General features: G+C 44.0%; 6 protein-coding genes across 6 annotated transcripts in view; 1 reads left to right on the top strand and 5 right to left on the bottom strand.

Moving 5' to 3' along the window:
• The window catches only part of LOC306737124 (paxillin-like), a gene marked incomplete at its 5' end in the record, with an annotated part of 16,079 nt that extends 4,835 nt beyond the window's left edge, over window positions 1-11,244 (bottom strand). The window contains 7 exons of the mRNA XM_079218825.1: window positions 1-115; window positions 7,889-8,036; window positions 8,130-8,325; window positions 9,108-9,247; window positions 9,538-9,623; window positions 9,735-9,904; window positions 11,127-11,244. The exon at window positions 1-115 is cut by the window's left edge and continues 44 nt beyond it. Coding sequence (XP_079074951.1) covers window positions 1-115; window positions 7,889-8,036; window positions 8,130-8,325; window positions 9,108-9,247; window positions 9,538-9,623; window positions 9,735-9,904; window positions 11,127-11,244 — 973 coding nt within the window. The remainder of the gene's footprint in view (window positions 116-7,888; window positions 8,037-8,129; window positions 8,326-9,107; window positions 9,248-9,537; window positions 9,624-9,734; window positions 9,905-11,126) is intronic.
• Window positions 11,245-39,663: 28,419 nt separating this feature from the next.
• Window positions 39,664-42,981, bottom strand: myl2a (myosin, light chain 2a, regulatory, cardiac, slow). The gene is made up of 7 exons (XM_079217728.1): window positions 42,966-42,981; window positions 42,411-42,503; window positions 41,668-41,743; window positions 41,439-41,543; window positions 41,242-41,320; window positions 40,973-41,021; window positions 39,664-40,108 (listed from the first exon to the last, which is right to left on the bottom strand). Exons 1-7 carry the CDS (start codon window positions 42,966-42,968, stop codon window positions 40,004-40,006), a joined length of 510 nt encoding a protein of 169 aa, XP_079073854.1. The 5' UTR covers window positions 42,969-42,981; the 3' UTR covers window positions 39,664-40,003.
• Window positions 42,982-47,134: 4,153 nt separating this feature from the next.
• On the bottom strand, window positions 47,135-88,784 carry cita (citron rho-interacting serine/threonine kinase a; the record flags this gene model as incomplete). The annotated part of the gene is made up of 49 exons (XM_079217715.1): window positions 47,135-47,238; window positions 48,885-49,272; window positions 51,029-51,211; window positions 51,762-51,840; window positions 51,944-52,024; window positions 52,142-52,270; window positions 52,364-52,472; window positions 52,578-52,670; window positions 52,817-52,956; window positions 54,682-54,817; window positions 54,908-54,988; window positions 56,655-56,699; window positions 57,016-57,185; window positions 57,384-57,488; window positions 57,626-57,717; window positions 57,827-58,007; window positions 58,864-59,001; window positions 59,444-59,467; window positions 60,113-60,274; window positions 61,391-61,583; window positions 61,693-61,800; window positions 62,009-62,149; window positions 62,258-62,362; window positions 62,511-62,646; window positions 62,738-62,931; window positions 63,823-64,020; window positions 64,502-64,555; window positions 65,243-65,440; window positions 66,880-67,054; window positions 67,998-68,107; window positions 68,575-68,691; window positions 69,277-69,372; window positions 69,905-70,030; window positions 71,695-71,835; window positions 72,134-72,187; window positions 72,269-72,322; window positions 72,938-73,108; window positions 75,703-75,822; window positions 76,459-76,602; window positions 77,145-77,250; window positions 81,792-81,981; window positions 83,324-83,477; window positions 84,042-84,248; window positions 84,335-84,428; window positions 84,708-84,850; window positions 86,976-87,077; window positions 87,608-87,783; window positions 88,419-88,554; window positions 88,683-88,784. The coding sequence occupies 49 exons, from the start codon at window positions 88,782-88,784 to the stop codon at window positions 47,215-47,217; spliced, it is 6,405 nt and encodes a 2,134-aa protein (XP_079073841.1). The 3' UTR covers window positions 47,135-47,214.
• A 2,105-nt stretch (window positions 88,785-90,889) lies between these two features.
• Window positions 90,890-92,048, bottom strand: crybb3 (crystallin, beta B3; the record flags this gene model as incomplete). Its single annotated transcript, XM_079217815.1, has 5 exons — window positions 90,890-91,184; window positions 91,282-91,424; window positions 91,502-91,634; window positions 91,752-91,867; window positions 91,974-92,048. The coding sequence occupies 5 exons, from the start codon at window positions 92,046-92,048 to the stop codon at window positions 90,890-90,892; spliced, it is 762 nt and encodes a 253-aa protein (XP_079073941.1).
• A 1,556-nt stretch (window positions 92,049-93,604) lies between these two features.
• tnks1bp1 (tankyrase 1 binding protein 1) lies at window positions 93,605-114,172 on the bottom strand. Its single transcript, XM_079217953.1, has 10 exons — window positions 114,041-114,172; window positions 109,351-110,337; window positions 105,337-107,995; window positions 97,566-97,672; window positions 96,951-97,035; window positions 96,710-96,854; window positions 96,458-96,594; window positions 95,653-95,855; window positions 95,460-95,560; window positions 93,605-93,925 (listed from the first exon to the last, which is right to left on the bottom strand). The coding sequence occupies exons 2-9, from the start codon at window positions 110,325-110,327 to the stop codon at window positions 95,485-95,487; spliced, it is 4,389 nt and encodes a 1,462-aa protein (XP_079074079.1). The 5' UTR covers window positions 110,328-110,337; window positions 114,041-114,172; the 3' UTR covers window positions 93,605-93,925; window positions 95,460-95,484.
• A 3,908-nt stretch (window positions 114,173-118,080) lies between these two features.
• On the top strand, window positions 118,081-121,515 carry LOC306736051 (protein unc-119 homolog B-like; the record flags this gene model as incomplete). Its single annotated transcript, XM_079217641.1, has 5 exons — window positions 118,081-118,291; window positions 119,359-119,472; window positions 119,703-119,802; window positions 119,994-120,166; window positions 121,320-121,515. 5 exons carry the CDS (start codon window positions 118,081-118,083, stop codon window positions 121,430-121,432), a joined length of 711 nt encoding a protein of 236 aa, XP_079073767.1. The 3' UTR covers window positions 121,433-121,515.
• Between the last annotated feature and the right edge of the window lie 5,985 nt (window positions 121,516-127,500).

Here is a 127,500-nt window from a genome sequence, read left to right as displayed (position 1 = left end):
CCACCGTCTGGACCCCCAGTCTGTTGAGGTCGGACTGCAGGCTGCCCAGCATGTTGTCCAGCTTGTTGGCTGGTTTCGGGGCACTGGTGGGGGAAGTCTTTCCCTGGGACTGGATCTGACGGACACCAAAACACCAAAGAGGCATCACCATACCGTTCTCATCATTTTGGATTATCATTTTTCGGGACTTACCTTCACGTTATTTTGCCAACCTTATCTCCTAAAAATTGTGGGTTTAGATTCAAATTTTAGCATCTTTCTATGTCGGTCATGTGTCTTGTTTCATATGGTCTTTTCTGGTGTTTGTTCTTGTAATGTGTTTTTTGTCTGCTGTGCATTGTGAACCTTGTCTGTTGTTGTCTGTATGAGTCGGTTGTTGTCTTTGGTGACAAATGAGTTTCCCCACTGAGGATAAATAAAAGTTTTCTATCTATCTATCTTCCGTAAAAGTCGGGTTACAAGCCGCTACAACCTTTGGTCAGTGTCCCCTTTAGCTACCCACTGTAGCCAGCTAGCGCTCCTGCTAGCGCTCCGCTAACTTCCGCTATTGCTCTTCTAGCTCCCCGACAACCACCGAAGGTAGCGGGACCAGCCCCGGCTCGACGGCGACTTGGGCAGAGGGGACGCGGGCAGAAGCAGCAGCAGCAGCGGGGAGCTAGCAGTAGCGCTAGCAGCAGCGGTAGCTAGCGCTGCTCCTAGCTTGCTACAGCAACACCGACAGCTAGCGCTGCTCCTAGCTTGGCTTGTAATCCGTCTTTTACGGTAACTAAAAAGCATTCTCAACTACGTTTGACTAGAAACGTATTTTCTCCCCGTTTACGTTTGTGTTTGACAAATTACAAAATACGTTGATTATTACAAATACGTTGATTATACACGTATTTTTGTTACCGGCCTCACGCCGCCACTCTTCGCTTGCCGCTACTGAGAGAATCCTTGTTAGTTTCTTTTCCTCCGCAGAGTTTAGAAATTCAAACATGCTTAAATTCAGGGGGAAAGCAAGAAAACAAAAACAATAACCCAAACACACGTTGATTATAAACGTATTTGTAACACGTCAAACACAAACGTAATCAGGGAGAAAATACGTTTCTAGTCAAACGTAATTGAGAATGCGTTTTAGTTCTGTTTTAGGAGACAGGGTTGCATTTTGCATACATCACATGTAATGTTTTTGTGTAACTGCCTTTGTAAATGTGTATTACAGTCGTCTCTCCCTGGACTGGGCGGTACAACCAGGGACAAATCTAGACGGGGGTTACCCGTCTCCTCTTTCTGGTTGACGGATATCAAGACAAGCCATGGACTTATTCATCAGGGAAGAATATGATCTCATCAGGAAAGAATATGATCTCATCAAACCTAATCCATGTTTGCAGGCTGTTGACAATGACTCTAACGCCAACATTGTGTGTGAATGTGTGTCTGGCTACAGCAACGTAAGCAAACACAGATCTTCTCAGATGGCTATTGGAGCTTCGTGACTCTTGAATTCCACTGAGAGAGAAAATAGCACCTCTGCTTGTCACTCACACACATAATGTGTGTAATCTTTTTGACACACACACACACACACACAGACAAGTTTAAGCGTCTTTGAGTATTCAGAAAAGCGCTATATAAAATTAAAGTATTATTATTATTATTATTAAGTCTTCACCTAAACTACCTAAGTAAAGACACGGTGGGCTCCTGAGGAAGGGATGGTACAGGACTTCAACATGCTGGTATCTAACCTAGTGCGACCTTGTGACGGAAGTCCAGTGGGAGACGCTATAATTGTGGAGGTAACTGTGCTGTCATGTGGCAGATTAGGTTGCCGTTGCACTGCAAGCCGGCCATTCCTGCGCATGGCAGGACGGGTTAACAGGAGCATAGCGGTTACTCTCCTCCTGCCTCTGAGCTCGTAAACTCTCCTCTCTGAACACTCGGCCCTTGGCACCGTCAGATGTCAGAATTAGAAAAGGGTCTCACTCTCTCCAGCCTGAATGTCAGCAACCACCACAACCCGACTGGATTTCATACAAAGCACGAGTGAGACTAGCTGCTGCAACTTGGCGTGAATAGACACCAGTGGTCAAAAACTGAGCCAATGGCCAGACAAAGTAGAGCCAATGGCCAGACAAAGTAGAGCCAATGGCCAGACAAAGTAGAGTCAACGTGCTTTAAAAACGGCACCACAAAGTCGATTAAATTCATTTAAATTGCTAAAATACCATAACTCTTGTGAGATGAGGCCTGTGGGTTAACCTGTTAGCGTTCTGCCGTCCCGCGGGCGTCCTTTACTGTACATTCTAATGTACACTGTACATCTATTTATAGTTCGGTACGAGTGCTTGGTGTTTCTGGAAACCTACGATTCTTGTAATTCTAGCTGTGCACTTCGTTTCAAGATCAGACCACCACAGCAGAAACAAACAAACGATAGCAAAAGTCAGGCAACTCACCGATGACGCCTCATATTGATCCATAAATCCATAACATGCCAACAACAACTGCGTTGTTACGTCGTAAAGGTCCAAAAAAAACAAATCCCATGATAGATTTAGTCCAAAACACGTGATTACATCCATAAATATCCACAAACTGGTGTTGCATCATTTCATATCAGCTGGAAGACATGAAACAATATATTTTTGTTTTTAGAAGCAAAGCAAGTTTGCATGAGAGCACAGATGAACGCGGGCACCAAAATGAACCAATAGGAGCTTCATGTCCTGACTGACAGGCTACATTACCCAACCAGAAGCTACGTTGACGTTCAGGCTCAGCCTCTCTTTCCTTACGTGGATCAAGCCTGTCACGTCGTACAGCTCAGATGACAGGCGTTTCGTACAGCCAATGAAATTGCCTAACAAACGAATACAATCAAGAGGGGGTGGAGCTGATCCCAACAGGCTTCAGTTTGATGAGAACAGACTTCTGCTGATAGAGCCTCAGTTTGGCATTGAATTAGCATGAAAATGCATTTATTCTTCATTTTCTCCGTGTCAGCAATACTGGCAGTAAATATGAATAGTACCTCTATAAGTTTGCAAGACTATAAGCCTTTTTAATATATATATCATGAATATTTTCTGCCTCAAAATGGAAAAACGCCTAGACATTTCATTAGAAAAACATTGTTCCATTGTGTTTTCCAGTCCATAAGTCCCATTTATAGTCATCTACAGGCATCTATTTACAAAGAAATGTTCAGGCGGAAATAAAAACTTTATACTTTAGTGTATTCAAACTCATATAACTCAGTGTCAGCAGCACTTAAAGTGATTCTGACTATTGGGGGAAAAAAGCTTCAGATTGCTACCTTTCAAAAGAGACCAGGACCATGCATTTACTCCAAATAGTTCAAGTACAGCTTGCAATTTACTTTGGGTATACCTGGATAGGCGTTTTTCGGCAAATTTGACAGGAACGCTAACATAATCGTTAAGTTTAATTATTTACGTAAACTCCCCAACTTGACGTGGCGATTTAAACTGATAATTGATAGTAGGGTCGACTAAATGAGACACAGTCTTGGCAAAAAAGTAAGTAATTTTTCAATTGTTTTGACTGATTATGCTTCCTAACATACCAATTCTTTCCTGGATTGTGTTTATTGGTGCATATTTCAATGCTTTAATCGTAATCTTTCTAAAAAAGGTGCACTATTAGTCTGTGGGTTGTTGTTAAGGCACCGAACAATACTTTTCTTTAAAACAAGGGGAGCTCTCGAGGAGTCCTTTTTGATAAACCTTGCTCATACTCATGCTGGATGTTCATAGTTAGTATCTTTTTGCAGATATACATTTTCCCCCCCAAGACTTTGCTGAACAAATGCATATAAATAAACACAAGTATTGGAATTAATTTGGTGTTCCTACGACGACTCAAACAGGGAAAAAGAGGTCTAGAGCCCACAGGAGGTCTATCGTGTTAAGGCAGTTAAATGAACACTGCTTGGATTTGAATCAAATAGTCAAAAAACACACTTGAGGGAGAAAACAAACTCAAAGTTTAGAAGAAGGTCAGAGAAGAGAAAGAAGAAGAATGGTGATCCATGCCTGCATTGGTGGGAAGATGGGATCATACTCAGTCTGACAGCCGACTGATACAAAGACCTTGGGCGGCGGAGGTGGCGTGACCGGCTTTGGAGGGGGGCTAGGGGATGGAGGGGGCCGGACAGGGGGAGGCGTGGGCTCTCTGGGGGGAGGAGTGGCTTCTCTGGGGGGAGGAGGGGGTTCCTTTGGGATCGGAGGAGGGGGAGGAGGAGGAGGTTCCTTTGGGATCGGAGGAGGGGGAGGAGGAGGAGGTTCCTTTGGGGTCGGAGGAGGGGGAGGTTCCTTTGGGGTCGGAGGAGGGGGGGGTTCTCTGGGAGGGGTCGGAAGGGGAGGAGGTAGTAGTGGGGGAGTTTGCTTCACTGGGTTCAGCTTTTTGGGTGCTGGGGGAGATTGCGGAGGTGGGAGGATTTTTCTCTGTGGGGCGGGAGATTCTGGAGGGATGATGATCTGGGGGAAAGAATGAGAAAGGAAACAGAAAAGAGAGGAGAGCACACAGATACAAAAACAGGAAGTCAGAATGAGGGAAAGGAAATGGTAAAAAAAAAATAGAATAATTGTCACGACAAACTTAATTTTTTAGACTGACTGTCAAAGACAAATACAATATTTTTGAAGGAATCATCATGTATATTTAATATTTGCCAGTCAATGTATGAGCCGAAGGCCAAACATAAACTAAACCAAAGGTCCCGGAGGAGCACTGATAGCTCTGACTCCTGCTGTACGTCGCTCATGTCTACCTTATCCACAGATGGCTGGACTCGTTCCTCCCGTGTTCGCTGTGGGTTGGACATGACGATGACTCCCTCCGTCATCCAATCATCCGGCGGCGGTTTACGCTTGCGCTCCACTCGCCCAATTCCAAGTTTCCCCTGCAGCTCCTCAATAAGTCGGTCTTGCGAGTTGCTCTTGTTCACAACGACCGGGCCCATTTTACGTCGCAACATTCCCTCCCTGAACATTGGATGCACATTGGAGGTTTCTTTGGTGCGGCGGATAACCGACTTGAGCTAGAGAGTAGATGATATAAGGAGGTTTTGGGAAGCTGGGGTTGTGCCGTTCACCAGAAAGTCCATGTTGGGTTGCAAACACAAGCAAGACAGACCCAGCACAGGATGTCTCATTCAAGTGGCAAAGATGCTCAAGCACTGGCTCCAGAACATACTTTTGTCAGGCACTCATATATCCAATAAAATTTGCCTGCAGAAGCAAAGCACAGCCCTCCATTCCATTCAAAGTCATAAACTTGGGTATCTGGTGCACGGCATGCTGGATAGCTGAGCTCAAGACAACACAAGTCTATCACAAAATGCTTGCAAATAAGTCTGCACGTGCCGAAGCAAGGCCAAAGATCAAAAGAAGCAAAGTTCTTGTATGTGTTCATATGAGAATATATTCACCCTACTGTCTTTGTATTGACACCATCAGTGATTTTTTTGCATCAGCCATTGGTTGCGTAGAAACGACAGGCCACGCCCTGTGACTCACAACAATGTGGACTGAAGCAAGTCGGAGCGTGCGGAAACATCCTTCGAGCAAAGCTTTCAACATCAGCCACAAATAGTCTCTACAAGGAGATTTCTACCTCAAGCCATTTTGTAATTGCTGTGCAATGACACCACATGCATCACACCACATAGATGGAGGAATTCCTCTTCATCATTTGTGTTTTTGCGTAGCTCCTCGAGTATCTGCAGGAGCTGCTCTCCCAAAACAAGCTTATTTCGGCAACTAGAGATACTCTGCTTGAACAACTGTCCAACACAGCCATTAATTCATCTTATCTTACGCCACATGGCCAAGTAATAGAAAGACACAGCCAAATAATAGCCTCTCTAGCTTTTTTTGTTGCCTGCAGCTTATTTTGGGAGAGTCAAGTTGAGAGTCCTACTTGGCCAGAAGCAGATAGTCGCTCGACAGCAGAGGGCTGCTGTGTGGGAAGGTCCAGCGTTGCATCGGGTGTCCCAGGGCAGGTGGAGGGGGTGAAACACTCGTCCATCCAGCTGGACTCGGTCATGGGTGTCATCGTTCCCTCTCGGCTGTAAATCCCGTCTTCCTCCTCCCAAGATCCGTCTTCATCTCCGGGCATAATGGAAGCAGGTCGCTGGTTGTCACTTGTTTGAGGGAAGTCGGGAGCTAAGAGTTTGTCTAAAGCTTCATCTAATAAAGGTTCCCGATACGGCCATGTTAAATCCATCATTTCACCTCCCTGCTTTTCTGTAGGAGGGAGATACAGGCTATTTGAAGGTACAGCTGGAACTGGTGAAGCGCTGGGACTGCTGGTACCTGGAACAGTGTAATTCCTTCTGATAACTGAGGCAGGACTTGAAAGCCTTGGAAGTATTACTGGGCAAGCAGTCCCTGGCAATGCTTCTGGACGAGAACTCTTGGATACACTTGCTGAACTGGAGGTATCGGGGACTGTCACAGGACTTGCAAGCTGTGGAACTGGACTTAAAAGTCTTGGAATTGACACTGGACTAGCACTCTTGGGAACTATTTCTGGACTAACCCTTTTTCGGACTGTCAGTGGACTCGCACCTTTTGGAACTGGACTAGAAAGCCTTGTAACCGTCACTGGACTAGCAGTCTTTTTAACGTCTTCTAGGATATGACTTACAGGAACTGGACTGTAGCTTTTAGGGCTGGGATTCTTGAAAGACTGACTTGAATTGGACCATTTAAGATCAGGTGGACTGGGACTCTTGGCCCTAAGATTGGGACTGGGGTTCATAGACACAGAAACAGCACTAGAGCTCTCAGAAACAACTACTTGGGTGTAGCTGCTGGCAGTGGGTCCTGGACTAGAACTTGAGACTTTACTAGCGGAGATACTGAGGCTCTCCTCATGAGTGATCTCAGACGTGGCACCGCCACCATCATCTATCTGCTGGATCTGGGAGTACTGAAGGCTCTTGGCCGATGCAATGACTGAAGATGTAGAAGCTGCAGTACCATCTTCATCGATATGGAGTTCCAATGGGAGAGGAGTAAAGGAGGGAGTAGTGCAACTAGAAGCTAGAAGTGTATCCACTGAACCAATATTAGGATTTATAGACGGGGAACCAGCGACCAATGAAGGTTCTACGGCCTCCAGATTCAGAGACAACTGAGAGCCAGACTGAATCAGGTGCATTAATGTAGTGATCACAATGTACAAACAAAGACAAGACATAAACAGTGGTAGAGGAAAGAGAAAGAGACCAGAAAAACACATTGAGAAGGAAGGGAATGAAGAAAAGTTTTCTCACACACACTAATGGTATTTAATGGGAAATCGTATTGGTTTGCATTTTGGTAAGTTGTCAACATACGTGGATTTTGTTGTGTCAACCCCATAACTTCCTCTATGAATGTTACAAACAAAATTGCACCATCAAAGAAATGTCGCACAACGAATTCTAATCATCTTTTTTTTGTGAAGTGTGACATCAACTTAAAGTACATTTTAAATGAAATGTTAGTTTGTTGGATTGAAGAAAAACTGGTTAAAAATAAAGGGTAGGTTCAAAAGAACCAGCCACTTCATTTATGCTATTGCAACACTGCAAAAGTTGACGGGTGTCAGTGAAATCTATGGAAACAGTAAAACCGCAGAATATCTGTTCAAGGAAAACGTTTCCATTGTGGACACGGCCAGCAGCAACAATCAGTTTAACACGACGACACCGGAGATTCTGAAAAGACGCTGAATAAAATGAGTCTGATCCTAGTTTCTACAATTAAATTCACAGTCATGCAAACCCCGAAACATCTGCAGTGCAGTCCTAAACAGTTACACAATGCCAAAAATAAACCAGTATGCAAACCCCCATGACCCAAAATCTACCCGCGGCCATGCTCACATTGCTTTGGACTTTGAAGTCCGACAGGGAGGCCATGAGCTCGTCCAGCTCCCGCGTGGCAGAGGAGGCGGACATCCGGGCTTGCTGCTGTGCCGGAGTTTCCTCTTGTCCGTCCGTGTGTTCGTCTGACACGACCAACGGCGGGGGACTAAAGACGGAAAGAGCACACGTCAACCTCAATCATGGGCTTAAAAGTGACATCAAAGCTATCTCCATGTTGCTTTACCAATGTGTGGCTTACATGGGTGAGGGCACAGCGTTTTCCAGCTCATCCAGCAGGCTCTCGACACTTGGCCGTACGTCCTCTATTCCCCGAGCTGCGGCGTTGCGTTTGGGCTTCTCCATCACAGGTGGAGCCGCCTTGCCTGGCGTGGAGACTCCATTCTCCTGGACGTGGTGGATGACGCTGCTGGCAGGCAGTGGGGGAGCTGCTTCTTCTATTACAGGAGAAAACGCTCAATACATTTCCTTCATGGGTTCACAGTGCATCATATCGTCACCTTCCTAAAATAAATGGCCCAAGTCAATTTGCCTAAATCATCTCCTCATGATACTGGTCACCTCTGGTAAAATCTCCTCCATCCTCAGTTGAACAGATCATGTGATTCTACCCCTGTAGTATAACATGTCAAGACTGTGACTTAGGACCTTTTATTTTGCCTAAGTCAAAAGACAATCTGACTTAGAAAATTTTAAAAGCTTTTCAAGATGGCATTTTGAAGCTAGCATTTAAGCTATCAATTTAGTTAGCATTTTTGCGATCATTTTTGTCAATGAAAATGAATGAATGAATATATAGTTCTGTATTTGTTGTCAGAGTAGCAGCAAATTACAGACTAAAAACAACAACAGGGATGAGAGATATATACAAAAATACAAATTAAATAAAAATAGCTGGGATGAAAGATATGTACAGCGCAGAGAGTATTATTATATATTATATAATCTCACTCGAACATAATATTAGTAATCATAACATCATTTGACTGGTATTACAGTGTCGACAGGCAGCTTGTGCACTATATTACATTTGGTCAAGTTTGTTGTGTTTTCTGAAAAAAGGACTTGTAGGAAGGTGACGACATTGTAAACACTAGTGGAGAGAAGGGGCCTGAGAAGGTTCCTGTTGACGCCACAAAAACAACTGCCGAATGTAGACGCTGACGTCCGAGAAACACAAGAGAGCATTTTATGAATTGTGACATAACCCTTTGCGTACCTTCTGTGGGGAAGGCCGGGGTGCTTTGCTGCACGGCGTTGAGCTCCAGCAGCAGGCGGTCCAGCTCAGACAGGTTGCTGCCCAACGATGAGTTCATGGCAACAGCTGATGACTCACTATTCTTCTGCTTATTAGGGAAACTGCACAGAGAAGAACCAATATTTATTATGAACACAGCCAAGGACTGAGAGGGATGCTATATTTTGACACTGGCATCTTTTGGAGGCCGAATGGAGATCTCTAGTTGAATGATGTGTGTGTGTGTGTGTGTGTGTGTCAAAAAGATTACACACATCATTATATTCCCGCTTTAATGTTCACCCTATAATTTGTAAAATACGGTGGAGGATTTCCACACAAATGCTGCCAAGTAAAGTCATGAATTAGAGTTGTTTGTTACAGATGTGCATGTTGATGCAACTGGTCCTACCTGTACACGTGGTCCTCTTCAACAAGGGGCTGAGTTGGACTGGTGCCGTCTCCAGACCACGGACTTCTCTGAGCCGGGCTGAAGGACTGAGGAGAGGAAGGGAAGTCGCTTTAGAGTATCCAGAAGTAAATGAAACAATGCTTTTAATTCAACGATTTAGCTTTCACTTTCCAAACAATAACGCATGCAACCTTTACCTCCGTTTCATCAAGTCCGTTTAGCTCAGAGGGCGGGACTTGGGCTGGAGAGCAGAGGTCTGGCTGGTCCTGACCCCCAACAGGGAAGGAGTAGGCGGTCTCGTCGGACAGGAAGAGCGGACGCTTGGAAATGTGGGATGTTGTGGACTCGAGGTCCGCCAACAAAGCATCTGCGGAAATACAAGACAAAAATTTTCTCCATCACAGGTCTGGAGGTAATTATACTCTCAGACAGGGTGAAAGGACAGGATAGCGCTGCGAAAACCCATCGCCGGTTCTGTTTGCATACACAGGAACAAATAAGGTCAAAGGCCCATGTGCACTGACATCACGGGAGGTGGAGTTGTAAAAGTTGAATCATGCAGACTGTCACTGCCACTCCTTTGGTTACTCATTGACCCCGTGTCTGCCTGGAGTTATGACATGTCTTAAATCTGCAGCCAGGTACTCATACTCATACGAGCCATCTACACAACAACACATGCATGAAGGGCTCATTTTCTATTTGTGATGAAACACGGGCCAAGAAAACAACCACGAAGGTCTCAGTGCTAACCAGCAGGTAGAAGGACACACAACATCACAGGGGATTTGATGAAGAGCTCAGACTGCATTACTGGACACTTGGGCTTATTTTAGCGCACTCACTCACCACAGCAGTGTTTAGTTTCTCTTGCAGAATTTCACAAGTCAGAAAAAAATAATAAAACAAACTTAATCTAACAATTAGTACAAAATCAATGGTGTAAACGTTGTTACATATTTGACATTACAGCAATATATTTGAGGCTGATGAGGACAGTTAGGTTGTCAATATCATAATCGAATGTCATTCTAGACAAAACCAAACAAACCATAGTTAGAAACAGCAAATGAATCCCGAAATTGCGATCACGTTCTATTGGTAATCGTAAAGAAGCTTCATTGAATGATTCAACTTGCACTTCATTGCTACGTTTTGTATATTTTATACATCATACTGCAGTATTGCTAGATTGATCCAAAGCTCTATCCTAAAATAAAGCAGCGGGGCAAGAAAGACAAAACCAAAGAAAGCTGAAGTAACGCGTAGAGGAGACATACCTCAGACTAAAGACAAGGAGTTACACCCAGGGAAGTGAAGAGGAGATAACAGAGGACGATGAAGAAGATGAAGAAGAAGAAGGCAACCCAAACAGACAGTCTGCCAGGCAGGAACTGCCTTTCTTAACTCTACCATCAGCATAAGAGATCAAGAGCTGAGGAGGAGGAGGAGGAGGAGGAGGAGGGGTCAGGGTGAAGAGGAGGAGGAGGGTCTAACATTAATGGCAGTGGGTTCGGGTCAACCGCTCCACGCCGCTATGCCAGCTCTAAATTCACTGCCTGAAAGCTCGAGTAAGAGACACTACTCACGCACACGACTGACGAAGCTGTCCAGCTGTGGCAAGACGAGCACGTTGCAGCAGGTGACGGAGAACGTTGTGAAATGAGGAACGCGGAGAGCAAGCGGAGCTCTTATCGACAGAGGCATGGCCGGCTCAGGGAGTGGCATCACCAAAGGTATCTGCGATCGGCCCCTCCTTCACAATATCAGCACACTTTACGCTTACGTTTCTCGTGACTCACTTTCATCAAAAGCAGCAACTACAGCTCATATTCATGTGTCTGTGAGGTTTAGGTTTAGTATCATCAGCAGAGAAGTCACTTGTCCTGCAGTGTTTACCAGACTGAGAGGAGACACAGCAGAAGCCACCACCAGATCCACATGGCCCAACTTAGCATTAGCATGGTTAACATGCCGGCTGACTAGGTTTCACAGCAGAGACTCCGTTCAGGAGCCCGAGCGCATTCCACAGAGTTTCATCCTGGACACAGTGCAGCTCACCGTTTACACTAAAGCAGCCGTGTGTGTGTGTGTGTGTGTGTGTGTGTGTGTGTGTGTGTGTGTGTGTGTGTGTGTGTGTGTGTGTGTGTGTGTAGTTGGAATAAATTCATTTAAAGCAACAGTCTTGTTTCTCATCATTGATGGATGTAGTCAGTATAACTGCCATATTTAAGTGCCTTAACAATGTCATTGTCCCATAATTCAAACCCTTGTGCATTTCTGAGTGTTTCACCAGCTCTTTGTGTCACTCATCATCATCTGTTTAGAGAAGGAAGGTAACTCGGATTCACTCCGATTCTCTTGTTGGTATCTTAAGCGTTGTTCTGTCGAACCATTATGTTGCGTTTGAGGTCCTGGAGACCCCAGGTGGTCGTAACAGCTCAAACGCATATCAAGATTTTTAACAGCTATTAATAAACCTGTTGAGCCCGGAGAAAAATGTATATGTTTATTCATAAACCGTGACCACCTGCTGTTCTGCCCCACATTTACATGTGTTGCATTAGAGAGGAATGTAATTGCATCTTCATTCATAGATTTGACCTCCTCTCTTGCCGTAGTAGTAAGGATGTACTGCAGCTACTGTTCACTTGTACTGTTTGGTAGCCTTTGAAGGTCTAATTAGGTCTCTAAGTATTTCTGTATGTAACATGTAAATATATTCTACAATATAATCTCTGTGTGTTTGTCGTTTTAGTATAACCTGTGTGTTGGAGCAATATATGCTAATCGCGATTATTAGCATTTCTCCATTGACATCACTGTTAAAATTAGCTTAGACGCTAACTAGTCAAGTGAGTCATGTCTTTTCTGGCCTGATGGCTTTATGCTAAATCATACCTTAACATTCATGTATATGGGCAGTTTGTAAGGTCATTTTCATTTAACTCGTTCATCAGTCCATTACTTGTTCAGCAGTAGATTACTCACCAACAGTCCATTACTTGTTCAGCAGTAGATTCCTCACCAACAGTACATTACTTTGACATACAGCAAAACTCTTGCAAACATGCAAGACCAGAGAATTGCTGCCCTTGAAGAACAAATGGCAAACAAGGAGCTCCAATGGGAGAAGGAGAAAGTCCTGAACGCTCTGAAGAAAGAGAGAGCGTTGAGAAAGAAAGCAGAGGCTGAGTTGAAAGCCACTCTTAAATGTGGTCTCAGCCCTGCAGAAATCGTGCAGCACGAGCAGATCCTGCAAACTCCCAGCACACAAATCAAGGACAACAAGATCCAACTGATGGAAACCGACAAAACAATGGCCGCCCAGCTTGCGTCAAGAGATGACCAAGTCAAAGATCTCGAGGGAGAAATCAAGGACAACAAGATCCAACTGATGGAAACCCACAAAACAATGGCCGCCCAGCTTGCGTCAAGAGATGACCAAGTCAAAGATCTCGAGGGAGAAATCAAGGACAACAAGATCCAACTGATGGAAACCCACAAAACAATGGCCGCCCAGCTTGCGTCAAGAGATGACCAAGTCAAAGATCTTCAAGAACAACTCAAGGACTACAAGATGAAAGTCCAGGCGACAGAGGAAGCGATGAACACTACGCTGGTCTTAAAGAACAATAAAGTAGCTGAACTTGAGGAAGCGTTAAAGCTGCTTACAGAGGAACATGTCAACCTACAGGTTGTCAACCTGAAGCTTGAGGAGCTCTCCCAACAAACCGATAAGCAGAAGGCACAGATAAAGAAGGCTGCATAGAACGCAGCCAAGGAGGAAGCAAAGAGGGTGGCCAATGCCGCGAAGGAGAGCGCCAAGAGAGCAGCTGAGTTACTGAAAACACAGAAGGAGGAGCGTGAAGCTCAGTTGAAGAGAGACAACAAGGAACAAAAAAGACTAGCAAAAGAAAGGAGGTTGAGGGAAAGGAGAGGTGAGCCGGGGGCAAGTGGATAGAAGAGAGAGAGCTAACAGTATATCTCTTCCCCCCTCCCATCCTCCTTCCTAACAAACACCCTTTTTTCTCTCCATTACCTTCGCCCTGTAAGATTGTGACACAATTTTAGGGATTGCGATGGAATGGTGAAACAAAAATGACGGACGTGATGCCCTGACTTTTTCCTCACCATTTCCTTCTCCCTGTGCAGTAGCTGTACAGGGCCGGTTTCCCCACTACCTCAGTGCTCTCGCTGAAGCTTACTGGTTGGACATCGATGATCAAAGTTACTCTCATACTAGTGAAGATAGTGCTCTCGCCCCTTACCCCCGAGCTAGAGCACTCTCTTCACTAGTCCAGTAGCTGTGATCATCGGTGTCCTACCAGGAAGCTTCAGCGAGACCACTGAGCTAGTGGGGAAACCGGTCCTGTACAGCTACTGCACAGGGAGAAGGAAACGTTGAGAAAAAAGTCAGGACATCGCGTCCTTCATTTTTGTTTCACCATTCCATCGCAATCACTACAATTGTGTCACAATCTTACAGGGAGAAGGTGAGAGAAAACTATTTTTGGATCCGTTCTCCACCTGTTTGTAGGGTTTTTACTCCGGTTTTCCCCCAAACAGAAACAACACAAGCTTCATAAATCACACCCAGTATGGTGACTGATCATATGCTCATTAAAGCAGTGATCCTCAAACTTCGTTTTCTGAAATAAATTGTAAGAAAAAAATGACTAGCCCTGTACTTTTATTTTGAAGGGGATTTTCTATTTTGAAGGGGAGTTCCGTCTATTCACAGTCCTTAACGCTGCGTTCACACCACACTTTCCTGCTGTGAGTTTACTCACCGGTCTACTACTAAAAAAATAAAAAATAAAAAAGCATTAATTTCCAACCCTTTATTCAAAAACTGAACTGACCGTGCACAAATCTTCAGAAAGTGCACAGACAGGTTGCTCCTTGAACATCCCTGAGTTGTTAAAGTAATAATAATAAATAAATAAAAAGAAATGGACTAACACAAAAAACATATATATATAACATAACATATATAGGCCAAATATATAGGCTTTTTCATTATTTATAAAGTGCACAAAAAGATGTATATTTTTGTTTAAAGGGACCTGAGCTGTCAGAACAATAAATAATTTATAAAGAGAAAGAAAAATGCAAATCAGAAAATTTAACAGGATTTGTTTGAACTTCAGAACTTGCTCTGTACAATCACTGACGCATAGCTTATGGACTGCACTTTACCTAAAAAAAAAATAATTAATTAGATAACGAACCACAAATCCAAGCAACAATTACTCTGCATGTCATAAAGCCACATAAGACTTCTTGAACGCAGGTCGGCGTTCTGCACCTCAGAGGCTATATTTACACATCGCTTCTTCTGAATCCCCCGCGGTATTTTAAAACGAAGAAACGTGGTTTCAATAAGTCGTTATCTGACCCAACCCGCTCAAACACGGGGAATGAATGACTAGCTAGTGAGCTAACGACAACGGTTAGCCTAGCTGTTAAGTTATTGTAGCAAGCAATTAGACCACACAGTGACATACGAAAGGATACAACGGGCTGCACCAGAACCCTCCGGACCTTCTGTCCACTGTTGTTGTTTTTTCTCCATGACTTACTGAGTGGCGTAATAATCGCGCGACACGACGAATCGATAATGGAATTCATTGCCAACGTTTTTAATAATCAAATTTTACCGATTTTATCGAGTCGTTGTTGCAGTCCTACTGGGTTCAAAATATTATCCGTGAATTTTCACGTCACGTCACGTTAAATGCGCATTTTCGCATTCATACGCGTCTACCCGCAACGCTTCTGCTGTGAACGCAGCATAACTCCATACTTTGAGCGAAGCATCTCCAGTTCTCCCAGTATGAATTCCTCCAGACTCAGGTCCGTGTCAGTGTTACACCTCAGGTTGAAGTGATGCTGCTTCATGTCTTTCAGTATTTATCTACTGATAAGGGAATCAGAAGAAGAGTTAATGTTGTATACTTGAATCTTTTTTAATTTATTTAGAGTTTGTGGTTAACTGAACTTTGCAATAGCATATTTATGTTAGTGACGTGACCTGTAGCCAGCTAGCGCTGCTGCTAACAGGAAGCTAGCGGGAGAAGGCTAACGGTAGCTAACGATGAGATAACTCATGCAGTGTTGGATGTTGTCTTGCGTGTCTACGACTGAACGGTGCATAACCAACTTCTGTCCCCATCACCGTTAACTTCTTTCAGTGAACATAGTACGACTAGTAGTGTTGGATCTTCATTATGTGTTTGTAAGACTGTAACTAACTTAGTTTGTTGACGTTAGATTAGCTTAGCAACGTTAACCCGTAACTCGTGCCAGACTGAACGGTGCAAATCAAATATTGTCACTATATACTGACTAGTAGTGAATGTATTTTACAGAGAGGAGTCACAGCAGCCAGGGTCCAGTGGACAACATGCAGACTCCCAGTCCGTCTCTCCCTGCAAACCGATCACCACCACCGGCCACAAAGCCAGCCACAGAGCACATCTATAGCGTATAATAATAAATTAGTTTTTAGACCTTTATTTACCTGTATCTTCCATTTTATTCATATATTCCACTGCTTTTGTGAACCTAAGACCTTTGGTAAAACAATTTCTAGGACCAAAACATGAGTAAAGTTATGTTTTCACAATCGATATGAAAAATTTCAAAAAAATCAAGTGTCACTTTTTCAGCTTTAGGGCCATATTATCACTTTACACTTGTGTCTCATGTCAATGGTGCCTCATTATATAGAGAGCTGAGATTGTTCTGCAATTTTAGATGTAAAACACATGGGTATCTATCATATGCAAGTGACTTTAAAAAGGTGAATTTAAGAAATGATGTAAAATCGAGAAAATGACCCCCGACTCCAGAGGGTTGAAGCTGCTCCTCAGGACACTGAATGTGTTCATAGTGCAGCGTTGGTCATAGATTCATTGAGTGAGTATTCTCAGCTAAAGTTACATCAATTGGGTCTTTTGGAAACTGAATTGTTATGCATGTTGTATTACCTCGTGTCCTTAAGATGGACTTTTGGGTTTTTAATCGATTATAAAAAGGGAATATTTCTAACTAGTTTGTTCATGCATTCTGTGATATTACAGGATCTCAGGTTCAAACTGCACCATCTTTTCATTAAATCAATGTGAGAAGTTGAACATTTTCCTCGTCATTCAGGGGTGATGGTGGGTCAGCAGCCAGACCAGGTGAAAACCAGCGCATTAAATGATGTTTCACACCAACAGACAGGCTGAGCTCTACTTCTGCTCCAGTGGAAGAGGAAGTCAGCAACAGTGTGACCTCCTCCTAAGTTTGAGGTTTTCTTCTGTTGAAAACGCAGAGGTTAAGGCAGCTTCTTCTTTACAACTTACCCACAATGCATTTGATCATAAAATAACAACACAGAGAAAGGGTGATATGTATGTATTACGTCTCCCCCTCATCTTCATATAGGTGTAAAAATGTGCATATTAAGATGCTCACAGACCTTTCTGAAATACTGCGTAAATAAATAGTGAGGGCCTCAAATCTGCTGCAGATGTCAGAATAAAGTTTTACTGCAGCTGGTGGAGACCTCGGTCAACAGATGTTCGTCCAGATTGTTTACACAAGAGATGATAATCAACTTAGCTCTCGAGCTGAACTGGCTTCAACCCTGGTTATGTAGAAGCTGCTGCTGCAAAATAGAGTTACGCTAAAACACCAACCCCCAGGCTACAGGAAACACATATGCTGTTGCCTTGTAGGAGAACTGTATCCTAACGTTAACATCTACGGGAGTTCATTTAAAATCTGCAGCTCATTGCCCTCAACAAAGTGGTTGGGAAACTACAATGTAGAGTACACAGGCACAGCGTAAAAGATTAGAAGCGTTTGTTCACTGAGCGCCGCATGCTCGGCATGCTCTGACCCATCCACTAACTGCACAAACACACAGAGGTGTGTCCGCCTCCTCTGCCAAGGGAACATGCCGTGACACACCGGCTCCTGTGGAGAGCGCAGAGCAGTGACTACGGCACAGTGAGCAACTCACAAGGAGAGACACACAAATAACCGTATCCTCTGTAAGGAGAGGCGACAACCTTTGGAGATCCCTTCATTTAAGCATACGTTTGGTAAAACTTCTGTTTGAACTACATCAAATCTAAAGGAGACCAAAGGTGACATCCGTAACCACAAACACACCAGCGTTGGCTTAGCTTCCATGTCCACGACACGAGGTGTGACATGACAGCGCACAGCTGTGCTCAAACAATGAGGAATGGCGGTGGGAGCGCCGGGAGACACAGCGAGTGAAACTGGGAAGAGTGTGTGGAGCAGCAGCAGCAGGCGAATCCTCAGAGGCTGAAATGTGGGTTGACGCAGATTAAGGAGACTCCCTTCCTCCCAGATGAATGGTGTGCATTTTAATTACACAAACGCTGCTCCGCATGGGTCTCGTTACAGGAAAGAGAGATAGAAAGATAGAAAAGGGGGGACTGGGAAGATTGAAGCGGCAGAAGAAAGGATGAAAAAGGGGGAGAAATGAGGGAATGGAAAGAAAACCATTTGGAGAGTCAAAGTGTGTTCACAGCAAAAAGGGAGGACAGATGTTGGATCAGCACTTTCATAGTCAAAATGAAATGTAAATAGAAGTGAGCAAAGCGATACTGGAGCTTTTACTTTGGGATCAATATCCGTCCTGAAGAGGAGGCAGCCTCCATTATCCCCGACAGGACATCCTGGCTGCTCGAGGCCGTCAGTGCTGACCGCGGCAAAGAGTCAAAGCTGTCCACCACTCAACACAGCTCTTGTTGATTTAGCCGGTAGTGGCGGCTCGCTTCGGGGAATGGGACTACCAAACAAAACGCAGCCGTCAGCGACCTGCAGGGGGCGGTGTCGAGTCGCGAGCGGAGACCGGAGCTCACGCCTGGCTGTTTCTTCTGAGGGCTGCTACACAGAGCGGGCTTTATCTGGGAGGTTGGTAAATGCCAAGGCATTTCCAGAGATATGCACCGACGCCAAAGTGAAACTAACAGGATGAATAATCAGCCGCGAGATTCTGTGTGTGCAGCAGGTCTACCTGTGTTCTCTGACCTCCTTTCTGCATCTCCTTGCCCTCATTCCTTTACATGTCTTGCCTCTGTATCTGATGTGTTGCAAGGTGCACAGCGGCTGATATGAATTCCTTACATGCCACAGCTCGTCTTCCAAATATGAGAGAAAGAGCAAGAGGGGGAGATGGATGCACGCCCAACGAGATGCGATAAGACAGATGGGGCCAGATGAGAGAAAACTAATTGTCAGCCGTTAGACGAAGATATGTTGTACATAACAATGTTTTTAAAATGATGCATGCATGTAAAACCATCTCCGTTACAGAGGAACAACCTTCAGTTACTCGTCGACGTGAAGCGACAGCCTTTCATGTTCCGCTGCGAGAGAGACGGCCCCTCGTTGTGACATTTAGACAGACCGTCGCAGAGATGATGAATCCCACTCCTGGCTTCAGTCGGAAGGAATAAAAATAAAAATAAATAAAAAAATCAGGACAAAATGGGCGCACGTGCACTTACACTTTCCTCCCCTCTGGGTTCTGCTAGACAACAGAAGGCCAGTGCTTGTGTTCATTTGGTGCCCTCAGCAGGCACAGAAGTGCACCATTAAATCACACTAGAAACAAACACACACACACACACACACACACACACACACACAGTAGAACAACAACGTGCACACCGGTGTCTCTCAGCCAGGCTCTCCAGCACATACCAGAGACACACCGAGGCATCTCGGCCCACTATAAATACTTTCCCGCCCGACCCTGACCTGTGGGAGCCGAGACATAGACGATGATGGCAAAGCAACAGAAGGACATTGCAGACCACCCAACCAGCTCATGCCGTGCATTGCATTTGCTTTACAGTCTCGGCCACTTTACGTGGAATAAAGAAGAGGCTGGTTGGAGTTTCCTGACGTGCAGATCAATGAAGTGCTACTGCTGCAAATGCTATTAAATGGAAATGGCGGTGCAGCACGCGCTTGCAATTAAGTCATAGACTACAACTGCTTACACAGCAGCTTGTACTCCACTCTAAATTATTCAATATAATCACAGCAAAGTCTGTTCGGACACAAGCAATCCCACATTTAAACTACAATCAATTACAATTAATCTACCAACCAGTCATGTAAGCAGTTTACATCCACGTCTCATCATTTTATCCTGTCAGACATTTTTGGGAAATTGTGATAATCAACTGAAGAATCCTTGAAATATGGCCAAAATGTGTTTTGTGAGGCGACAGCAACCTTGACCTTTGATAATCAAAAACGAGTCAGTTCCTCCTCGAGTCCAAGTGGATGTTGGTGCCAAATTTGAAGAATTTGGTAACGCAAGCCGACTGAACACCACTGAACACCCTGTAAACAAACACCGCTCGTGGTGAAAATGCTCATATTATTATGATTTATAGTACAGGTGCGACCACACGCTGCCTCAGCAGGGACATTTTCAAATGAAGAAAAACGACACTCTGCATCGACATAGACGAGCTTCTGAAAAAGGCAAAAAAAAATACCAGCAGGCAGATGTTTGTAGCAAAATAACTGAATCCAATGTGTTAGCTGCCCTGAGCACACACACACACACACACAGACACACACACAGTTAGCGACTAGTGGAGCAATTAGCAGCTCAAGTGCCAGATGTTTCCCTCTGGATTAAACATTGCACTTCAGAAACACATCCGACAATGAACGACACTGTGACGTCATAAGGCAGCTGCACGTGTGAATAATACGCTGCTGCTCGCGTTTCTCTGACAGCTTGTTCAGCGGCCAGAACGTCATTGGAAGGAATAGATTTGACATTTTGTTAATTTTCTCCCTGACGGTGAGATGAAGCTCCTCTTGGCTCGAGCTGAGAGCGGATTAGTTGATCATGAAGACTGAATGCAGGGGAGGAGCTATCCGTTTGTGTACAAGGCAAAGTTTATTTGTAGAGCACATTTCAACAACAAGGCGATTCAAAGTGCTTCACATAAAACTATTAAAAGCATCAAAACATGATGCAGAACTATTTTAAAACAACAAAACTTTCCCTGTGGCCTTATTTCCGTCGCTTCTTCAGAGGAAGACTCTGAACCAGTGGACCATCAAACCTGAATGACCCAAATCAAGGAACACTCTCAACTTCTCAAATTAATTTAATGAAAAGATGGTGCAGTTTGAACCTGAGATAGTACAGGATATGTATGCTAACACAAAAACAAGTTTAATGATAAACCAAAACGAGCAGCTGGAGTCGATGCTAGAGAGGGAACTGTTCCCTTTTACTCCCAATTAGCTGCATTTTAATTAAAAACCCAAAAGTGCATCTTCAGGACACGAAGGTATTACAACATACATAACCATTCAGAATCTTCAGCCATTTTTATAACAGACTCAACAGCTTTCATGCACAAACTAAAAAGTCCAACAACTAAGAAGTAGTTTCAAAAAGACTGAAATGACCGAACTTTAACTGAGAATACTCACTCAAGTGCAAAACCAGTCGAAACCAGAGCTGGCAAAATAACGACACTCCGCTGCATAAAAAAGTTCCTTCAAAATAAAACCACAGGATGTTTGTTGCTTTTTTTTGCTTTTCCCCAGGCTAAGGCCTGCGACCCACTGAAAACGGGGCCGCGACCCACCAGCGTCCCTTTGTCCTATTTAAACTCTTTATTCATACAGATCAAACAAAGGAGATACGATGTAGTAATTAGTGAGCGTTTCTTTTATTTACCTTGAGACAGAGACAGCTCTAACCACCTCTTCCTGCCTCCAATGAGGGTTATCAATCTGCTTTTTATTTATCTACCGGTAACTCTAGGCAAGAACATTAATAATCAAATTTCCCAAAATGTCTCAACATCAACGCTCGTTACTGAACAACCACTTTGATGTTCACATACTTGTTAAACAGAGTTATCATCAAAGAGATGCCACTACATGACGTCAAGTCCTCTGACGAGGGCGAGGCGAGAGTCACAAGCCTTGACACCTTTTCTCTGTTCATTTCCTCAGCACATATGTGTAGTAAAGGGTGCAAAGTCTCCAAGGTGTGGGACAGGAAGTAGAAGCTAATGTCACAACGACATCATCTCCAGTTATTGTTACAGACACTCCAGGGTAAAGATCCATTAAGCTCCTGCGAGTTAAGAGCAACATCTGTATCATCGCTAAGTGCTTTTCATCTCAGAAAGGTGAAGTTCATCTGAGCCTGTTAACACTTAACTTATCATCATCTATTGTTAATAACTATATCTTCTAAAGTAGTTTTGCCTCACTGTTACAGTTGGAGCAGAAATGCAGAAAAAACATAATAATGCAAGATATTGGGTCGTTTAATTTGCATTTTAATGTCTTAATAGCTTCACTACAGAGTGAGGAGGACCTGCATAATGTGAGAAATATTATTTCATTTTTTTTAAATTGTTACTTTGTGCAGCTCAACAGCAGAACATTCGCTACAAAGTATCTATGATGACTCTGAATAGAGTTTTGTATAATCATCACCGCACTGTAGCTTTATGGTTATTAACATCACTTCCACTCAACACTTCTGCTAATCTGCCTGATGCTTTTTTTTACAATGTCTTCATAATTATTTTTAGCAACTGCTTCTATGAAATGATTATACCCGTGTACTCGTATTGTTGTATTTGTTGCTATGTGGACCCATGAGTCTGAAATAAAAGGAATACATATATATATATACACATACATACATACATATATATATATATATATATATATATATACATATACATATATATATATATATATATATATATATGTATATGTATATATATATATATATATATATATATGTATATAGTTATTTGTTGTGCTTTTTCTTTCGTATCATTGCTGCAAACAGATTGTTCACAGAGATACACATCTAATGAACTGAATCCTTAAACTTGAGTAAAATCATGAATTTAAGGATTTGTTTAAGTGTATAAATAATCTCTACCTATGACTATGACAACTGCAGGAAAAAAGACAAGAGTACATGTCACTAAAACAATAGCGCAGCAGATGAAAGCCCATCTCTTCTTCCTGCCTCCCACCTTCCTCCCCACAGAGACAGAGCGGCTCACAAAGAGACTCAGAGGTGGTTTGTGGGCGCAGAAGCGTTCCTGTGGTTTACGCGTTGCCCCTGTGGTTATTTTGAGCATCTGTGTGCAACAGCGGTGGAAGCACACAAAGAAATGTTCAGCAGTACTGAGGGTGCATTTATTACAGACAGTATGAACCATTCATGTTCAGATGGATTGCAGACTAAAGATTTAATGCATGTGTGTTCTGGTGTTTTGCTTCCGACTGAAAATAACATCGAACCGCATGCACACGCTAAAACGACAAAAGCAAAAGAAACGTAGAACACAATATTCCGTAACGTCTGCACAGATGGAAAGTGAGATTAAAGCTATAAAGAAACACCTTCTGCAGCAATAGTGAGACGGGAACTATGCATTGCTCGCTTGCAGGTGGAATTAAGGCCACGCTGCAGGACGACATGCTTTACACCACTACCAACATTACAATGACCAAGGAGGTCAATCTATTGACCCCTTTCCAGAGATTTCAGCTGAGAATACTCCATCTGTTGAATAAGACTATGGATGTGTTTGGAAAAACAGTTTAAGATGGTAGAAAATCAATGGCGAGATACATAGTTGTATGCACAGTTTTGACTTTCCCCTAATCAGTTCTGTCTTCTTTGGGTTGAAGTAGGTCACAGCACCAGAAACAAGCTGCTCTTTGTCTGGCAGGACGAGGACAGAGGGAAGAGGGAAGAGGGAAGAGGACAGAGGGAAGAGGACAGAGGGAAGAGGACAGAGGGAAGAGGACGGAAGAGGACAGAGGGAAGAGGACAGAGGGAAGAGGACAGAGGGAAGAGGACAGAGGAGAGAGGGAAGAGGACAGAGGGAAGAGGACAGAGGGAAGAGGACAGAGGGAAGAGGACGGAAGAGGACAGAGGGAAGAGGACAGAGGGAAGAGGACAGAGGGAAGAGGACAGAGGAGAGAGGGAAGAGGACAGAGGGAAGAGGACAGAGGGAAGAGGACAGAGGAGAGAGGGAAGAGGAGAGAGGAGAGAGGGAAGAGGACAGAGGAGAGAGGGAAGAGGACAGAGGAGAGAGGGAAGAGGACAGAGGAGAGAGGGAAGAGGACAGAGGGAAGAGGACAGAGGGAAGAGGACAGAGGGAAGAGGGAAGAGGACAGAGGGAAGAGGACAGAGGGAAGAGGACAGAGGGAAGAGGGAAGAGGGAAGAGGACAGAGGGAAGAGGACAGAGGACAGAGGAAAGAGGACAGAGGGAAGAGGACAGAGGGAAGAGGACAGAGGGAAGAGGACAGAGGGAAGAGGACAGAGGGAAGAGGACAGAGGAGAGAGGAGAGAGGAGAGAGGAGAGAGGGAAGAGGACAGAGGACAGAGGGAAGAGGACAGAGGAGAGAGGGAAGAGGACAGAGGAGAGAGGGACGAGGACAGAGGACAGAGGGAAGAGGACAGAGGGAAGAGGACAGAGGGAAGAGGACAGAGGGAAGAGGGAAGGACAAAGGGACGAGGAGAGAGGGACGAGGACAGACGGAAAAGGACAGAGGGAAGAGGATGGAGAGGACGGGTTGTGAGGTCTGCAAATGAGGCCATGTCTTCCCACTGGAAAACAGTCAGCCAGAACCAGAGTGTGAGTGTGAGTGTGTGTTTGTGTGTGTATTATTGTTGCGCTAACACCCCAGGAACCTTGTGGAGTAGTAATCCTGACCCAAGCATCACTGGTGCTGTCATTAACTCGATATTGTGCTTCCTGAATGATAATCTTGAACAAGCCAGATGCTGATAGTAAATCCAGCTCAAGCGATATGAAGCACACACATAATCATGCTCACTGCCTCCTCCGACATTCCAGATTCATCAAAGGCCTTCATTGTGGTGGCTTCATATCCCGAATGGGGCAGTATCAGCGGCGTGTTTGTGACTATTTAAACCCGAGCCGAGGCCAGAGGAAACCTGCAGGGCTCAAGTCCATTTCCTAATAAAACAGCGATGTGTTATCTACGCCTGCAGCCATGCCAACTGCACAACCTCTTAGAAGAATGACATTTAGGATCCAATTAGGGGAAAGCCTGGAAAACCATGCAGGTGCATTTTAAAAGGCCATGTCATACGACACACAGGCGTTCATTGAACTGGAGCAAACGGACCACAACTTCCAAACTTCTTTTGTGCCGTCGATCTCATTTGGATTAGAATGAAAATACTGCCGTGTCCTTCTCATGTATGCAAAACTAATACACCAGCTGTTTGCCTGTTACGGCTGGCTTCAGAGGGTCAGCAGTATCGCATCAAGCCAGTTGTTAGTCACTGTCAGACTGAGTGCCAGGATGAGAATCTCACAAAGTCAGCAGGGAACTCAATTTATCAGAGCACAGCAGGATGGAGGGCAAACAGCTTTAAGGAGAAATATATATATAGACCTAATACATGCTGCAAAATCTGTTATAACTGCACCTTCTTTTCTCCTCGTTTTACTTCATTTCCTCACTGACAACATGCTACATCAAGCTAATGAGCTGTTCCAGCTGCCTGCAATAAAAATGGAAAACAGCCAGAAAGAAATAGAGGATTTAATAAGACCAAATGCAAACCGGTTCCTTCTGCTCACATTAGGGAAGTCGCCTAAAAAAGGACAGGCTGTGAGGCATGTCCGCAAGTTAGCATGACTAACATGATGTCTGTGACCTACAAAAGGCTATTCTGTTGGCCGGCAGCAAAGAAACCTCATGACTGAGAGGTCACTTCCTGTCAGGAAACATGCGTCCAGCTGGACGAGAAGCCGCCCAATAAAAGAGGCCTCATTGACAAAAAGTAGGAATATGACGAGCACATGCAGGAACTGCACTGTGTGACACGCTCATCGATTATTAAAACTGCACAGATCCCAACCCAGACACATTGAGATGAGTCTAAATCTGTTTTTTTGTACATGAACCCTGTTCCACAGACCTCCAGCAGCAGTCTGCATGTGGACCCTGCAGGCTGCTGTTGTGTATGTGTGTGTGTGTGTGTGTGTGTGTGTGTGCGCCCACGAGAGACGACAGTGTAGAGCTGCTTAGTCAGCTTCCCCATCAGAGCTGTATGTCCACACCAGTGTTTGGTAATGTGGGTGTGTGCACACACACACACACACACCATATGTTTTCAAAGCCCTGCAGCATTTTAATTTTTAAAGTCAAACAGATGGACAAACCCTGGAGGAGATGCAAGACCTTCTCCCGAGCCTTCAGACGCTACATTGAGTCTGTGTGTGATTTATCTGCAGCACTCATCATGGCTTTAGGGGAGGCGCTCCTCTTGTTGCGTTAAGCACAGGCTTACTGGAGGTGGACAACTAGCCAGGTTTTTTTAGCTCAAGCGAAGAGGAAGTTAACTGAAAAGTTGTTATTTTTTTCATCATGGGAACTGACTTTGCATTATTTATAGTGATTCAGTATTGCGTTTCCATAAGCAGTGTTCATAACTGAAGCGGCAGAGGGAGAGATGTCATAACCTTTAGTCTTCAGTATGGGTGAAGCTCCAAAAAAAAAGCTGGATCCTACACTTCCAATGATGCAATGCAACGGCGGCTTCTGTTCCAAGCCCCCGGCCTGGTTGAGTCTTTTTAAAGACCAGCCTCTGTTTGTAATCTCTGAAGATCACTGATTAACATATATTACATCTTCTTTGTTTCATCCACACAGAAACCAAAGTGTAAAAACAACATGGTGTAGTTTTGTGTGCCAGACTGGAAGCAGACATTTCCCTGGAACTTAACACTTTGGCTTTTGGCGAAGAGAAAAAGCAGAGAAAAAGCTTCTGACTGGATTTATATTTAGTGCCAGAAACCCCCAATCTGCCTTGTTCATTTTAGCAAACCTGCATGAGTGATATCCTTCTTAGGTCGACTACTACTTTGATTTAATTGACAGATCTGTAGAACTGAGTTACACATAGAAGCACCACTTTAAGACCAAAACGACCAATTAGTCGAGTAAACAGCGAAGAGAAACAAGACAGCGAATAAGCGTCTCTCTTAAAATATCAAAACTATCTATTGTAAAGTCGAAGGTTGACTATTGTTGAGCACAACAGTGCAGTACAGCTGGTGGGCGGAAGGGAAACAAGGTTATTATACAAACTGTGTCCCTGATCAGAGTGAAAACACATCAGTGTCACGGGAGCCGTCTGACATTTTTCTTTTAGTGTTTTAACAATGAATCAACCTACATTTAGACAGGGCTGAGTATCTAGGCTAAATCAGATCTCATTTGGAGTAAGTAAAGCGCTGCGCCCACGCCCCAATCCGTGAGTGACATTTCCAACGCTGCAGCTGCCGTGCTGACAGGGCTCTGGGGAATCTCTCCACTTCAAATGATGCCTCTAAAGCGAAAGGCAAACACAAATCAGCGGGGGAGAAACAGAGCGGTTACTGTATTTGAGGATACTAAAAAATAAAAAGGAAATACTGAAAAGGTAGTGAGGATCAAAGTCAGTAAAAGGAAGTAAACTTTGGAGGCTGTTTGACATTCATGTCTTGTTGCTGCAGGCCCAGAGCAGTGAAGCAAGGAGCAGCGCCGACGACGGAGGAGGGGGAGGTCAATGAAAGTATAAAAGAACACGAAGATTGCACAGATAAAAGACGCAAACAATATAATCCCAGTCAAGAAATCCTTTGAAACCAATTTCCTTCCTGACTCCTGCTTGATCGCTTGCAATTATCAGCAACTTCAGCCGACTGGCTGAAGTTGCTGATAATTGCAGGCGATCAAGCATCAAAATCTGCCTGAATCCAAATCTTCCCGAAAGCTAATCTGCTCTCCTGCAAACTCAGCCGGCTTTGAGCCGTCAATAGATTGCAGCCTGCAGCTTCCTATGTGGTTCGCCACAGGAATGGTGGGGAGTGGGGGAGAGAATGAGAGAGAGAGGGAGAGAGAGGGTGCGGCAGTGCAGTGTTTAAGGAGGATACATTTTGGCTGAGGCCCAATCCCGGCATGTGGGCCCGATCCACCCTGTGAGCAGCGCTGGGCTGGTTCTGGAGGAAGCGTGGGGATGAAGCACATCCAGAGGGTGCAACGGGAAAGATGAGTCACTTGTATGTCACTGGTGGTGTTGGGGCCAGCGCCGGAAATACACGAGGGCAAAGGGCAAAACTGTCCCGAAGAAATGCAATGTTGCCGCTGATATCACTAGGAGAGGAGCGGAAAAAACGCCCCCATAATTTCCTCTAATGATGATGATAATTTAATGAACTTGTAGCCTATACGACCTGGTCCAGTTGCCATAGAATGTTTTTGAGCAACACGTCATCGCCTACAGTGAGTGATAACTAGTTCGCTTTTAGTGGCTAGCTAGCATGCTAGCCACTGAGCCACGCTAGCATGCCCGTCTTTCAATCAGAGGATCCATGTCGCTAGTCCATGTCGATGTGTCCTAGAGCGAGACACTTAACCCTGAATTGCTCCTCGTTGCTGTGTCTACAGTGTATTGAGCAAAAATGTAAGTCGCTTTGGATAAAAGCGTCAGCTAAATGAAATGTAATGTAACACTAGTTAGACAGCGTCAGCTAGCTCTGATAGTGCGTCAGCTCTAAAGGCTCGCTTGCAAGCTAGCTAACATTAGTTAAACAGCGTCAGCTAGCTCTGATAGTGTGTTAGCTACAAAGGCTCGCTTGCAAGCTAGCTAACATTAGTTAAACAGCGTCAGCTAGCTCTGATAGTGTGTTAGCTACAAAGGCTCGCTTGCAAGCTAGCTAACATTAGTTAAACAGCGTCAGCTAGCTCTGATAGTGTGTTAGCTACAAAGGCTCGCTTGCAAGCTAGCTAACATTAGTTAAACAGCGTCAGCTAGCTCTGATAGTGTGTTAGCTACAAAGGCTCGCTTGCAAGCTAACTAACACTAGTTAGCCAGCATCAGCTAGCTCTGATAGTGCTTTAGCTACAAAGGCTCGCTTGCAAGCTAGCTAATGTTAGACAGAGGTCCTTTATGTGGAGTTCCTGCATAAAGGTGTCCCTCGCATGGCATTTCTAGGGTATTTATCTATGATCTCTTATCGAATGTTATTTCACAAGTTTCAAAAAGTGCCCCCAATTTGTATTTAAATGCCTCTGGATTTCAGTCGGTGGGGGGGGGGGCCTAAAAAATATTTACATTTCCTACAGTGGTTGGGGCAATGGTGCTTAGAAATGAAGAATGAAAGTGTGGGAAAGAGAGACGGATGAGCCAGTTGGTGGAAGGAGTCTTGGTCTAGCCAGCACTTGAGAGGAAAGACTCCTCTGAGGTTAATCTTCCTCTTCCTCTCTGAGGTGGAAGACTCCCCGCAATATCCTGTATTCAGCTCTTTGGCATTTGCTTTAGATCTCCCGACTGCATTCAAACCATTTTAAAATGTTCAAGTCTTTCAATTTTCCTAAGCAGATGGGCAACACATGTCCCTCTCTGACTCTCATCCCAACACCATCCATAAGTGATATTAGCAGCCTACGCTTCTCTCTGTTTGTGTGCCACGGTTTCACAGGTCTCTGCTAAAACGATGACAGGATTTACAGCCCTGTGACATGATAATTACACTGGGTTGTGTAACGCTCTTTTTTTAAGCTGCTGCTTGAAGGAAAGCCCTTCACCCATGTAAGCTGAGAAGCTATCCATAAATGTTGACTGGATATAGAGTGACCAATATTCTTGGTACCACCAGCGTGTCAACCAGAGAGCCGGGTTTGGGCCTAAATTAGACTGATCCAGATTCACCTGCAGCTCACAGGACACTTTTTGCGAGACATTTATCATCTTTGACTTCATGCATGTATTCTGGTGGGTTTTTTAGCCTCCGATGAACCCGACTCCTTCAGAGCATTTCAGTGTGCCGCTAAACTTAACCGTGCGGTTGCCAGGGTAAAAAAACTCAAACTGCACAGTCAATGCTCGTGTATGAATACTTAAAAAGCAGGAATCGCTTCAGTGGGCTCCTTCTGTTTTTAATTAGGCTGCCCACGTTTCCATCACTGAAGGGGGTCTGCGTATAAATTATTCGGCATCGTTGAAAGTAACTTGTGAAAGATCCACATGGCCTGCAGCGTCATTATTCAGCTACACACTGCCGAGCTAAGACAGTGTGAAGAGTGTTCACAGAGCGGCTCAGGGCGAGGATTGTAAACTACTAAAAAAGGAACTGTCGGGGGAATCTGGAGCCAGGGCTTTGTGTGCACCGAGAACATTGAGCCACACACACACACACACACACACGCCCGCCCACACCCTGTCACCACAGCCGGACCTCGGGCATTTCATTTTCTGCTGTTATCGAGTGTGCAATAATTTACCGAGGTAAGCTCATCTGTGAAGGCAGAAGGACAGCAGAGCTCTCCTCGGATCCTCTGCCTGTGTTTACCTGAGCTCAGGTAGCTCTGGTCAGCTGACCACAGGGCTCCATTCACGCTGGAAGGAGTCACAACGGGTCTTTAAATGGACTCCTCGTCATGCTGACCATCCAATGGCTGGAATCAGTGACAACTGAATATATATGTTCAATATATCGATATATAAAATATTAGGGGTGGGGAAAAATCAATACAGCATAGCATCGCGATATTTTGCATGGCGATATTGTATCGATACACGGAAGCCAAGTATCAATCTTTTATTGTATCAATTTTAAACTTTAAGGTCAGGGTTAGGGTCCCATTTTGCTGCAATAAAAAATATTGAAGTGAGATGGCTGAAAACATATGATGACCAAATATGTTGACAAAGGTTTGTGGTTGGGAAAAAAAAAAGCTAATAAATCGCAATCCTCAAATTGTCACAATACTCAATATATCGCAGTATCGTGATAATATCGTATCAGGACTTAAGTATTGTGATAATATCGTATCGGGACCTCTGGTGATTCCCACCCCTAGAAAATACATTATTTGTTGTTGATAGAAGTAAATAGTGAGCGCGACCCAGCTGTTCCCGGCCCACCTGCAGGAGAGGCAGGTATGCAGTCTGGCCATCAGGAGGTCAAATAGGTGTCTCCTAACATGTCAGATGACCTGTGGTCTCCTTCTTTCTTTGATATTTCTGCTGCTTATTTCCGAGCATGAAAAAGTTGAGAGGAGCCGACACGCCTCGTCAACAGCCGTGCAGAGCCCCGCGTCCTCTCCTCTCACGCACGGGTGCGTTACCCTCACGCACACTGGCGAACACGCACATTAATTGGGAGAATTATCGCATGGAAGCCGATTCCTCGTGTCCGCATGCACGCGGGGCCTTTCTGAGCATGTGAGCTCGCGCAGAGCCGAGTTGCACCAGCAGAACTTCACCTACCTGGAGGAGGACGCATCGCTCCAACCAGCTGAACACCATTACGGTCAAAGACCACGTTAAAAACAACCATGGCTCCGCTGCATATACAGATATAACGCAAGCATCGTGTGTTTTGCGCTAACACCACGCACACACACGCACACACGCGCGCGCGCTGTGTAAATGTTGCGTTCACGAGCGAGCGAACTTACCTAAATCATCCATGTTGGCCGGAAATCGTTCCGACGCGCAGAACCGGACCGGTGCTCGGTCACTGCGGGGCTGAAGCGGCGGATTGAGCTCCCAGACGCGGACTCCTCGAGCCTCTCTGGACGCAGCGAAGTTTTCAAGTTCCCCTGCTGCTCGACGAGCCTCTCACACACACACACACACACACACACACACACACACACACACACACTCTCTCACACACATACCCTGCTGCCCCCCTGGAGTCACCGACAGCCCACATCCAGCCCCCACGCGCAGGGACCAGCGACATCTAGCGGCAGAGGCGGGTACTGCCGTCTCACCATAAAATACACTACGTTTTAGTGTAACTTCACAATCCTACAATATTATACACAACTGAGTTGCACTGCTGGACTTTATGCACATATCTATTCGCACAATATGTGTGCATTAATTAATGACTTTAAAATATAATTTCTCAAATTAATTTGTATTATCTTTTATTTAAATTAAATTAGATAATTATATATAATTATATATATATAACCACATGTATGGAACTGAAAAAAAGACTAAGAGGTAAAAATAAAAGACATATATGTAATTTATATATGTATGTTTATATGTATATTATAATATATATATATATATTATAATATATATATATATATATTATACATATATTTTGTAAATATTAATTTTTTACATACATATATAGATTTTTTTAAATATTTTTACCACATTACCACAACAATGTATGCACAATGTATGTACATATGTATGTATATATGCATACATATGTACATACATATATACATATTTTTGCCAGTTCCAGCCCCTCCTTATGCTCATGGTAGCCCAATAATGGTCATGTGACCTGCGATGCCCCCATGTTCCAACAAAATAACAAAACACAGCCAAAGCGACCTCTTGGGAGCACCTAAGTCAGAGTATCTTTACTCTATTGTTCTTTCCAATTTGTTTATTGTAATATTTTTTTAATCAGTTTTGAGGAAACAATATCTAACAGTGTGCTTGGATTAGTGTGATGGCAACAGAATACATTCAACATTCATAACTTCTTGGGCAAAGATAATTCATTGATGAAAAATAATAATGCATGATAAATAATAATGCATACACATTTAAGTATTTTTCATTTGACTATATTTATCATGCTGCATTTATCATTTTTCTTTTCTTTCCCTTTCAGGAGATGCGTCTCCTCCTCCTGCAGAAATGGGTGAGCCTCTCCTGCCACAACGACCTCAGCGGCCTCTCCTCTCTGGCTCGCTCCCCGGCCTCCATGTACTCCACTGTCTCCCTGCTGGAGTAGCGGCTCCTCCATCCCGGGACGAAGAGCCGGACAAACCTTTTCCACAGCGAAGGTCTGCAGGGTTCCCTCCAAAAGTTCTGCTCCTCCCTGATCCCAGAGCTCCCGCGGCTCTGCAGCCCGTCCTGCAGCACCTTTCCACTTTTAAGCTGCACATCCAGCGCCTGCAGCTGAGCCGAGCTGTGAACTGCCTCCGCCTGAGCTTCCTTGTTTTCCGTTTTAGGGATTTCATTCTGCTTGTCAGCTAATGCTATCGCTGAAGATGTTTCAGAGCCACTGCTGGTGACCTGTGTCTTCTGGCTGAACAGGACATTGGGTTGTTTCTGAAGAGGTTCTATCTTTTCAAACATGGTGTCATTTTGAATGCAAGTAGTCTTGATTTTCCGGATGAGTAACTTGTTGGCCTGCATGGACTCAACATCTCCGGTGGTGGTGCTTTGCTCCTGCATCTCACGTTCTGCTGCTTCAGGGACGCCGGTGGTGCCCGGTGTGTCCTGGCCCAGCAGGTCCTTCCTCCTGGAGAGGACCTGCATGCTTTCACAAAAGGATTCAAAATCTGTGCTGTCCTCCATTTTCTAATTGATGGTTTTGTAAACACAACACTGCCTGTTGTGGGAGTGAATGTGCGCTTGCACTCTTCAAAAGATCCTCCAGGTGTGTCTGTGCACAACAAGCTGTGTACCTGCTCAGACTACGTCACGGCCAAGATTAGCATCTGTTGTTTTTTAAGATAAGCTTTTCTATATTGTAGTTCTAGAACAGACCAGTTCTGTTTCATAACAACCAGTTATATGACATCTTATCATGTTTTATCGTAGGTGAATTACCTGGAGCTGCACCTGTTTAAACATGTGATTGCAACTGCACATTCAAGAGTAAAACAATGTGGTATTCAAATAGTTTATGCATCTATAAGATGTGACTTTACTTTTGCAAATGCAAACAAATCATAAAGGTGGAAACTAAAAGATTCAATCAAGGGATGAAGGTGTTCCTCTGTTGGTATCGTTGTAAATAGTAATCAGATCTCTCTGCCTATTGGCCAATTATACTCAAATCTGTTGAGATATCCCACAAAGGATCCGACACACAAGATGAATTATAATAGAATGGAAAAGCGCTTTTCTTTTCTTTCCCTGCAGTAATCGCTGTGATGAATACCACCTTATTGGTTTCAGATCATTTAAAAAATCATTTAAAATGTCGACTCCTTCGGAGTAATAAAGACTCTCACTAATCTCCTTTTGGTTTACACATGGCAGAAGACATAATAACATAAACAGGCTGATAATATTAATACAATTACTGCTCCTTAAAGAACACAATCATTTTAATCATAACATGTTTTTGGTCATTAGGTTATCAAGTGTAATTACACAATAATTCCCTTACAGCTACAAAGATGACGAACTTCCAGAAAATTACGAGTTAATTTACAAACAAACGGCACAAACCGACTTCTGAGGCCGTTCACAGACGTTATGCAATATTTAAGATGTCTCCACACAAAGTCACTCAACCGCTGAACTCAGATGTTTTATGTTTCTGTTTGTGAGCTGATAGTCAAACATACTTATATATATATATATAGGTATGTTTTATATATATATTTTATTTATATGTAAAAAGCTCTGCGAGTGTGAAGATAGTCTGTTCAAAGGACGTCAGAACATTAACCTTAAAAGCCTGTAAATTCAAAAAGAAAGGGACAAAGTATTCTTGTTTAAACACCTTTAAAGACAACACTAAATAAAAACACACTGAAAACAATATTCTCCTGACAGTCCATGAATCCCACTCTGAAGAACCGGCCCTGAACTCGTTTCCGGCCTCTCTGAACACACACTCTGCACATCGACAGTTCTCACATGGGATCCATTATTTCACAGTGGTGCATATGGATTTAATGCCACTTAAGAACTGCATTAAATCTCAATACTGACCTCTGTGAGAAAGCGTTAATTGTAACCTCAGCACACTAAAATGCTTCCCCTGCTCATTGGTGTCATCATCCTATAATATTCTGACAGGGATTTACAGCGACTGGTGCTCAGCAGTGAGATTATAGTCACTTTATTGTGTTTTTGTGTGTATTAAGTCATCTCAACAAGATGTCCATCTTGCAGTGTGATCACTGCAGCCCTTGTCCAGTCCATCTTAATTTCCCTCAGTGGCAGCTAGGGGGCGCTCCGACTCAGTGGATTTCTTCCCACTCGTCATCACTACAGCTGTTCTGTAAAAGTTCACTTTTAGTTTCAGAGCGTCAAACTATCCAAATGTCCACTTTTGCACATTTTATTACGTGGCTATATTTTTCTTAACAGCTATGTGATATAATATTATTGGTAATATATTACTATTATAGTCCTGAGACTTCAACATTAAACACAAACAAATTATTTGAGAATGTTTATGTTTGAAACCTACAGACAAATCAACCCAGAAACATATTTCTTCTCGAAGTGAGATTTATTTAGATTTCACTCCACATCTGTCCGGTAAGGTCTTCATCCTCTGAAATGTTAATACCCAAACTTCATGTGATTATTCACCAAAGTACGTTGTGTTAGTCACTAACTTTACCCCAAATCTTGTGATGTTTTTTAGATAAAATGGCAACAAACCTTTTAGAGGAGCGATACAACAACCTGCAGGAGGAAAATGATCGATGTAAAAAGCTCATCATGCAGCAGAAGGATCATCTGGCCTCTCTGCACAAGGAGGTAAATACACAGAAATATACTGCATTCTGTTTTAATGTGGGTTTCACTTTCATACAATTGTTATAACTTAGTGATGTATGTGTGTCAATATATTAAAAGTAAAGTTCAAAGCAATGCCTTCATTGCCATTGTTTAATTTCCAATCCAATAAAAAACATCTCATCTGCAACAGGAATAATAATACACATATCCGTGTTTCATTTACAAATGCAATGTGCTACAGCCAACAACAAAAGGAAAGGTGTCATGTCTGTATTAATACATTGTATGTATGCATTGTGTGTATTGAGTCTGGTTTCCTGTGTGGCTCCAGGCAACTGTGTTAAAGAGCAAGATTCAAGAGCTCAAAGTCCCGGGTGGCATCCTGAAACAAGAAGGGAAACACAGAGGAGACATGAGGCACGTCCGCATCTTAGAAAACCAGCTCAACCAGGTAGGATCCTCAAAAAACATGGATTTGTACACACATTCATGCTGCAGCGTGAGCGTCATTCAAGTTCTCCCCCAATTAATCAGTACCTTTTGTTTTGTACGTTTGGGAAACACACTTATCTGCTTTCTTGTCGAGAGTTATTATTGGCCTTTAAATATTAAGTTAGAACTTCCCACCAAGAAATAGTCCAGCAACTCCACGTACCGCCACAATAAAATATGTTAGTTAGCCTTTGAGGCGCTAGTGTTTCCAGTCTTTGTGCTAAGCTAATCGACTGCAGGCTGTAGCCTTATATAACTGTTCTTTTACTACAAGCCCTACTTTTAAACGGACACCCCTCATCACAGTCTTTTATGCGAATGTCATAATCTCAAGTCGATGAAGTCCTAGATTGCATCCTCTATTTTATACTCTATTTCCAACCATTTTTTCATTGTAGAAAATGTGCCGCGGCTCAAAAAAGGTTGAAAAACACTGCTCTATTTCCCCTCTTCTGAAGAACACTGTTAGGTTTAATGAGTTAATGTGCAGCAACATGGAGGATCGCAAAGAAATTGCCCACCTGCTGCTGCAGAAAGGCTTATTGGGCAACTTGGAAGAGAAAGCCAACAGACAGCTGGCGACACAGAAGAGCATCACAGAGGAACTGGGGGAGAAGTTCGCAATCTTTTGCAAACAGAGGTACGTCACGTATGTGAGTGCATGTGGGAAACTTCACGGGCGGGAAAAAGAGATACAAGTTGTGTGTTTGTGTCGTGCTGCAGGTCCGAGGCCAAGACCCGGATGCTGGAGATGAAGAAGAGCTTTAAGATGGAGACGGCCCAGTTCCTCAGGAGGAGGATGCAGCTGAAGACGGACATTACCTGTGATGCCAAACTGCAGACCTTCCTGGGGACGAAACTCCAGAATATTGATCTTTTTGAAGAAGATGAAGACTCAAAGAATAGAAGTATATTATTCATCTGGATCACGGCCTATCATCTTTCCCCTAAAGCAGATGCAATGTCGCCTCTTTCAGACGTAATCTAGTCGCTGTCTTTTGTTTCCTCGTGACAGAGAAACAGCAGCAGTTCCAGATTGCCGTTCAGAAGCTGGACATGTACGTGCAGGGACACAGAACCCTGCTGGGGGTCACCGGAGAGACAGACCTGCGTCAGATCGGCCTCCTGTTTAGCCAGAATGAGCAGAAGAATTTTTCATATCTCAGATACATCAACGAGCTGCATATCAGGAGGAACATGTTGAAGAACAAAACGGAGACGTTGAAGGCATGTGCATAGTGTTCACATACTCATAGACATAGTGTACTTTGTATTTACACGTACGTGTTGTGTTCTCAGAGGGATATCCTGTCCCAGGAAGAACAGAACAGAGGACGTGATGAACAGAACAACAGCCATCTCCAGGATCTAGAGGTGAGTCTCACCGCCTGACCTGATCACATGATACATCATCAATGCATAGGGCCTTGGTTTATCTTCTGCTGCAGTGTTGAGCTAGTTCAGTGTAGCTGAATAGAATTATAATAACATATATTTATTGAATAATGCTGAGAAGCTCATGAGAAGAAAACCTGGATCCAACCGTTTACAGAGCGACATGTTTTTCAGTTGCAAAAATGAATTAAACCAATGTTACATGGTTTTATGATCAATTATGGTCATAAAAGGTCATAAAGGTTACATATCCAGAACTATGACGTTTCTTGTCATTCTTAAAGAATTCATTTGACCTTTTAATTAATGATTACATGTCATGCAACTATTGTATATATATATATATTACACAAGGATTAGATGCCCTTGGTTCCTGAAAGCCTTTCCTCTCGTGTCTTTCTGCTCTAGTTGGAGTTGGAGTCGTACAGCAGTGCGTCAGCGTCTCTGCAGAAGCAGCGCACCGTGGTTCAGGCTTCTCTGGACCAGCTGGTCACCGCCATCACTGGCCTCTTCCATGACTTAATGCATGAAGTGGTCGTCGTCAATTTTGACAACATTGTACACTTTACCAGTAGGTGAACTCTTGACCTCCTAAACCTGGCCCTGGATGTACACGTTTCACATCTCAACACCCCTGTTGTTGTCTGTTTGTCCTCCAGGTGTCCTTGAGGAGAATATCGTCAACCTGCTGATGCAGACCAACGACGTGGGCCACGAGCAGATGGAGTCGGCTCCTTAGAACTTTGACGAGCCATCAGGTATGAAACCTAATTTATCACACTGAAACTGTGTAATACTCTCCTTTAGCTTAAACTACTGTATACGACCCTTTTCACCTGTCCAACCACAACTTGTATTTGTTGCAGAGGTGGGGCGGTCGTGGAAACGGCACGAGGCAAGTCTCCCGTCACGCTCTGTGAAGTCGGCCTGATCAGAAAGATCGTCACATCCTCACTTCAGATGGCAATAAACCCATCACAGCATCACAGCCTGGTTCCTTACTGCATACAGAACGATCATTTCTTCATTCAGAATCAGATGCAGAGGTTTTATATTAATACTACATTGAATTTTGAATCAAATATGTCTTACTGAGACGGTTGACAGCATCAATATCAAAGCTGCATTCAGAGTTTTATTTTGGTTACACATCATAGCATGTTGGCTAGTTCTGGATAATGTGTGAGCGAACACAGCAGACACAGAGCAGCATCGGCATGGAGCCATGTTTCTGTCCAGTATGAGCTCTCCTTTCAGTGCTGCTGTGGTCTCCAGTATCTCCTGAAGGAGATATCTGTCTCTTTAGCTGCTAAATGCGTCATTAAGTTCACCAGCTAGACGCTATTTATGTCCGTCTGCCGTGTGTAAATGAACATGTAGGGTACAGTGGGGTCATCTGTTGCTGCTGGAGGTCAACGAGAGCCAACTCCGTTAGCCGGGAAACAGGAAAAAAATTAGCTAAAATGCTAAATAAGCTGGAATTGGAGCGCTGTGGGCAGGATAGGAAATGTACATCTTTTTTTAGCCACCGACTTTTTGAAACTTGTGAAATAACATTTGATAAGTGATCATAGGTAATTACCCTAGAAATGCCATGCGAGGGACACCTTTATGCAGGAACTCCACATAAAGGACCTCTGTCTAACGTTAGCTAGCTTGCAAGCGAGCCTTTGTAGCTAACGCACTGCTGACGCTAGCTAACTAACGTTACATTACATTTCATTTAGCTAATGCTTTTTTCCAGAGCGACTTACATTTTTGCTCTATACACTATAGACACAGCAACGGGGAGCAATTTGGGGTTAAGTGTCTCGCTCAAGGACACATCGACATGGACTAGCGGAGCCGGGGCTCGGACCACCGATCCTCTGATTGAAATGATCTCTTTCACATTACACATCATTATGTCATCCATAGTTAATATAATACACATTGAATAGTGCAGCTATGAGACAGGCTGTGCTAGCAGGTACAGCTCAGATCAAAGGGACAAGGTGCTATTTCTCCCCAGTGTCCACATTCCCCTCCTTCAATGGCCACAGTCTGTTCCAAAAACAAACAAATGATTTGAGCTCAAAAGTCTGAGCTGATCCGAGCACTTATCCTTCCCCTCCTCCCGGCCGAGGTTGCCCCGGATCCTCCAGCTGCCAACAACCAGGGATTTTCACCCCGCCAAAGACTAGCGAGAGGGGTATATGAGGGCGGGACGGATCGCTTAATGGCGTCCCATTGTGTGCCTGTCGCACAAACTCCACAGTATAGCATTACCACAGCACTGAAATAACATCAGGGCTCGCTAAAGCCCTCTGTTTCGGTAGCCAAACATTTGTATGTGTGCGCACAATACACACACATCTTAGTGTGTGCATGCAGAACACACACACACACACACAAACAATGCCACACACGTTTTGGAATAATCTCTTGGGGATTTTAGTGGACCACCAACTCCTATTCTGAAGAGCACATTCACTAGCTAACGTGGAATTGAAAGACTAGATGGTATGGCCATGTGTTCAAGCCTCTAATGACGTATGAGCGATCCGATAAAGGAATGACTCACAGGAATGTTATCTCTATGCATAGTCTCTGTTCTGGTCGTACTGTTCTTTCCTCTCATTGTCTTGATAGAATGTTGAAAAAAACAGAAAGAGAAAGCAGACTGGACTCTGTCTTTGCACATTCTTTATTAGACGAACATGTACAGGCCTAACAGATGGATATTTTCTTTGAAAATACATAGGTGTACAAAATGATGAGGAAAATAATGTAGTCTCGGGTGAATGTGTGAACATACAGGGGATGAAGCAGAAAGGGTGCTCACTGGGTCAATGCTCGTCCGTTTTGGGGTCTTGGAAGAAGACATTTTGTCTTGACCCCACAGTACAGAGACAACGCCGCCAACACAAAGAAGCATCAATAAACTCAGTCCATATCTCCTCCTGGCAGTGGGCCGGTGTCATGTCATGCACTGGCAACACAGCGACTTCAATACTTGATGTTGACAGAAATGTTTACTCCTGGTCCTTTTCTTCTCCATGGGTAATGGTGTGAACCAGGTTCTTGTAGTCCAGGTTCCCTGCCACATCTGGAGGGAAGGCAGTGAACATCTGGACCATCTAAACAAAAACAAACAGATGTTACCATCAGTTTCATCAGAGCTTAAGCAATCCCCACACACACGAAGATAGATAGATAGATAGATAGATAGATAGATAGATAGATAGATAGATAGATAGATAGATACTTTATTTATCCCCAAGGGGAAATTTGTTTGTTGCAGTAGCAAGCAACTTACCGTAAAAGTCGGGTTACAAGCCGCTACTACCTTCGGTCAGTGTCCCCGTTTGCTCCCAGCTATAGCCAGCTAGCGCTCATGCTAGCGCTCCGCTAGTTCTACGCTAACTTCTGCTAGCTCTCCGCTAACTTCCACTAGCAGCAGCAGCGCTAGCAGCAGCAGCGCTAGCAGCAGCAGCGCTAGCAGCAGCAGCGCTAGCAGCAGCAGCGCTAGCAGCAGCAGCGCTAGCAGCAGCAGCGCTAGCAGCAGCAGCGCTAGCAGCAGCAGCGCAAGCTAGGCTGCTCCTAGCTTGCTACAGCGGGGACACTGACCGCAGGTAGGGGCGGCTTGTAACCCGACTTTTACGGTACATATGAGACACAAAAAATACAATAAAAAAAAAAATCTCAGAAAAAATACAATCAAAATAAAAAATATCACAAAATATCACAAATGCAAAATACTCAATATATGCAACAAAACAAATCAGTAAAGCGTAATCATTTTTGGAAATAAAGAAATACAGAAAGTGCAAAAATACAAAGTATGTGTATAAAAGATAATGTGCAGTGACTAACTAGACAACAAAAGCGGTGCAAGGGCTGTTGTTGATGTTATTGATGTTGTTGTTGCTGGCCAGAGGAGACTTATTGTAAAGTCTAATACACATAATAATGATAATTTGGGTAAAAAGACAACAACGTACCTCTTCAGGGGAGAATCGGTCCGCTTGCGTCGTTAGCATCTGTGTCACACTGAACAGAAAAGAAGAGGAAAGCAGCGTATGAGGCGAGGAGGCCTGTTTCCACATGAGGAGGAAAGGTCATGAGTTCGTTGCTCTGGGATGAATGATTGCGCTCAGACTCAGACGCTGTCATAAATTGTGAGGGAAAAGCTTACGCAACGCTCCTGGCAATACATTTGCATTTTGCAAATGGCCTTTGTGTGGGAAGTGGAGTGTGTTCAGTCACTTACTAATCCTTCCTCAGCACGCCTTTCCCCTCGGGGTCGAAGACTTTAAACGCGTTGAGGATGGTCTCCTCTGGATCGGCACCTAGATGCGTAAAATAAGTCAGCGTACCGTTCTCGAAACGCACTCAAATCAATACTCGTATTACTTATAGGTTTATCTTTTGAGGTTACATCTTCATCATTAGTCTGCGCGTCCTCACCTTTCAGCTTCTCCCCGAACATGGTGAGGAAGACGGTGAAGTTGACGGGGCCGGGAGCCTCTTTGAGCATCTCGTCAAACTCTTCCTGTTTCACATTGAGACGTCCTGCGGCACGAAACATTCAACATGGGCACAAGAAACCATCAGATGGAGATTCAGTGAAACGTGGACCTCGAGTATCGTGGTTCATGACGACTCCTTGTGAGGCTGAACACGGGCGCTGACGTACCGAGAGCAGCAAACGTGTCCCTCAGATCGTTCTGGTCGATGAAGCCGTCTCTGTTCTGGTCCATGATGGTGAAGGCCTGAGAAGACACAGTCCACATAAATGAGTCTCACCTTGAAAAAGAGACTTGCAAACACACTTCTCAGAAAGAAAAAATAGAATATGTCACACGTGGTTTTAGATTCTCTTTCTTCCCTTGAATATTGTGTGTGCCATCTTCATAGATGAGCACAGCTAAGTATTTATAACTGGGTTTAGCCCGGCATCCAGGGCATGGCCAGCAGTTTATGTGACGCCTAATCACTGATGACACAGTCTGGATGTCTGGGCACCACGGACCGTCATACCACCATACCACCATACCATCATACCATCATACCACCATACCATCATACCATCATACCACCATACCATCATACCGTCATACCACCATACCACCATACCGTCATACCACCATACCATCATACCATCATACCACCATACCATCATACCACAGGCCTCAGCTGCAGAGCCAGGCCGGTAAGAACAGACAGGTGGGCAATGCATACGACGACGATGAACAATGGAAAGGGAAACGACAGAGGACGTCGTAGAGGGAAGAAGAAATACAAACCTTGTGGCGTATTTTTGTTGAAGAAAGCAATACTTCAATCATAATACTCGACGTGGTCCTCTAACGTGCATATTCATACGTTGTAAATCAGTGGGGGAGGGGAAATAAAATGTATTGATTGAGCAGCTTTCACCTCTTTAAACTCCTGGATCTGCGCCTGCTCGAACATGGAGAACACGTTGGAGTTGGCGCCCTCTGCTGTCCTCTTCTTGCCTTTCTTGGGGGCCTTTTGGCACAAAGAAAGCAGAAGAGATGAGACGAGGAAGTTAAGGCGACGCTACACGTGAGACGACGTCCATTAAACGGGTCGCGTTCTTGCATGCAGACACTTTTGTTGAGACGAGGTGGAAAACAGCTTATGGGCAATAACACACATGCATAAATATGATATCTTATCTCATTTCAGTTCCTTTTGCAATTATTTGTCCTTGAAGAATATGCAGTGTTTTATTTAGGATGCATTAAATGTACATGTAGCAACGCATTCAATGTCTGTCTTTTTAAATTTGCAACATGACGTTTTCAAATGAAATATCTAGTTTTAAGTTCTTTAAATATACAGATGAGAGTATTAAAGGATTGCACTCATCTGCCCAATATAATCTCATTTCAGCGTCCTTGAACCCCTCCAAACAATATTGTTGCATATGGTCCTTGCCATCCAACAGCATCCCACACAGCGACTTACCATGCTGAGCAGCGGAGTCAGACCAGCAGGACGCAGAGAACAATGAGGAGCCTTTTGTAGACCGACCCTCACGTCCACTGAGGATATTTATAAACATGTCCTCTTTAGGAAGTGACAGGTAAAGGATGCTTCATGCAGTACATAATGCACACACACACACACACACACACACACACACACACACTGGACAAAGAGATTAGAATAACTGGTCTTGAATATCAAGAGCAGAAGGTTAAAGCACTTAATTACTTTAAACTGCCCTCCGTCCACAGACCAGTCTGAAACTACAGACATTAACTTGAAGAAAGGGACGTTATCGACACCGCTTTGTGGAAATGATAAAACATATTGTACGATTGTTTTATCATGGGATGAAGTCACAAAAGACAATAGTTATTAATTTGGCACAAATGGGGTTTTCTACCAGCTGATGACTTTTGAACTAATCCATTTAAAAACATTTTGAAAAAAATTATAAATCTGATTAGACCATCTGACAACTGGGTAGATCTAAACAGATGGATTGTTATTAAACATTACATTTGGTGACCCAGCTGTCTTCAAATGATATACAATGCAGTCTTCCCCCACTTAATGCATAACTTAACTTAAATAAAGATATGTAACTGGTGGTGCAGGTGGAATACACTATACATCTAATTAACAATTTATGAAATGAACACAACTCCATAGTGTCATTATATAAACTGTCTCAGCTGCAGCAGGGCGTTTGTCTGCAATAAGAGATGAGATGTGTTCAGGAACCTTTGGACTACTGAATAAATATTGCAGGAAGATATGATTAACTTTTTTCTGAATAGACGTAGGTTGTATGTAGATAAAAAAAATAAGTTTACCAGTCCAACAGAGGACAAAATAAAGGTCTATTGACACAAAAGTTTGCAAACATATAATTCTTTATCTAAGGGCTTCAACCAAGGAAATCGTAACTTTTGATTTGATATTCTGTGTGCAAATAATTTATTGTCTGCATTTGATAGAAGACATGATGACAGAATGACTGTCACACCGCCAAACAGCATGCTGGGTACTCTGTTCGCTCTCTACAATATTAAGACTTAATATTAAGATTCAGAGTCAGGGTCAGAAAATATTGCTGGTTTGCATCCTGAAATGTGACCGGATGCAGCAGCACATCCTGGTGTCTTCTGGCATCCTAAGCAGAGTAGTTTGGTGTTGGGAGAGAACGGTCATGCAGGTGCATGGCTGAGGACACATTCAGCACATCTTTAATGGGGAAGTAGTTTGGAAGAAAGCTGCAACAGGAACACCGGAGGCCGAGCAGTAGACCCGTTCTGAGCTCTGCACCAGTTCCTTAGAAAGGTAGATGACTTGCACCATTCAGTCCATGACTGAATGGTGCAACTCACGGAGTCTTTACATTCGTAAAAGGGAAATGCATGCCGTCTTTGATCAACTTTGCACCCTAAAGAGCTCGTGAAACTCTGCTCAGCTTGTCAACAGCAGGAGGTGTGACAGACCCACGCATGGCTCACAGGTCAAGAAAAGTGACAAGTCTGTGAAACTGAGCTGCGTGGGCCGAGGAGGCGAGGAGGCAAGGTGAGGAGGAGGTGAGGAAGTGTGATCGACAGGGTTCAGACACATTCCGACCAGTGGATTTCATGACTTTTCCATAACTTTAAGCCAAATGTCCAATACAAACATTTAGTGAAGTCTGGGTGTAAACAGTAAAAAGTGAGTAAATGTAGTATTTAAACTACAATGAGAATACAAAGCATACAGTAAACCTTAAATGACTCAAATGAATGAGACAATAGTTTGATTAAAAGAATAAACATTTATATAGATGCCTGTATGTATGCCTGCTTATATTTTGAGTCTTTCTTTTAAAAGCATATTCATTATTTCAAACTCAGAGTAAATGAACGTCATGAACACATGAATATAACACATTTACATGACTTTTACAATTTTTTGGGGGATTTCAAGGACTTTCCCAGGCCTGTAAATAACCATTGGAAGGTTCTCCATGAGCGTCAGAACCCTGTAAGCATCGATAAGGAGCGGCTCTGTCCGCTGGCTGTCAAACACAACATGAACCGCATGGCATCCCTCACAGCGCGGTGCGTTCAGGCGGGGTCAGAGTTAGAAGAGTTATTGCTGCAGATGCTATTGTTGAAAACACTTCCTCCCTTCAGCTCGTCTCAGTTTCTGATGGCAGCTCATTGTTGCGTTGGCCGGGATCAGACGGCCAGGAATAGACCCTCCAACACAACGGACCACACAAGTGAGCGGGAAGCAAAGCCCACGAGCTTCAACGATCTTCCTCTTCCTCACATTACAGAGCGAGGACGAGCGTCTGCAGTCTATAATAACAATACTATAAAAGGATATTAGCTCACATATGCACACAAGTACAACAAAGGCAAAGTAGAAGTGAAAGACAATGGTTATAATATTTAATATTCTGTGACAAAATCTCTACAGGGAACGCTAATAAAACATTTGTTAACAGACATCAATATCATATCCAGCGTTACAGCATTATGATTCAGGGTCATGTGAACAGATATACAAATAATAAAAATAAAACAACCTATGAAAATAAACTGAAACAGGACGGAAACCTTTTGTTTAGAGTCCAGTGGAAAACTTGTGCAATCTGCAGCGTCGCTGCTTTCTGTGGAACATTTGAGAATCAGCTCCGTCTTCTCGGCTTTAATACATTCAGGAAGTGTTTTACACCCAAAGAGTCGAGGAAACTTCTTCCTATTGATCGTACTGTTAACAGACACACTGGGCAAGTTAAAGGCATCTCTGTATTTATTCTAAAACAATTATAATATTCCATTTCCACAGATCAAATTATGATTTATAGAAATACAAATATTTTAGTCAAGCGTAAGCAGCTTGATATTAAAAGCCAAAACACATTTGGATTTGAGTGTCTTTTAAGGAGGTTTAACTTGCCAAGAGTGCCTTATTAATAAAAGAGGAAAATTAAGAAATTATACTTGTATGAATTTACTGTGCAAATAGTTAATATTCAGGAAAGGAAATGTTTTTCACGTGCTTTGCTGTTAAAATCGTGGAATACAAATATAACCCAGATGTGGCAGAAGCAGAAGACAACACTCCGTTTCATCTCAGATATACATATCCATGCCGTTCACGAATCAGGGGGGAAAACAAGTATTTTCATCTTCACCGTGAACAATTTTGGGTTATATACAATTTAAGGGACATTGTAGAAAAAAAGAAATGCCCAAGTACGATGTCGGCAGCTTCAAACATGATTTTCTTTCCCCCTCCGGTCACATAGTTCTGAGGTTTTGCTTTGACGGGTGGAAGTGCATACACGGGTCGGATCCAGATACAATCACTCACTTCATAAAGGACGCTCGCACGCGTTGAAGGAACATTCAAGAGGACACGTAATCACGGTTTGTTTTTAACAAAAATAGACACGGCTTTATCCAGCCTTGAAATTCCCTCTCAATATATATAAAATTATGTCTCGCCTATTTACAGTCAGATAGCGTTCTGAAGGATTAGAAAGTCCTGCTGGGGATTGTGGGTAGTGCATGTGTGTGTGTGTGTGTGTGTCTACAGGGAAGGGAGCATTCAGCTACTTTAATTTGGTTGACATGTGTTTGTCCCGTCAGAGTAAGTCTCCGAAGTCTTCGACCCGGAGAGCGCAGAGGATGATTGTAGGCGCGGACAATGATTGTGTTGACATGGAGCCAGAGAGGTTATCAGATCCATCCCCGATCTGTGGCTACTGTGGGCGGAGCCCGTGTGTTTTGACACTACTTTGAGTGAACTTCTGCCATGTTCTTTGAGAGATGACATTGCTACTGTGCTTATCTGTCGCGGTCGCTGCCGTCTGGAGGAAACTACCAAACCCACAGAGTCAGGTCAAGAACTGAGGACACGTCTACCCGTGTCATTTTTTTAAAAGAAGAAGAAGAAGAAATCCTATTCAAATTCCGAATCTCTTCTTGCATATTCAATTACGTCGCAAAGAAAACCTGCTCAAAAAGTTGTTAAATATGGCATTTTTATTGACTCCGGTCCGTTCATTGAGAAAAATAACCCGCCTCTATGAATGCGTCTCGTTCTGTTCTGACGGCTGCAGTGGCTTCCCTCTGTGGGTTTGTCAGCTCACAGGTCAGGAAAGCGGATGTGTGGCAGTGTTTCGTCGTGAATTGGTGACGCTCTCACTAGTTCTGTCCAACGTCTCTGACCTCCTGGTGTGTGGCTCATCTCAAACGGATGATTGGTCCCACACCTGCAGGACCAAGCAACAAAAACATAAAGTCAGATTAATGCGTGGAATAGTTTGAAATACTTAAATAAAAAATCTGAACAAAAACATAAAAAGAGCCATTGACTAACATCCTGATGTGCAGGTTCACCAGCTGAGTTTAGCTCGTTAGCATGCTAACAACGGCTAATAACACAAGCAAAAACCGCCAACGCTAATGAGAAGGTTTCTGATGATGGCACTAGATTAAAAAGTCACGTGATCACCAAAGTTATCACAGTTTATCCTCTGGGGATCTTGGATATCTGAAGCAAATTTCACAGCAATCCACTCAGTAGTTGTTGAGACATTTAACTGGAGAAAAGTCAACCTGCTGGTGGTCGTTTGGATTCCTCCTCTCGGCGCCACGAATATAATGCATGTACAAAATCCTGTGATAGACCCTCCAGGAACTTTTTAAAACATGTCTTTACAAATAGTTGTTGGGATATTTTAGTCTGGTCAAAGTGGTGAAACCGACTGACATTCATCCCTTGAGCAAAGCTGCGATTATGGATAAAAACAAGTTTTCCTCCCATCATCATAATTGAGTAGTAACTAATATATATATATATTTATTAGGTCTGGGCAAAGTTGAAAAAATGTAACTGATAAATCGCATAATTTTTCTGAGATTAATCGCATTATGCGCCAAATTCAATAATAAAGTAAAAACTAGTGTATTGCGCACTTTTATTTTAAAGTAATGTTATCAGAACAATATAACACTCTGGAGCAACAGCAAGTTAACAACAGTATATCAATCAAAAATATATGCCAGGGAAGAAAAAATGCTTCTAATTTTAATGCTTCTATATGACTGATCATTCTATTAAATATTGCATTCATTTTCAGATGTTATAGACTATTTTATTCTAAATGTGAAACAGCTTAATATCATGCTGAAGAACAACATATCATCAGTTTGTCTTTTATCAGGGAACAACATAAACAGTCTGTTCAGTAGTAAGGGTCCCTGTGAGGGACAAGCCCCTCCTTCTTTTGTCATGTTCAGTAGTAAGGGTCCCTGTGAGGGACAAGCCCCTCCTTCTTTTGTCATGTTCAGTAGTAAGGGTCCCTGTGAGGGACAAGCCACTCCTTCTTTTGTCATGTTCAGTAGTAAGGGTCCCTGTGAGGGACAAGCCACTCCTTCTTTTGTCATGTTCAGTAGTAAGGGTCCCTGTGAGGAACAAGCCCCTCCTTCTTTTGTCATGTTCAGTAGTAAGGGTCCCTGTGAGGGACAAGCCCCTCCTTCTTTTGTCATGTTCAGTAGTAAGGGTCCCTGTGAGGAACAAGCCACTCCTTCTTTTGTCATGTTCAGTAGTAAGGGTCCCTGTGAGGGACAAGCCCCTCCTTCTTTTGTCATGTTCAGTAGTAAGGGTCCCTGTGAGGAACAAGCCCCTCCTTCTTTTGTCATGTTCAGTAGTAAGGGTCCCTGTGAGGGACAAGCCCCTCCTTCTTTTGTCATGTTCAGAAGTAAGGGTCCCTGTGAGGAACAAGCCACTCCTTCTTTTGTCATGTTCAGAAGTAAGGGTCCCTGTGAGGGACCCTTACTTCCATGACTTTTCCAGTTTTTCCATGACCTGAACCCTGTATATCAATAAAAATAAAATAAAAAAAGATGGACGAACCTTGTTAACGGGGGGTATGGGCGTGCGACCTGAACCGGTATGAAGCCTTTGCCGCTCTTCGATTCGTCCGGGGCTTCTCTCCCTGCGGACGTCCATCATGCGGCCGGGAGAGCGGTCCATCCGAGGGTCCGCCATGGCCCGGCCCGGGGAGCGCTCGAGCCGAGGGTCCGCCATGGCCCGGCCCGGAGACGCCGCTATCCGGCTCTCCAGCATCCGGCCGGGAGACTTCTCCCTCTCCAGCGGGCGGCTGGGCGACTTGTCCCGCCGGAACTCGGTGCGAGCCTCTCTGTAGCGGTGAGGCGTGCCGGGGTCCGAGTGGACCAGGGGGTTGGCTGCCAGTCTTTTGGAGATGTGCTCGTTGTAGGAAGGAGGCCCGCGCTTGTTGGGGCTGTTGGGGAGGAACCGAAGCACAAAGACGGGCAGCGGGCATTGGTCAAAGGGACGGGTCTTTGGGTCTTTTGGGCTTTGGGTCTTTTGGGCTTTGCTGGGCACGGTCAGGTCAGTCCACAGGTGCAGAGGAGGGTGGACTCTCAATCTAGCTCATCTTACACGTTTTCTTGATGTTTTCCTTTGCTTTTTTAGTCATCTGATTTTTCTTTGTATACATTATGGATGGACTGCATTATATACATCCTAGCCCTTGAGGTATCCGACTGTACTATTTTTATTTGTACTATTTTTAACTGTTTGTTTCACATAATGTTTTGCACGTTTTTGTATGCATTATATTTTGTCCTTTCTGTGTGACATAGCCGTCAGCTAACGGGGATCCAGTAAATAAACTAAACTAAACGACACAATTCAGTTCACGAAATAAGAACAGAGTCCGAGGCAACGACTAAAGAGCAAACCGGCACTGTGAATAATAAAAGGCTCAGTTGAGAGTGAGATTCAAATGGAAATAGAGGAGTCTCAGTCAGAAGTCTTTATTCATCCATTTTCTTTCTACATGTGACAAGTGGCATTTTTTTTTAAAAGCAATTTTAATTTAAAAAGACCTATTTCAGGATTTGTTACAGATAAAAAATGAACTCTTCCTCCTGTAAAGAACAAAATGGAGGCGTTACTCTCCTGCTTTATAACCAGATCAAACATGAAGGCCACAATGTAACCACCACCACCACCTGTGGAAGCCGGCGTGTGCCCAGCAGCGCCCGCTAGGCCCATTGACCCTCAACACCAACGCACATGGATACAGAGAACAGGGCCTCTGGAGTCTCTGCATTATAGAGAACCAAACCTCACCAACACATAAATGAATGAACATCGTAAGTAAGATGCTCAAGTAAACTGAGAAATGAATAAAACAAATAATAAAGCCCCTCATATCTGTCTTATCTTTTTAGATTTATTCTCCGTCAGCATGATTTAACTAATTTCCTCTTTGCAGGACGTTGCTCTCAGATGGCATCTGCATTATTTCCCTTCAATACACAAATAAAGGCAAAGCATAATTAATTCATTAACATGTAAATAATTCAGATGTCCACCAAACCTCTCTGGGATGTGAATTTAGACTAAATACAGACTTATGGGGTTACATCTTATTTGTGCCTTCTGTTCATTCATTTATTAATTTTAATGTATTTGAGCATTAAATGTATTCATTTATTTGTTTTTCCACATTAGATTGGTTCTCCACATACAGTGCCATTATATAGACCAAGACGTGGATTAGAGAGTAATGTAAGATTAATAATAAATTTCATTTTTAAACGTACTTTTCTTTCAAAAGAAACTCAGAGTGCCACAGAGCCTATATATAGTAAAACTAATAAAAACAACAACTTAGTTAAAGCAGCCCATAATAAAATATTAAAAAATAAATAAAAGCTGACAATGAGGTCAAAAGTTAAAAAAAATGCGGAGTTAGTGTAAATATAATATGCAAGCTTTGGTGCAGATACCAAAATGTATACTTTTTATTTTTACTTTGAGAAATAAAAACTAGAAAAGCCCATTTATATTAACAAAAGAAGCAAAAGTTAATAAAATAAAATAAACCAAATGTAGCAATGTTTTGATTTAGATGAGCAAGAAACATCGCATGAAAAGAAAGAGAGATAAAAGTCACCGAGTGAAACCCAGAACAGAGACGAGTGTGAGTGAATGAACGGGCGGTGAAAGTAGAGCCGGTTCCTCACCTGCGCCCGGAGCCGTTCCTCTGCAGGTCCCCGTCGTCCTCCTGGCTCTGGACCAGGTTGCCCTTGCAGCAAATGACCCTCAGCTTGTTCTGGTAGGAGGAGGCCAGGTAGATGGCCCCGGAGGAGATGGCGGGGCCAAGGTAGCGCGGGTTTGGGATATCCAGGTGAGCGTAGGAGTGAGGCCTGCAAAGAGAGCAGAGCATCAAACATCGGATCCTTTACAAAAGAAGAAGAAGAAGAAGAAGAAGAGCGGTGACTGAAACGGATGATGCTTGTCGAGGGGCTTAATGAGCCCTTTGGCAGTAATGGGAAAGCAATGACACTCAGTAAAGACCCACAAAATGATGATGATGATGATGATGATGATGATGATGTGACTGGGAGAAAACTAATAAGTGTGAACCCGAACAGATGGTGCAAGTAAACAGGAAACCAGATACATTTTGCTTACGGCAGACAAAAAAAAAACATATTTTTGTTGCAATTTTGTTGCATGTTTTTTGCATCTGGTTTCCTGTTTGGAGATACGGTGCTTTTATTTTGAAGGCGGAAAACAGAGTTGAAACGGAAGTCGCATAGTGAGCCGTTTAACGGCTAAAGCTACGATCTTTACGGTCAATTTTGAATAGAGAAAGAAACGCTCCCCCGAAGAGGCACAATGTTACGTTGGTTTTTGAATAAATAAACACATTTTAAACCATCAGTCAACGTGGACTGGTGGAGGCGGTCTTACCCCAGAGCAGAGTGACCCTGAATCTCAATAACATCCAGAGAATTGAAGTAGGTCACAAACAGGTAGGGCTCTCTGTAGGCTGAAATATGAAAAACACTCACTTAAAATCACATCATGCATTGACCATTAAAAGAGAAAAATCTATTTTGAAAGCGACGCAGAAGAAACTGTGCGACACTCACCGAAGGAGAGAGGCAGGCGGCTCCATTTGATGTCTTCACTTCTGCTCCTGCGGCCGTACGCGTCCACAAACACGCCAAACTCTGCCGGAAAGGTTACAGCAAAACACAGTTGAAAGAACAATAATCTCCTCTTGGAATGAATGCAGATTTCCTCTCTCAGATTTGTCTAGTTGACATGTAAAGGTAGATATATCTAACCATGGAAACAGAGCAGGTATTCGTCTTTCTGTGGCGCCGTGGTGACCTGGATGATGGAGATGGGGAAGCTGTGGGAGGACGCGGCGAAGACGGCTGAAGCTAGCGTCACGTCGTTTTTATCCAGAAACTCTGCACACAAAAGAAGAAGAAAGAAGCCGTCAGCCACCTAAAAGATGTGAGAACACCGTCTGGTTGACGGAACATTATTTTACGGCGACCTACCTTCCAGCACATACTGCTTCATCTCGATCTCGTAGAACTTGTTGGTGCCGATGATGACGCTGTAGCCGGTGAAGTGGATGCAGCTGCAGGGCTCCGACGTCTCGATCTCCTGCAAACGCAAACAGAGGCTCAGACGCGTGACTCCCTGCAGCAAAACGCCGGTTATTCCGTCGCGTCGCTGTCATTTCTCCACCCATCTTCTAAACCCGCTCACCTTTCTGATGCAGAACTTGTTTAGGCTTTCATTATGTCGCAGGATTGTAATCTTATTGGGCATGGCGGCACAGATACAGGTCCCATTATCAATCTGTTGAGAGAGAACAACGCCGCAATCAGACCGGCGGTAAATATCTGCAATCAGACTGCCGCTGCTGCTGCCGATGCTCAGCTCATTAACTCTGACTAAACAACAGTCTAACGAGGAGGATTCCTGCTCTGCTCTAAGTGGCCCACCTTTCCAGAGGAGAAGAGGTGGCATCCCTTCACGGTCTCAAAGATGAAGGGGTTGAGGTCGGGCTGAGCCGGGAGGTGGGACTGAGACAGCGACTGCTTCACCTTCTTGATCTCCACCAGGCACAAAGCCCTGTCCTCTCCTGCACGACAACACACACACACACACACACACACACACACACACACACACACACACACACACACACACACACACACACACACACACACACACACACACACACACACACACACACACACACACACGTAAGATCATCATTGCGTATGTTGCAGAGCATGCATGCATTATCTGATGCATTAGGGCAGCAGAAAGAGCTTCAATTCCTCATGTTCAAACACATTGTGACCAATGGGTTTCATGACTTTTTACCAAATGTCCATGACTAAACATTTAGTGAAATATGGGTATAAACAGTAAAAAGTGAGTAAATGTAGTATTTAAACGAACAATGAGAATATAAAGCATACAGTCAGGGTTGGAAATTCACATATTTTTTAGGTGGCAGTTTTTGCCCCCACCGACTGAAATCCAGGGGCATTTCAATAAAAATTGGGGGCAAATAATAATAAATATACCTATTTAGGCTTAAAGTATATGAGCCATCGTGATCAAATGGCAATAATAAGACTATTAGGCAGTAGTCTACAGATTCTAAGTGTTTTCTTAGATTTTTTAAACAAAAGAACAAACAGAAAACATAAATCAGACAATCATATTCAATTTTATTCTTATTTCTTTGTGGTAATGTATTGTTATTACATTTTTTTAAACAACTATTAACAATTATAACTTTTTTTTATAATTAAAAATTATATTTATTGATTTTTTTGTTTATTATTGCCGTAATCACGTTGTACCTGCTAGGGGTGGGAATCACCAGAGGTCCCTCGATTCTATACTATCATGATACTATGATATATTGAGTATTGCGATTCATTCCCTTTTTTCCACCGCAAATTGTCCCCAAAGGAAAACGTTGTCAACATATTGGATCTAAGAAGATCAAGTTTTCAGTCCGTTTCATTTCCGCCATCCACCATGGAAATAACCACTTTCTGCTTCATACTTGTGGAAATCCCCAAAACGCCCTTGTGTCTGGGTTCATAATATTATCCGTAGCCACACAGCTCGGTGGATGTCACGCGAGGATGTGCGTCTGAATGGCGGCCGCTTCCAGCGCTGCTAGAGGACCAGCAGCCAGTTTGATGCTTTTTCTAACGTCTTTGAGCAGCGGCGTGTTGCGCAACAGCTGTGAGAGCAGCGGCGCTACGAGTGACAGGAAGTCCAGACGGTTGATTTAAACGCGGACGGCGCATTTCTAATTTCATTACATTTCTAATTTCATTACATTTCTAATTTCTAAGTTCATTACATTATCATAATTATTAGAGGAAATTATGGGGGCATTTTTTGCTCCTCTCCTAGTGATATCAGGGGCAAAATTATATTTCTTAGGGGCAGTTTTGCCCTTTGCCCTCGTGCATTTCATACAGTAAACCTTAAATGACACAAATGAATGAGACAATAGTTTGAACGTCATGAACACATGAATACAACACATTTACCTGACTTTTACTAAACTTTGGGGCTTTTATTTTTTTCAAGGACTTTTCCAGAACTGGAAATAACCATTTTAAAATGCCATGACTTTTCCAGGTTTTCCAGAACCCTGGATAAAATAATAATTTATGACAAACACATACAGTGTAGATGCAGAATAAATTGATTATCTGGCAATATAACCAAAACCATATCGAGTCAATAACGCACAAGTCTTTGCTCGCTTTCAATGTCAAGAGAACCCAAATTACTGACGTATGTGTTCAATTTAAGATCATGTACTGACCCGTGATCATCAGCAGCTTATCGAGCTCCTTCAGGATCTGGATCTGGAAGACGGAGGTCAACCCGGGGATGTGGGTCAACGAGTTCTTGATGACGTTCAGAGCGTACAAACCCTCCTCCGAGCCAACCAGCACGATCTGAGGGAAGCGGTGAAGGTAAGAGCTCAACAAGCGAAACACAAGAGAACTAAACGGTGAAGACGGCATCGCGTTCCTGTTGACGTGTACCTGGTCGGTGAGAGGGAGCGTGCAGTTGATGTCCAAACGGTCATCGCCCTCCAGCTTCAGCAGAGAGTTACCAAGAAGTTTCTATTAAGACAAGAAGCAGAAGAAGAGAGACGGAGCAGAGCGAGGACTCGGGTTAGTCTTCAACAATCAGCTGCTTCAGACAAGAAGAGACGACTCAGATGACCACAGAGAGCCTTCACCAACTTAGACACAGTGTTTGTCACGATTAACTAAATTCACAAGTACGCCGATGATGTTTGCACCAATTAATGGACGTCTTTCCTCTAAAGATAAAACAAAAAACGTGTCATTTGGGAGACGTATTGTGTGATCTTTATTACAATAAGTTTCAAAAAGCCAAATGTTCAACAATGTTTTTCATGTGTTTAATGTTGTCTGAACACCAACAGCTGTATACAAAGATAAATTACTACAACATTACGTAAAAGGTAATAATAATATTGAATCAAAGAGTATGTAAACAAGATTAGAATAGGAGGAATTGAGAAAAACATATGCGGTAAACATTTAGTACTCGACAGTTTCTGACATTCAGGAAATCTGAAAACAATACTTTATAGCAACAATAGCAGCTGTGAAAAGTAGTTAAATTAATTAAAACATTGTGTTGAACACTGCCTGAGCCTTTTTTAAATCATCAGTGTTCAAAGCTTTAAGAACGTTGTTCACCTCAGGCTGCACAGCATGAATGACCATTTTGTGTGTGATAGCTAATAACGAAAAAGTCACGAGGGCTGCAGAGTGAAATTGACTAATTGGGCTGAAAAGGGTGGGACCTCATGAATAAACCATGTGGCCAAAAGTAGACACTAATATGCACATACTTCTGTGGGCTGTTCTTATTGTTTTGGGACCATATTATGATATTTTAAATAATAATGTGAACAAACAACAGTTTGGAGAAGACCTCTTAGCTGGCACTTCCATCGGGTTAGCGATAGCGTAGCATTAAGACACGCCCCACTCGTTGTGAAGGCAGCTCCTAACTATTCTGCAACTCTGTCCAGTGTGTGTGCAACGCTACACGTTATAAACCTTGTGCATGTCATGTCACACACTTCTCGTTGTGTGGAAATGCACATTTTAAAGCGTACCGGCTGCCGTTGTGCACAAAGCTAGAGACATAAAGAAATGAACTTAACTGGTTTGCACAGAGCTCCGACATCAAGCCTGCGGGTTTGTGGAGCATATTATTGCCCATTTTGGAAAATGTATAGTTCTTTGGCAGTTTAGTAACTTGATGTTCAGTCATCACATGTTCAGGTGGGCGTTCAAACGCTTTTGGCCACGTGATGTACAAAATAAAATAAATTGCATATTGAATTTTTAAATGCATATTTGAATAAATAACACAATTAACAAGGCAGCGGTAACACCTTTTGGAAAAGCAGACATATAGTGGAAGAGGGGTGGCAAAGTGCTCCTAAAACAGCAATAAACACACAACCAGCGATAGCAGAAGGCTGCAGACTGCGTGTGTCTGTAGCTTTTGCAGAAGCATGCATGACGTAGCACACGACACCAGACCTGCGGTCACAGCAGTGCCTATTCACATCCATGCACTATGTAGCTTATACATAAAGTGTTTGTTTGATGGTCAGTTGCGTCTATGTATTCAGTACATATTCATAACCGTGTTGACCTGCACTGCACAGAATCAGTGTTTGCATACGCAGATGTGTACAGCTACTGCATGCCCGAGCGTTCGTGCAGCTACTTACTGTACCTGAACCAGAGGGGAAAGGTTCTTCTGCCTTTTAGAAGCACCTGCCTATAATATGATCCACACAACCGAGTTGAATGGAGATACACACGCACAGTATAATCACATCAACAGAGACGATGACGACACAAAAGAATAGAAGACGTGGATGTTGAGAACATGCAGAGAGAGAAAGAAGAGGGGAGAGAAAACGAGGTGAAGGCATTGGCTGATGTTTAATGGAGGCATTCAATATATTTTACACAGCCGCCCTTGGATAAAGTTACTCCATGAAATGAGCATAATAATTGAGCTCATCTGTCTTTATAAGCAGCTCAAATTGGCCTGGCACAAGCAGAAAAACATACAAACACACGGTACTTACGGCATCAGAATCCACTTTCTCTCTGGATCCACGGCTGCCGGCCACCACCGACTCCAGCACAGCCACCCAGCGCTGCTTGTCAGGGAAGCTGGGAGCCATGAAGTAGATGGACTGGCCCGGCCAGCAGGTGGTGTGGGGATGCGACTCCAGCTTCAACACGTACGGTATGTCTGCACACACACACACACACACACACACACACGGAAGCTTAATTTCACAGCTGAGCAGAACCGTCAACAATTTGTTGTATTTTGAGATTAAAACAAATATAGATGGGACATGACGTGGATCTAATATAACATTTGGAGAGCGGATGATTCACTTAAACCCTAACAGGGCAGCAGGATTAGGTGGTATTGATCCAGTACCTGACTTGGCAGTGTTGATGAGCTCAGCGGCTCCAACGGCTCCGTGAACGGTCACCTCTCCATCGGGCAGACACAGCTCAAACTCATCCTCCATCTTTATATAGTCTAGCAGAAGAAGAAACCCACATTATGATTGGATGCTGCTGTATTGATCTACATGGTAATAGAAGGACTTGGATGATTACAAGCGCATCTTTCTGTCATGTTTAAAATGCATCCATTAACACTGACAAAGTGCTGACCTTCTCTGGGCTCAGTATCATAGATGGAGACTTTGGTTCCATCCAGCACCACGTACTTCATCTCCCAGCCTTGCTGACCGCGCTTGCCATTTCTGTGTGAGCAAACAAATGCACACGGCTGTCAGAAGCTGTAAAAACAACAACACAATTTGTTGTACCGCACCGTCAGCGTGGTAGTGAAGGGACGAGGTCTGCGGTTACCGTGGCTGCTTCATCCATCCCTCCAGGCGGACGTGCCCGCTGGCCTCTTTGACCTGCAGCGCGGGAGAGTTGGCCTTCTCTCGGCACAGAGCCTCTGAAAAGTGCGTGGCGTACTCAGCAGGCAGACCGCAGGTCGCCGCGAGACACGGCGAGCATTTAGGGTGACACAGGGTGTGGCACTCTGAAGCAACACAAGCATTCATTAATAAGAGGTTCATATTCAGGGTTCAAACACATTCTGACCAATGGAGTTCATGACGACTTCTTTTTTTTATCAAATTGGTATTGATTTTCTAGATCTGCATATGAAGAAAAGATGTGCACAATACATGTATATAAAGATACAAATGCACATAATCATACAAATAAAAAAATAACAATACATAGGTGTATACCCGCATGTACACATACATATGTATATACGCACATACACATCCTCATACATGCATGTACACACATACACATCCTCATACATGCATGTACACACATACACATCCTCATACATGCATGTACACACACACACACACACACACACACACACACACACGCACACACACACACACACACACACACACACACGACTTTAAACCAAATGTCCATGACAAACATTTAGTGAAATCTGGGTGTAAACAGTAAAAAGTGAGTAATTGTAGTATTTAAACTAACAATGAGAATACAAAGCATACAGTAAACCTTAAATGACTCAAATGAATGAGACAATAGTTTGATTAAAAGAATAAACATTTATATAGATGCCTGTATGTATGCCTGCTTATATTCTGAGTCTTTCTTTTAAAAGCATATTAATTATTTCAAACTCAGTGTAAATGAACGTCATGAACACATGAATATAACACATTTACATGACTTTTACTAAACTTTGGGAATTTTATTTTTCTCAAGGACTTTTCCAGGCCTGGAAATAACCATTTTAAAACTCAATGACTTTTCTATAACCATAAGAACCCTGTATATTGCAATGTTAATGACAATATCTTCAGATTCAGTGCTACCAGCTACAGTGCGGCATTACAAACCTAGACACGTTGCCGCCTGTCGCCCGAAATGCACCGTGTCCAGGCAGACGGCACACTTGGCGGCCCTCATGTTGAGGCCCACGGTGAACCGATGAGGGATGTTGTGATGCATCCTCTCTTTCACGCGCCGACCAAACTCTGCAACGCAAAAACAAGTGAAGAAGAAGTGGGTGAGGATAAGAGTTACTGAAGGAGAAACATGACACCAGAATGTTTCGTTACAGGCTTAAAATCATGAGATTCAGGTGTTCTCCAAGCAGCATGGGGTAATTTGAACAATAATTTAAGATATTGGGTATATTCATGTTCAAGAATACTAATATAATTAATCAAAATCAGATTATGCATGCCAATGACCAAAGCATTAAGATGTTTCTGGGTGAAAAGCTGCCTATCCAACCATATGCTATCTAAAGCATGACTCCAGGAATGATGCTGGGGAGAAAGAAAAGAGGAGAACACGTCAAACTTGACCGTAAAGAATAAAGTCTTTGGTCAAGTGACAGACAGACGCAGCATGGCGTGCATGGAGATGAGCTCATGCATGTGAGATGACACACTGTGGGGACTGCTAACTTACTTTCAAAGGTGACCCTCCTCTTTTCTGAGGAGCGCAGAGGAAAGAGACAGAAAGGAGAGAGCAGTCTAACAAGAGCTAGGTGAGCGCGGAGGAACGTGGACAGGAAGGAACCTGAGTCACAAAGCAAGGCTCCTGCAGCCCAAACACGTCTGACAAACACACATCATGGGAACAGCACGTATGATGCTGCGGTCAGAGACCCAGTTAGTCATTTTGGGGGAATTTCTTTTCCATGACGGCCTGAACCGGCTTCACAGCGATGACATCTGCAGTAAAGTCTCAGATTCCATGAGATCGTCCCCGTAGAAACGGGTAATTTAGCTTTAAAACCAGTGTCAAGTCACTTTTCTTCCTTTGTGAGACAGGCAGGGTTACAATGTCAGCTGGATAACTTCACAGTGAACAAAACCAAAACAGTTTGTTTTTTTTAGTTCAGTCCATGTCACCGGTTTGGATCGAGCTCCATGCACTGAGCTAAATTATCCAACTTCATAATCCTGCTTTGTGAGACAGGCCAGAGGAAGAACACGCACATAAACACACCACAACAAACCAAATAAGGGAACAGAGAGTCCGTCTGGGCTGAAGCTGGTAGCATCATGGTGCACAGCTCATCCTGGGCTGACTGGCAGCACTGAGTGTACCTGTGTGTGTGTTTAGGAGACTGACCTTCAGGTGTGGCGGTCTCCTTGCTGCGGGTGGAGGGGTTGAGCAGGCTGCTGGGGTTCGGTTGATGCTCTGGGGATTTAACAATGGCCGACATGAGGATTTGATGTCGAGCCTGAGCCGGCGTGGAAGGAGCCGCGTGTTCCTGGGCTTTGAAATGAGCCGCTGTGTTTCCATAAACAAACAAAAACAAACAAATATTACATCAGTAGTAGCTATTTATTTAAGATGGATACAGACACATTCTGACCAATGTGCTTCATGACTTTTCCATGACTTTAAACCAAATTTCCATGACCAAACATTTAGTGAAATCTGGGTGTAAACAGTAAAAAGTGAGTAAATGGTTTGGTTCAATAGTTTTATTAAAAGAATAAACATTTATATAGATGCCTGTATGTATGCCTGCTCATATTTTGAGTCTTTCTTTTAAAAGCATATTCTTTATTTCAAACTCAGCGTAAATGAACGTCATGAACACATGAATATAACACATCTACATGACTTTTACTAAACCTTTGGGATTTTATTTTTGTCAAGGATTTTTCCAGGCCTGGAAATAACCATTTTAAAATTCCATGACTTTTCCAGGTTTTCCATGACCGTAAGAACCCTGTAAAAGCCGTAGAAGTCGGGTTACAAGCCGCTACTACCTTCGGTCAGTGTCCCCTTTAGCTCCCCGCTGTAGCCAGCTAGTGCTCCTGCTAGCGCTCCACTAGTTCCACGCTAACTTCCGCTAGCTCCCTGACAACCACCGAAGGTAGCGGGACCAGCCCCGGTTCGACACCCGACTTGGGCAGAGGGGACGCGGGCAGTAGCAGCGGCCAGTAGCAGCAGCAGCAGGGAGCTAGCAGCAGCGCTAGCAGCTCCTAGCTTGCTACAGCAGGACACTGACCGGAGGTAGGAGCGGCTTGTAACCCGACTTTTACGATAAGCAAAAGGGCTATTTTTTTTTTTACATTATAAATGACAGGTTACCCATTTAAAATGTGTGGCATGTGTCCACAACAAACATAACAATATAAAACCAATTAGACATGGTAAGAACCCTGAGTAGTAGCTAATTATTTAAGCTGGAAAATAGCCTGGCAGGCGAGTTAAAAGACATCTGGGAACAGACAGGAAGGAGGCACAATACAGGATTTCCTGAGCTGCCAATCCTAATCTCCAATGGCAAACCAAACTGTATGGTGGCATGAGTTGCGATTAACAAAAATGATGCCAAAAGACATAAAGCCCGTCTTTTATCTGGTGCCATTGCCGCCTCACACGGGGACCTACCCTCTTCTCTCAGGGACCGGAGCTCTATCCTCATCTTCTGCAGAGCCTCTTCCAGGTCAGCGCATCTCGAGCGCTCCTTCTCAAAAGCCAGTTTCATGTCCCCGTACTGCATGGGCAGTGCCGGCTGGGCCTGTGGAGCCAGCGCCCCGTTAGTCGTGGTTCCTACATCCTCTCGACGCCGTCCGAATATTCCCTGCTCGGAGAGAGGGAACGCGTTACCAACACAATACACACGTGTTTTAGATTGAAGCCGTTTATCGATCTAATGCGGCTTAAAGTTGTCGTAGAACGTTTTCCCGGACCTTCTTTTTCTTGGTGGGCTGGTCCATTTTGGCTTGGAGGAAGTCAATGAGTTTGGTCTGCTGGGAGATCGTCCCCTCCATCTTCACCTTCTCATGGGAGTAGACCGCCTACAGGAAGGAAAACAACTCTTCAGAGAAGGAAATACCTCTGAAGACTTCTTAAACGAGGACGTTTGAATTAGGATTTCCTTTCTCCTCTCGGCCCCCTGAGATGCCTCGTTACTTGCCAACATCAGTCGCACTATTCTAATATCGAACTAGGACTCTGTCTCTCTCTGGTATTGCATCAAACTGCAGGAGGTATTGCAGTGAGAACCTGTATATTCTCCAGCTGGTACTCCAAGTCGACCCTCTCGGTCTTGAGCATGTCGGTCTGGTCCAGGGCGTCCTGCAGGCCTTGGGTCAGACGGAAAATGTGGCTCTTCTGAAGGTCCATCTGCTGCTGCAGCTTCCCTTGCTGAGGGAACACCAGCAGACACATATTTTAAGTGGGGAATCAGATTTTAATGTTTTAGAATGGTAGCAAATCCGTGGTTTCGTAATGAAGGTACGTTTCACTTCCTACCTCTTCCATCAGCCTCTGTTTCAGTTCTCTCTCCGTCTCCAGCTTCTGCTGCAAGCTGCGGGCGTTCATCTCCAGCATGGAATGCTTCTTCTCCAGATCGTTGAGCTGGAGGAACAGGCGAGTGCACGTTAGATCGTTGCATTGCACCTCCGCAAAACGTGCAGATTTTTCCTCGCTCAGATTAAAAAAACGTGTGGATTTTTCCCACTGAGAGGACTGCAGATGGGGTTTAATTTGGATCACAGCTACTCACAGTGTCAGACAGACTTTCAGCCTTCAGCCTCTGCTCCTTCAGGGCCTGCTGCAAGGCCACGATCTCAGCCGTGTGCTCTTTGACCGCCAGCTCCACCGCCTGGCGAGATTCAGTGCTGCGCTGATCTGCACGCAGCCTGCGCACAGCACAACAAGCAAGTCTTACAGTAGCAATGCATTTTAATGCATAATACACAATGTCACTCATTTATAATAACTGTGCATCACCTGTTCTGCTTCTCATTGTCAAACAGTCTCTGCAGGTCCCTGGTGCGTCTCTCGGCTTGGCTTTTTTCGTCCTCCAGGGCTCCTCTCCAAGCTTCCCACTGCCTCTCCTTCTCCAGCAGCTCGTCATTGAGGGACTCCAGCTCCACCACCTGCTCCTCCAGCATGCTGCACGTGGTCTTCAGGGTCTCAATGTTCTGGGAGGATGTGCAAGTAGAAGTGAAGAGAACATCTTTCACAGCTTTTTGGGGCGAAACCACACGCTTGTTGTCTCTCCTGCAGTTTCAGCGACAGCACACAGTCTCCATAATATGATACATTTTTGTACCTGCGACAGATACACTACGGTTCAAAAGTTTGGGATCACTTTGAAAAATAAGGATATTTCTAAAAAAAAAGCACTGTTTTTTTCAATGAAGATAACATTAAATGAATCAGAAATACACTCTACATTGTTAATGTGGTAAATGACTATTCTAGGTGGAAACGTCTGGTTTTTAATGAAATATCTACATAGGTGTATAGAGGCCTATTTCCAGCAGCTATCACTCAGTGTTCTAATGGTACATTGTGTTTGCTCATTGCATAGAAGACTAACGGATGATTAGAAAACCCTTGTGCAATTATGTTAGCACAGCTTAAACAGTTAAGCTGGTGAGAGAAGCTTTACAACTGGCCTTCCTTTAAGCTAGTTGAGTATCTGGAGCATCACATTGTGGGTTCATTATACTCTCAAAATGGCCAGAAAAAGAGAACTTTCATGTGAAACTCTCCAGTCTGTTCTTGTTCTTAGAAATGAAGGCTATTCCATAAGAGAAATTGCGAAGAAACTGAAAATTTGTCTGGGTGACCCCAAACCTTTGGACGGTAGTGTATATATGAGGTATAAAGTTAATATGGATGGCTGAAGAGCAAAACCTCCTATCTGAAAAATGCAAAAAAAACTTGTTTTCTTGCAAAAAGCTATTTGTTCAGGATACCCAACACATAATACATAAAGAAAAGAAAAACACACAAGCCTTTCCTGGTTCATTTTGCAGATGGCATCATTATGTCCAGCAGCTTTGGAGCATTGGTGTGTGCGTTACCTGTTTCTGGTTGTTGAGGTGCATCTCGCGGTCAGCCACCTCCCTCCTCAGCCGGTCCACTTCCTGGCTGAGCTGCAGCTGGTCCTCCCTCTCGTCCGAGGCTTCGTCCAGCTGTTTGGACAAGTAGAAGTTCTGACGGTTCAACTCCGCATTCTCCTGACTCAGCTGCGTGAGCTGCTCCTCCAGGTCCGTGATCACCTGAGGCAACACAGAACAGGTGGAGGTGTGAACAGATATTTTCAGGTTCTTTCCCCCCAAAAAAATCATTCAAGTAAAGCACTGACAAGCTACTGGAAACATACATCTTTACAATGAGACTTAGCAATGTGTACGTTGAAGTTACTTCCAAAATGCCACGAAGAAATAGTCAAATATAAAATAAGATCTCTTTGATGTTTTATTTAAAAGTCCACGGAGGTAATTTGTTGAACGTTTTGCATTAATGTTGTTAATGTTAACCTTTTAAGTGACAGTAAATATACATGTCTGGACTCAAGTGTTCTGGTAAAATTGGAGAATGCAAATGAGAGCTGTGCTCCGTTGCCAGAGACTCGATTCAGCAGCTTGCAGTGCGACATTAGAATGAACGTTTAAAGCTGAACATTAATCACCATATATTCAATTGAAAAGTGTTCTGCTGCCGGAAGCGGAGACAAAAGGCCGCGGCGGCAGCACTTACCGAGCAGCTGTCTCTCAAGGCGTCAAACTTGCGCTGAATCTCATCTCTGTGATTCTGTGAGAAACAAGAGCGAAGAAATAGAAACGCATCAGACGGCGACATGAAGAATGACGCAGACCGGATTATTTAAAAACAGAGAGAAAACACAACCCGGCCTTTCCTTTAGACTGCGTGAATAATACAGATTGCCTACATCTGAATGTGTTTGTGCAGCTACATTTCTATGAATGACTCTGAAATAGGTGCAACAATAACCAAACATTACCTCACTTCACTTATCATGTGCAAGATGTGATATATTCTGTCTGTGAAATCATGTCATACACCTTCTGATAAAGATGCAATATTCTAACTGTGCAATATCCCCACATAACTTTCTTCCACCTCTCAAAATGTGCAATATTCCCATATAACTCTCCACTTTTCCCTCTTTTCACAATACAGGAACAGCACTCAGGACTAGCCTATTTATAACTGATTATTAAAAAAAATTAAACTGTATCTAATACCTTTCTTGTACATATTACCACCTTCTGTACATATACCACCGTATATTCTTTCTCTTTCTTATTATAGTGTGTTTTTATTTCCTAAACTGTTGACTCTGAGCCCTGCACAATGATTCCAATGTGTCTGGACTGTTGGTCTATGCACAAATGGCAAATAAAAACCCTTGAAACACACACACACACACACACACACACACACACACACACACACACACACACTCTCTTTTCTTACCCTGAGGGCGGTGATCTCCTCCTCGGCCTCAGCGGTGGTCTCTTCCAGCTCGGTCTTTGCTTGTTGCAGCTGGCTCTCCAGGGCGAGACGAGCCGCCTGCAGGCTGCTGATCTGGGACTCGCGCTCCTGCAGGGAGAGCGTCAACTCTGACACCTGCCTCTTGATCTCCATCTTCTCTTCTTCATGTTCGAGGCCCATCTACGAGGAAACGGGACTGCGGTGAATGCCGTGTACGTCGTTGTTAGGACATCAGAGCAATGGGAGGGAAACTGTTTAAAATCAATGACGAGGACAGCTTGAAACTATTTCACCCACATCCGTTTGATTTGCTGACATTTTATGGTTTTGTTTATATGAATTTGAAACTAGCTCTTACTTAAAAAACTTCATAAAAAAAAAAAAGGTGCGTTCTGCGTCAAGCCCATTTCAAGACTGTTCAGGAACTTTCTTAATGCCGTCATGAATTGAAGACCAATTAAAAATCCAAGTAAGGAAACAAAAAAGGTGAAAAAATATCCAATTTAATGTTTTTTCCTGACGTGAAACAAGCTGACTGGGCAGTATAGGAAAAACCACAGAAGGAGAATAATTAGAGGATGTCAGGGAGACACAAGTTCAACGAGCAGATATGGAAACTCTTTGATTAAGAACAAAAATTGGACAGCACAGAGAAACTTAAAAGTGCATGGTGAAAAATAAGACCTCTGGTAATTGGATTTTAACTATCATACTTGTTAAGACCTAAAAATAGAATAATTTAAGAGCTTTTAAAAGAACGCACGCACACCCAGCGCTGGTAAAGAGACCGAAAACAAAATAAAGTTGAGTTTCTCCATATAATTCTGGCTATTACAGAGATGGCACAATGGATCTCATCTGAAAGTACATATCCGTGTGTGTGTGTGTGTGTGTGTGTGTGTGTGTGTGTGTGTGTGTGTGTGTGTGTGTGTGTGTGTGAGAGAGAGAGCAGACAGGCCAGCCATTAGTGCCCGCCTGTGCATCCCGTCTCAGTGGGACGAGTGTGGCGGTAGAGACGTGACACCCAGCCAGCAGGCCGTGTGCCGGCACAGCGGGGCGTGAGAGCTCTCAAACAGGAGAAACAAGGCATTGTGGGTCCTCAATTACGTCAAAACTTCTTTTTTTAGAGCATGTTCGAATTGGATGCACACCAGCTAATGGGTTTTATGGAGCATTTCTCAGAACGGAGGGGAAACATGATGTAGTTTTGCATTATCAAATATTTACAGGAGAGTGCCATCTGAAATGGGCAAAAGAGAACTTTCTTTTTCTTTCATTACATGTAACTTTGATGTGTGAATGTTGGACAAGTAGCGTCTTGCTCAAGAGTAGATGCTTGAAACGTGGCGTCTTTAACCCCAGTAGACTATTCCCATGCAACAATGTCCTGCTTATCATATGGTTGAACATATTCCCACCTGTTGCAATGAGAGAACAGATGAAGCAATGGCAATGGGGTAGAGGTGCCATTACAGACCTACAGCAGTTAATTAGCCGTTTATCTGAAAGGGATCTGAGCTCGCTAGCTGATCAGCGGCATTAATCCCTTCTGTGGATTGCGATGCCGTGAGGCTACACGGCGCTGGTTAAAGTGAATTACTTAATCTCGAGTATCTCACCTCCCGCAGCCGGCTCTCCAGCTCCAGCAGCCGGCTCCTCTTGGTCTGCTCCTGCTGACTCATCTTGTCCAGGTGCTCCTCCAGTTTGGCGTTTTGGGCCTCCAGCTTTCCCGCCTGAGACTCCAAATAGAACTTCTGCTGCCGAAGCTCTGAGATCATCTCCTCTTGGGCTTTCCTGACAAAAATACACACAAATGGATGCCGATTACTTTGCCTGTTTAGAAGCGGACGTCTTTCAAAAGCATGGGAACAATAACAATATTTGTACATGTTAAAGTACTAAAGTTCTAAATTAAGATTACTTGAAGCTAAATTTTCTGTATTTAGACATGCGACACATTTTGAGCAGCAACATTGACATATCATCATGTTTTAAGTCCATCTGATGATGATGATGATGATGATGATGATCTTGTGAGCAGACATTTGCCGCCTCACTATGAGAGCAGTGAGAATGAACAGAAATAGTAAACTTGCTGGCCGGAAAGCTAAAACTCTCTGTGGGGTCATAACTACGAGTGATAACCTCTCATGTTGTTACACCGTTAAGGGTTTATACGCATTTTGACCAATTACCATGACTTTTCCATGACTTTAAACCAAATTTCCATGAGCAAGCATTTAGTGAAATCTGGGTGTGAACAGTAAAAAGTGAGTAAATGTAGTATTTAAACTAACAATGAGAATACAAAGCATACAGTAAACCTTAAATGACTCAAATGAATGAGACAATAGTTTGATTAAAAGAATAAACATTTATATAGATGCCTGTATGTATGCCTGCTTATATTGTGAGTCTTTCTTTTAAAAGCATATTCATTATTTCAAACTCAGCGTAAATGAACGTCATGAACACATGAATATAACACATTTACATGACTTTTCCAGGTTTTCCATGACCGTAAGAACCCTGCGTTTTCATGTCGTCATTTGAGTTAGTTATCATGAAACTTCGATCATAGTTAAGTGAAGACACGATACGCAGATCACACACATGGGAGAAGGCTCCGGCATGACACACAAAGATGTGCGCAGTAATGAAGCAATCGGAGGCCAGATCGGAGTGGGTGGGCTCACTCGTGGAAGCCCAGTGTGGGCGGAGGGTCTAGTTAACTCACATGTTCTTCTGGGTGTAGATGCTGCTGTTAGCGGCCAGCTTGTTAGCCTCTGACAGCTCAGAGATGCGCTGCTCCAGGTTCTTCATCTTGGAATCCATCGCGTTAAGGGTCTGTAGACGGAGGGAGACAACGACATGGTCATGATAGTCCTGCTAAGAATCATGGTGCACACACAGTTCAGCAATAACATTTATTTTGAAAGGAAACTGAATTTTGTCCTGCAGTAAAATCCTATCAGAGTCCATTAAGGTGTTGCCTGAATCTTCTCCTGTCAACGTCAGACGACTGCCTCTAAAAGCTTCTTAACAGCCTCAACTCACATTAACCAGATTAGGCCTTGAGCCCCGGCTTTATCGTGCAACATGAAGTATATTATACGATTTAATCCAGCTATACGTTCCAATACATTTGAGCCACTATGACGAATTAATGCGTAAAGAAACAAAAAGGTATCGCATGCACAAGCAACGTTAGCCCACTGAGACGTATACATTTGAATCTCTCCGTTTATGAAAATCCTATCTCAGTAGAAAATGGAGTGGTTATCATTTTTGAAAAGCCTGCAGAGCTTCCTTACCGCTTTCTGTTCACTGATGAGTTTGCAGTTCTCCCGGGACTCCTCCTCCTGCTCGGCTTTCCGGGCCTCCAGGCTCTCCTTGTCGGCCAGGTCCTCCTTCATTTGGGCCTCCAGAAGCTTAAAGCAGACAGAACCGGCCAACGTTACACGTGATGTGGATTTGACAAATTCACATGTAGGCTGAAGTCTGTAATTTGCTACGTGATGAAGCAAAACGTTAAAAATAATAATTCACATCCGGACATAGTTGTAAATGTACAACCTGTGGAAGCTGTAATTAGTGTGGCGTCACACCTCTCATGTGACAGCTCTGACTTACTTATTATATATTTATGTATTTAATACTGTGTGTGTGCATGTATATATACACATACATACACACATACTATATTGTATTATAGACAGAATATTAAATATATATTGTATTATATATAAAATATTGTATTAAATTCATAAATATATAAATTATTGTCTCACACACACACACACACACCAATACATATATAGTATATTGTATTATATACATAAATATATTGTCACACACACACACAATAATAACATTATATATATATATATATATATATATATATATATATATATATATATATATATATATATATATATATATATATATATATACACACACACACACACACACACATACATATACATACACACACACACACATACATACACACACACCTTGATTTTGTCGTCATACAGCTTCTCTTTCTGCACCAGCTGGGTCTCCATCCTCTGGGCCGTCGTCTGGGCGTCCCTCAGGTTGTCCTCCAGCTCCTGCAGAGTTCAATAACAAATATAACTACAAATATAACTGCATCCAACGCGATGAACGTTCATTCAAATCAACGCCGCCAATGCCTCACATTAATGTGAATCATGCTGGGTAAGCACAAACACACACACACAATCACAGTAACGATTCATGGAACCTAAAACCCTGCATTTACATGACGGCACAAATCCACTGAAAAATTGTTTCCACTCCAACATCAAGTGCATTCAAATCGAAAAGAAATGAAGAAACTTGCAGTGAAAAGATGGAAATCCATAAGTCGACTGGAGCGGTGCCTGCTCATGCTGACGGCGGTAAAATTGGTGCGTACGTTAGAATCTATTGATGTGATGACACCGGGAGACGAGGAGCCACTTGTGGAGGCTCGGCTAGCAAAGAGCTCTTCACAGAAATGTGTGTGTGCTCAGATAACTGATGAGGAATAGATTGGGAGAGGGCGGGACGAACGGGAGGGGTGGAATTAGGGGTTGAATGGGTCAAAGTATTAGCGAGCCTTATCTGCACTTCTCTCACCAGGATCTTTTCAGCCATCTGCTGGATCTGCTGGGATTTGGTCTGGATGTCATCCTTCAGCTTATTCTCCCGCCGCTCGACCATCTCCAGCCTCTTCACCTGGTTCTCCAGGGTCTTCCTGCCCTCCTGCTTGCACACCAAAAAAAAGAAAAAGCATAGAATAAAATAAGACTGATCACACAGCATGGTTAGCGTAGTGGTGAACCACAGGAAACAGCATTTAACCCTAGAACACCAACGTTAAAAACAGTCACACCATCACTAACGTCGGTATATTTCACCCGATATAATGTACCTGATCAAATATATTAAAATAAAACAATACAAGGCAAATTGAAGTACTCTTACCCTGAAAAAAGGCTCAAAATCGGGTGAACAATTAGGGAATCGTCAATAAAACATGATTACAAATATAAATAATGGAGCTATGAACTTGTTCTTTGGTCCACATGTTCCTGGGACATGTTAGCCTTATTCCGTGAAAGAAAAGTCTCCTTCAATGTTAAAACCCATCCGGAATTTTTTTACCCTCTATCACTAACGTCAGGTGAAAATCACCTGAACACGTGAAGGTTGAAAAAAACAAACAGGGATTGGCGCAGAAAGATACGCCCACCTTAAATAAGACAGACACACCTACTTTCAAAAAGACACACACACACACACACACACACACACACACACACACACACACACACACACACACACACCCGTCCAATAAGACACGCCTACCTTCAATAAGATACGTCTACCTTCAATTAGACACGCCTACCTTCACCAAGACACGCCTAAGTTCACCAAGACACGCCTACCTTCAATTAGACACGCCTACCTTTACCAAGACACGCCCACCTTTACCAAGACAGGCGCACGCCTTCACTTAGACACGCCCACATCCACTTAGACACGCCCACCTCCACTTAGACAGACACACCTACTTTCAATAAGACAGACACATCTCCAATTAGACACGCCCACCTTCAATTAGACACGCCCGCCTTCAATTAGACACGCCCGCCTTCAATTAGACACGCCTTCAATCGCCTACCTTCAATTAGACACGCCCACCTTCAATTAGACAGACACACCTAGTTTCAATAAGACAGACACACACCTCCAATAAGACACGCCCACCTTCAATTAGACAGACACACCTAGTTTCAATAAGACAGACACACACCTCCAATAAGACACGCCCACCTTCAATTAGACAGACACACCTTCAATTAGACAGACACACCTTCAACTAGACAGACACACCTAGTTTCAATAAGACAGACACACACCTCCAATAAGACACGCCCACCTTCAATTAGACAGACACACCTTCAGTTAGACAGACACACCTTCAATTAGACAGACACACCTAGTTTCAATAAGACAGACACACCTAGTTTCAATAAGACAGACACACACCTCCAATAAGACACGCCTACCTTCAATTAGACACGCCCACCTTCAATTAGACAGACACACCTAGTTTCAATAAGACAGATACACACCTCCAATAAGACACGCCTACCTTCAATTAGACACGCCCACCTTCAATTAGACACGCCTACCTTCAATTAGACACGCCTACCTTCAATAAGACACACCGACCTTCAATAACGTCGGTGAGCAGCATGAAGCGACACAAAGACTCACACAACTCAGACAAAAGCAACACAATGAAAATAACAAAACCACAATCGCTCGGGTGAAGATGTTAGTGTTCTGGTGTTAACAAACACAACCAGTATGATGTCAACACATTGGCAGGCTTCAGGATTGCGGGTGTACTCCGGTACCTCCGTTTCTCTCAGGCGGCGTTTCAAAGTGTCGCTGGAGTCGTTTTTTCCTCTCAGGCGCTCCAGGTCTCGTTCCAGCCGCTCTTTCGCCTGCCGGACATTCTGCAGCAGCTCGGTGGCTTCTGTGCTCGCCTTCACTGCCTGGGGAGGTCAGGAGGTCAAAGGCCGTTAGTGGAGCCCAAGACAAATCGCTCGATATGCTTCGGCAGCTCCGACCCACTGAGACATAAAGAAATGACTCCTCGGCGGAATAAACGGAGAACTACAGCAGGCTGCAGGAATGGGGAAAAAATGCTAAATTCAGGAAATATTTATTCTCTGTATTGATCGGCCTTTCAGAGTTTTAGGAGAGGATTGAATCACTTTGTTTGAAGAGCAAATGATCTTTGACTTCCATTTGAATAAATGTTTTCTGATGACATAATAAGAATGACTTTACCTTGGACAGTTTGTCCTGCAGCTCCTGGATTTTCACCTGCTGCTCAGCGTTGGTCTGAAGATACAAAGCACAGTCTCTCTTATGGTAACCGCAGCCATCGGCATGAAGACCAATCTGAAAGGCCAAAATTGTTACCTTCTCTAGTTTGGAGAGAAGCTCCTCCACGTCGGCTTTGCCCTGCTCTTTAGCCTGAAACACAAGACGGCAAATAGAGCAGACCGATCCAAAAAATTACAATCCATCCACTAAATTTGCTCCTGAAGAGCTTCCAGGCCAAGAGAAAGATATATGAAATCACATTTTTAAGAAGCACAATAGTGTAGCATCAAATGTAATGCATTTTACTAAAATTATATTTGGCATTCGAGTCCATCAGTCTGTGTTCTGTGTCTTTATATTCAATAATGCGGCATTGATGGCATCACTTGTTATCAGACTTTGCAGATATGTGCTCGGCTCCTATGAGCTTCGACTCCAGCGATTGTCTACAATCCTAAAATAAATTAATTACAAAAACCAGCTTTTATTCTGCATTTTCCTCATAATGGAGTGTAGTATAATGCACAGTTGCGGCCCTTTTTATAGTTTCATATAGAATATTAATCAATTATCTCGCTGGTTTTTGATGTTTGTAGAGAACACAATGTTGGAGCTTTTTTAAGCGGAGAAACAAACAATAATGTGTACTTTAGATTTGTTTCACAACGGTTTGAAGACACGATTTCTTGCGTGTTTCACAGACAAAAGTGACTTGATGCACATTTGCGTCACATGACTGTGTAAGCATCCCCGGTGCAAACGTACCTTCTGGATCCTCTGCTGGTATTCCACAGCTTTCCTCTTGAGCTCCTCACTCGTTTGCCTGGAGTCTCGGAGTTCAGATTCGTAGAGGTCGCTGCGGCGCCGGGCGGCGGACAGGTCCTCCTCCAGCTGCCGGATGGTGACCTGCATCTCCTCCAGCTGAGCATGGTACTCCTGAGGGCACACGGCACACAGGGCTCATCAACCAGGACAAGAAACCAGCTTCCAGACACTGACTCATGTACATGTGAGGTCAGGTTTCATCAAGTTCAGCACCACTATCCTCCATCATCTTACATAGGGCTGGGCGGTATGGCCAAAACTTCATATTACGGTATTTAGTATTTTTTTCCGAGTAAAAACAGTCATTCATTGACGCCGAAAAGGACCGCAGCCCAACTGAACAGCTGTTAGAGTGGGGAGCAGCTGTTTGTACATAGAGGGTGCTAGGAAGCTAAACATGGAGGGACTTAGGACCCAGGGGAACTCTGCCGCAGGCAGAGACAAACCGGAAGGGTCCGTCTCTTCCTGCGGCGGAGTTTCTGTGATAGTGGGCGAGCTTTACCCAGCATGCAGTTCGGCGGTGTAATTTTATAAATGTACAATTATTAGTGTTACAAATTGTTTATGTGTCACAAACGGTTGTGTCGTGATGTAAATTCACACCGTACGGTATATCTTACAGTATATCTTTTATATAAACACACGTTTATTATTGAACTGAACAGCTGCTCAAATTACCCCGATAATTCATACTTTGAAACTTGCCCAAGGAGTTCAGGCTGTGATGATCACACTCTTTCTGTTCATGCTGGAGACAAGTCACTGTTGTCATCCAAGTGAGAATATTTTTTTTTTTTTTTACATATTTTTTCTTTTCTCAATAAAGGAAATCTGATTAGTTTGAAAATATCTGACTAAGACATAAGGGAACAAGATTGCACAACTTTTTCAGTTTTAGGCTATGGCATTGCAGGGGGGTTCTTAATTAAATACATTTGCTGGTGTATTTATACTTTTAAAAAAGCAGGTTTCGTAATGTTTAAGGTACAACAGCAGCCTGAACGGGGAACTAAGCTCTTAGCAAGGGCAACCATTGCTGCAATGCTCTCCAGACAAAGACGTACTTCCCAGATCTGCTGACACGGGTTCTTTGTGCAGTGATCTATAGAAACTGCAGTGCACAACAGCAACGACTGTTTATCACCAAAAGTCTAGGATTACCACTTTAAAGCTGCAGTTGGCAACTTTGCACTAGAGAGCCTAAACGTGAAAAAAATAACTGCTTATGTCGATAAAAACGTCTGCAGAGACAACGTGTTTTACTGATGTTGGTAAACTCTTCTTCAATTTCTCACTTGTGCACCAACATGTTCCAGCATGAAGAGATGGAGACAAAACTCTAGTTGGTTCCATCCGGCTACTCGATCGAGTCTCGATCCATAAAGGACATGTTCTGATTTCATTCAGTGTTTTTTTCTGTACAAAATATTGCTATATAAATTAAATGCATAATTATTATTATAAAAGAAAAAAAGAAGAAAAAGAAACATGCACTTTATTGATCCCCTTGGGGAAATTCTTCTCTGCATTTGACCCATCCCTGGATGGGGGGCGGTGGGCAGCCCTGTGGGGCGCCCGGGGAGCAGGTAAGGGTTGGGTGTCTTGCTCAGGGACACTTCGACATGTGAGCTATGGGGGACTGGGCATCGAGCCGGCTACCTTGTGGTTGCGGGACGGCCACTCATCCCCGTGAGCTACAGCCGCCCTATTTTTTTTTAATAGTGGGAATTGTTTGCCTTTAGTAAAATAAACGTGTGTTGTTTCTGCATAAACACATTATAATGCATTATAAATGCATTATAATAAATTATAATGCATTATAAAAACATAACTATAGCAATTACAAGAGACCATGCTGCAACATCTCAGTGAGTAAACCAGCAATGAGATAATGTGTTATGCTTATTGTTACAAAGCATTATAACATTAATGAGCGCTTATAACTATACAGGTCTGGAAGCAAGTTATAAGATAGTGCCAATTCATCATTACACTTACATTCCGTGCACTTTTTTTTTTTACTTTAATTTTATATTCTACTGTAGTTTTAATTGTAAATATTCATGCTCCCCGTTATTTCCCTCTGTTTATTGTTAAATGTTTATTGTTAAATGTCATGCAGCTCCTGCCAGGACAAATTCTGTGTATGTGAAAACATACATGGCAATAAATGGTTCTGATTCTGATAAGATATAACTAATAATGGATAATAAGTATGGTTACAATGCATTATAGAAATGGGCCTCATAAAAAGGGTCACCTTACATTGTATTTAGTCTTTTAACGCGTCATCCTAGGTGCTACTAGGTGTCATTCCCCTGGGAGGAGGGTGGGCGAACCACTTGAGTAATGATCAAAGTCTCCCACACCTCTGTGCCGTCTGCGGGGACGACCTTTCTGAGCGCGGAGGACAAGGGAGTCCTCCAGGGGAAGCCCTGCCGGTGCAACGCGGACACGCTGAGCGGAGCTAATCTCCCCGCTGCTCCTTTATCAGCCATGTAGCACAAAGTAGAAGAATCTCCTCAAATACCACGACGGCTTAGTGGATGAAGTACGGGGGCATTTCTCCTTTTTCACGGCACGTTCCTAAGTATAAATACCGTGAAGGGTCAATAAAGAAAAATCTGCACCACATCGTTAGCGCGATGAGAGGAAGGAGGAGGAGGAGGAGAACGAGGTTCGCTTGAATGAGAGAATTTACATACTTGCTCTTTAATTTCCTGCAGCTTGTTGCTCTGCTCGCGGATGTCGTGCAGCAGCTGCAGGGCCTTGTCATCCTCTCTGGAGACTTCCACACGGGCCTCCTCCAGGCTGCGCTTCAGGCTCTGCAAACACACAAACACACAAGCACACGCTAATGGCTGCTGCTGGTTCAAATCAATACTGATAGTCGAGGCGTTGAGGACAGGCGACACACAGCTTGTGTTCCAGCATCGTTACGGTTAAACATTTCTAGGGTTCAGACACATCCTGACCAGTGGATTTCATGACTTTTCCATGACTTTAAACCAAATGTCCATGACAAACATTTAGTGAAGTCTGGGTGTAAACAGTAAAAAGTGAGTAAATGTAGTATTTAAACTAACAATGAGAATACAAAGCATACAGTAAACCTTAAATGACACAAATGAATGAGACAATAGTTTGATTAAAAGAATAAACATTTATATAGATGCCTGTATGTATGCCTGCTTATATTTTGAGTCTTTCTTTTAAAAGCATATTCATTATGTCAAACTCAGCGTAAATGAACGACATGAACACATGAATATAACACGTTTACATGACTTTTACTAAACTTTTGGGGTTTTATGTTTTTCAAGGATTTTTCCAGGTCTGGAAATAACCATTTTAAAACTCCATGACTTTTCCAGGTTTTCCATGACCGTGAGAACCCTGCATTTCTCACACACAGACACGTTGTTGTTGTTGTTGTTGTTGTTGTTGTTGTTGTGACTCACGCTGCACTCGGTGATGTAGGTGGCGAGGTCTTGCTCCAGAACGGTCCTCTGAGTCTCGGATGCTTTGAGCTCCACATCCTTCTGCTGGAGCACTGACTCCAGGTCAGTCATTTTACGCTGGAACCTGGAGATCTCTTGCTCCATCTGCAGCCACCAGAGAACGGCACAATTATCAGTTCCACTGCAACGCAACAGAAGGTCGACAACGCACGGCTGTTTTTAAACGTTAATTGTCTGTATTAAAGTTAAAGCAGAATCGTACAGCTACTTAAAGGTTATTAAAATCAGTGAGAAAGGTTATTCAACGATAGATTTTGATGATAATTGAAATATTTCACAGCCTGCCCAAACGGTAGTTGTAACGCTGTGCACACAACATGATTAACTTGGCTAATTACAGCAGCACCAGAAGCCTGTTGATCTGTTTGAAGACAGTCAGCCAGAATAAACACAGAACGTCTGCTAATTAAACCCACGACCGAATGTTTTCTTGCTCAAAAACAAAAGTGACACAATATGGAAATACTAAAAATACAATGTCATAGTTTCCAGTCCGCCCACAGTGGTCTCACTCATCAGCTCCGTCATGCCGGGTGAAGCTGCTCTCGTGTTGGAATATAAGAATGATTTGTTTGTCACGAAACGTGAATAAAAGCATGAAAAGAAACGGCTTACAGAACCCTCACCTTGTGACATTTGTCTTGAGTTTCTTGTAATTCTCTGCTTTTAAGATGCAGTTTCTTTTCCATAGAGTTGGTCTTAGCAGGAGAGTTGAGGCCTGCAGACGCTGACCTGTAAACAACAACAACAGCAGCAGCACATGTTCTTCAGTTCTATTTATGCCAAACACAAACACTACCTGCCTCATCAACACAAGCACCGTGCCCATGTGGTGCGCGGCTCGATCTACTTCATTTTACAAATACAAACAAATTAACATTTTTGTAAGCATACAGAGATGTAATTCATCAAAAACATGTGTCTATTGCAGGTGTGTAAACTCATTTAGTAAAATCACAGCATAATAACGCATACATAATGACAATATTTCTCTATGTTTAAATCATTTTCAAAGGTTTTTGGATGATAAACCCTATTTAAAAAGGTCCTTCTACAATAAACTAGAAACATAAAGGCCCAAAATCAGCCCACTGTTTACCTGCCTGGGCTCTCCTCTGCAGATTCCCTCACTTTGTGACGCCACTTTCATGACGTCATCCATTTTTAACGACTTGCAACACAATGCCTCGCGGTGCAAAATACAGTGAAATGTCGCCAAAGTCTCATCAACAGATGAATACAAATGACTTTACTTTATGCTTCTTTTGGCTCCAAATCTGCTGAAAGATCGGAAAACCAATCCGTCACAGTATTCCTCGTTAGGCAAATGTTGGCTTTTTAAAAAGAAAAGAAGAGCTGGACCCCCTGGTGGGCCGGATGTTTGACACTCCTGGCCTATTGTGTCAGAAAGTAGGGAATAATGGTTGATGGACCCGTCCTAGTATCACCGTTTTTAGTCTTCCGACCACTCAAAGCTCCTTCATTCACCCATTCACACACTGAAGGGAGGGGCTAAGGTTCCACCTGCCCATCATGTAACTAACATTCACACGTTCACACACCGTAGGCGCAGCTACAGGAGAAATTTGGGGTTAAGTGTCTTGCCCAAGGACGCATCGACATGAAGGACGACCCTGCTCACATGGTTCATACACATTTTGACCTATGGATTTCCATGACTTTTCTAGGTATGAACCCTCTGCTCACCACTGAGCCACAGTCGGCGGAATAATTAAAATATCTCCGATTCTCAAGTCGTATCACATCCGCTACGCAGAAAGAGGATAGCTGAGCGACAGCAGCATCGTCACTCGATGACGCTGCTGACAACGCAAACACCCACATGTTGTCCATGAGCAACAGGCGGTTTCCTTTATAGGAAAAGTACTCAAAGAAAAATTAATATCTCTTCATAACAATAAACCTATTGACAACAATAACATTGAACTGCAAAAGGAAGAAAAAAGCACCTTGGTTCATTCAGGACAAAACAGCCGTAGACCTGAATGCTGGCTGTTTGCCTGAATAATGTGACGCGGGATTTGTGCTCTGGCTTTGGGTTGATCGACACAGAGCTCTGGAGAGTCCAAAGCACTCACTTCTGTTGCTCATGGAGAAGATGTCCGGGTTCGTTTCCATTCTTTGGGAATAATTTAGAGCACAGAGTCGATTTCTCTTGACCAGAGAAATGAGAAAATTCCTCCCTGAATAGAAGTCTTCTAGATAAATGAATGGGTCATGAATGCAGCAGAGGATTTTAACAAAGTTGACTCAGACTGAGTCACAGTGTTAAAAATAATCATGAAAGCAAGCACTGCTCCCTTCGCCTCTCTACATCGAGAAACATCTCTCTCTCTCTCACACACACACACACACACACACACACACACACACACACACACACACACACACACACACACACACACACGAGAGTATATACAGAACCCCCTCAAACAGCCCTTTTCAGAGGAATCCAGATTAAACGAGAAGGCGTTCCAGCAAGCTGAATCTACTGCCAATTAAAAATTGATGCTAGACATCAAAATTCATAAAGTTCTCTCGTGCTTAGTCGAGTCGTTTCGGGGGGCTACTGTTCAGATAATATGGCAATTTAAACGTCCTCAGCTGGGGGTTTTCTGCACGTTGTTTTATTTTATTATTGATCTGTTCTGATTATAACTCTGAGTACGGAGGAAGGATGGAGGTTTTCTTCCCTTCCAACTGTTTTGGCACGCTTCTTGTTATGCATGCTTTGCTTTAACATTGAAAATTGGAGCAAATATCAATAATGTTTCCAAGGAAGCAAAGGTAATATTTACCGCCGTAAACGTCATGTTGGCAAAATAGGAAAAGCATGCTTTTACGAGAGAGAAATGCCAGGCCGCTCTTTTCCGAGCAGAGGGATGTGGTGGTTGTCATGTCTCTCACTGAGTAGCCAGTAACTGCATTATTGAACAGAATCAAAAGGGAGACAAGGACTCAGGAAAAAGTATCCAAGTAAAAAGGCTTGACGCATCAATCACGAACACTAAAGTAATACGACGCATACATTAACGCATTAAGTAGGGTTTCAGACGGACGCCATTTAACACGAAACCTACCACAAACCTGGAGAAAATGGAAAATTACCACTTATTGTAATTGAATTGTGTTCTTTAACTAAACTAATAAACACATGAAACAATGTTGAACACATTAACTAAACCATCACACTGCAGATGCATGCAAAACTGGTGACCACAGTCTTTTATTTGGATGTCCAATCAGTGTAGATGGTAAACGTAGTCGATTGAAGCAATAAATCCCCCAGTGCATGTAGCCGGGGAACGACGCAATGCATCCTGGGACATGAAGGTCCAGCCGGCACGGCTCTACGAGGGAGAACTTTGCTTTCTCCGTCAAAAGCACGGAGGAATGTATTGCTTTATTGACTAGAATACAGTTTGCTCCAGCTCGTTCTGCTCCAAAGATATCTGTAATAATCTGACTTTTTTAATTTTCCATCTTAGATGTGACCGGCTAATGAAACTAGACTATATATTATTGCATGTGTCCTTATCAAGTGTGTTTTTTTAGCTGTGCAAACACATATTTGCCGGCATTCCACACTGACAATGTGTGAAATCACATGTAGTAAAGCACGAAATGTGACAATTATTACAACAAGAATTAATCTGCTGTGGTACAAAAAATGGGCTCATACATTGTCACAACAATGTCCCATTTTGTTTTTGTTTCTCGAGGGGACATGTTGGTCTGATGGTGACACGAGAGGACATTTAAAAACACAAGGAGCCGTCCTCCAAAGACCACGAATGTCCCGCCGCAGATTTATTCAAAATTGTGTCGTTAGATTGTGAGATTCCATGACGAGGGAGAATTCTGCCCAGATGATGGCACTGAAAGTCAGTTGAATAATTAGGGATCATCCTCTGGGGACTATGAATATCCACACCATGACCATCTGGCAGTAACCATGCATGGCAATCTGGTCATTAGTTGAACTGTTGAATGACCATCTGACCCCAAAACACAAAGATATCCTCAAAGCTTGTGAAATACATGTATATCATTTCCAAAAAGCCACACAACTGTTCCCTCAACAAAAAGGCAGGTGTTTATAAGCCTGCATTAAAGCCACCTTTCAAACACTGAACCACAGATATGAGGCAAGCTGTTAAGGGGATTTTATTGTTGAGTTTGACTAATGAGGAAGTTCACACAGAACGGAAAAAAAAACAGACTATTAGGAACCCCGAAAATGCATGATTAGCAATCCATTATGCCCGACTCTGGGTTAATTTCTCTTTCCGTTTTGGCATTGTAAAGAAGAATGTGTGCACATGCACATGCACACATTTGACTCATTCTATGAGCTCCTCTTAATCAAGTGCAGCAAAGGAAATGACTGGCTTCAGTTAAAACCCATGAGCAGATGACTGATGGTGAAACAGCAAGGGACAGAGACATTAGGAGAGGGAGAAAATAAGAGGAGGCGATGAGACGGGTAAAGATGGGGGTGGGGACCGGGGAGAAGAGAAAAAACACATCACGGTAGTAACCATAGAAATAGATTCTCTCCCACAATCTGAGCTCTCGTCCCTTTCCCTGTCTAATCTGCTCACGCTTTCTCTTCCCTTTCTGCTGCCGCTGTCATGATCTGCAGTCTCCAGGAGCGTTAACCTGCGAGAGCGCTGCCACGGGGCGACAGAAGAGAAACCCATCCCCTTTCATTATTATCAGAGGTTAAGAAGCCAAAGCACCATCAGGGGTGACTACAGTCCCAACGCTATGAAAGTCAGAAGCCTCAATATGCTGCACGGTAACAGAAAGCACAATAACAGCAGCAGCGGGTGGGAGTGCATGTCTGGGGTTCCACCTCTCAGCAAAACCTTATTGACACACTCAGCCGCATACCAATCAGCGCCAATGGCCGGATAACGCCAGCTCACATCCTCCGGTCTGTCCATTTCATCCATCGATGCACAGAAGCAGGACCCTCCCTCGCTCCTCGGCTGACAAAAAACCCATTGTGGCCCCAACGGGCGTAACACTAATGACGGGGACACAACACCAACTACACTAGCGCACCTGAAACGAGGCTACCTGGTCTATGTAATGAGGCTCACCTCAGAACCGCAGCTCAAAAGGTAGCATGGGGGTGTTTAAGCAACAAAGGTGTGTGAGAGAGGTGTCTGCAGGAGGACTAGAGGAACAAGAGGGGTCGTGTTTGTAAAGAAAGAAACAATGCAGAGTAAACAGGTAGCACTTACTCAGTTTTGGCCAATGTTGTCAACGCTCTGCTGAAGAACCATCCTAGAAAGGGGAGATCCTGGCCCTGGAATCCCGCTGGCAGAGCTCCTCGCTGGGCTGCCGAGGCTGGCCGGGGGGCTGCCTGCTCCGGCTCCTCAAAATTAGAGGTGTCATCTTCAGCGTGCAACGCAGGAACGAAAGGCGGGAGAACTGCAGGAGAAAAGGATGTGAGTGAGAGAGGGCAAGGGAGGAAAGAAAAAAAAAATGTAAAAGAAAAAGAAGCGGCGACGGAGAAAGTAGCAAAATAAATAAATGTACAAAATAAAAAAACACAACAAGGAGAAAGGGGAGAGAAAGGAAGGGAGGAGGAACGGAGCGGTGGGAACCTAGAGTGCGGTAAGTCGCGCGTTGATGCACATGCTGCCTCTCTGTCTGTCTGTCCCTCCTTCTCTCCCTCCCTCCCTCCCTCCCTCCTTCTCTCCCTCCCTCCCTCCATCCTTCTCTCTCTCTCTCATACACACATGCTCACTCGCTCTCCCTCACTGCAGCAGAGCAAGCTAATCAGCTGGAGCCAAAGCAGAAGCAAAAAGCTCTGTCTGCGTCCAATTAACAATAAACCAAGAACATATTTTGATGCAATGCAACATACAATAAATTATATTTTTAAATATTTGCATTTGATATTTATTACTCAAATTTATCACGACAATAATACAAATCGAACACATCTTCTCTTCAACGCACAAGCAGCTCCTGCACTGTATCACAGTCTGCTGATAACCAGGAGGGTTTAGAACAAACAACTAGTCATTAATATTCAGTGTTGATAGGAATATTAGAGCTGGAAAACAGCTCAGAGGAAAGGACCGGCATAGTAATGTTTGATAATCGCTCCAGAATCACAAACAGGAGGTTTTATTCATCCCGAGACACGAGGCGTTCTTCTGCAAAGCAAAATAAACACTCGTCGCCGATGCAGCTACACGTGCGTGTGTGTGTGTGTGTGTGTGTGTGTGTGTGTGTGTGTGTGTGGATGACAGAACCACCGATCTGTCCATTGATGAGAACGTTATGGGCGTGTTCTCCCAAAGCTGCTCAGGTGAAAATGTCAAACTGTCATTTGGTGCAGTCTCAGATTTGGTGGCAACAAGAACCAACCAACCAACACACACACACACACACACACACACACACACACACACATACATTTCTACCACACAGTGGTGGTGCTAGCGTAAAAACATTGTGCTGCGTCTGTTGAGAAGCAGATGAGTTGCAGATCTTTACCGTCTGCCTTCCTAAGAGCTGGCCTGCTGCCAACGTTACACACAATCTCATTATTTTACTACAACACTGGCAACGCAGTGGTTGTTTGTTGTCTATGTGCAACCACACACACACACACACACAATGCACTGTGTTTAATAAACAACATTCACATTTGACAACCTGTAATATATCACCCGTCCAGCAGCGGGATGACGTGTCATTTCAAGCTAAATTGAGCATCGTCACTGAGAACAGCGTCTCCGAGTGAGAGGGATCTCCTCACCTTGTCTTAAGTGGTTCCAGTCGACGCTGGAGAAGAAGGAGTGGCAGCGGAGTCCCTGGAAGCCCAGCCGCTCTCCGGCTCCGCAGAGTAAGCTCTGCAGCAGGTCCACAAAGTGCTTACTGGCCCGCGGCTCCTCCGGAAACTTAAGGAAACGCTGGAGGCCAAAACATGGACGAGAATTTATTACGCGATGCCGAGACTGATCAGGTATATTTCAGGTATATCTTCCTTAAAGTAAACTGGCCTTGGTGAGTAGACAGCAGACCAGTACAGGTCAGATACAACCAGGGACCACTGTCAGTACCAGTCGAGATCAGGGTTCATAACATTGTGACCAATTTCCATGACTTTAAACCAGATTTCCATTACAAACATTTAGTGAAATCTGGGTGTAAACAGTAAAAAGTGAGTAAATGTAGTTTTTTTTTAAACTAACAATGAGAACACAAAGCATACAGTAAACCTTAAATGACTCAAATGAATGAGACAATAGTTTGATTAAAAGAATAAACATTTATATAGATGCCTGTATGTATGCCTGCTTATATTTTTAACGTCTTTCTTTTAAAAGCATATTCAATATTTCAAACTCAGCGTAAATGAACGACATGAACGCATGAATATAACACATTTCCCATTTATTTTTCCAGGCCTGGAAATAACCCTTTTAAACTTCCATGACTTTTCCAGGTTTTTGTAAGAACCCTGCGAGATGCACCTGGAAGTTCCGGATGTTGTGCACCGTCTTGGTGGCAGTAGCACCAGTGAAAGGCGACCGGGCGTAGATCATCTCGTAGGCCATGACCCCGAGGGACCACCAGTCGCACTCGACCCCGTAGGTGCTGCGAGAGTCCCCCTTCATGGCTGCCAGGACCTCGGGGGACAGGAAGTCCTGGGTCTCGACGGGCACCGTGGGAACCGACACCTGGAAAACGCATCAATGAGAAACGATGACGTCACCGCCGAGCATCCTGGAGTCGAGGCACGGAGCGAACTCTGTGATCTTCTTACTGTTTTGTTCGCCGTCAGCCTGGCAGCGGATCCAAAGTCTGCCAGCTTAATGTGACCGGTCCGGTCGATGAGAACGTTTTCCGGTTTGACGTCTCTGCAAGCGGATTGTTTAAAAAAGGGATTTTGATGCTGTAATACGTCTACCGCTCTGATGATAATTGAATACATTTGTGAACTGCAGCAATGCGTTTGTGTTACGTAACATCCCACTGAGTGCTCCGGGTTAAATGACAATGCTAAATGTCTCATGTTGTGCATTTGGCCTTCCGTTGAAAACAAAAAGGCAGACAAAGACTGACATTTAGGGTCTACGGCCACGGGGATTCCTCAAGGCCTCTTCGTCAATGAGAGGGTGAATCCAGTGGAGTCTCACCTGTGCACGTATCCCAGCTGGTGGACGGCGTGAACGGCCTCGACCAGCTCGGCCAAATAGAACTGAGCCATGGGCTCGTCAAACTGATCCTCGTATCGGCTTCGCAGGGACATCAGGTCTCCGCCTGGCAAGAACTCCATTGCCTGGAGACACATGTGTATGCAGTCAGTAACTGGCAGTATAAAGCTATGGCTGGGACTTTCCATTGGAATGAACGCAGGTTTGAATGTGATTAAAATGAACAGGTATCACACACACTGTGAATCATTTATGAATGCCTAACACACAGGTCTATATTTAGAAAGGAAAACAAGGCAACAAGTGTCGGCCGCATGTGTTTGAGCATCAAAGCTCCATTTCAGCTCCAGTTCATAGGACGGTTCTCTTCATTATGGATTCAGTTACGTAACACTGAATACTATCGCAGATATATTGGTGATGCTGCAGTCAAAAAGAATTGGTCCTCAACCGCTAAAAATACAGCAATAATAAACGTCAACATCCTTGTGTTTCTGTGATCACGGGACGTAAATGCCACAACAAAATAATATATAAATCAAGCATCTTTTGTTTGGAAACACAGGTCCACCCGGGTCATGTTCCTGCCGTCTGCAGCCCGAGATGAAAGGGTGAAAGGCTGATTGGAGCTATATATGGAGGCGGCCGCGCCGCCACAACAAGCGAGAGCCTCTGCTGCATGAATGGCCGGCGAGTCTGAATGAACGGGGAGCATTCTCCAGTGTTGCCTAGCAACAGGGAGACGGGGTGCCTCTCTTGACACACGGATAAAGATGGATGCTTTGTATTTTTCTCCATGCTCGGTGAGGGAGCAGGGAGAGACAAAAGGGGGGAGTGAAAAGAGGAGGAGGAAGAACAGAGACACGCACATGAAGGAAGGTGTAAGGAGGAGAGGGCGAGAGACGGGGAAAGGAAAAGGCAGCTGACATCACGAGGCTCGACAGGAAAGGCTTTTTCCTGAAGGGCTATCAGAGGAATATATAGATTCTCTGTGAGGTCAACAGCCCTCACGACGCGTACACTGGTCTCTCTGAGGAGAACGTTCACACTGCAGAAGATTAGACTATTAGAAGGACACTAACAATTTGGGAAATATGCCTGGTTACCTCCTTAACTAGAGTCAAGGGAGACGATCATTACTCAATGCATCCACCTTAAGTGCAGAGACTCCGGCGGTGTTTCACGGGAAGCTTCGGGGGAACCCGTCAGCTCAGCTTGAGCGTCGCATTGATCTTCCATTTTTCACAGTTTCTTGAACGTGACGTTGTTCGAATTGTAATTTAGCAGCTAATACATCTACATGACAATAACAGAAAAAAGACTGCAGCACTTCAGAGGCCCTGTCCCGGGTGACTGCTGGACGGACCGGTAATCAGACTGCAGGCCGACATGATGCCACAACACAACCAGGAAGTTGCTGGAAGGTGATTTCAGAGGCTTCAAAGCATTTCTTCGACACACAAGTTGTTCCTTTCAGGGCTCAATTCAGATCCCTTCCTGTTGCAGCTCATGCACTATTCTGACTGATCTTAACTGTTTCCATTAGCTACGTTCTGGAAACCACAGCTGTGAAGGGACTGTTTTTACACGAAAATAGTTTTCCTTTCCACAGCTTTATGTAAAAATAAAAAAGGTGTGTTGTACTCCTGTGCATGAAGCGCATGCAAGAATAAAAAAACAATACACTGAGGTTGTAGAATGAGGGGACTTACACATTTGAGCTCTTTTTGAACGACAAGTATCTATAAAACAATATCAATAACATTGCCAGACACCACCAGAAGGATCAGTGACTCTGCTGCTACGAGGGCTTCAGCTCATACAGATAAATACCATTAAAGATTAACGCAACAACTCAATCTAAATGGTGACATTAAGAACAAGCGCCATCATAATACGCTACTTTCTGTGAATGGAGACCACACGTACAAAATAAGATCATAGATATTAATTGAGTTGCACCCCCGTCTGGTTCAGTTTAGTGCAGAGAGTTCGTTCAGAAAAGACACAACTCTTGAGATAAAACATGGTTGAACGAGGGACCACAGCTTCGGCAGTCCGTATAACTTCAGTACCTTCAGACCTACACGACAACATAAAGGCCCGTTATGAGCCGGGGCATTAAAATGTATAATACACCAAGTACTGCATAGCGTGTGCCATTTGCTTGGCATGTTTATTACCTAATTACTCCCCTTTGGCCTGTGGCAGTTTGCAAAGGACCCTTAAAACATTATTCGGCAGCCTCACCAGGTAGACATGCTCTTTATCCTGGAAGGCGTAGAGAAGCTGGGGGATCCAAGGACTGCTGTTCAGAGCCAAGATCCTGCGCTCCTCCTCGTGAAAACACACCTGAGAAGAATCACAAAGGCCTTCAGCGTAAATATAGTAAACAAATACAACAGCAGTGCTGCACAAATTGTTAATGCGAGAAGTGCATCAATCACATGAACGCCTTCAGGCCTCCATTAAATTAAATGTAAGATGAGTGGCAGGAGACCTTGAATGCACGCCCTTCTTTCCAAGCTTTAATTCATGCAGCAAATGTTTTAAGTGGGCCGTCATTTAGTTGCATTGCTCACTTCAGACCCCTCTCTGTCACCACTCATGTAATATTGAGACTCAGATCTATTCTACTCTTCACATACAGAGAGCACAGCTGTGAGATATTCTGTTATGTGGTTCTCAACTCTACAGCGGCCTCTAGTGGCCTTTTTTCAGACTGCCATTCTGAAAACGAGGCCCAGAAGAGAACTCGTTTACTTTATCATTTTCAACGGCATCTGTATGTACGGCCTATTATCTGGTAAAGCCAAATGATTCATGTTCAAAAAACAAAAACACTTTCTACATTTTACCACTCTTTTACAGCAGTTACTTACATGTTCTTGAGTGCGTAGAGCGGTCTTATCCATGACTTTGAGCGCACACACGTCCCCGGTGGCTTTCTCCCGGACGACTTGGACTTCGCCGAAGCGACCGCGACCCACAACGGCACGCAGCTCGAAGTCCTGAGCGCTCGGCTGCATGGCCCGCAGCTCTGAGACCACTTCAGAAACTGACACACGCACACACACACACACACACACACACACACACACACACACACACACACACACACACACACACACACACACACACACACACACACACACACACACACACACACACACACACACACACACACACAGATGTGTTACCCATCGTTTCTGAGAAATGAAGTGTAACAACTTTTAGCATGTAATCAGAATCAGAATCAGCTTTAATGGCCATGTGTGTTTACACACATACATGGAAGTTGACTCCGGTTTCACTTAACTTAACTCTTTGTACTTATACATAATATACAGTAAACAGGATAAATATATATATATATAAAAGACATTAAAGACAACAGTAGTAGTAAGTGTGGATTGTCGTGATCTCTTTTTAGGATGTCACTTTATACTGTGACTAGAAACACAATGATATGATCAACAACTTTAACTTTTCTGTAGAGACAACTGTAAATATTCATGCTCCCTTTTTATTGTACTTTGTATGTGTAAACATACTTGGCAATAAATGGTCCTGGTTCTGATTCTGAACCACAACAACAGCTAAAAAGCAAGTGATGCAATGCAGACTGCATCAACGTATGCAATTGGAAAACAAAACAATAAATCCTACACATTATGTAAAATGTATGCTTACACTTATTGACAAAGTTTGCCACATGGTGTATCTTCATGAGCTCTGGGGAGATGCACTCTTCGTACAGGAGCAGGAGCGCCTCCAGAAACTCCTCCCGACCCACAGCACAGCCGCCCTGCTGCAGGCTGACCCGGCCCTGGGGTCAACACAACAACACAAACACACAAACAGGAAACGGAAGTCAGCTACTGACAGTCAGGGAGACCGGTTTCATAACACAGTGCAAAGCGTTGGGTGCACAGTTAACGACGTCCATAGCTTCACCTGGAACACCTGGTTGAGTCGCGAGCTGCGGCTGGTGATGGGGTCAGCAGAGGACTGCAGCGTCTGCAGGCCGCCCCGACTCACATATTTGAACTTCATCATGGCGTTGCAACAACGGACGACCTGAAGCGAACGACACGGAAGAACCGATTATTGATGTCAGAGTTCATACACATTCTGACCAATGGATTTCCATGACTTTTCCATGATTTCACAAAATGTTTTAGTTTTGGTCATGGCCAAACCATGACTTTAAACCAAATCTCCAGGATCAAACAATTAGTGAAATCTGGGTGTAAACGTGAAAAAGTGAGTAAATGTAGTATTTAAACTAACAATGAGAATACAAAGCATACAGTAAACCTTAAATGACACAAATGAATGAGACAATAGTTTGATTAAAAGAATAAACATTTATATAGATGCCTGTATGTATGCCTGCTTATATTTTGAGTCTTTCTTTTAAAAGCATATTCATTATTTCAAACTCAGCGTAAATGAACGACATGAACACATGAATATAACACATTTACATGACTTTTACTACACTTTTGGGATTTTATTTTGGAAATGACCATTTTAAAATCCCATGACCGTATGAACCCTGTGAGATGTTTATTTGGAGGGCACATTTTAAACAACAAGGCGATTCAAAGTGACGTCACATAAAAGCATTAAAAACATGGACACATTATGCAAACGAAATAAAAAACAATTAGGAAAACTGGTTAAAGATTAACAACAGTACGTAAAACATTTAAAAAGCTTTAAAAATGTAATAAAAGTTGCAGTACAAGGCACGCCCGTAGAACCAGGCGATAGGAAGCAAGGACACGCCGAGGTAACGATGGCTTCCTTCGTTACCGAGCACGAGCGTTGACGGTTGGTTACGTCTACGGAGACTGAACGGGACACACGGTTACTCACCGGACCGCCATGCAGGTGATATGATGTAGTTTTAATGTACCGACGTGTCGGAGGAGCGCACCGTTTCCCTCAACGTTATTTCCGGTCTACTTTTTTAAATTTTTGCGCGTTTGCCGCCCACCTCTCGAGCCTGCTGAAGGAAGGCGGCGTGTGATTGGACCGCTGAGATCTCCTGGGCGGGTCCTGCTGCTGCTCTCAACCAATGGCTGACGTTTCCTGGGCTTGTCGCTGTTTCAACCTCCAACATGACAAAAGAAAGACTCATGAAGAAGAAGGATGTTTTGTTGTTGTGTGTAATGTACATGAACGGAATATTAATCAACACGATAGACATTAGAATTGGAGAGTAATAATGAAGTTGTTTTGGTAGCTAATTTCGTATTTTTCTATTCTATTTTTTTTAATATATATTGTGCATTTTTGCCGATCTGAAATGCCATGTCTAATTGGTTTTATATGGTTATATTTGTTGGGACACATACCCCACATTTTAAAGCGGTAACCAGTTATTTATAATGTAAAAAAAATAGCCCTTTTGCTTATATACAGGGTTATTTCCAGGCCTGGAAAAGTCCTTGGAAAAAATAAAATCCCAAAAGTTTTGGAAAAGTCATGGAAATTTGTTATATTCATGTGTTCATGTCGTTCATTTACGCTGAGTTTGAAATAATTAATATGCTTTTAAAAGAAAGACGCTTAAAATATAAGCAGGCATACATACAGGCATCTATATAAATGTTTTTTCTTTTAATCAAACTATTGTCTCATTCATTTGTGTCATTTAAGGTTTACTGTATGCTTTGTATTCTCATTGTTAGTTTAAATACTACATTTACTCACTTTTTACTGTTTACACAGAGATTTCACGAAATGTTTGTCCATGGAAATTTGGCTTAAAGTCATGGAAAAGTCATGAAATCCATTGGTCAGACCTGCATGCATCACATACCTGCTGCTTTCACACCATATTAATTTAAATGATCCCTTTTTAAAGCTCAATGAAATGTAACAGATTGTGTGAGCGATAACACAATCATATGTCATATATCACGTACAATTTCACAAGACTCTAAATTAAAATACTTTTCCAGTGTTCATTTATGCAGAATAAATAACGTGCAATGATTTTCAGATAACCAAAACCGGGGCCAAAACCTTTATTTTCAACAGAATGACATGTTTCATTGTGGTCAGTTACAGTTTTTCAAAGCGTCAGGGTCAAATATTCTAGACTAACAGGACTGGGCATGACCAGCTGCCTTCAGCTGCTGGTGTTAAAGTTAGGGTTGAGTTTGGGATTTGGGGTTGGGAGCAGGGTTAGGATTGGGAGTGGGATTGGGAGCGGGGTTAGGAGTTGGGTTGGGAGCAGGAGCGGGAGCGGGATTGGGATTGGGATTGGGAGGTGTAGGTGCAGGAGCAATATAGCACCCTCTCTTGTGCCACTGCATGTCCCGCACACGTCGGACGGACTGGATCTGAGGTGCAGTCGCTCCCCAATCGTTCCAGTGCTTGAAGTCTCCGTGCTCAAACACATACTGGCGCCCTCTGTAGCCTGGGTACATGTATCCCACCCACCTTCAGAGGGGAGAGGAAGAGCAGTGTGTTACATATCCTTAAAAATAAAGACAATGACGTTCATTATTAATAATGTTTAGCACTAGTTGCAGCTTACGTTCCATTGATGACCTTGGCACTGGCCACACGGTCCTGGAAGCCATGAGCCCACAGACTGGGGACGTCGTCGTCAACTATCTCCATCTTTCTGCTTTCAAAGCCCACGTTCTCAAACAGGTGCAGCTTATGGTCCGCGCCGTCCTGGAGAGAGGAAAAGCAGTAGGTTGGAGCATGTTTTATCAGGATGTTGCATCTCACATCACCCTGATGGCACTGACCACTTTCAGAGGCCGGAATGAGCTCAGGCTGTAGCTGCTCAGGCAGTTGGTCCAGGTGCTCCAGCGAGGATACTCTCCTTTCTCCAGCACAAACTGCTCTCCTGCAAAACCTGGACGCTCGAACCCCACCCATCTGAAGGGATGGAACAAATGCATGAACGTATAAATGCACACAGTAACCCTAAACAAGGGCAACAGCTAGACAACAGGATGCATTTGAAACTCGATGAAGCCAAACTGGATCACTCACGGTCCCGACTCCACGATGACCGAGCCAATTCTATGCGTCTTCTCCATCACGTCTTTACATTCAGCGGACAACTCCACCTTCTTCCCGCGAAAGTTCTCAAACTCAAAAACTGCCAACTGCAAGACGGATGGAGAGTTAGATGCATGGGGTTGTGTCTTTTTTAAACACAGATACTCATGTGTGTCACCAGCATGGTGGTTGTTGTTGTTTTTGTTTAGGTACCTTGTATGTGGCTCCGGCCCCTCCTTGGCCCTTCTCTGCAGGCAGCTGGTCTGGGTTCCCTTGCTGGTCTGTCATGTTTGCTTCTACAGAGCACAGCAATTGCATTGTTTAATGCAATAAGTACTGACATCAGATCCATTTGTACTTTCAGGTTACAGATGGTCAGGTTAAAGAGGAACATAGTGTTTACTGCATTAAAACACACTTTAATACAGTTTAAAACATGGACACAGGTACCATGCATCACATCTAAATCTATGAAATCCAATCCAAGACATTTCAACACTTGTCCGTTGCATATGTAAGAACACAAATGAATAACGCACACACAAAATGCAACTTAAGAAGTGTGCATTTGGGTGCAGATAGAAGAGGAGAACGGCCTGTCGGATGATCCTCAGTGTTTACCTGGATGGCTCGTGCTTCAATGCACCATGTACAAGCCCCGCTCTCGTCTTTCCTCTTTCTTTCCTCTCTCTTCTGCCCGTCTCGGTGCGAGGGTGTGCGTGAGTGTGGAGGCCTGGCGAGCGGTCGTTGGAGGCCGGCGGGGGTATTTATGGTTTATTTCTGGCCACAGCAGCAAAAAGCCTGTTGATGCAGCAAGTCTGTCGCACCCATTGTGTCCATCACACTGCTTCTCAATAGGCTTGCCCCTCTGGCCCTGGCACACTGGCACACGCTGCCCGGCTCTGCCCATGCTGCCGTCCGGACTATGATCCTACAGTGGGCACACGCACTGACGGCCAGCCAAGAGAATGAACAGAGATCAGCCTCACTCAGCAGTATTGGCCCCACCCAGATAACTTGCACTCCAGTTTCCTGTCGTCTATTTGTTTCTTTACCGTTCTCTTTATCCAGCGTTCACCAAGTTGCATCCATTCAGGTTGCTTGCGATACATGAGTGAGACTGTGTCGTACATATTTCCAAGCTGTGTCTTAAAACTGAGCAGCGGACATGTGCTGCAGGCGTGCCATCAAAAACACACACACTCGATTGTATTTCATAGAAAAGTTTTAATAAAATTCCCTCAATTTCCTCGTATCATACAGCATGTTGATCTTAAATGATTACAGCAACATTAAAAAAGGCACAGACAACATCAAGAGCAGATTTCTGGGTTAAAGATTTCACAAAACACACTTCCTCAACATTCCCCTCAAAGCTCGTTGTTGATTTTTCTAATCAGCGATTGGGCATTTTCATAAAAACGAGGAAGTGCATCTTCACGTTTGGCGGACCTGGAAAGAGAAGACCGACATTCATGTGCAACACGTGGAAACGCTCCCGTGACCATGTGACTACAGGTGATTATTCTATTGCTTAGCTGGACTGTATGGACAGTCATTTCTTATATATGTCTTTTAAAGTGCATACAAGTTTAGACAATCTGCGAATATAAAGATGCAAAGAGCATTTTGTACAATTTAAACTAAAATACACACAAGGTGCAATCCATTATTTATAGTCAGTATTTTATGTACATATGTGTGAAGGCAGATATCCTGCTGAAGTCAGCACATGATGGACCAACACATTCAAACAATAAGACAAGCCATGGCTTTGCTCTAAATGACGATGAGCAGATACAACATGGACGGCATTAACACATCATAGACTTTGTATTAACACATCATAGACTTGCATTAACACATCATAGACTTGCATTAACACATCATAGTCTTGGCACAAAGCCGTGGCACCACATTTCATGGAGAAGGCAGAGAGGTTCTTGATGGCCTCTCTTTATATCCTCCTGCATATCTCAGTGAAAGTCAAATGAAGGCACTCAAAGATGAAGATGGAGCCGTCTTGGCGAGGCGTCTGTCAGCAGCAGCTGGGATGGATGGATGGATGGATGGATGGATGGATGGATGGATGGATGGATGGATGGATGGATGGATGGATGGATGGATGGATGGATGGGAGCTGAACAGCGATGGCACAGCGTCTCCTTCAGGGAACCAGAGGAAGAAAAGTTTTCAAATCACAGACTACAGGAGGCATCGACTTTACGGAATATCTTTCATCGCATGCCATTGGTTGGATGGGTTTATCTGTACGTACTCTCCACTCCTACGAGTGCATTCATTTTCAGCAAAGTTGGCCCTCAAATCCCTAATCCGTGGAGGTGAGAGCTAAATACTGCTGTCGGTCCCACTGAGCATGTGTTCGCCCACCGGGCCATTTACATCATGACAGGAAAAAGCTTCCCAGAAATATGTCCCACTTCCTGTTTTGGTCTCTGCTGTCAGTATTTTATACAGACACATGACAGCACTGCTATTCAGCCGTCTGGCATTATGACTCACACGCATATTAGTCCTTTTGAATAATGCCTAGAGTATTTCAGGGTATAATCCAAATGACAAAAATTGTCAAAATGTTCTTGCTCGACGCTCTTCTGATCCTTCTAAGTCCAACACACACTACCATTCAAAAGTTTGGGGTCACTTAGAAATGTCCTTATTTTTCAGAGAAAAGCACTGTTTTTTTCAATGAAGATAACATTAAATTAATCAGAAATACACTATACAGTGTTAATGTGGTAAATTAATATTCTAGGAGGAAATGTCTGGTTTTTAATGAAATATCTACATAGGTGTATAGAGGCCATTTCCAGCAGCTATCACTCTGTGTTCTAATGGTACATTGTGTTTGCTCATTGCATAGAAGACTAATGGAGGATTAGTAAACCCTCGTGCAATTATGTTAGCACAACTTAAAACAGTTATGCTGGTGAGAGAAGCTATAAAACTGGCCTTCCTTTGAGCTAGTTGAGTATCTGGAGCATCACATTGAGGGTTCATTATACTCTCAAAATGGCCAGAAAAAGAGAACGTTCATGTGAAACTCTCCATTCTGTTCTTGTTCTTAGAAATGAAGGCTATTCCATGCAGGAATTTGCTAAAAAACTGAAAATGTGTCTGGGTGACCCCAAACTTTTGAACGGTAGTGTAACTCAACATAGTACAAGCAGTGTTTGGGTTATGAACGCTCGAATGTGCTTGTTATTAATATCAGTATCAGAATGATGTTGCTGAAAAAGGAAAGTCACCAAAAAGATGCTTTTCATTCATACACAGTGTGCCCACTGGATCAGATATGTAGGAGAAGATACAACAATGTGTGTTTGACAAACATGGAATTTTGGTAAAATTAGAAAACAGGTTTAGGTGTTTCAAAAATGAGTATATAATGTAAAGAAGACTCCCCAAATAATAATAGGTAGGTTGGCCCAAGTCTATGGCAAGGAAAGAGCAGAACCCTCTTTTCTTTTAAATAAACTTTCTTTTTCAATCAGAATCAGCTTTAAAGGCCATGTGTGTTTACACATACATGGAATTTGACTCCGGTTTGTACTCATACACAATATACAATAAACAAGATAAATATAAAAAAGACATTAAAGACAACAGTAGTCAAAATAGTGCAGATGGAGGTGTCTGATTAAAATGAATGTGTTACGCTGTAGAACCAGTTATCACCTCGTCCACGCCGCTCTGCCTCCGGCTAAGTCTCACTGTCGTACTGACCGAGGCGCTTCCTGGACTTCAGCTCTTTCATCCAGGCGGGAGAGGAGACGGCCCTGACAGAGGAACGATTGCAGCACATGCCAAATTAGAAATCATTGTTTTTCAATATATATTTGGAAGCGTGCTGCCGTGCTCTTCCTCTCACCCTCCTCCGTCCTTGCCGGATAACGGGGGCAACACTCGCGCCGCCCCGGCGAGGTGAGCGGCGGAGCGAGGGGAGCGGGGCAGCTGTGAGGAAGACGAGGAGGAGGCTTCCTCTTTCTGACTCCTCCTCTCTTGCCTTCTCTTCTCTTCTTCTGCTTTGTCTCCTCCCGTTCCCACGCCACTGGTTTTCCTTTTTATTTGAGCCTTGGGGAGAAAAGTTAAGGACACTTTACTCAAATGCCACCCACCGTGAAATAATTAATATGATCTAATAATTAATATATATATATATCATGTTATATACAGGGTTCATACACATCTTGACCAATGACTTTTCCATGACTTTTCCATGACTTTAAACCAAATGTCCATGACAAACATTTAGTGAAATCTGGGTGTAAACAGTAAAAAGTGAGTAAATGTAGTATTTAAACTAACAATGAGAATACAAAGCATACAGTAAACCTTAAATGACTCAAATGAATGAGACAATAGTTTGGTTAAAAGAATAAACATTTATATAGATGCCTGTATGTATGCCTACTTATATTTTGAGCGTCTTTCTTTTAAAAGCATATTAATTATTTCAAACTCAGCGTAAATGAACGACATGAACACATGAATATAACACATTTACATGACTTTTACTAAACTTTGGGGATTTTATTTTTTTCAAGGACTTTTCCAGGCCTGGACATAACCATCTTCCAGGTTTTCCATGACCGTAAGGACCCTGCTCATGTTATATATGATGAAAACTGTGAAACATGCGTATACTTAAGCTCTCCTTCACTCCTCAAACTCACTATTAAGGCTGCAGGGTTCAAGCCGGGGAACATGGGGATTCTCTGGGAGGTGGGAGGAGGAGCGCAGACTATCTTCGGTTTGGGCTGCTCCTCCTCTGAGTCGGTATCTCTTTGCTTAGAAGAAGCCTCCATTCCATCTAAAAACATGGACATAAAGGTCAGAACATGCAGTAAACCCAGACTGCTTCTAGCCTGGATGTGTGTGGCTGATCCATCTCTGGTTTGTGACGTCACTACGGATGCAGCAGTGACCTGTGGAGTCACAGATCCTCCAGTCGGAGCTTTCCACCAGAGCCAAACCTCCGCGCAGCGAGCGAGGCGGACGCGCTCGGTTTCTCCTCTTCCCCAGATCCGCCTTGGATCTCTGTGCGCTGGTGTCGAGGAGTTTAGTGGAGCTCTGTGTACAGACAGAGGTTTGCAAATGAACAAGCAAATGACATGTAAATGTTTGTGGTGTCGTGTTTGTGTCACCATTCAGGAAAGAATCACCGACCTCGGGGAACGGAGCGTACTCCGGCTCGCTGGGAGAAGCGGCGGCATCAACGTCCGCAGCAGCCTGGTCGGCGACGAGCTTTGGGCTGAAGAGAAACGAGGATATTTAAAATCATGAATGAAACTACAACTAAAAGGGCAAGTTCAGGCGTTCCTGTGTCGCGCTCTTTCAGCCACCAGGGGGCAGCGCTCTGTGCTGATATCACATCATCACATTGTAGTGAGCAGCTACACTTGGTTGGGCTGTCACAGGGTAAATATTCATATTTAAGAAACAGAAATTGCAGAATATTTAAGTTTTGTCATCGCAAAAGTTATTATCGGTTACAATACAGGCTGTGCTGATCAGACTGGAGCTCATTTTAGACCTCCAAACTCAAACTTCCCCTAAAGGTGACTTACTTCAAGACTTCAATGTCAGATCGTTACACAATAGAGCTTCAGGTGTGCTCAGTTTGAATGAAATAAACTCAAAAGAGCCACACCTTTCAACACAGGACACAAGGAAAGACACCTCAACCTGTCCAGTCCTGTCTGTCTCCCATCAGGGGAGAGGAAGGACTCGTCATAGTCACAGTGTGTGTGTGTGTGTGTGTGTGTGTGTGTTGTGTCCTACCTGTCCATTTCAGATGTCTGTTCACGAGCCCCATTGTGCGTGTCTGGCTCATTGTCTATCAAAGCATCAGTGTCCTCTCCATTTATGCCATAACTGTGAACCAGCGCCTGAGACAGAAAGACATGCAATTCAATTGGGAAATCAACCAGAAAACAAACAGATCATCATCAGAACCAGAGAAAGTGATGCATTTGTATTAAACTCAACTGCAGATACCAGTATACTCTCTCTCTCTCTCTCGTTCTGTAAATTTGCACAATAGAACTTCACATTGCGGCGCTGAGGCGGAGAGAGAAACCGGACTGTGTGTTGAGCCAAGATCAGTAAGTACAGAGAGGACGAGCGAGGGAGGACCAGCCAGGCGAGCATCTTTTAATGAGCCGGTCACAGAGGCTGGGCTGTCCTCAATAAACACCCGAGCACTGACACACACACCTACACACTCATGCTGTCACGGCCACATGCTGCTGGAATGCATGGGTACACACACACACACACACACACACACACACACACACGGCCCAAACAAAAGCAACAACTGTGCACTTCCTCGCACACATTCCTTGAAGCTCACTTCACATTTGGTCAAAGGGGCTCATCCCACCTGACGGTGTCACCTGGAGACAAAACAACACCGCCGTCAACACCGCCGATGACGTCACACACACACACACACACACACACACACACACACACACATCTCCTCCTGCAGGGCCTGTTATCTGGCAACATCACAAGAGGCCTCTCAGGGTTTTCCTATGAGCACAGACTGTTTAGATGCAGAGGCAAACAAAGTCGACAGCGGTGCAATCCACCGTGCGTTCATCTGGAGTCTGTCCCACCTTTACGACAGAAGTTGGAAGTTGCTGACAGAAAACGTTCCTTTCATTTCATTCCAGAAAGCTTCTCGTGTTCGTTCCTCATGTCGTGATTGTTTCCTCTTTGGCGGCGGTACGAGTACAGACTGCAACAAGCGTGCATCTCAGAGGACACCTGGTGAATTAAACTCCATTATTTCCTCTCCTTTTCGCTCAGCATACATCAGCTGTGAGGGGATTATTGAGCTCTTAAGCAGCAAAACGCCTCGTGGTGTTCCTGCAGCTCGTGTGAAGAGCTGATCACAGCTGTGTGTGCTGCTACCTGGGGTTGTCACAAGTGGTGAGCGCTGGTGCAGCGTTAAGAGTGATGGAAACCCAACACAGGCACTGTGCTCCTTATTGGACGAGTGTTGTGCAATGATCCACACAGCAGCAGCCTCTCGGTGAGCCGTGAGGAACAGACGTGTTAAAAACTCTAAAGTGCGATGGACCTGCGTCAGTGAGCTCTGCAAGTCAAGACAGAGTGGGCGTTATTATAGTTTACCTACACAACAGTTTTGTCGAGGCTGATGGAATGTGGTGTAGTGGAGAAGATAACATCCACAGACAACACACTCACACACTCACACACTCACACACTGCATATGTCTCAAAAAGCAACTCCTGTATTGCAGATGGCATTGAAGGCTTTTTCATCATTAAGTTTAAATATAATACCTGTGCTTCATCTTGACACCTATTGACAGAACAATATAATCATAAGAAAAATAATACAATATAAATAAACGTGTAGTGGGGTTTAGTGCTCTTACTTCCAAAAAAAATGATTATATTATTGTTAAAATATAATGAGTTTGATGGAAGTAAAACGTCATTATAATCCAATGCAATGGTTAATCTATTACATCAAACGTATTGGGCTTTAATGTAACGCTATATAGAGGTGAAAATGCAACATTTCAGCTTTAACAGAGCTGTAAAACAGCAGCAGGACTGAACCTCCTCAGCTTGAAGTGGAGGGTGACACACGGTGATAACCCTCGTCTCCACGTGTCTCAGTGGGACGGTCCTCTGCTTTATCTCTCCGGCGGAAAGGGAATGCACGTCCACTGATAGGACGCTTCTGCAGATACCGTCCTTCCTGTCCCACTGCTCTGCGCATGGTTATCTGCTAACGCGGGGCGGGGAATGATTAGACTATTTGGAGAGAGACATGGAGCTTTGGTGCAAAATGTTCAAATCTAAATGTGCAATATCCCCACATAACTTTCTTCCACCTCTCAAAATGTGCAATATTCCCTTGTCCCTCTTTTCACAATCCAGGAACAGCCCTCATGACTAGCCTACTTATTACTGTTATTTAACAAGTTTTAAAACTGTATCTAACACCTTTCTTGTACATATACCACCGTATGTATAGTGTTTTTATGTTTTATAGTTGTTCTCTTTCTTATTATAGTGTGTTTTTATTTCCTAAACTGTTGACTCAGAGCCTGCACAGAGTTCCAATGTGTCTGGACTGTTGGTCTGGGCCAGTGGTTCTCAAACTTTTTCTGTCACGCCCCACTTTGGAGGAAGAACAATTTTCGCGCCCCACCGCCCCAACAAAATTGTAACAAAATGGCCCAACTTTGTGTGACTCCTCCATCCGTGCTTTTTCAAATAATAGAATAACGAAAATTTAAATCCCGTTCAAGTAAACCCTCCCCATAGTTTGCATGTTGAAGTGTCCTTGAGCAAGACACAGCAACACACTGCTCCTTAATTACTAGGGATGGGTCAAATGCAGAGAATAACTTAACACTGTGGGATTAATAAAGGATTATAAAAATAAAAAAAAACGTTGTCTCCCGCCCGCGCCCCACCTGTAATACCTCCGGGCCCCACTGGAGGGTCGCGCCCCACAGTTTGAGAACCACTGGTCTGTGCACAAATGGCAAATAAAAAAACCTTGAACCTTGATCTATATCTTGGCTGATTGGATAAGCCCTAAAAGCTGCTAAGTCCGTTTGTCATTGCACCTTTAAAGGCCATTCCTGTTAACATTTGTCAATGTAATTATCTCGCCGTGACCCGGATGTGACGAGAACAGAACATTTCAGAGGTCAGCTCTTACGGAGCCGGGTTCAGCGGCTCTCCTCTGCCGGCTCCTGGCGGAGAAGCGGCGCAGGGATCTCCCGCTACGCCGGGCGAAGCTCCGCAGCGGCGACACGGCTCTCTGAAACCTTCCTCCTCCATCTCCATCTTCCTCTTCCTCCTCTCGGCCCTCCTCTTCCTCCGCGTCGCCCCACACCAGCTTCAGAGCGCCTTGCCAGGAGCGCCGCACGCTGCCCGCCCAGCCCGCCACCTGCAGCTGGGCGGCCGACAGCTTCCCTCCAAAGTACTGCATGGCGGACGACGCTCACGCGGAGGCCGCTGGTCCCGGCACCAGGTGCACCATGGGAAACGGGTCGCCAGAGGAACCGGCGTTCAGACGGGTGAGTCAGAAAGCTCTGTGGTCTACCGCTCAGCCGTCATTTTCAATAAGCAGAAGGCACAAAAAGAGCACAGATTGTATTTGGTGAAAAGGTTTCGGACGTCATAGAGAACCAGATGTAGTCCATCTTCCACTAGAGCGTGCTCCGTCCTCCATCTCCATATTTTTATGGTTTAGGTCACACGAACTTCCTGGAAACGTCGACTACTTGCTGTCAGTGGAGAAGGAAGTAGTCTGACTCGCCATGTGTTTGCACTGTGACGACACTCTTCCACATCTATGATGGATGTGACATCCTGAACGGCACGACTTTCCCCATCGTCACATAATGATCCATTGAAAAATACAAAAATATATTTCCCTTGGCAGTAGCAAAAAAAAGAAGGAGCAATGAGGCTGTTAGTCCTGCACACAGCGGCTTGAAAGACACCTCCTCTCTCTCTTGATGAGGCTTCTCCTGCCACAGCCTGTTGGCTTCTACGTCCCAGCTCACATCACAACTCCATTTTCCAGTCAGAAAAAGAAAAAAAAAGGGAAAGCAGCGTGGGAAATATGTGGCACTGCAAGCACCCAGAGCCAGGTAGAGAGAGGTACACTTCACAGAACGTCAAAACAAAGCGAGGACTGTGCTCGGATTGGGAAAAATCCAGAGGGACTGAAGGTGCGGCCGGCTGGGCCTCGGCGCTCTCTGCACCGCCCTCCTCTGCTCCCTCCCCCCCACAGGTAAGTGATGCAGGTAACTCAATGAGTCAGGGCTTTGTGAGAGGAGTAGCAGAAAACAGGAAGACTTTTGGAAAGCTGAGAGGCAGTTGGAGCGCTAGATGAGTGAGAGACCAGACAGCCGACGTGAACTTTCTTGTCCTGGGTTTAGCCCATCCTCCTTTGTTTGTGTGTGTGTGTGTGTGTGTGTAAGGGGGTGGAGAGACTGAGTAGACAGACAGAGACAGAGGAAGAGGAAGAGGGGCACCATGTATGGTCATTCTGACCCGCTGCCCTGCTGACCAGATCCAAATGAGGACATGGTAACCACAACGCTGTCTGTCTGTCTGTCTGTCTGTCTGTCTGTCTGTCTGTCTGTCTGTCTGTCGTACAGTAACCTGCATGAGGGTGCACGGTTGGCTGCACAGCTTGTGTTTGCTCAGTAAACACTTTCCTAATTCTGTCCCGTCAAAATAAAAGCCCTTCTGCTGTGGAGGTTTTCTTGCTGCACAATACAAAAATATAAAATTCAACTTTACTGTTTCGTGTTATTTTATACTCCTGAAATGTGCTCTGCACGAGATAAACTTGTTGGTATCTGTGCTGCGGAAACAGGAAGGGCTATTTCTAAGAGCAGCAGCGCCCCCCAGTGGGGAAAACAGGGCTGCACCCTCAGCTTCAACGCCAACCAGCAGCTGAGTGACGACATGGGCACAGTGCCTCCTCACAGCAGCTCACTGCTTCTGTGAGCTGCTTTGTTTGCTGAAGCACACAAAGCAAACACACACACACACACACACACACACACACACACACACACACACACACACACACACACACGGGCTCCACAGTACAGTGTTTTCATGAAGTCTGCAAAAATGTTGCATGTCCCAACAGGTGGTGAACTGATTTGTCTTGACTGGCGTGGCCGGCATCAGCTGTTTATTTACTCTACACTTACTGGAGCGCTACGATAAAGGCGCCGCCGCCGCCGCCGCCGCCGCCGCCACGCCTTGATCCGTTCACCTTCAACCGCTTGCTGCCTCGTCTTTTTCAGATTTTTAAATGTTCCATTTCCTTTTGCACGAGGTCACGTTTGCTCGTCTTGTCACATAATGTGCTTGATCTTTTGTTGTTGGTGGGCTGTGAGGCTGGAGTCTTCACTTTGGTGTGTAATGATTTGACTCATAATGAGGCTAATGCAGCTACATTAGCTACCTGTCACACTCTCACTACTTTTTTCTGGCAGTCCAGCGATGCTGTGCATTTGTCCACCCAGCATTAGCCCGGACACGGTTTGATGACTGCAGCCGTACAACATCTGCAATCTCTGAATGTGAATCAACTGAAGCAGAAACAATCATCTTTGAAGCGGCATTATGACGTTATCATTAGCATGTACCGTACAATAAGCACAGCAGCGCTAACAAAAGAGTGTGTACTGGACTGATTTATCAGAGAAAAGTGCTCAGATTCTTCCACACATCTTTACAGACTTAAAATTAGCAACCTGCAATTGGACACAAGCTACAAATGAATACCTGAATTATGAGTTTTACTCGTCAGAAGTATAAAGTTTACTCCTGTCATGAAAACAGCGTCATTGTTGTTGTTCGCCATCTGTTGGCAAGTTATATAAATAGGAGTGGGAAGTATTGAAGAGACCCCTTATCATAGTCGGCCTATACGTAGCATTTTAAGTATTGCAATATCTTTACAGATTTTTATGAAGTATGCGTTATTGAAAATTGAGAGTTAAAGTATTAATTGACATTTATTGGAGCGCTGGGACGCAGATCTTGTTGCTCTTTGTTTCCAGAGCCAGGCTAGCGGTCCCTAATCTTTATGCTAATTTAAGATGAACTAAACTAAGCTAAACTAAGCTAAGCTAAGCGAGGCGGCTGCTGGCTCCAGCTTCATATTTATCAGACAGGCCTGAGTGTGGTGTCAAATTATTAATCTAACTATCAGCAAGACAGAGAATAAGCATATTTCTAAAATGTCTAAATATACTTAAACGCAAAACAAATAAAAGTACTTGCTTTACCTTGATCTAATATACATATCTCTACATCATCACTGTCACTACATTTAGCCCAAAATCTTGATCTAATCTATAGATGGACGCGTTGGATCATTACTAATAGTCTACATACTCTGATTACTAATTCATATTAAAGTGGATAGATATAATATAGTGGTGGGAGAGGCTTGTGTTGCTGTATTACACCAAACATAAATATACATATAAATATATATATGGAACTCTCTGACTGGCTTTACACCACCAACACTTGTGTTGGGTAACATTTCTATCTGCAGAGACTCACCCAGAGCTGCTGGAAATACGCCATCCAAGAGGTGAAGTAATCCATCCCTCCTTCACGTGCTCCACAATATAGATATTGTCTTATTTGTAAAATGCCTTTGACTTTGAAAATAAGATGCACAAATAAAAGCAAAAGGAAAACAGCTGACTGATTATTGTGAGAGACAAGATGCAGAGGAAGTCGTGACCTCACTTCCTGTTAGGTTTCTTTCCGTGTTAACCACACATCTGCTGCCGTGCACCAGCAGACATGAGGTTCATGTCAGGGACTTGAGAGCACGCATTGAGAATCATACAGGCGTTGCTTTGTCTCGTGTCCTGTTTTATTGTGAAGTCCTCGTCTTGTGTGTCCTGCACTTCCTGTCCCTGTGACTGTCTGTCTGTCGTCTGCCTTGTCCCTGATTGTGTATTCCCTTCACCTGTCCCGCCCTCATTGTTTCCACCTGTGCCTCGTTACCTTCCCCAGGTATTTAAACCCTGTTTGTCTCCTCTCCCCTTGTCGGATCTGTTCATTCCAGTCTGTTTCCCTGTTAGATGTCCTGTCAGTCAAAGTAAATGTCTTGATCCCTGTTTCCTGTTCGCTCCCCTCCCTGTTTTGAAGCCTGACCTGAGTTTTGTTTGAACAATAAATTGACTTTGAACAGTTTGTTGGCACCTTGAATCACCTGACAGATTTAGAAACGTGTTTTTTTATCGCGCCATAAATCAACTCTTATCTTTTTCCGAGACTATTGGTATTTTGCATTTTTCAGACCATGCTTGTTCATTACTCAAAGACACACACACACACACACACACGCACACGCACGTTCCTGAGCTGTGACAGAAACCGGGTGAAGCAAGTATGACGAGGTGTCTTTTCTCCAGGAACGGCCAGGTGCAGGTGTGGTGTGTGACATGAATCAGAAGGAAAATCAACACATTTACATGTACACTCCTTACTCTGTACTCGACCTCGCCCTCTCCGAGACATTACAAAAAGTAGAGACACAGTCCCACCTATCTCTGCCTGTGTGGAAGTGGTTCCACTCTACAGCTCATGACCTTGATATGAATACCAGACCCTATCGTCCTTGATCTCTAACGAATCCACAACTCCTTGCCTGTAAAGAAAAAGAAGAAGAGTCTGAGGACCAATGAGATCGCAGGATCCCAGAACGCCCAGAAAAAGCAAAAGGAAACTTCTGGTCTCGCTTCACTTTTTGGAAACACTTCTACAGGTCATGAAATGGTTTATTAGACTCCCACAGACCCGTACGGTGACAGATGTTGAAGGGTTCTTATGAATGTTTTAGTAAAACGTTATAATCGCTTAGTCATTTTAAAGAGTTTACGGAATTATTCAAACTTAACGATTTTCGGGAGACAGAGAAAAGAGCGTTTATGAGGTTATTTAAACACGGCGTTCCTGACCCTGGAAAACTAAACCAAGTTGAACTTTGTATTTACCTCCTGCTCGTCTTCTTTTTCCACTTCCTCCTCGTTTGTCTCCTCTGCTTCCTCCCTCCTTGTCTCCTCTTCCTCTTCCTCCTCCGCCGCCATGGAGATGAGCTGTTCCTCCTCCTCCTCTTCGTCTTCCTCCTCCTCTGGACTTTCCCGGGCTGACGTCGGCTCTGGGCTGACTGGTCTTTCCACCGGCGCTCTCTTTTCCAGAGGGCTGACCTCCAGTGGCGTCTGCACTTCCTCCTCCTCCTCCTCTTCCTCTCCTCTCGTCTCCACTCGGGCCGTAGAGCCCCATCTCTTGGGTTTCACCGAGAAGTCGTCGAAGTCCACGGCGGGCCGAGCCGGTCTGACGGAGAAGTCGTCGTAAACGACTCTCTTCTCCTCCAGCTCTCGCTTTCTGTCCAACTCCTGTCGTATCCTTCTCTCCACCTCTTCCACTCTTTCTTTCTCGGCCTGCCTCTTCCTTTTCTCTTCCCTCATTCTCTCCATCTCTTCTTCTTTCTCTTGCTGCTCTTTCAGCCTGCTTTGCCTCCTCCTTTCCTCTTCCCTCCTTTCCTCTTCCCTTCTTTCCTCTTCCCTTCTTTCCTCCTCTCTCAGTCCCTCACTCTCTATTTGCCTCATTCTCTCCATCTTTTCTTCTTTCTCCTGCTGTTCTTTCAGGCTCCTTTGCCTCCTCCTTTCCTCTTCCCTTCTTTCCTCCTCTCTCTGTCTCTCACTCTCTATTTGCCTCATTCTCTCCATCTCTTCTTTCTCTTGTCGTTCTTTCAGCCTCCTTTCCTCTTCCCTTCTTTCCTCCTCTCTCAGTCCCTCACTCTCTATTTGCCTCATTCTCTCCATCTCTTTTTCTTGTCGTTCTTTCAGCCTCCTTTCCTCTTCACTTCTTTCCTCCTTTCTCAGTCTCTCACTCTCTATTTGCCTCATTCTCTCCATCTCTTTTTCTTGTCGTTCTTTCAGCCTCCTTTCCTCTTCCCTTCTTTCCTCCTCTCTCAGTCTCTCACTCTCTATTCCCCTCATTCTCTCCATCTCTTCTTCTTTCTCTTGCTGTTCTCTCAGCCTCCTCTCCCTCTCTCTTTCTCTTTCCGTCGCCTCTCTTCTTTCTTCCTCCCTCTCCTCTTGTCTGAGTCTCTCCTCTTTCTGCCTCGCCCTCTCCCTGTCCTCCTCCGTCTTTCTCTGCCACATCAACTCCAACTCTTTCTCTTTTTCCTTCTCTTTTTCCTCTTCTCTTAACCTCTCTGTTTCTCTCACCCACTCATTTTCCCACTCCTCCTCTCTTTGCTTCTTTTTGTTAATATCCTTCTGTCTCAGTTTCCCCTCCATCCTGTAATCCTCATGGTTGCCACTCTCCTCCTCCTCCTCTCTCAGCCTCTGTCTTTCTTTTTCCTCCCTCGTTCTCTCCTCTTTCTGTCTGTCCTCCTCTTTCTGTCTCTGCCACATCAAGTCTCCTCCCTTCTCTTCTTCCCCTCTCAGTCTCTCCATCTTGTCCACCCACTCTTTTTCCCACTCCTCCTCTCTTTGTTTCTCCTCATTCATTTCCCCATCTCTCAGCATCTGTTTGTCTCTTTCCTCCCTCAGTCTCTCCTCTTTCCTCTCCTCCTCCTTCAATCTCTCTTTTTCCCTCTCCTCCTGATCTTGTTTAAGTCTCTCCTCTTTCTGCTTTGCCCTCTCTCTTTCCTCCTCTCTTTGTCTCTGCATCCGTCTCTCCATCTCTTCTTCTATCAGCCTCTCCCGTTTCCTCTCCTCTTCTTTCAGCCGCTCTCTCTCTCTTTCCTCCTCTCTTTGCCTCTGCATCTGTCTTTCCCTCTCCATCTCTTCTTCTATCAGCCTCTCCCGTTTCCTCTCTTCTTCTTTCAGTCTCTCCTCTTTCCTCTCCTCCTCCCTCAGTCTCTCCTCTTTCCTCTCCTCCTGATCTTGTTTAAGTCTCTCCTCTTTCTGCTTTGCCCTCTCTCGTTCCTCCTCTCTTTGCCTCTGCATCCGTCTCTCCATCTCCTCTTCTATCAGCCTCTCCCGTTTCCTCTCCTCTTCTTTCAGCCTCTCTCTCTCCCTTTCCTCCTCCTCCGTCTGCCTTTCCCTTTCTTTCTCCCTTTCCTCTCCTTCTTTTCTTTTCCGCTCCTCCTCCATCTTGATTGGTGCCCGTTCGTGCTCCTCTGCTCTCCGTCTTCTTTCAAATTCATAATGTTTCAGTCGTTCCTCTTCCTCTTCCTGCTCCTCCTCGTCGGCGGCCTTCTTCTGAAGACCTCCTGCTCTCCTGTAGACCGGCACCGCAACGGGGATCTCCTCCTCGGCTTCCTCCTCTTCCTCCTCTTCTTCGCTGGAATCAGTGGCCGAGCCCAGGATGAGGGGCGGCCCGCCGTCGTCTCTCTCCACCACGCCGAAGCGAACGGAGCGCCGCTTGACGTTGTCCCTCCTCGGGGCGTCTCCCTCCGGGGCGTCTCCCTCCGGGGCGTCTCCCTCCGGGGCGTCTCCCTCCGGTGAGCCGCGATGGCGTCGTTGGACGTCTCCCTCTGTTGATTCTCTTGAGCTTTCCGATGACTCCACTTCATCTTCTTTGGCCGTCTCCGCGGGTCGTTCGGCAGGGGACGCCTGTGAAGAGCGGCCCACCAACGTCCGCGCTTCAGGAGGCTCAACAGGTGGATTTGGGGGAGTTTTCTCTGCTGCTGGCTCAAAGCTGTGGAAGACAGAAGTTCAAGGTTTAATGATTCTGCTTCAAAGGAATTGTGCACAGATCGATGGCAGAGCTCAAAGCTGTCTTTTCATCCGAGCACATTCTACGTATTGTTTTGCTCTCTTGACACTGTGCTCAATACAAAGATTAAGTTAGCATAGCTTAGCATAAAGCCTGGAAACTGGGGAAACAGCGAGTCTGGCTCTGTCCAAAGTTAAATAAATCTGCCCACCTGCACCTCTAAACCTCAGTCAGTAACATGGTATATCATTTAGTTTGTTTAATCTATGCAAAGAATGTTACGTAGAAATGAGTTGTGGTTTCTATGGCACCTGTTTCCAGTCTTTATGCTAAGCTAAGCTAAGAAATATTTCACTTGCTGCTAGTTTTATCTAGCGTAAAATTCAGATTATTTCGCTTTATTTTCCAGGTTTTGAGAAATGAATCTCTAAGATTTAAGCCTTTAAGTCACAAAAAAGTGGTGGATTTCATTTGTGGTGCTCAGAGTACTGAACGTTTACATTTCGAAAACCACTGTTGACAGTTTTCATGGGAACTATTTAATACACCACAATTTGGGATTAAAGCGTTCCAGCTAATGAGAGTTAAATCTCCCTTCAAACCAGCGAGGACACGCTGCCGGTCCTGTTCAATGTTGCGACACAAAATAAATTCTATTGTGCGGTCATTGTAATAGCTGCAAAGAAATACCTCAAAACCTGAGTGACGAGATAATGGAGGGTAACTGAGAACCTGCAGCACTGCACATGCTCTGTATACCGAGCTCGCATTGTAGGTTGGGCGTCTAATCTTAACATTCACATTTTGAGGTGGCCTGGTTTACGCTCTTATCTCGACATTGCGAGCTGCGTTACTCATTCACCACACTGCTGCTGGTGTCCACACAAAGTGCAGTGATATGGACACAGGAAGAGAAGACAGTGCTGGTGACACAAACAGGTCACTCTTCTCTCCAGGATCTTTTGGAAAGAACTGGAAGAAACTATGGAAGAGATGAGGAAAGCCCTGCTCTCTACGAGGAACCTGAACACAACACGATCCACCCTGCAGAGCAGCAGGAATCCTACATGCACTAACAAACCACGTCGACAGAAATAAATTCCTGAGCAGAAACATAAAGTACAAAAAGAAGCGAGATTAAAAGTCTCAAGTGTGGACATGAAAAGACTTGAGATGCATCAGATCACAAACAGATTCATCTGAAATGAAGAGTACAACCTTGGTCAAGAGCCAACCATAACATGTGCCGTTCACCTTGAAATGAACGGGATTGCACTCGCGAGATAACGTTCTGTTTACTGGAGTCTTAAACTGTAAATGAAAGGAGGCTCACTCACCTCTTGGAGCGGTTTCGGAGTGCCGCCCGCGGCTGCTTCTCGGCCTTCGGACCCTCCGGGGTGATTTCCGTGGCCCAGGTTTTGATTCTCTCCTTCACGCCCTTTACAACCCCGGTGCCGTTTATAATCTCCGGCTCGTCTCTCCTGGTCATGGGCTCCGGCCTCGATGACGAGTCAAACAGGAGACTGATCCTGCGCTTGATGCTGCCTCCTCCTCCGCCGTGGTCCTCCTTCAGCGCACCTTCGTCGCTCTCTGCGGTCGGCGGCTCTGGATCGGAAGACTCTGGCTCCTTCGCGTCCTCGATGCCGCTGGTTGTAGAGACGGTCGCGGTCGGCTGCGGCGGCGGCAGAGACAGGCCGGCTGACTCGAACCTCGAGGTCAGCTCCGTGGACAGACGCTTCCTGCTGCTGCCCCATCGCCTCGCCGGGTTGTCTGCAGAAGCAACGTCGCTTCCTGGTTCTGTGAGACGTCGGACGACCGAAGTCTGAGTCTCGTCTTCTTTCTTTTCTCCGTCTATCTGCGCTGAGTTCACAACATCGGCGGACGCTTTGTGGTTTGCTCGGATGACATCATCTCTCTGAATTGGCTCGGACTCGGGTGTCTCCTTGGGCGGCGCGGTCCGCGTGACTGGATCAGATTTTCCGACACCAGAATCCAGAGTGGCCTCTCCGTGTGGACTTGCTTTGCTTTCCCTGGTTGCTTTTGGCAGATCTTTGGTGAGCACGCTGGCAGGGCTGGGTTTGGAAGCTGAGGCGGTGGTTTGAGGGGGTTTCTGAGCCGGGGCGCTCGTGGCCTCGGGTTTTTTGGCCGTCGTCTTCGAGGTGACGCCACCGGCCGTCTTCGGGGCGTTGATGGAGCGGATGCCGGTGGTCTTCTGCAGGGAGAAGGGCTTGGGAGTGAGCCGGGGTTTGGGGGCCAGGCCTGGCTTGGGGTTGGAGGTGCCACCAGTCTGGGACACCTCAATCGAGCTCTCCATAACTGAGTCGCTGGAAGAGGGGAGAGAGGAAGTGTTTACATGCAGCGAAACCACACATTCACATTGAAATGTTTTTGTCTCTTTCAGACACAGCCATGTTTTACAAAGAAGACTGAATGAGTCTGGTGTCATTCGCTCTACGGGGACCAAGAGAAACGTATCGACCAACCAGCGAGGACACGCTGCCGGTCCTGTTCAATGTGCAACACAAACTAAATTCTATTGTACTGTCATTGTAATAGCGGCAAAAAAATACCTCAAAACCTGAGTGACGAGATAATGGAGGGTAACTGAGAACCTGCAGCACTGCACATGCTCTTTATACCGAGCTCGTATTGTAGGTTGGGCGTCTAATCTTAATATTCACATTTTGAGGTGGCCTGGTTTACGCTCTTATCTCGACATAAATCTGACCACGATCTCGATATTGCGAGCTGCGTTACTCATTCACCACACTGCTGCTGGTGTCCACACAAAGTGCAGTGATATGGACACAGGAAGAGAAGACAGTGCTGGTGACACAAACAGGTCACTCTTCTCTCCAGGACCTTTTGGAAAGAACTGGGAGAAACTATGGAAGAGACGAGGAAAGCCCTGCTCTCTACGAGGAACCTGAACACAACACGATCCACCCTGCAGAGCAGCAGGAATCCTACATGCACTAACAAACCACAGCGACAGAAATAAATTCCTGAGCAGAAACAGAAAGTACAGCAAGAAGCGAGATTAAAAGTCTCAAGTGTGGACATGAAAAACCTTGAGATCTGTTGCATCAGAAAAAAACTGATCAGAAAAAAACTCATCTGAAATGAAAAGTATAACCCTGGCCAATAGCCGACCATAACAAGTGCCATTCATCTTGAAATAAACGTGATTGCACTCGCAAGATAAAGTTTTTATTTGACTTATGGCTTAAAATGTCACCAAACACAAACCAGCACAGAAGCAAAGAGAAACTTATAAATCACCAGAAACTATGAAAAGTCTTCCTGCTGGGATCGATTCATGTTTCCTCCTCAGATGAGTTCTCAAATAACAAAAACAAAACAGTTTCCGATCAAAGTCAAACATTCCAGCAGTCAGTTTCTTCCTCATGCCAAAGACCTGATCTGTCACACTGATAATTGTCGCGTCGCAAGTGACCTTTGTCCTGATAGAGTCCAGAACTTAAAGTGGATCTAGATGGACAGAGACCCTGTGTTGTCCAACCGCCACACAATAGATCATAAGTCAATACTTGACCTTTTCAAGGTCGCATCTCCCAATAGTCTTTGTCATAAAAGGATAAAAAGGCCTTCTTCATGCCTTTAAAGTGCAACAAGAAAGTCAACAGCTTGTCATGTGATTCAGTGACACTGCTCTGATCTCTTCAACACTAGTTGGTAATGTCTGACACAAACACTTGTTCAAAGGAACGATTGTAAAGTAGATTCATAGGCTGTACATTTCAGATTCAGGGTTCATACACATCCTGACCAGTGGATTTCATGACTTTTCCATGACTTTAAACCAAATATCCGTGACCAAACATTTAGTGAAATCTGGGTGTAAACAGTAAAAAGTGAGTAAATGTAGTATTTAAACTAACAATGAGAACACAAAGCATACAGTAAACCTTAAATGACACAAATGAATGAGACAATAGTTTGATAATAATATAAGAATTAACATTTATATACCGTAAAAGTCGGGTTACAAGCCGCTACTACGTTCGGCGGGTGTCCCCCGCTAGTTCCCCGCTGTAGCCAGCTAGCGCTGCTGCTAGTTCCCCGCTAACTTCCGCTAGCTCTCCGCTAGCTCTCGCTAGTTCCCCGACAACCACCAAAGTTAGCGGGACCAACCACGGCTCGACGCCCGACTCGGGCAGAGGGGACACGGGCAGTAGCAGCAGCAGCGGGGAGCTAGCAGCAGCAGCGGGGAGCTAGCAGCAGCAGCGGGGAGCTAGCAGCAGCGCTAGCTTGCTACAGCGGGAACAACCACTTAAGGTAGTAGCGGCTTGTAACACGACTTTTACGGTATATGCCTGTATGTATGCCTGCTTATATTTTGAGCGTCTTTCTTTTAAAAGCATATTCATTATTTCAAACTTAGCGTAAATGAACGTCATGAACACATGAATATAACACATTTACATGACCTCTAAAACTTTTGGGACTTTTCCAAACCTGGAAATAACCATTTTAAAATTGCATGACTGTTCCAGGTTTTCCATGACCATAAGAACCCTGCAGATTGTCATTTTTCTTTTTTAGACCACATGAGAATCAAAGCAGGCGCCGCGGTGCCAGAGCCTGACGAAGGCCGGATGAGTCACCATCACACACATGGATCCCACCAGATCTCCAGTTGAACTGAAACCAGCGACACACGGAAACACGCTCCTGTGAACATGTGGGTCACGTGAGCGAAACACAGCCGTGAGAAAAAAGATAACAGTCATGTTCCCAATTGAGTTTCACCAAATTCCAAAGGCATTGCATGTCATCTGGTCTGACCTGTACTACTTTTACACAAACCGGTACCTCCACGCCCCGCAGAGTCACTCTTATCGATCTGCATCTGGTTGGGATCGGGTGTATTGATTCAAGACACAGTCCGCCTGGGACCTGGGGAATGTGTGCATGTTTTATGTTCCCTAATGATCTTTTTTTAAACAATGTTTTCACTGATCAGCACCTCTGGCTGTGCATGACAGTGTGCGAAGGAATCTTTTAAGCTGTTTGGTTTCTGCTTTCCTGAATTCCTAGGAAGCAAACACTGTCTGGCAAATAAAGCTGCAGCTGATCGATGGTTTCTGTTGCTTATCCCGGCCACATGTTTGTGTTTCTTTATCTCTGTCGGCCCTGTGAGGCTCATGTTTCACCGGGTCCCTTTCGTTTTGCTTTTTATTTACTTCTTTTGAGCGACGCTGAGAGAGAGAGGACACCATGTGGATGTAATAACGCCTTTTACAGGGTTCATACACATCCTGACCAGTGGATTTCATGACTTTTCCATGACTTTAAACCAAATCTCCATGAGCAAACATGTTGTGAAATCTGGGTGTAAACAGTAAAAAGTGAGTAAATGTAGTATTTAAACTAACAATGAGAATACAAAGCATACAGTAAACCTTAAATGACACAAATGAATGAGACAATAGTTTGATTAAAAGAATAAACATTTATATAGATGCCTGTATGTATGCCTGCTTAAAAGCATATTAATTATTTCAAACTCAGAGGAAATGAACGTCATGAACACATGAATATAACACATTTACATGACTTTCAAGGACTGTTCCAGGCCTGGGAATAACCATTTTAAAATGGCATGACTGTTCCAGGTTTTCCATGACCGTAAGAACCCTGCATCTGGTCCTTATATAAGACACCATATCTATGTAATAACGCTTTATAGCACACATGGAACACGGTGCAGTGTGTGTGGGCTGTTAATAAGTTATTAATAAACGCGTCATCAATGAACTCGCAGTCGTTGAACCAGCAGTGCATCCTCTGATACTGGACAAAGGAAACGGAGAGAGAGAGATTTATAAAAACACTTTTTTCTTTGATGAAGTCCTGGCTGTCAGTCTGGCGGAGAGGTCAACGTGAGAATGTGACGTCACCCAAATGAGTGCGTTACAAATCCAGGAAAACGATGGTGCACCTGCTGTTAACGCAACTAAGTGAACTTTTCCACCGGTTGATCTATTTTAACAGTGTATTTACCTTTTGTCTTCACGCAGTCATACAGGTGGCGGGAATGAAGCGAGGGAAGAAGGAAGCGAGGAAGAAGGAAGCGAGGAAGAAGTCACAGAAGAAGTGGCGCTCCTCGGCTTTACTCGCTCGTCTCGCCCGCTGAGCTGTTGTCACAGTGTTGTTTTTTCCTCACAAGTCATCCCCACGAGCAGGACGTGGGCTGCTCCTGCGCGCGGACACGCCCTCTGTGGACACGCTGCCCGCGCGTAAAGCTGCGCGCAGAGAGACGCGACCACACGGGAAATGGGTATTACTACAAAATAAAAGCACGGTGCAGTGTCGAGCTCTGAGTCAACGAGAGCGCCCCAGCGGGAGCAGATATGTTAGTTTCAGGGTTCTTACGGTTATGGAAAACCTGGAAAAGTCATGGAATTGTAAAATGGTTATTTCCAGGCCTCGAGATGTCCTTAAAAAAAAAAAATCGCCAAAGGTTTTGTAAAAGTCATGGAAATGTGTTATAGACTCTCACTAGGAAATGGTTATCACAAGAGAGCCCCACTCTGAATGCATGGATGGACACTACAATGGACATTTACAACATGCAGAAGATTACCGCATCTGTCAACTACAAACTGGGGGAAAAAAATGAGATATTGGAAATACGTGGCACCCCATAGACCTGATTTTGTTTTCATGGATTAATGAATGAGAATAAGAACAGATCGCTCCTTAGTTATACATTGTTTTTCTTTTTGTTCTTTGTTTCATTCTCTTTCTCTCTGTTGATTGTTCTGTTTTTCATTTTTTTTAAGTAAATACAAATTAATAAATAAAAAGGAAATGTGTTATATTCATGCATTCATGACGTTCATTTACGCTAAGCTTGAAATAATGAATATGCTTTTAAAAGAAAGACGCTCAAAATATAAGCAGGCATACATACAGGCATCTATATAAATGTTTATTCTTATAATCAAACTATTGTCTCATTCATTTGAGTCATTTAAGGTTTACTGTATGCTTTGTATTCTCATTGTTAGTTTAAATACTACATTTACTCACTTTTTCATATTTACACCCAGATTTCACTAAATGTTTGGTCATGGAAATCTGGTTTAATGTCATGTAAAAGTCATGAAATCCATTGGTGAGAATGTGTATGAACCCTGTAGTTGTGAACAGCTGAAAGAGTTTATCAGGGGACCAAAGAACGAGACAGGAAGTGTTCATTTCCTGCTTTAAAATCTGTAATCTGCAAATGTTCATAAATTATATTCAAACAATATTTATAAATATAGGATTGAAAATATAGGCCTGTATGTAATACTTAGGTACAAAACAATAAATAAAACGAACATAGTGAATGGGCTGAAGTGACTCACCATGAATTAAAATGAAAGCATAACTGTAAACGTGGACAGTGTTAGGCTTGTGCTCTTTTATTTTGGTAATCCGGACCAGAAGTCGCTGAATTCATTGCAGCTTGACAGAAGTTCCGTGGACCGGATGAACAGGTCCTCCTGACTGGAGGAGAGGTACGTCACACAAAGTTAAAAGGACTTGGATGCACGCGCATCTCCCTGCACACACGCGAGGCGTAACCCTCATGTGCATAACACCTGGACACACACACGTCATGTGAAATCTGAGAAATAAAACTTCACCTGATTTCCACCTGGGTGTGTGTGCGCTTGTGTGTGTGTGTGTGTGTGTGTGTGTGTGTGTGTGTGTGTGTGTGTGTGTAGACCATATCACCAGCACCTACTAGCACTGGAAACAAAGACCCTATTCTAGTTCTCTCTCTCTCGTATTTAATGCTTTTCATTTTCTCTGATGTTTAATGTTCATTCAAGATTCAGGATTGAATGCACAGATAACAGAGTTATTTTATACAATGAAGTGCTTATTTAGCTGGGTCCTCCAAACACAATTAGAATAAACTTACGGTCAAAAAATATAAATAAAAAAAAATAAGGCACAAAATATAAAAGATACAAAAGTATTGCACACAAAATATAAATAGGTTAATGGCTAATTTGCAACCTAGTTATACAGGTCATCATGTATTTACTTGTTATATTTATGTCAAATAAATAAGTAATATATATATATATATATATATATGTATATATATATATGTATATATATATATATATATATATATATATATTCTTAAAAAGATTATTTAAATAATCTCTCTTTCTCTCTCTCTCCAGTCAGAACCTTGGTCACGTGACGTCGCTCCGACGTCCTCATTCCCGTATTTATTTAAATTTAATTTTTTTTTTTATTGCACACAAAATATAAATAGGTTAATGGCTAATTTGCAACCTAATTATACAGGTCATCATGTATTTACTTGTTATATTTGTGTCAAATAAATAAGTAATATATATATATATATATATATATATATATATATATATATATATATATGTATATATATATATATATATATATATATATATATATATATATATATTCTTAAAAAGATTATTTAAATAATCTCTCTTTCTCTCTCTCTCCAGTCAGAACCTTGGTCACGTGACGTGACGTCAGATTTAGAGTCTACGCCGTTTATTCGGTCTTCTGATTTAACTTACTCAGGTAACCAATAATAGTTATAAAGTAATAAATATAAACTTGTGCATGTATATTTCTGTCTGACATGGTGGTCTAGTGGTGGCATACTGGTAATGCACTGTGGGAGGTCCGGGTTCGAAACCGGGCCTGTGCACACCCGTGGCATAAGCACGATCGGCGGTACATCGTTAGGCCAATAGCGCGTGGTGGATTTAGTAGCTGTGCTGGCTATCGTAGCTCCTCAAGCTGAGCTGACGCTACGCATAGACCAGTACGGTGACCTGTGTGAGGCCCTTAAGCTGCCCGGGTGAGGCACACCCCAGTAGCATGACAGCTGTGTCTGTGCACTTGCCACTGTGTCGGTATTTTTTAAAAAAAATTTCCAACTGTATTTATATATTTATTATATTTATATATTTATGTATTTATTATATATGTCTTTTTTATGTCTAAAAAGAAAAGGCAATCATACTCAATAAACTAAACTCTCTGAACTAAAATTGTCACCTCAGTATGTCGTGCATAATTAGGTAACAATTAAAAAAGAATACAATTTTTTTTTAAAGAATCTTTTTAAGAATATATATATATATATATATATATTATTTATTTGTATATATATACATATTATTTACTTATTTATTTGACACAAATATAGCAAGTAAATACATGACGACCTATACAACTTTTTGTTTATACATTATATTATATGCTGTACATATCTTTCATCCCTGTTGTTTTTATATTTTATTTTGTGTCTGTAAATTGCTGCTACTCCGACAACACATTTTCCCTTGGGGATTAATAAAGTATATATTCATTCATTGTACTTACTTACATGCTAGTAAGATAAGATAAGATAAAATAAGAAAATCCTTTATTAGTCCCGCAGTGAGGAAATTGCAGGATTACAGCAGCCTTGCACACAAGAGACAGTAAAAAATCAAGTAATATAAATAATAAAACAGTAATAAAAACAGTAAAGAAGAAGAATAGCGAGAATAGCGAGCAGAGTAGCAATGTTAAATTAAATATACAGACGGAATAAAAAATGTAGCAATCAATCAAAGTGTCCACAGTGATTCAAGTGAAGTGTTAGCGGTCTGCAGTGCATAACAATCTAACAATGAGTATATATTATTGCTTGTGGGTTTAAACTAGGATATCCTTATGTATTGCCATCATTATTGTTATTCCTATGATTAGTAGTTATAGTGCAGCAATTGGTTGGTGTTATTAGGCCTATGAATACATATGGAGACGGTGCAGCGCCACTTGGTGGACGTTTCCAGGAACCGCCTCCCACCTTCCTACGGCTCACCGGACGGGTTGTCAAGGCAACTGTACTGCACGTGCTCACAAAAACAAGCGCTTGACAGTCGACCGACAGCTTCCTCCTCGACATTCGACGTCTCGCGCTCGGACGGACGCCATCTTATTCACCTAACGGCCATCAGCGGGACGAGACCTCCGAGCGGAGGGACACGATGAGCGGAGCCGAAGCCCGCAGCGACGCGCCTGTTGCCGACCAGGTCCCCGGGGGCGGCCGCAGCAAGCCCGGCGGAGGGCTGCTGAAGAGGCTCAAGTCCCGGCGGAGGAGCCCGGCGGACGGCGGGCCCGTCACGGAGGAAGACCTGCGGGCACGAAGCGGACACATCACGCCGGAGGACGTGCTGGGACTGCCGGGGGCCGCGCGAGGTTTGAGTCCCTCTGAGAGTGTCCTGTTGTCGGCGTGCACGGACACACGACGCGCCACCTGAACACCTACTACACAGAATACACTACAACTACACAGAATATACACTACAACTCACATAATACACACAACTACACATTACATATACTAAATACATCAAATTAGAGCCAATGACGTCCAGTCACGTGACACTGGAGACGATATTACGTTATAACTGTTATGTAATTACCCGAGAAAAACATATCTTACATCATAAACAAGTATTGGACTTCATCAGACAATATTCAGTTATGGAAAGAACAGTGTTTCTATTTTTAAGCAGCTCAATAGACACTTGGGGATTCTGGTCCTCTGTGGTTTAACTTTAATGAGATCATTTTTTATGATGTCCCAAAAAAAGTAAACTGGACAACAAATGACCTCACAGAGGACTACAGTGATACAGTAGGATGAATAATTCATGTAATTCATGTAACTCTGTTACGTTGGTCATTCTGTACTCTCACTCCCCATTTTTAGTTTTTGGGGGAGTTTTTCCTGATCCGATGTGAGGTCCTGGGACAGGGGTGTCGTATTGTAAAGCCCTCCGAGGATAATTTTTAATTTGTGATTCTGTGCTATACAATATTTTGTACTGAATTACAGTGACATCACACAATAATGACAACATGGCAGAGCCTCGTTGATGTGGTCGCCTACATTTGCAGCTGCTGAGGAACACACAGGAAAGGAAATTGTGGCGGTTAAATTAAAGTGTGTTTTTTAGAAACAGCACACATAATTCACTATATTCTCATTGGCTTTACCCGCTTATTTCCCTGCGTATCTCTTCCTCGCCACAGAAGCTCCACAGCAATCACAAAGGCTGTGTCGTATCTTATCTCATGGCCAGGGTGCGTGTTTATCTGCTTGTGTGTAATGTTGTGTCTGTGTGCAAGCGAGATGTCACCTGAGCGGCAACAAAGTCAAGCCCCGTGTTTTGCATGTTATCTGTGTGTCTCAGAGCTTTAAGGGTCTACACACATGATTCAAACTCATTCCTGTGTGTTTCTCTCTCTCGTCGTTGCAGGGTACCTCTGTAAACCCGACGACAATGTTTATAACATCGACTTTGTGCGCTTTAAGATCAGGGACCTGGAGACAGGCACCGTCCTGTTTGAGATTGCCAAACCCCCACACGCAGGTAATGTGCACCCGCCTCCTCCGCGGACGCTTTTATTTCACTGTGTGGTATTTATTGGAGCTGTTGAAGGATTTGGTTCCTGAGCACTTAGAACACGACACCGCTGACCACATGTTTTCATCTTAAAACGTCTTCATGCCGACGCTCCTGCAGGCTCTAAAACATCCGCGGTCATTGTGATCACGTCTCCTCAGTGTGAATTATTATGACTTCTTTGTTGTGGGTCTCAGAGGACGACGAGGAGAACCGAGAGGCGGAGGCCGGCGCGGGACGATTCGTCCGCTACCAGTTCACCCCGGCCTTCCTGAGACTGAGGACTGTGGGCGCCACGTGAGTCACTCGCACGTCATCGGCACACGCCTCAGAAAAACACACACACCTGCATTCACAAACAATGGAAACAATTGCACATTACAGCTGGTGGACACCCATTAAAGTGCACTTTAATCACATACTAAGTACAGGAGAACAGACCAGTTGTTGGGTCATCAGTGTCCCTTCTCTCTTGTGTCGTCCCTCAGGGTGGAATTCACAGTCGGGAACCGGCCTTTAAACAACTTCCGCATGATCGAGAGGCACTACTTCCGCGATCACCTGCTGAAGAGCTTTGACTTTGACTTTGGCTTCTGTATCCCAAACAGCCGGAACAGCTGTGAGCACATCTATGAGTTCCCTCAGCTGCCGGAGAGCCTGGGTGAGTCCTCTTTTCCTAACTCCCACAAAACTGTCATATTAAAGCAAGAATATTGTCGTACAGAAGGTCACTTTATCCAAATGTTGAGAAAACATAGTTTTATTTAATGTATTCTCAGCCTTTGTTTCTAATGATGTTTCCATGAAGCAGATCACTTTAACAAAATTAAAGCTTATTAACAATTGAGCTCATTATTTTGCTGAAGCTGGATGTGATGTGGACCCACATTAGCACCAACATCTTCAATCTCTTATGCTTTACTACCATGTGACAATTTTGTTCAACTTAACAGTATTCATGCTTTATGTTGGATCATTTTATCCAAAATAAGGTATTGTGCATGCATGCACAAACCCTCATTTATGATTCACAGGCCGGTATGTCATCAGCGTGTCTGTCCACGCTCTAACATCTGATCTTTCATATTAATGAGAAAAAGTGATCCATCTCAATACAGGACCTACATGTATGCACGTTGAAAGATCTGTTGGTCGCTTCAATCCTATTTCTAAAGTTCCGCTGAAGCTACTATGAGACTTCGGCAATCTGATCTCAGCACATCCAGTTGGTGTACTGTTCTCTGGGCTTGAGTTCTAGCATCAAACCTCCAGGCAACCACCAAGTAGCATCCCTCTGCTGCAGGGCAGCGAGGACACACACAGAAGGAACTTCATCCTAAAATATCTGACTCTGGAGGATGCCCTCTTGGTTCGGCCTCACACAGCTTCCACCGCACGGGGCGAGGACTATGGATCGGTCCTCTGTGTCTGTCCTCCATGTTTTACAGTGTCGTCCCTCTGGGAGGGGCCGGTTTGCAGGGGCCAATCAGTCTTTCAACGTACATTATGTGCCTGTTATAACTGAAACTGTCCTTTTAAGCTTTCATAACAAGCTCAAATAATACACTTGTGCCATTACTATTTACTAATACGTAATTTCCCTAATGAACTGGCGACTTATTGTGTTATTATTGTTATTGTGGAGGGACATTAGTGGCCCCAATGCGAAGCAAAGCAAAGCATTCGGATGTTTCAATAATACAGCAATAAATGATATTGACCCAATCATTCCACATTTGAATACAATGGGTTCTAATTGCTTTGATATTGAAAGAAAAGAAGAAAGCTTCATGCGCATGTTGTCTGTGTTTCAGTCCGTCAGATGGTGGAGTGTCCTTATGAGACCCGGTCCGACAGCTTCTATTTCGTCGAGAACAGACTGGTCATGCACAACAAGGCAGACTATGCTTATAACGGAGGACAGTGAGAAACCACACACGCACACACATATTATACACACACATGCATGCACATGGCTCTACACACACAGTCGCTCATACGAGCACAAGCAGCTCCAGACACGGTCCAATGGCCTCGTGTGTTTGTAAAGATGAACTGACGTTCACTGGGATCATCTTCAGGGACTGATTCTGATATTCCAGGAGGTCACGATCAGTCTCTGCTCCCACAGACAAGCAGCAAGCCTCTGTTGGAAAACAGGTCAATGAGTCTGTTTTTAATTATGAACGGTTCTGTTTGAAACCCGTCACTCTAGTGGTCATGTGACGCCGCAAGCAGACCAAACGGTCATTAGATAAACGGTTAGGTCTCCTCATAGCAATTTGAAAAGTGTCCGACCACACACACACACACACACACACACACACACACACACACACACACACACACACACACACAGTGTTTGTCAGAAGCAGCTGCTCTCAGAGCGAAAGCATCCACAAAAACACTCCTGTCAAACACACACGGTCACTCCTGCGACTCCCCTCCCCATCTCCCTCTGCTCTCTCACGTTCACACACACACACACACACTCACACACACACACACACACTCAACAATAGTACTGTATACAATTTTGATCAAAGGTTTCGCTGCTTCTCTCTGATTGACAGCCACTTGAATCAGGTGACGGTTAACTGCAATGCCATTGTAACCTCTGACTGCAACCAAACAACAGATGATTAACACAAAAAAAGGGAACAGATTTGTGATACATTGAATGCTGAATACCAGATATACTGTGGAAAAGAATGAAAAAGAAGAGTACTTGGTCCGAAGGTCGTGACATCACATAGTCTGGTGGTCTTTCTATCTACATAGTGTACTTCCTCTTTGTACTTTGTAAACGTTGGTGTGTTCAGGGTTAAAGGTGGTGTTTGTACAAATATATATATAGTTTGTAAAAAGTGATTAAAGAAAAATAAATGTACATTTTCAGAGACAAGATGTGTGACGTGTGTTTCTGTCTGGGGATGAGGAGGTTGCAGGAAGTCCCACAAGTGGCCACTAGGAGGAGTTATGGTGTAACTAAGTTTTAAATCAGCCCACTGGTTTCAGCTTAGCTTCATGTTTGACTGGAAAAGATCACAGCAGTGGCTTCCATTATCACATGGGGACATGTTGACATTTCTATCTGGTATTTGCTTAAATCTTCAGATGAGGTCATGATCGGATCCCTTTATATTCTTCTGTGGCCACAGCACTGATAATATCATTTTAATTCCACATAATGACTGCGTCTACAGGCTTGAAGAGCACGCAATACATTCTGAAATATGTTGGGGATTGTTACACTTTGATCATCTTAAATCTGAGCCGCTCTCTGTTTATTCTTTCCTCCTATCTCTGTGTTCATCGCTTGATCTCGCTCAGCTTCTCTCAGTTTCCAGCTCTAATGCCCCAAAACTCTCATGGTCTTTTCTCCCTCGCCTCTCCTTTTGGGTTTCTCTCTCCGCACCTATGTGCAGCGCTCCCTCCCTCGCTCTCCCGCTCTGTTTTCCTCTTTTCTTTCCTCCTCTCTCACCTGGTAACCAGACCTCTGGAGAGGAGTGTTGAGTTTCCACTTTCCCAGAGAAGAGGACAATCTGAGCCACACAAAGACCCACAATGGACCCCTCTGCTCTGCCTCCCTTCACTCGGTCCCTGCACAGCTGCACACACACACACTGGAACATGCAACACACACACACACACACACACACATACACACACACACTGGAACATGCAACACACACACACACACACACACACATACACACACATACACACCTACACACACTGAAACATGCAACACAGACACACACACGCACATACACACACAGACAGACACACACACGCGCACACACACCACAGACACACACACGCACACACACCACACACACACTGAAACATGCAACACACAGACACACACACCACACATACACACACACAAACACACACACAGACACACAAACACACACACCACACACACGAACACACACAAACAAGCACACACAGACACACAAACACACACACACACCACACACGCACACAAACACACACACACACCACACACAGACACACACACGCACAAACACACACCACACACAGACACACAGACACACACACGCACAAACACACACCACACACAGACACACAAACACACACACGCACAAACACAGACACACACACAAACACGCACACACACAAACACAGACACAGACACACAACACACACAGACACATGCAACACACACACAAACACACACACACATGCAACACACACAAACACACACACACCACACACAGACACACACACACGCACGAACACACACACGCACAGACACACATACAAACACACACAAACAAACACACGCACACACCACACACAGACACACACACACAAACACACGCACACACAGACACACACACACACAAACACAGACACACACACACACACTGGAACATGCAACACACACACACACACACACACACACACACACACAAACACAGACACACAGACACACACACACACACAAACACAGACACACACAGACACACGCACACACAGACACACACACAAACACACACAGACACACACACACAAACACACGCACACACAGACACACACACACACACACACACACACAAACACAGACACACACACACACACACTGGAACATGCAACACACACACACACACACACACACACAAACACAGACACACAGACACACAAACACAGACACACACAGACACACGCACACGCACACACAGACACACACACACACACACACAAACACACACAGACACACACACAAACACAGACACACAGACACACACACAAACACAGACACACACACACACAGACACACACACACACACACACACACAAACACACACACACACACACACACAGACACACACACACAGACACACACACACACACAAACACAGACACACACAAACACAGGCACACACACACACAGACACACACACACACACACAGACACACACACACACAAACACAGACACACACAGACACACACACACACACAGACACACACACACACAGACACACACACACACACACACACACAGACACACACACACACAGACACACACACACACAGACACACAGACACACGCACACACACACACACACCCCCTCTCTCTCTCCATGTCGGCGTTCTCTCTCACGTTGGTAGCACGCAGCATTGAACAGTCTCAGTTGTAACCTTCCTCTTCTTCATCTTCCTCAGCCGTCCCACCTGACGGGGTCTTCTGGGTTCTCCAATAATCAATATCAACGTTGCTCTTGCAGCTGTGGTGAAGCCATGCAAAACAGGGAGTGTTCAGAAATGTGATTTAATTACACTTGTTTCTTAACAGCCGTAATAACTGGTTCAGTGTTGGACACCCATGGTACAGTTTATCTGCCACACTCACAGATGATCATCACCAGGGAAAAGTGTTAGCATGATAGCAAACAGTTGCCTGGTTACACACGCAGGACACGTAGCAACGTTAGCGGCCATGTGGCGTCTGTTTCTGATCACCAGACGAGTCCAATATTCACACTGTGTTTTTAACATGCACCAACTTATATTGCTGCACAATGAGACCAATGAGGGGAATACGCACTGCAGAGCGATCCCTTTCATATGACACATCAATTTGATCCACTGTTTATGTAAACATATGGATTAGAGCAGCTTTAATGGTGACATTAGCAACTTCATGAACAGAGAAATTACAAAGAGGAGTTTAGTCAGACGAGCTTGCACCTCAAAGCTAAACCGAACTAATCTCACAATTCATCTTCTGGAACTTCAAACAGCCTGTAGCTCCACACACACTTGTCCCCAAGACGTGAACTACCCTTTAAAAGTTAAAAACAATAATGGTGTGAAGCTCTAATGTGTCACTTGCTGATTAGACTACAAAGCAGGGCGCAATTTAACTGTGAGCTCATAAATCAATAATCACAGCCTCCCATCAGGCTGGAGGGCTGCACACTGCAGCACGCTACCAAGCAGCCGCACTGTACTGGGACACGGGCTGGAATCATACGAAAAGTGTTTCCTAAATGTTCAGCATATGCACACGTACACACACACACACACACACACACACACACACACACACACACACACACACACACATCCACTGCAATAAATACACACGCGTTGCAACTTTCCAGGGATGACTTGATGAGTTCTCAGGCCTTCGTGGAATACATATCATTGACATGTAGTGCTGGAAACAACTGGACAGGTGAGATAAACCAACCCCCCCTCACCTCCCCTACACACACACACATAGAGAGAGAGAGAGAGAGAGAGAGAGAGAGAGAGAGAGAGAGACCCACACACGCACAAACCTATCTTTGTATCTTGGTTTCCCATACATCCTTTTCATTTAATCAAACCACATTGAGATTAGGAGTGAGAAGCATTGGTTTATTGACACACACACACACACACACACACACACACACACACACACACACACACACACACACACACACACACACACTCAGGCAGTGGGACAGCGGGGACAGTGATCTCCTATAAATAGTAGCAAGGAATGGCGTTGATGGGTCCTGTGAAAAGAAATGGAGGGGGGAGTGGAAAAAGGATTAAAAGAGATACGGGGACGCACTGCAACTGTGTGTGTGTGTGTGTGTGTGTGTGTGTGTGTGTGTGTGTGTGTGTGTGTCTGAGGTACTTTGTGGAGAGGTGGTATAGATTTCTTGCTAAAAACAAAACTCTCTCTCTCTTACAAGACCCCCTCCCCCCTTAAACCCCCACTATTCATCCACTCTCTCTCTCTCTCTCTCTCTCTTACATACACACTCTTCCTCATCCTCTCTTTTTTCTGCCTCACTCTCCCTTTCTTTCCCTCTCTCTCTTCCGTCCTGCTCCGGGTGTGAGATCCATCTAAACACTACATTACCCGCAGCACATTTTCGATAAAGAGATGATGAGTCACGGCACGGCCCTCTCTTCCAGGTCGGCACCAAGATGGTCGTGACTCCATCTGCATGCCATGATGTCATTTCCAGCAACCGCTCGGTGACATCATCTCACCCCTGAAAGAGGTCGCGGCGGATATGGAGTTGTAAACATAGAGGCCGGTTCACGTAAATAAGGAAATCAACGTCCATTTAAAAGTAAGAAATGAATCATTTCCGCTCGTGTTGTCAATCAAGAGAGAACACTTACAAAAAAAAAAGCCTTTGTTGAGGTTTTAATTATGTGTCACTTAAATGAACCTCTCATTGTGCAGCAATTTGATGGCATGCCAAGCGTTGTAGACGTGACAAAAGATAACAGATAATGAGTTATCTGGGAGTTAATAATGCACTCGGTCCCACAGTGATGGAGAGACTCTTAACAAACTCTGACTCCCAAACCAATTTCCACGGTGGCAAGAGCAGTATTGACAATCTGTCTTTAAGTGTTAGGTCTCTGCGGGTTTGTAACCAGAAGCCTTTGTGCGGCATCTATGGCGTGTGTGTGTGTGTGTGTGTGTGTGTGTGTGTGTGTGTGTGTTATCCGCCCAGCCGTCTGTGTGGTATTACAGTGCAGATCTCCGCTGCTGCTGCTTGCACTCACACGGCCGACAGACAGAAATAGTCCCGTGTCATCAGCGTAAATGGGTTGTGGTCTGTTTGTGCTCAGGAAGCCCACAAGCCTCTCGGAGCCTCCCAGCACCGCCGGTCCAGTTTGTTTTGTGTGCGTACGATTAATAAAAGGTTAACTCAACCTTCAGTCAACTGTTGAAGAGACCTGTAAATCTCCCCCACAATCTCTTCCTTCCTCTCCCTTTCTCTCCTCCCTTTGTCTCTCTCCCTTTGCCACACCTTCCCCTGGGGGATGGAGGGATTGTGATCGGAGAGCGGAGGTGGGGCTCCTGGCGCAACCACAGGTGTGCCTGTTTCCTCCCTTCTCCTCTCTCATGTAATGATTTCTTTGGCTCGCCACCTGCCAGGTGGAAAAAACACCCACAGCAAAATGGAGTGCTTTAAAAAACGGTCGGCTTCCGTTTCAAAAGA

Source organism: Taurulus bubalis (genome assembly GCF_910589615.1).
Source record: "Taurulus bubalis genome assembly, chromosome: 5".
Lineage (NCBI taxonomy): Eukaryota > Metazoa > Chordata > Actinopteri > Perciformes > Cottidae > Taurulus > Taurulus bubalis.
Note: the sequence above shows the minus strand (reverse complement) of the source record. Positions and strands in the feature narration are given on the sequence as shown.

Bases quoted from the DNA above. Each gene is read 5' to 3' on its own strand.
- myl2a (XM_079217728.1), bottom strand. The intron at 41,544-41,667 runs GTACGTCAGCGC...TTCGTGCCGCAG, and splicing joins GGACACGTTTGCTGCTCTCG to GACGTCTCAATGTGAAACAG. The intron at 41,321-41,438 runs GTGAGGACGCGC...TTACGCATCTAG, and splicing joins GTTCGGGGAGAAGCTGAAAG to GTGCCGATCCAGAGGAGACC.
- tnks1bp1 (XM_079217953.1), bottom strand. From the start codon at position 110,327: ATGGAGAGCTCGATTGAGGTGTCCCAGACTGGTGGCACCTCCAACCCC. The intron at 97,036-97,565 runs GTAGGACACAAC...GTTTCTCTTCAG, and splicing joins CAGACATCTGAAATGGACAG to CCCAAAGCTCGTCGCCGACC. The intron at 96,855-96,950 runs GTCGGTGATTCT...GTCTGTACACAG, and splicing joins AGTACGCTCCGTTCCCCGAG to AGCTCCACTAAACTCCTCGA.